Source organism: Erythrolamprus reginae, chromosome Z (genome assembly GCF_031021105.1).
Source record: "Erythrolamprus reginae isolate rEryReg1 chromosome Z, rEryReg1.hap1, whole genome shotgun sequence".
NCBI classification, from domain to species: Eukaryota; Metazoa; Chordata; class Lepidosauria; order Squamata; family Dipsadidae; genus Erythrolamprus; species Erythrolamprus reginae.
Genome location: NC_091963.1, coordinates 147161285 through 147286526, shown reverse-complemented (window position 1 = coordinate 147286526; position 125242 = coordinate 147161285). Strand labels below are relative to the sequence as shown.

Here is a 125242-nt window from a genome sequence, read left to right as displayed (position 1 = left end):
TCAGCTTCAACCACAACAACACAAGAGCACACAACAGATTTAAACTTAATATTAACCGCTCCAAAATAGACTGTAAAAAATATGACTTCAGTAAGCGAGTTGTCGAAGCGTGGAACTCATTACCGGACTCCGTAGTGTCATCCCCAAACCCCCAACACTTTACCCTTAGATTATCTACGGTTGACCTATCCAGATTCCTAAGAGGTCAGTAAGGGGCGAGTACAAGTGCACTACTAGAGTGCCTTCCGTCCCCTGTCCTATTGCTCTCCTATATCTCCTATACCTTTCTTCTATTCCTATATATCTTCTATTCTTTCATTGATATGTTCTATTCCTATATCTTCTTTTCTATTATTTCTTAGATATATTTTACTATGAGTATCTCCTCTATAACCTTCATCATGTATTTTACTATGTGTACATAGATATATACCCACTAAAACCCTCATTGTGTATTGGACAAAATAAATAAATAAAAAGAAAGAAAGAAAGAAAGAAAGAAAGAGAAAGGGGCAATATTCACTCGACAACCATCCCACTTATTGCGAGAAATTTTAAGGTATAATCGTGGCCATAAGTAAGTACTTATGTAAAGTAGTTCCATTAGGACTTTCTATTTTTTAAAAAGCAGATTTTACAGGCAACGAAAACAAGGACGTGGAGAAGTTACTGCCTGTAAAGACCCCAGCGCTGTTATTTCTCAACGTCTGCCCCTTTAAGATCAGCGGTCTTCCAGAATTCCCCAATCGGCAAGACTTCTGGGGGTTGAAGTCCGCACCTCTTAAAGGGACAGAATTTAGAAAAAGATCCAGAGGGGAATTTAAGTCAGCGTCTTGCAGGAATTCACTCTGGCATGAACACACTCACTTGGGCGTGAATAGAATAGGGCAGAGACAATACAGGATGGGACAGGGTAAAAGAAGACGAACAGAAAAAGAGCAGAATTCGAATAATAGAATAGAATTCTTTATGGGACAAGTGTGATTGGACACAAGGAATTTGTCTTGATGCAGATGCTCTCAGTGTACATAAAAGAAAATACAGATTTGTCAAGAATCATGGGGTACAACACTTAATGATTGTCATAGGGGTCAAATAAGCAATGAAGAAACAATATTTTAAAAAATCTTAGGATACAAGCAACAAGTTACAGTCATACAGTCCTAAGTGGGAGGAAAAGGGTGAAAGGAATGATGAGAAAAACTAGTAGAATAGAAGTGCAGATTTAGTAAAAAGTTTGACAGTATTGAGGGAATTATTTGTTTAGCAGAGTGATGGCGTTCGGGGAAAAACTGTTCTTGTGTCTAGTTGTCTTGGTGTGCAGTGCTCTGTAGCGACGATTTGAGGTAGGAGTTGAAACAGTTTCTAGGATGCGAAGGGTCAGTAAATATTTTCCCTGCCCTCTTTTTGACTCGTGAAGTCTACAGGTCCTCAATGGAAGGCAGGTTGGCAGCAACTGTTTTTTCTGCAGTTCTGATTATCCTTTGAAGTCATAGTGGTACAGATGAGCCGCCCCGAGTCTACGGAGAGGGGCGGCATACAAATCTAATAAATAAATAAAATAAAGATGACAGACAATGATTCCTCTGTAGAATTGTATCAGCAGTTCTAAACTGCTGATACAGGATAAATATACAAGATAGAGTAGAACTAGAATAGAATAGAGTAGAATTAGGATAAGGATAAGAAAGAATAGAATAAGATAGGGCATGGTAATGTAGGGTAGAGTAGAATTAGGATAGGATAGTGTAGAAATATTTTGCCGGGCTCTCTAGTAGGAGCCTCCCGAAAATTCAAGGATACCAATTTCAGACACACACACGTTTGAAAATTCAAAACAATGTTCTTTATCACAAAAGTCAAAATAAACTAAGCACTCTTTTTGTATTGCAAAGAGCAATACAAAAAGGTTGTTTCTGGTTTCTTCCCAAAACAACCAGGTAGTCTGTACAATGTCCCTTAAGCAGTCATTAAGTACTTAGCCAGCAGCTGTGGAGAAACTTCACACCCCTTCTTCTTCCAAGGAAGGGAGACACACACACACGCTGCTCTGCTTTGGTTTCAAAGGCATGAAAAAGCAACAAAGTCCAGCACACAAGATTCCTGACGAAACTGCAACAGATATTCTTCCACAACGGCCTAACCCACACACTGCTATTTATAGCAGCAGCCCTAATTACTGGAGCCCCACCCAAACACAGGTGGCCTCCCTTATTTCCTGTAATATGTTCTTACTTGGTCTCTTCTACGCATAATTCTGCGCTTGCGTGGGTCCAAAATGTCATCATCTGAAGCTATAGAAGATAAGGAAGATTTACTGCCTTGGCTGTGTGCCAAGCCCTCCTCTGCCGAGTCACTCCCACCTTCTTATTCGTCCGAGGAAACTAAACTCTGAACTTATTCTGTTGGCAATAACACAGGCTATGACAAGTTGAAGTTTCCCCTGCATCCACCTCCCCATTCCCTGGGGCAGGAGCTGGGCCAGAGCCAACCACAACACCTTCCCTACTATATTTCCCACATCCCACAATCCCAACATGCTTGCCTGCCTTCCATGCAGCCTTCTCGGTGTCCCCATGGCCAGCTTGCGAAGGCAGGCAAGCATGTGGCATCTGGCTGACCATGGTAAAGGGAGATAGCAGCCTTCCCAGTCAGCCGGATGCCACATGCTTGCCTTCTGAGATCAGTGTCCAGCCCAGCCTGGCCACTTGGTGGGTGGATGATACTTGGTGGAGATGCAGCTGCTGCTTCTATGGGGCTAAGAGGGATGGCAGTTTGGTTTCACAGAAGTTTGATTTACTTGGAGTTATATTGTGTTGTTTAAGGGTTCCCTTTATATTTTTGAGCAGTGTAGGTAGGTAGATATGTAGATATGTAGATAGGTAGATAGATAGGTAGGTATGTAAATAGATAGGTATGTATGTAGGTAGGTTTGTAGGTAGGTATGTAGGTAGGTAGGTAAGTAGGCAGGTAGGCAGGCAGAATGATTGATTGATTGATTTCCTGACAGTGAGAACCATCCACCCATGGAACAGAAGTTGCCTTCTGAAGTTATGGAAACTTCATCCCTGGAGGCTTTCAAGAAGAGACTGGACTGACATCGGTCTCAAATGGCGCAGGCGTCTCTGGCTTGGCTGGGGGTTGGACTAGATGACCTCCAGGGTCCCTTCCAACACTTAATGATCTACAGTATAACACTGGGGCCCGGATCTTCTGAACTACATCTCCCGGCATGCCCTCCTTAAAAAAAAAGCCTCACCCACCATTGCGGAAGGCTCCTTCGGACCAGCCGCTGCGCCCGATCCCAGAGCCTTCCTTTATTTCTCCCCCGCGCAAAAGCTAGGATCGCCCTCCTGGGGGGGTCCTCCTTCCCCAGCCCCCCCCCCAATCCACGCCTGCCCGTCTTCTCTTGGAGGGACGGCTGTCCGCCCCCCCCCCGCCATCCCCAAATCCAAACGCCAATTGACGGAGAGAGAATTGCGGCGGGCGCCAGGTTGCAGATGCTGGGCGGATAAAGCAAGCGGCGGAGGCCGTTGCGTCGGGCTGGGGGCGGCGGCTCCGGGTGTAGGAAGAGGCGGCCTCGGGGCGGAGACTGCCGGCTTCCTCGGCCTGAACTTCCCGGGCGGCGGCGGCCCGTCTTCGGGGGGTCTTGCAGCCGTCGGCGGGCGCCCGGGTGGCGTTTGGTGAGTGAGCTGTTTACTCCCCTCCCGGCTTAGTTGCCCCCCTTTAAAAGCAGAGCCTGCCCGGGCAAAGAGTTCGTGTGAACGCCTTTGGATGTATACCTGCGTTGCTTTGTCTCTTTCCCCCCTGCCTGCTCGGTCCTTCCTTCCTCAGCCTGGCCACTACAAAGCCCATCGTCCTCCCCAGGCCCTCTCTTTGTGCCGGCTTCCGGATGGGTGGGGTTGCGAGGCCTGGCTTCTCTGCCGCGCCCCCTCCCTCCCACTCCTCCATGGATCACAAAGCCTGGCATCCCCAGCCAGGCTGCCCCAGATGCAAGGTTCTTGGCATGACCCCGGATGGATCGCAAAGCCTAGAATCCCCAGCCAGGCTGCTCTGGCACCTCCCAGATGGATTGCAAAGCCTAGAATCCCCTGCCAGCTTCCCCAGATGCAAAGCCTGGCACCCCCTGGATGGATTGCAAAGCCTAGCATCCCCAGCCAGGATCCCCACCCCCTGGGGACCCTTCCTACAAATGCAGTGTGTGGATGCCAGGTTGGGGAGACGGTTCAGGGCCAAATTCTTGTCAGGACGACCTGACCTGTTAAATTCCTGACACTCCTGAATCTGGCCATGCTACCTTGGGCTTGGTACCCCTTGACCCAAGGCAAATGTCGCCCCCGTGCTGCCGATTGTGGGAATTGCAGGGCAACCTACTTGTCTGGGCTACCATAATCTGTTTCCTTTTCCCATATAGGCCAAGATTCTTGGGGTTTTTTTTAACCGGGTTTATTAATTCACCTGTAACCCAGTAGAGGTAGTCCTCGACTTACGACCACAAATGGAGCCCCCAAATTTATGTTGCTGAAAAAGTCTGTGGGCCTTTGCTCCGTTTTACGACTTGTCGTATTTGTGAAGCGAAACACTGCGGCTATCAAAACGAATCACACGGTCATTAAGTGAATCCGGCTTCCCCATTGATTTTGCTTATCCGAAGTTCACAGAAAAGGTATCAGGAGACACACCCCCAGGAATACCACGACTGTCATAACTATGAATCACTTGACAAGCATCCGAATGCAAATTGCGTGACCATGGGGAGGTTGCAGTGGTTGTGAGTTGAAGTCACTTCCCCCCCCCCCCCAATGCTGTCGTCACATTGAAGGGTCGCTAAATGAGCTGTCGTAAATCAGGGACCATCTGTATGGGGCCGAGTGATGTATCGTATAATCATCGTGATTCGAGAAGATTTCCTGGGGTTCAAAAAAATCAAGGCAAAGCTCTTTACAGATGCAGTTGTTCATTTAAAGCAGTGCTGGTCCCTTTAAGACGGGTGGACTTCAACTCCCAGAATTCCCCAGGCCTGTGGAATTCTGGGTGTTGAAGTCCACCCGTCTTAAAGGGGCCACGTTTCAAAAAAAACCCACTCTTCTTTTATCCCATTCCATTTTTTCTCTTGTTCTTCTTCCTTATTGTTTTTATTCAATCCAGTTGTTGTTGTTTTTACCTGCAGACACTTCCCATGGACACCAGCCCCCCCATCCCAGATCCCGGGGGTCCCCGAAGGGATTTTACTACCTCGGCTTCGGACGTGGGCCCTCCCTCTTTCGAATGGCTTCTGGGACGCTTGGGGGCCCCGGGCGAACGTCGGCAGCGCCTTCTGCTGGCCCTCAGCTGCCTCCCCTGCGTCCTCGTCGGTTTGGCCTTGGGTTCAGATGCCCTCTTCGCACTCACCCCTGTGCACCGCTGCAGAGACCCCAACGGCACCAAGCTGCCTGATAACGCCACCTGTCACGGCCCCCATGGTCAAAGTGGGGATTCTGGGGGGCTCCCCATCCTCACCAACAACCCAGTGACGGAGGTGAGTATCTCCACAACGTCATTCTCCTGAGTTAATCCCCGTAAGCCCTTGCGGGGTGGAGTCTTGGGCAACCGAATGGAGCTGAGTGTTTCCTGGCCGGATGCCTGCCCCGTCGCCAGTGCTGAGTTTTGTTCAGCAGATATGTTCTCATTGTAATGATTTATGCAAAACGCAATGGAATGTTTTTTTTAAATTTATGTATGTATGTATGTATGTATTTATTTATATTATTATTATTATTATTATTATTATTTATTAGATTTGTATGTCGCCCTTCTCCGCAGACTTATTTATTTATTTATTGATTGATTGATTGATTGGATTTGTATGACACGGGGCATACAATGTAGGACTCGGGGCAGCTCACAACATATCAAAAACAATATATTGTATCACATACATATCTAAAAAATCAAATTAATATAACTAAAAAACACTTTTAAAAAACACTAAAAAGATTTAAAAACATTCATTACCATTCACACAGCAAAACATACTACACTCGTCGGCCAGAGGGCTAAGGTCTAATACCTCTTAAGTGAGTCTTAAGACTCTTGCAGAAGGCGAGGAAGATGGGGGCAGTAGGAATCTCCGCAGGGAGCTGATTTTGGAGGGCTGGGGCCCCCACAGAGAAGGCTCTTCCCCTAGGTCCCGCCAAGCGGCATTGTCTAGTTGATGGGATCTAGAGAAGGCTGACTCTGTGGGACCTCACTGGTCGCTGGGATTCATGCGTCAGAAGGCGGTCCTGGAGGTATTCTGGCCCAATGCCATGTAGGGCTTTATAGGTCATAACTAACACTTTGAATTGTGTCTGGAAACTAATTGGCAGCCAATATAGTCTGCAAATGCAACCTAAGAAATAGATAAGAGTCAGCCTAGCCCCAGAGCTGCACAATGGATGGAGAAAGAGAAGGAAGAACCCTCAAGCTGCAAAAGAGATTGTGGGCGATTGAAACAAGCAGTCCTCGACTTATAACCATTTTGTTTTAGCAACTGAAATTACAACAGGGCTGGAAAAAAATCCACGAGCAATTTTTCACACCTAACGACCATCACCACATCCCTATCAAAATTGAGACGCTGGGCAATTGACTCGTATTTATGAGAGTCGCACTGTCCCCAGGTCACTTGATCACCTCTGATTCACTTAACCACTGGGTTACTAACTTAACAACCGCAGCTATAACAACTATGGCAAGCAAACTTGTAAAATGAGGCAAAACCCAACTGTCTTTGTGGTCATGTGGAGGATTACCTATATAGATAGTCCTCAGCTTATGGCCGCCTGTTTAACAAAAACTTATTTACAATCTGTTTTCGTGCTTACGACTGTGGTAGCATCCAACAGTCACGTGGTCTTGCTTATTTATTTATTTATTTATTCATTCATTCATTCATTCATTCATTCATTCATTTATTAGGATTTTTATGCCGCCCTTCTCCGTAGACTCAGGGCGGCTTACAACATGTTAGCAATAGCACTTTTGAACAGAGCCAGCCTATTGCCCCCACAATCCGGGTCCTCATTTTACCCACCTCGGAAGGATGGAAGGCTGAGTCAACCTTGAGCTGGTGATGAGATTTGAACCGCTGACCTACAGATCTACAGTCAGCTTCAGTGGCCTGCAGTACTGCACTCTACCCACTGTGCTGCCCCGGCTCTATTAGCGATGGAATTTTGCTCAGCTGAATTGTGGTCATAAGTGGAGGACTACTTCTACCTTCATGGTTGCCGTTTCATGTAGCCTTACGACGAAGTAGAATTCTGTTAAGCAGAATGGTGAATTTATATGGAATTATTATAAGTTGAATAAAAGTGAATGAAAAATCGTAATCCATTTCCCTTACGCAGGTCTCGAGTCACAGAGATTGAAGGCCACCAAGGCAAAAAATGTCCGAAAGGTTATGGGAATGTTAAAAATGTTATTTGCAGATGGAAGCATGTTAAAATACAGATTATGGATTGTTTGTGAAGTTGTTTGAACGGTGCCCCGAGGCTACTCCTGGGCCTAACAATGGGGAAAAAATCCGGGCATTGTTTTTTCTCTACAAACAAAAAGAAAAAAAGTTACAACAGTTTCTAAACGCAATCAGCAAGAGATTTTCCTTTAATTTTATTTAAGGATGTGGCCGTGAAGCTGATGTAGGAAACATGGCGTGACTCTTTGCCAGTCGGGAAACGGGGACCAATTTTTTAATCTTTGGAGGGAGAACTTTTGTTAAATATTTCCTATTTTTCCCCCCATACAGAACAATAGTTTCCTATTTTCTGGCACTCATCCATGTTTTTTTTAATTATTTTTTTTTTAATTTTAAAAATTAATTAATTTGTAATTAATTTTTTTAAATTAATTAATTTTTTAAGGGGGAAATCCCACTTAAAATGACTGGCGGGTAATTTAATTTAATTTTTTATAACTAGGGACCTGAGATTTTTTTATTTCTGGATGTGGTAAAAGAAAAATAGGCCGAAAAATAAAGCATATGTGAGAATAAATGCAACGCTTAATGAATTTGGATGGTTCTTGACAAACAACCACCTTTCTCGCCACCGTTGTTAAGCGAATGGCTGCTGTGGTTAGGTTAGTCCCCCAGTTGTTGCGTGAATCTGCTATCCCCCTTGACTTAGCTCGTCCGAAGGTCGCAGAAGGGGAATCTCCACGCCTATCATTAACTGTGAGTTGCTAAGTTGATCCAGCGACTGTGGGGGCAGGAGGGGGGTACAAAGGCCATAAACATGAAAAATTGTCATAAGTCACTTTTTTAAGGGCTGTTGTGACTTTGGACATTAAGCAAACTGTCATAAACCAGGGACTACGGTAATTCAACTTATGTTAGCAAAACCTTCAGAAGAGAAGGATTTAGGGGGAGTGATTTCTGACAGTCTCAAAATGGGTGAACAGTGTGGTTGGGCTGTAGGAAAAGCAAGCAGGATACTTGGCTGCATAGCTAGAGGTATAACAAGCAGGAAGAGGGAGATTGTGATCCCCTTATATAGAGCACTGGTGAGACCACATTTGGAATTCTGTGTTCAGTTCTGGAGACCTCACCTACAAAAAGAGATTGACAAAATTGAACGGCTCCAAAGATGGGCTACAAAAATGGCTGAAGGTCTTAAGCATAAAACGTATCAGGAAAGACTTAATGAACTCCATCTGTCTAGTCTGGAGGACAGAAGGAAAAGGGGGGACATGATCGAAACGTATATGTTAAAGGGTTAAATAAGGTCCAGGAGGGAAGTGTTTTTAATAGGAAAGTGAACACAAGAACAAGGGGACACAATCTGAAGTTAGTTGGGGGAAAGATCAAAAGCAACGTGAGAAAATATTATTTTACTGAAAGAGTAGTAGATCCTTGGAACAAACTTCCAGCAGACATGGTTGGTAAATCCACAGTCACTGGATTGAAACATGCCTGGGATAAACATGGATCCATTGTAAGATAAAATACAGGAAATAGTATAAGGGCAGACTAGATGGACCATGAGGTCTTTTTATGCCGTCAATCTTCTATGTTTCTATGTTTCTAACTCTAAGCCAGGAATGTGAGCCAGTGGTGTGCTGCAGCTGCCAAAAAGCCGAATGCAAACTCAGGCTGCATTAACAAGGATAGAAAGAATCAAGCCGTAGAAATTTTTGGCTCCACCACTGCTGTAAGTCGAGAATTACCCTCAACGCAGGGGTCGTAAGCACAGGGAGCGATCATAAGTCGCTTTTTCCAGCACCGTCAATAACTCCAAATGGGTCGTAAGACAAGGACTGCAAACATGCAACCACATTCCTTCCAATACCAGATTTAAATTGCGCATTTATTCCTTCTAAGGCATGAATGAAGTAATTTTTAAAAATAATAAAAATCTTTATCCTTTTTTCCTTCCACAGTGGTCCCTGGATCACTCCGGCAGCTGGGTGATCCCTCTGGAGCAGATCTGTTTCCTCCTGGGCTTCGCTGCCGGAGCCGTTTTCCTGGGTCACCTGGCAGACAGGTAAGTGAGAAGGTTCGGACGGGAGTCTTTAGTTCATCAACTAAATGGGGTTCCTGTTTATGTTTTTCATGGGTTTTTTTAATGGTGGTTTTTTTTTATGGATTGCAAACCGCCTAAGGGGCCCATCAGGTAGATGGCATATACAAGGAAGGAAGGAAGGAAGGAGAAAAAAGGAAAGAAAAGAAAGATGGAGGAGAAGGAAGGATGGAAAGAGGAAAAAAGGAAGAAAGATGAAGGAAGGGAGGAGAAAAAGGGAAGGATGGAAAGAAAAAGGGAGGAGGGAGGGAAGAGAAAGGAAGGAAGGAAGAAAAAGGAAAAGAAAAAGATGGAGAGGAAGGAAGAAAGGCAAGAGAGAAAAGGAAAGAAGAAAGAGGAAGGAAGGAAAGAGAAAAAAAGGAAGGAAGGGAAGAAAGGAAGAAGGAAAGAAAGGAAGGAAAGATGGAGGGGAAGGGAAAAGGCAAGAGAAAAGGAAGAAAGAAAAGAAATACAGAGAAAGGAAAGGAAAGGGAGGGAGGGAAGAAAAAGGAAGAAAAAGAAAGAAAGGAAACAAAGATGGAGGGAAAAGGAAAAAAGGAAGAGAAAAGGAAGAAAAAAAGACAGCGGAAGGAAAGAAAAAAAGAAGGGAAGGAAGGAAGGAAAAAGAAAAGGAAGGAGAAGAGGGAGGGAGGAAGGAAGGAAGACTCAAGTATAAATCCACCACTTTCATCAATTTGTTTAGTGATCAAGGAGGGTTACACCGGCACTGAAAAATGTGACTATTTTTTGTGCTCAGCGACCATAGCAGCCTCCCCGTAGTCACATGATTGAAATTTCAACTTATGACGGTCACAGCCTCCTAGAGTCACATGATTTCCCCTGTCGCGACCTCCCGCAAAGCCGTTGGCGGGGGAAGCCGGATTCACTTAACAGAGCGCTTGTGTGTCTCATTTTTTAGCAAATGAAGCAATTCGCTTAATGACCAGGATCGAGAGAAAGCGTAAGATGCAGCAAAACTCACTTAACAAGAGTTTCACTTAACAACGCAAATGGTTGTACGTTGAGGACTGTCTCTGTCCTTTTCAATGGTTTTTTTTTTAATTGCAAGCCCCCTGAGGGCACTGCTAGCATATATACATTTAATAAATAAGTAAATAAATAAATAAGATACTTTAAGTAATTTAATTTAATTTAATGTAATTAACTTATATGCCACGCAATCCCATGGGACTCAGGACAACTTCCACTTACAACGGTTTATTTAGTGAGCGTTCAAAGTTGCAGCGGCACCGAAGAATTTGACTTATGACCATTTTTCACGACCGTTGCAGGTTCACACGATCAAAATGCAGCTGTTTGGTAACTGACTTTATTTATGACAGTCGCAGCGTCAGGGATGGTCGTAAGTCGAGAACTGCTAGTCTTAGAAACGTTTGTTTTAGCGATGACTCGGCGCTGAAAAAGGGGAGGGACTTTCAACCAGTCTTCACGCTTACGACTGGCAGGTCACGTGTTCACCATTTGTGATCTTCCCAGACGGCGTCTGGCAAAACTACCATTGGGGGGGAAATCGGATTCACTTAACAACCGTGTTATCTTACTTAATGGCTGCCGTGTTTCACTTAACAACTATGGCAAAGATAGGTCGCAAAAACCTACCGTAAAAAAAACACTTGGATCAACAATACGTTTATTTATTTATTTATTTATTTATTGGATTTGTATGCCGCCCCTCTCCGCAGACTCAGGGCGGCTAACAACAATGATAAAAAACAACATGTAACAATCCAATTTAATAAAACAACTAAAAACTCTTATTATAAAAACCAAACATACACACAAACATACCATGCATAACTTGTAATGGCCTAGGGGAAGGAATATCCTAACTCCCCCATGCCTGGCGACAAAGGTGGGTCTTGAGTAATTTGCGAAAGACAAGGAGGGTGGGGGCCGTTCTAATCTCTGGGGGGAGTTGATTCCAGAGGGCCGGGGCCGCCACAGAGAAGGCTCTTCCCCTGGGGCCCGCCAAACGACATTGTTTGGTCGACGGGACCCGGAGAAGGCCAACTCTGGGACCTTATCGGCCGCTGGGATTCGTGCGGCAGAAGGCGGTTCCGGATGTATTCTGGCCCAATGCCATGTAGGGCTTTAAAGGTCATTACCAACATTTAACAACCGCTTGCGGGAAAGGGGGACAAAATATGGCGTGGCTCGCTTAACAGCATTTGTGGTTCCCGATTGTGGTTTTAAGTCGAGGACTCTCCTGTAATCTCTCAATTTCCGTTGCTCTTCGCAGCGTAGGGCGACGGAGTACTTTCCTCCTGTCTTTGGCTCTTGGCTGCCCGGCGGGCGTCCTGGCAGCCTTCGCGGCCTCTCCCTCCGTCTTCATACTGGGTCGCTTTCTGTGGGGTACGATGCTGGGAGCCATGCAACTCGCCCTCTACGTCACCCGTAAGTACCACGCAGGAGCTTCCGCGCGTCGCCCCAACATTTTGATATCTTTGGACTGCTGGAAGAGTGATTGTTATAAGATAGTGGTTTATCAACCGAAGCGTTGGCTGTACATACGTTTTAGAAGATGGCTAGGCCGAAGCCTAGTGTATTTCTTTAGAGGTGCTAAATTGTTGTGGTTTTTTTTAATGAGTTTTAAAACAATAGCCAAAAAGGGAAGGACCAAAATGCAATTAGGATGGAAAATACGTATATAAGAGAATAACAGATGGGATATTGGAGGTCTTCAAGTCCAACTCCCTGCTCCAGCCGGAGACCCTATGCCAGTAACGGGTTTGTTTGTTTGTTTGTTTGTTTGTTTGATTTGTATGCCGCCCCTCTCCGGAGACTCCGGGCGGCTAACAGCAATAATAAAACAGCATATAATAATAATCCAATACTAAAAACAGTTAAAAAACCATTACAGTGTTCCCTCCAGTTTCGCGGGGGATGCGTTCTGAGACTGCCCGCGAAAGTCGAATTTCCGCGAAGTAGAGATGCGGAAGTAAATACACTATTTTTGGCTATGAACAGTATCACAAGCCTTCCCTTAACACTTTAAACCCCTAAAGTGCAATTTCCCATTTCCTTAGCAACCATTTAGATCATTACTCACCATGTTTATTTATTAAAGTTTATTAAAAAAAATATTTATTAAAGTTGGATGAAAGTTTGGTGATGACATATGACGTCATCGGGCAGGAAAAACCATGGTATAGGGAAAAAACCCACTAAGTATTTTTTAATTAATATTTTTGAAAAACTGTGGTATAGACTTTTCGCGAAGTTCGAACCCGCGAAAATCGAGGGAACACTGTATTATAAAAACCAAACATACATACAGACATACCATGCATAAAATTGTAAAGGCCTAGGGGGAAAGAGTATCTCAGTTCCCCCATGCCTGGCGGCAGAGGTGGGTTTTAAGCAGCTTACGAAAGGCAAGGAAGGTGGGGGCAATTCTAATCTCTGGGGGGAGTTGGTTCCAGAGGGTCGGGGCCGCCACAGAGAAGGCTCTTCCCCTGGATCCCACCAAGCGACATTGTTTAGTTGCATCCGGTACAGCTGGAATCGGATCCGGTAGCAGAAATTGAGATGTGCAGGCATCTCCACGCCCATGAGGAGTGCACACATGCACCCGTGCAAGATTTGGCCTCTGCGAATGCACAGCAAGTGAAATCCCATGCAAGGACGCTATTGCATGTGAGATTTTGCAGAGTTTTGGCTTCTGCGCATGTGCAGAAGCAATGAAATTGCTGAAAATTGGCAAAATGCGAGAGCGTCCTCACATGAAATTTTCCTTGCTGCGCATGTGCAGAGGTCAACTCTCACGCCGATGGGCATGCACCCATTGGTTGCGCACACGCCCGCAACAATCCCAGAGAGCATACCAATAGCAACCAGTTAGGACAATTAACCGGTGGAACAGTTTGCCACCAGAAGTTTTGGATGCTCCAACACTGGAGGTTTTTTAAAGAAAATCTTTCTTTCTATGCTCAAGATGGCGAATCTATGGCACATGTGAAAATTGTTCTGGGTTTTGCACTTTGACAGTGAGGACAATTAACCAGTGGGATAGCTTGCCACTAGAAGTTGTCAGTGCTCCATCACCGGAGGTTTTTAAAAAGAGAAAGGACTATTTCTCTTTATTGTGATATATTTATTGTGATATACTATTTATTGTGATATATTTATTGTGATATACTATTTATTGGGCTATATGGTCTTCTCAAGTAGGGGGGGTTGGACTAGAAGACCTCCAAGGGCCCATCCAACTCTGCTATTGTGAATTATCCAATCTTGAAATTATTCCACATGGCCCAGGAATAAATCGGATCTGGAAATGCAGCAATTCCAAAATTAATCCAAGCTTAAAATATAATTTTATTTACAGGCCATAATTCCAGGGAGCTTTGAGAAATACTTTATCAGGCACAGATTACAAATCCCATAATCTCCTGCCCTTATTTTCTTAAGCTTGGAGAACAACTGCTTGTTGCCTTTTTACAATTTGCATCCTGAACTTCAATCTAATTTCTCCAAAGGCTATGTGATATTTTTTTCCCCACTTGCTAAATTATTAACATAATTATGTTAATTTTAATTCCTTTTCATTAGGACGGATAATATTATGTATGACCTTGGGTGTCTGTTTTGAAAATAACAAATTAAATAATAGACAAAATGGGTGGGGGTGAGTTGGTAGTCTTCCACTTAGGACCAGAATGGAGGACAAAATGATCGTCATAAGTCAGGCCGGTCATTAAATGAGTCATCATGTGACTCGAGTTGATTTTATGATGTTTGTTTGCAGTGCTCATTAAGTAAATCGTAGTTCTTAAGTGAATATTATGATTAAATAAGCCCACCGTCCATACATTTTTTCCCGAAAATGACCAGGGAATTCTGGGATTGGAAGTCCACATATCTTAAAATTGCCAACTTTGGAGACTGCTGCTCCAAACTTTCAGCTATAATTTAGATTACTGGTGGTCCTCGACGTACAACAATTCCATTTAGTGACAGTTCAAAGTTACAGAAGCCCTGGGGAAAATAAGTGACTTAGAACTATGATCTCACCCAGCGGTTTCATGTAGATATTAAATAGCAGGGGGGAGAGGATCAATCCCTGAGGCACTCCGCAAGGGAGATACCTAGAAGTTGACCTCTGACCCCCCACTAACACCGACTGCGACCGGCCGGAGAGGTAGGAGGAGAACCATTGAAGGACAGTGCCTCCCACTCCCAACCCCTCCAGCCGGCGCAGAAGGATACCATGATCGATGGTATCGAAAGCCGCTGAGTGGTCAAGAAGCACCAGGACAGAGGACAAGACCCTGTCCCGGGCCCACCAGAGATCATCCATCAGTGCGACCAAAGCAGTTAGTAAATTTTGTGCTCCATTCTGGTCGTAATGTGAGGACTTGTACCTGTATCCTTCTTCTTTATAAGTTACAATGCCCTGTCTTGCCTTCTATCCTTCCCTAGGTTTGGAGTTGTGTTGTCCTTCACAACGGCTACCGGTAGCCATGGCGGGAGACCTTGTCCAGGTGGGAGGACGGTTCCTCCTCCTGGGTCTGGCGTGGGTCTGCGGCAGTTGGCGGGTTCTGCAAGGGGTCATCTCAGCCGGAATGGGCATGTGCCTGCTGTATGGGTAAGTCGGCTTCTTTTTCTTCAAACTCGGTCAAGCAACATTGAGGGATGCCAGAGCCATTAAAAGAAAAGAGAACGGTCACTCAGCCCCAGGAAAGATGAAAAGGTGACAACGAAAATCAATACCACACCACTTTATTTATTTATTTAATTAATTGATTAATTGATTGATTGATTGATTGATTGATTAATTAGATTTGTCTGCCGCCCCTCTCCGAAGACTCGGGGCGACTAACAACAATATTAAAAAAAAACCAATGTAAACAAATCTAATATTAAAAATAATCTAAAAATCCCCAATTTAAAGAACCACTCATACATACAAGCATACCATGCATAAATTCTATAAGCCTAGGGGGAAGGGAAATTTCAATTCCCCCTTGATCAGAGTTGGTATTCACTTACCTTTCCTACCAGTTCACAAAGGTGAGTGCTAAAGGTGAGTTACAAAATGAAATTCAATGGTGAAAAAAAGTCAGGTTATACATTCAGGCAATAAAAACAAAAATGCACAGTTACAGTATATGTGGTACCTTGCTCAATAGTAGTAACTGTGATAGGGATCTTAGATTCCTAGTGGACAGCCATTAAAATATGAGCCAGCCATGTGCAGAAGCTGCCAAAAAAACCAACACAGTTCTCGGCTGCATCAACAGAGGGATAGAATCAAGGTCACATGAAATGTTAATACCACTTTATAAGGCCTTGGTAAGGCCACACTTGGAATAGGGAATTCAGTTTTGGTCGCCACTATGCAAAAAGGATGTTGAGACTCTAGAACAGGGGTCCCCAAACTTGGCAACTTGAAGACTTGTGGACTTCAACTCCCAGAATTCACCAGCCAGCATAGCTGGCTGGAGAATTCTGGGAATTGAAGTCCACAAGTCTTCAAGTTGCCAAGTTCGAAGACCTCTGCTCTAGAAAAAATGCAGAGCAACGAAGAAGATTAAGGGACTGGAGGCTAAAACATATAAAGAACGGTTGCAGGAACGGGGCATGGATAGTTTAATGAAAAGTAGAACTAGGAGGTAGGTAGGTAGGTAGGTAGGTAGGTAGGTAGATAGATAGATAGATAGATAGATAGATAGATAGATAGATAGATAGATAGATAGATAGATGAATGACCGATAGACAGACAGATGATACAGAGATGATACAGTGTTCCCTCGATTTTCGCGGGGGATGCGTTCCGAGACTGCCCACGAAAGTCGAATTTCCACAAAGTGGAGGTGCGGAAGTAAATACAGTATACTATTTTTGGCTATGAACAGTATCACAAGCCTTCCCTTAACACCTTAAAGCCCTAAATTACAATTTCCCATTCCCTTAGCAACCATTTAGATTATTAATCACCATGTTTACTTATTAAAGTTTATTTAAAAAAATATTTATTAAAGGTGGATGAAAGTTGGGGGATGACATATGACGTTATCGGGCGGGAAAAAATGTGGTATGGGGGGGAAACCGCGAAGCATTTTTTAATTAATATTTTTGAAAAAAGTGGTATAGACTTTTTGCGAAGTTCGAACCCGCGAAAATCGAGGGAACCGTGTAGATATATAAGAGAGACTGGGAATCCAGCACAGTGTAAGTTCAGTGGTAAACATTACCACAGTTCCAACCATCCAAAGTTACGACGGCACTGAAAAAAAAGTGACTTTGACGGTTTTTCACATTTGCAACATCTCTGCAGTCAGGTGATTTTTACATTCAGATTTGGGGGCTGGATGGTGGTCGTAAGTCGGGGTCACTTGGTGTAGAGAGGAAAATCTATTCTAAAATCCATGGCGATGCGTCGGTCTTCCTGCATTTCATAAATGCGAGGCAAATTTACATGCCATGCATAAATCTGCATATAAATCGTAGACCTCGGGCTATTTCTTGCCCTCCCTGCCATCTTCAACAGGACAATCGGCTTAGTGAGTAGACAAAGTGGACATTTTGTCACGCAGCAATTGCCATGGAGATGTGCTGGGAGTTGGGCGAGACACAAGAGGCTTGTATTCCTTGCGTTTCCAGGCTTTTCTTAAATTGTGCCGTTCATCCACACTACGTCCAGTGAGAAATTTGGGGAGGAATTCCGCAGCCCTTCCAAGTAGGGCCATACCAACAAAAGAGCACCTAGGCTCGGTCAAATGTTGCTTTATATGGAACCGTGTAATCTTGAAATCTTGGCAAGGAAACCCCTCCTGCCGGGCTTAATCCTGGTTTGTTTGTTTGTTTGTTTGTTCATCTTCGCTGGATGAGGCTTGTTTCTCCCTATTTATTATTATTAGCAGAATGGTTTGTTTGGGAAATGAGTTTCCTTCCTGTTTTGGCTTTTTGTTTTTATTGAACATTAATTACAAAATCTTTCTTCCTCTCTCCTCCCTCCCTCCCTTTCATCCTTCTTTATTTCTTTCCCTCCATCCTTCCTCCCTTTCTTTGCACCCTTCTTTCTTTCTTTCCTTCCCTCCATCCTTCCTCCCTTTCTTTCCACCCTTCCTTCCCTCCCTCCTTCCTTCTTCACTTGTTAATTTTTTTTAAATCCTCTCCTTCCTTTTTTCCTTCCTCCCTACTTAATATTTCCTTTTTTAAATTCTCTCCCTTCCTTTCATCCTTCTTTCCTTACTTCCATCCATCAATCCTTCCTTCCCTCCCTCCCACCCTTCCTCCTCTCTCTCCTTCCTTCCTCTCTCTTTAATTTTCTTTTTTAAATCCTCTCCTTCCTTTTGCCTTCCTCCCTACTTAATATTTCCTTTTTAAAATTCTCTCTCTCCCTTCCTTTCATCCTTCTTTCCTTACTTCCATCCATCAATCCTTCCTTCCCTCCCTCCCACCCTTCCTCCTTCCTCCTCTCTCTCCTTCCTTCCTCTCTCTTTAATTTTCTTTTTAAAATCCTCTCATTCCTTTCTTCCTCCCCTTCTTAATGTTTCCTTTTTAAAATTCTCTCCCTTCATTCCTTCCTTTCTTCTCTCCCTCCCTTCTTCTTTCCTTTCATTCCGCCTTCCTTCCTCCCTTTAATTATCTTTTGAAATCCTCCCCTTCCTTCCTTTTTCTTCTCCATCCCTCCCTACTTAATATTTCCTTTTTAAAATGTTCTCCTTCTCTTGTTTCCTTCTTCCCTCCCTCCCTCCTTAATTTTCTTTTTTAAATTCCTCCCTCCGTTTGTCCGTTCGTTCAATCCTTCCTTCCTTCCTTCCTTCCTTCCTTCCTTCCTTCCTTCCTTCCTTTCTCTCCCCCTCTCTCTTTAATTTTACCTCTCTTTTTTTTTCCAAATATATTTTATTAATTTTAAAAAACAAACACAACAAACATAACATACAGCATTTAGTGGAGCTACAGTAGCTCCGCTCAAATTGGAAGTCATCACTGTAATTAAAAAAGAGAAAAAAAGAAGTATTTTGTTATTTAACATCTATAGAATATGTAAAATTATCAATTTTAAAATAGTAAAAATCAACGTATATAAAAGTTTATAAGAATCTATATAAAAAATTTTAAGAGAAGAAAGAAGAGGTTACATTTGTAGTATAGATAATCACCAACTAATGCAATTTAACTACTAAATTCAAACATTGACCTCTCTTTTTAATTCTCTCTTCCTCCCTTTCTTCCTAGCTGCCCGGGGTTGTATCCCGAATCTCCCCGCTGGCTCTTGACTACCCGTCGAACGGCTCAGGCCAAGGATGTCTTGTTAGCCCTGTGTCAAGATGGCAATGCCCTCGAACCCGAGACCCGGGAGGCCCTGGATGGTGAGTACTGCAGCTTGCTAAAAAACAACAACAACAACCCGTCATTCCAGTTGGTTGACTGGGCATTACAGCATTACTATACTATAGTTTTAAATGGGGATCCTTTCAGCACAATTCTCAGATAAGGGAGCACTTTGTAATTGCTTGTTTGAGAGACGAGGGAACAATTCCCAGAACTCCTATGGCTGGTTTTGGGGCCTTCAGGGTACTGTTTTTTAGCCCCTTAAAGATGGTGGACTTCAACTCCCAGAACTCCCACGGCTGGATTTGAGGCCTTTAGGACAGTTTTTTAGCCCCTTGAAGATCGGTGGACTTCAACTCCCAGAATTCCCATGGCTGGATTTGAGGCCTTTAGGACAGTTTTTTAGCCCCTTAAAGATGGTGGACTTCAACTCCCAGAACTCCCATGGCTGGTTTTAGGGCCTTCATGAGAGTTTTTTAGCCCCTTGAAGATGGGTGGCGCATGAATCCGAGCAACCGGTTAGGTTCCACAGAGTTGGCCTTCTCCGGGTCACATCGACAAAACAATGTCGTTTGGCGGGACCCAGGGAAAGAGCCTTCTCTGTAGCAGCCCCGACCCCCTGGAACCAGCTCCCCCCCGGAGATCAGAACTGCCCCCACCCTCCTTGCCTTTCGTAAAGTTCTTAAGACCCATCTCTGCCGTCGGGCATGGGGGAACTGAGACATCTCCCCCGGGCCTATACAGTTTATACATGGTATGTTTGTGTGTATGCTTGCTTTTAATAATGGGGGTTTTAGTGTTTTTTAAATTATTAGATTTGTTCTTACATTGTCTTTGTTATTGTTGTGAGCCGCCCCGAGTCTACGGAGAGGAGCAGCATACAAATCTAATAAATAATAATAAATAAATAATAATAATAACTCCCAGAATTCCCATGGCTGGTTTTGGGGCCTTCATGACAGTTTTTTTTAGCCCCTTGAAGATGGGTGGACTTCAATTCCTAGAATTCCCATGGCTGGATTTCAGGCCTTTAGGACACTTTTTTTTAGCCCCTTGTAGATGGGTGGACTTCAATTCCCAGAACTCCCATGGCTGGTTTTGGGCCCTTTAAGATAATATTTTTCAGCCCCTTAAAAATGGGTGGACTTCAACTCCCAGAATTCCCCAGCCAGCATTGTTGGGTGGCAGGATTCTGGGAATTGAAGTCCACCGATCTTCAAGTTGCCAAGGTTTGAGAAACACTGCTGAGGTCCTCTGTGCCCGTCCTGAGCCAAGGTTGTATCGAGGATGGTGTGATAACATCTCCACTGACGGACCTTCGTTTTTCCTTCCTCCGCTACCCGATCTGGTCCCTCCCATCTTCCGCCAACCCTGCAGAGCTGGACAACACTTGCCATTTACCGACAGCTTCCCAGATCTCACTCCGCACCCTCCTGTCCTGCAGGAACATATGGAAAAACATCCTGATCCTTGGTTTTACCACGTAAGTTGAACTTCGTATGCTAGAGGCTGCAGGAAAGGTGGGCTGGACTTGTGGGCAGCCGAGAGGTGTATAAATTCTTAGAACGAGAAAAAAAAATGAAAAGTCAAAGTAAGACAAACTTAGTAGAGGGGACAAGTTGCTAGTAGAATTTTTTTTTAGGGAGCTCTAATTTCTTGTTTTGCAATTTCCTTTAACCATTTTTCTACCTTATTCCAACAGATCTTAGATTTTGGGTATGTCCACCACGCATGAAAATATGTGCCAATTTCTTTTTTACATTTCCAGCAAATAGGTGAAGCACTTGGAAACATCTTTGAAATCCTATTTGGTGGGAGATGCCATCTATAAAACATCTTAATTTGATTTTCTTTAAAGGAAATTGATTTAGTTATTTTCCAGTTATATAGCCAAACCTTTTCCCATGTATCTAAATTTATTTCCTTTGCAAAAAATTTTACACCAACTAATCGTATTATCTTTCAATATCCAACCTATCGTCTTATAATTTATTAAATATTTATATAATTTCCCAATCAATTTTCCTAGGTTTTGGATTAATAATTTCCCGAGTGTATTATTATCCTTCTTGAAAATGAATATTCTCACGCCTTTTTGATATCTAGAGTTAATCTGGGCATACTACCACCAATCTATTTCCACCCCTGACTCCTGTAATTCTTGTTTTGTTTTCAGTTTTAATTGATGATAATCTCTATATTTCCATATTTTCCCTTCTTTTAACAAATTAGGATGAGAGATGGCTTCTATTGGTGAGATCCATTCTGGCATTACTAAAAAGTGATTTTTTTAAAATCTCATTCCAAACTTCTATTAATGTCTTCCTAATTATATTACTGTTAAAGTATGAATGAGTTTTGGACTTTTCATACCATACGAAGGCATGCCAGCCTAGCATTAAATCGTGGCCCTCTAGGTTTAATAATCTTCTATTTTCCAGAGTTAACCATTCTTTTATGCACGATAATGCGGTCGCTTGGTAATATAACTTCCAATTTGGGAGGGCAAGCCCTTCTCTCTCTTTCCGATCTTCTAATGAACTTTGTTTTATTCTTGGTTTCTTACCCTGCCATATAAATTTTTTAGTAATCTTATTTAATTCTTTTAAAAAATTCTCACCTGGATTGATTGGGATTACTTGAAATAGAAATAATACTTTGGGCAGAATATTCATTTTAATTGTGGAAATTCTTCCCACTAAAGATAGCTGTTGGTTGTTCCATATTTTCAAGTCTTTTTTAATTTGTCCTAAAAGCTTTATATAGTTATCATTTTTTAAAGACATACCTTTGGAAGAAATCCAAATACAGTACCTAAGTATTTTTCTTTTTTTGTTATTTTCATATTTGTTAATTTTTCTAGATGTTTTATCTGTGAATCTGTCATGTTTTTATAAGTATTTGTGTCTCTTCCTTATTAATTTTCAAACCTGCTACTTTCCCATATTCTTCTATTAGATCTATTAATTTTGATGTTGATGTCAAAGGATCTTCTATTATGAAGGCCACATCATCGGCAAAAGCTTGGACTTTATATGTTTCTTTTTTAATCTTCACACCTTTTATTTCCTTTTCTGTTCTTATTTTTATTAATACAGTTTCTAATGTTAAAATAAATAATAATGGTGATATAGGGCAGCCTTGTCTAACTCCTCTTTGTATTTCTAATCTTCCTGTTTGTTCTTTGTTTATTATAATTTTTGCAGATTGGTTGGAATAAATCGCATCATATTATATTAAAAAATTTAGTTCCCACATTCATCTTATTTAATTGTATTTTCATAAAGGTCCAATCTACGTTGTCAAATGCTTTTTTAGCATCAAGAAATATAAGTGCCATTTGTTTTTCGGGGTGTTGCTCATAGTATTCCAAGGTATTTATAATTGTCCTCATATTATTTTTAATTTGTCTAAAAATCCATTCTGGTCTTCATGTATTATTTCATTTATAATGTTTTTAAACCTAAATGCATATATTGATATAAAAATTTTATAATCCACATTTAATAAGGAAATTGATCTGTAGTTTTCATTTTTTTTCTTTTTCTGTTCCTGGTTTATGTATTAATGTTATTAAAGATTCTGTCCATGTTTTAGGTAATTTACCGTCCGCTATTATCTCATTAAATATCTCCAACATATTTGAAAAAAGTATTTCACTGTCTAGCTTATAAAATTCTACGGGTATTGCATCAGGGCCGGTAGCTTTATTATTTTTCTGATTTTTAATAGATTGCTGTAATTCTGCTTCTCTAAAGGGTTTATTTAATTTTTGTTGTTGGTCTTCAGTTAATTTAGGTCTCCTGGTGGTTGGCCCAAAGTCACCCAATTGTCTTTCATGCTTAAGGCAGTACTAGAACTCCCCATCTTCTGCTGATTGGCCTGAAGTCACCCAGTTGGTTTTATGTCTATGGCAGAACTTGAACTCACAGTTTCTTGCTTTGTAGCCTGGTGCCTCCAGTCCAAACTGACTTTCTAGTTTGCCTGTGATGATCCTTTTTAATGTTGATGAGATTCTTCCTTCCATCCTAATTGTGTCTGGAGTATCCTCGTTTGTTCTTCTGAGACCCTGAACCCATAAACTTAAACCAGTTTCTCCCTTCGACTCGCTTTCCTACAGGTTCATAGCCCACGCGATCTGCCACTGTTACCAGCAGGCCTGGGAGTCAATGGAGGACCCACACGCTAAGTTCTACTTCACCTTCCTGTTGCCGGCTGGCAGCGCCGGTCTCGGTTGCCTCTTTCTGTGCCTCACCGTACATCGGTATGGACGTCGCGGGATTTTGCTTCTCACAACCACCCTGACTGGCATCGCCTCTCTGATCCTGCTGGGGCTGGGAGAATGTAAGAACTTCAGATTTCCAAGGAACGTAAAGCTAGAGCAGAACAGAACAGAATGAAGGGACCTTAGAGGTCTTCAATCCAACCCCCTAGAATACATTAGAGTACCACAGAACAGAACAGAACAAGAGAGTTGGAAGGCACCTTAGATGTCTTCTAGTCCAACCTGTGGACAGGCTGGCTGGGGAATTCTGGGAGTTGAAGTCTACAGGTCTTCAAGTTATCAAGGTTGAAAAGCAAGTTATAAAGATGGAGTAAGCTATAAATTGGTGTATAAGTAGAATATTTCAGAGATTGTTGTACAAAAAAAGGCTACTCCAGTGATAGCAAACCTTTGGCATGGGTGCCACAGGTGGCACATGGAGCCATATCCGCTGGCACACAAGCTGTTGCCGTAGCTCAGCTCCAATATGCATGTGTGTGCTGGCCAGCTGATTTTTGGCTCACACAGAGGCTCTGGGAGGGCGTTTTTGGCTTCCAGAGGGCCTCCGGGGGGATGGGGGAGGGTGTTTTTACTCCCATCCCCAGCTCCAAGGAAGGGCAAAACACAAGCCTACTAGGCCCACCAGAAGTTGGGAAACAGGCCATTTCTGGTCTCCAGAGGGCCTCTGGGGGAACTAGGGAAGCTATTTTTGAGCTCCCCATGTATTGAATTATGGATGTCGGCACTTGCGCGTGTGCAATAACCCAAGCACACACTCTTTCGGCACCTGAGGGAAAAAAAGTTTCACCATCACTGGGCTATTCCATATTAATTGTCTGTGGGTGTCAAGTCATAAATCTTGCTGTTCTGCCGTTCCACCTGTTGTAGAACAAAAAGAGAGAGAGAATATTCCCTGCTCCTATTAAAAAAAATGATACCTAAAATCACCTTTAAATTTCAGGAGAATTTAAAGAAAAAAAATCTATTTTAAAGCCTCCCTGGGAAATTGTGGGGGCAATATGCTGACTCTGTTTTAAAAAGTGCTATTGCTAACTTTTTGTAACCCACCCTGTGTCCAAGGAGAAAGGCGGCATAAAAAAATTGAATGAAAAGAAAGATAGATAGATTCAGAAGAATGATTTTAAAAATCCGTTGGAATTGCCATTTCACTTTATCAAACACCTTTCTTGTCTCTGGTATATAATAATTAATAATAATAATAATTTATTAGATTTGTACGCCACCCCTCTCCGAAGACTCGGGGCTTTTGTAGGGCATTATCCTTGTTTTGGGAGTGTGGGTCTGTCAAGATGTTGCTGGACTACAACTCCCAGCAGCCCCAGCCAACTGGGGATTTCTGAAAGTGCTGTTTGACTTCCTCTTCTCTCCCTTTTTTTGTCATTTTCGTGCCTTCCGTTTTGTCCTCTGTTGCAGATCTCAACAACGCAGCCCGAAGAACGTTTTCCATTCTTGGACTCTTCACTTCCCATGCAGCCGGCTCCCTCAGCATCTTCTTCGCTGCTGAAGTCATTCCCACCATAATCAGGTCAGGTGGAAAAGGCCCCCAAGAGAATAGGGAGGGGTCCCAGGGTAGAAAAATAGTTAACGCAGGGGTCCCCAACCTGTGAGCCGCAAGCATGCAACCCTACTTGCACATGTACCCGCTATTCTCACAAATGAAGCTGTGTGCCCGCCTCTGCTGCTCACATAAAATCATTCCCTTTTTCCCTCCCTCCCCACCTCATTGGATCACCAACCCAGGTAGGTTGCAGTGGAGACGAAAGCATAGAAAAATAGCTTCCGGGGAGGTGGTGGTAGGGAAACCGCCAGTGTAAATTCACACCCTTCCTTACCTTTTTGTCCACCCATTTTGCCTTCAAGTGTCTAGTCCTCATTATTATAGCTTTGTCTCCTTCCTTTCTTTCCTTATTTTTTTTCTGCCTTTTATCCATCCACCCATCCCTTTTCCTTTCTCCTTCCTAACTCTTCCCTTCCCTTACTATTTTTCTTTTCTTTGTCATTCCTTCCTTCCTTCCATCCATTCATCCATCCATCTTTTCCTTCTTCCATTCTGCCTTCTCTGTACATCTTCCTTCCTTCCTTTTTCTTTCTCCTCCGTTCTTTTTCTTCCTTCCTCCCTCCCTCCCTTCTTTTATTTTTTTTCTTTCTCTTATTTTCTTCCTTCTTCTTTCTCTTTCCTTCCTTCCTATTTCTTTCCCCTTTCCTCTTTTTTCCTTTCCTTCCTTCCTTCCTTCCTTTCTTTTCTGCCCCCTTCCTTCCGCTTTTCCTTCTTCTTTCCTTCCTCTTTTCCTTTTTTCTCCCTCACTTCCTTTCTATTTATCTCTTTTCCTCCCTCCCTCTTCTTTTCTTTCCTTCCTTCTTCTCTTTCCTCCCCCCTTCCTTCTTCCTTTCTTCCCTTCTTTCCTTCCTTTCTATCACCTGTCTTTTCTTCTTCCTTCCTCCCTCCCTCTTTCTTTTCTCCTTTTCTTCCTTCTTCCCGCATTCTTTCCTCCGTGCAGAAAACGAGACTCCTACTAATCTAAACAAGGCAATTTTCTTCCACAGAGGGAAAGGTCTCGGCATCACCCTGGCCCTGGCCTCCCTCGGAGGGCTGAGCGCCCCGCTGTTGCGGGTGCGAGAACAGCACGGCTCCTTCCTCGAACACATCGTCCTGGCCTCCCTCAACATCCTAGCCCTGCTTTGCCTGCTCTTGCTGCCTGAGACCAAACGCAAACCCTTGCCCGAAACTTTGCACGACGGAGAACTTTATCGGAGGCCTTCACTGCTCCGGCGGGCTGGCGAGTCCGCAGGCCGGGACTCCCATGGTGCGACACGGCGAGACGACGTCCCGTTGCTCTCTACCCCGAATCCTGCCAGCTGATGCCATGGCAGGCTTGGTTTTGGCCTCAACGGGTGAGCTCGGCCAGCAAACGCAAGAGGCGAATGGAGGCCAGGAGGAGAAAGGGGGAAAAAAATATCCGATTTTGATTTCCACCCCGCTTCTGACGTTGCTCGAAAGGAGTCGCTTCACGTCGGCTGCACCAGCAGCAAAAACTCGTTTGTTTAAACGGACGGACTAAAACTGGAAACTAGGATTCGTAGCTAGTTTCCCTAAAAGAGTAGCATTTCTTGACTTCAAAAACCTGAAAATGTGCGGACTTCAACTCTTAACTTCTTGTTGCCTTTTTTAAAATTTACATTGGGAACTTCAGGGTAGTTGCATGGGATATTTTTTGTTCATTTCCTTAATAGTTAACATAATTATATTAATTTTCATTCCTTTTCATTAGGACCAGGGAAGGGCTCCTCGTTGCTGGTGCTACTGGTGCGCTTTTGGCGACCAATGCGGACCTGAGCCGGCGCAAGATTCACCTGCGCATGTACAGGAAGTGAAATCTCGTGCAACGCTCGTGCGCACGAGATTTTGTCGATTCTTGATTATTGCTTCTGCGCACACAAGAAAATGCTGAAAAATGGTGAAATCTCACACGAGAATCCTTGCGTGAGATTTCACTTCCTGCGCATGCGCAGAAGCCGAATATCACAGGGGCGCGCACCATTTGTCCTACAGGGACAGTGTACCGGACTGTTCATGCAGCAGCCCTCTACTGATTGGGACAGATAATATTATATATTCCCTTGGGCGTCCTGCAGCCTGCCTTGAAGATAACAGAAATTAAATAACAGACAAAATAGAAAAGAAAATAGATAGTCTTTAGACTTAGTGTCGGCAACCTTGAACACTCGAGCCACAAAAGTCATAACTGGAAGCTCCCCATTCAGTTCTGGAGCTGCCCAGAAAGCTGGTTCCCCCTACCAAAGAGTCTTTTCCTAGCAGGGCATTCTTTTTCCTCGGCCAAATGAAAATCCATTTCCTCCACCATAGAGTCTCCTCCTAGCATGCCGTCCTTTTTCTCAGCCAAATGAAATCCCATTCCTCCACCATAGAGTCCCCCTAGCAGAGTATTTTTTCTTCTTACCGACTGGCAACAGGGAGCCACAGCAGAGGGATGAAAGAGCCACATGTGGCTACAGAGCCGCAGGGGGTTGCCCCTGTAAAATAGAGCCTGGAATTATGGTCCTAAGTCTTGCCGGTCATTAGATGGATCATTCCATGATCGACTTGATTTGATGATTTCTTTTTTTTTAGCAGTGCTTGAATCACAGATGTTAAGTGACCATCACGATTATTAAATGAGCCAATTTTCCACCATTTTGTTTCCTGGAAAACAACCAGGGAATTCTGGGAGTTGAAGTCCATACATCTTCAAACGCACCAGGTCAAGAAACAGTGAATTTGGAAGCAGGAAGGAAAGACCCCGCCACCCTTTTACACCAGAGATGAAATTTTTAGGCCAAGCCAAATTGGCAGACAATTCTCCACGGACTGTCAAGGACAAGAGAAAAATCTGAAAACTTTCTTCTCGGAAGAGAATTTTTATACCCTTTCTGCTTTTGGCAATGGAAAGATTTGGAGGGCTTATGAACTGAAGATTACAGGATCGAGAGTTCCTCAGTGAAGGGCTGCTTAGCTAGGAGGTCAGGGTAATCCTCCGATTTTTAAAATGCCTCTTTTCTTTTTTTTTTGAAGAGTTTTTCGAGGGACGATTTGGGTTTGGCGGGAGATAATTCTGTTTTTATTTCCGTTTTACCAATGCAAGACAGGGGAATCAAGGCCCGTGGTCTGCGGACTGATGTCCAAGGCAGCATCCAAGGGTTCAACCTATGCATACATCTCATTTTTAATCATTGTGTCCGTGACACACTTCTCTTTGCAAAGGGCTCACATTCGGGACATTGACTCAGAGGTGACCAAGTCCTAAAATGAAGACTTATTTCAAATGCACGTTTTTCCTTCCCTCCCCAAAAGAAACTGATGGCTAGAACAGACGAGCTATGATGACCCGAGGCGTGACACGAAGGCAACACAACCAGGGAATGAGTATGAGTCCCTTTATTGACACCAACTTTTCCCCCAACGTCCCGTTTATTCTCCAGCCTGGAGAAAAGCTCTCCCACAAATCTGCAGCACTTTCTGACTGCAAATACTCCCGTACTAACGCAGTAAGCGGAATGACTGCAAGTCAAGGCAAGATAAGGAGTCGCAGAAGCAAAGAATTCATGGCAATAATTCCAGCAAGACAAGTTAAGCATGCGAAATAACAGGAATGCAGGCCACAACTCTGAACACTAGATGAATTCAGTGTTTGTTCCTGACAAATGCCCTTCCCAACTGCCTCTCCTTTAAACTCCATCCCCAGGTGTGCCTTGTGAGGGGAATCGGGGCCCGTTCCCTTCTCGTCACCCACGCAACCCATGTTCTCTTCTGCGTTATTCCCTGCATGCCCTAGGATGAGGAGGGGGGGTGCTTGGTCTTCATCTAAACCCCCCTCTCCTTTGTTCCACCTCTCCCCTGCTCTGCCCAGCCTGATTTTGCCCTTCCCCCATTTCCTGCACAGTCAACAGAGCCACTCTCCTGTTCTCTGTCCGTCAACTGTTCGTCTTCCGACTTCAATGGGGGCATAACGCAAGCAATGTTCTTCATTGCTTTTCTTGACAGACAGCAAGTTTGGTCTGGCTCCAAAAACGCCTGGCCGGCACATTTGGCTGGTAAAGTCTTCATTTAAGCTCGCATCAAAAAGAAATGGAAAGACCACCCACATACAAAGGTGACATCAACGGTCGCGTCCCCATCCCCAAATCTGGAACATACAGGAAGTCCTCGACTTACAACCACAATTGATCCCCAAATGTCCGCAGCTAAGTGAGAGTTCAGTGGGTTCTGCCCCATTTTCCGACCTTTCTTGCCAGAGTTGTTAAGTGAATCTCAATTTTTGGCTTTTCCTTCAACTTTGATTGTCGGAAGGACTGCAGGACACTGCAGCCTTCATAAATATGAGTTGATAAGCAAGTGAGCCGGGGTGGCGCAGCAGGTAGCGTGCTGTACTGCAGGCCACTGAAGCTGACTTGTAGATCTGAAGGTCAGCGGTTCAAATATCATCACCGGCTCAAGGTTGACTCAGCCTTCCATCCTTCCTAGGTGGGTAAAATGAGGACCCAGATTGTGGGGGCAATAGCCTAGCTCTGTTAAAAAACTGCTATTGCTAACATGTTGTAAGCCACCCTGAGTCTAAGGAGAAGGGCGGCATAAAAATCAAACAAACAAATAAATAAATCTGAATTTTGACCATGGGTGACCGTGGCGATGCTGGAAGTGAAAAACGTCACTTTTTGCAGGCACGTTGGAACTTTGGTCGCTAAACCAACTGTTGCCAATTGAGAACTTCCTGTATGTTCCGTTTTTTTAACCAGCTGGTTCCCCCTGCCATAGTGTCTCCTCCTAGCATGGCATCCTTTTTCCTCTGCCAAATGAAAATCCTGTTCTTCCACCATAGAGTCTCGTCATAGCAGATCTTCTTTACCTTTTACCGACCGGGAACAGGAAGCAACAGCAGAGGGAGGAAAGAACCACCTGTGGCTATAGAGCCACAGGTGAAAATGGAGCCGTGGCGATGCTGGAAGTGAAAAACGTCACTTTTTGCAGGCCCGTTGGAACTTTGGTCGCTAAACCCACTATTGTAAATTGAGAACTTCGCGTACGGTTTTTTTTTAACCGGCTGCAAATCATTTTTGGGGCTCGGAATTAACAGTGGGTTTTATTGCCGATGAAGGAGGAGAGATGGTGGCTAAATGACACAGCGTCACACCCAGGGAAGGACCACTCAGGCTGATGTGCACATGTGTGTGCAAACACTACCCCTTTTGCTCCCTTGGGAGTTAAACATGCAACCCCCTTCCCCGCCCAAGCCCTTGGTAGGCGCAAAAACCTTTTGAACTGCTTTGTAATCTTGAAGGGAAATAAAACACTGACTGTTAATAAGCTAAATAAAGGAAATATATATTCCATTGGGAAAACCTTGGCTGAGCTTCACAGTTTCTGTTAGACTTGCAGGGATAGGCCAAGTTAGCTCTTCTATGACATTTGGACTTCAATTCCCAGAATTCCTGCACTGGCATGATTGGCTTAGGAATTCTGGGAGTTGAAGTCCACAAGTCATAGAAGAGCCAACTTTGCCTATTAGAGGAATGCCAGATAATGACTTCATATTATTCTGTATTATACTGTTGCATCGTTTTGGTTGCCACTATATTCTGCCCCAGAGAAAACGTAGCATGCAAACACACAATTTGTTCAAACCTATATTTAATTAACCACTACTAATAAAATAACTTAGTAGTGTTCACACACAAATAAACCTTCAATCAGTCTTTTCTTGGGAAAAAAACCCAGCTGTTAAAAATTATATGGCATTACCAGCTGGCACAAGTCCATAAAGTCATAAAGCAAAAATAAGTCACTAGTCCTGGATATCTCAGGAAGCTTAACAGAGGTTGGCAAAATGCCTGGAATCAGTCCACAAAACAGATAAGCCGAGCGAGCAGAGGTTTTCCTCTGTCCTCGATCCACAGCTCACATTAGAGAAACATCTTTCGGCTGTGGCGAGGGGGGCATTTGCCCAGATTCGCCTGGTGCACCAGTTGTGGCCCTATCTGGACCGGGAAACACTGCTCAGTCACTTATGCCCTCATCACCTCGAGGCTCGACTACTGTAATGCTCTCTACATGGGGCTACCTTTGAAAAGTGTTCAGAAACTTCAGATTGTGCAGAATGCAGCTGCGAGAGCTATCATGGGCTTTCCCAAAAATGTCCATCTAACACCAATACTCCACAGCCTGCATTGGTTGCCTATCAGTTTCCGGTCACAATTCAAAATGTTGGTTATGACCTATAAAGCCCTTCATGGCACCGGACCAGATTATCTCAGGGACCGCCTTCTGCCGCACAAATTCCAGCGACCAGTTAGGTCCCACAGAGTGGGCCTTCTCCAGGTCCCGTCGACTAAACAATGTCGTTTGGCGGGGCCCAGGGAAGAGCCTTCTCTTTGGCGGCCCCAGCCCTCTGGAACCAACTCCCCCCGGAGATTAGATTTTCCCCCACCCTCCTCGCCTTTCGTAAGCTCCTTAAAACCCACCTCTGCCGTCAGGCATGGGGAAACTGAGATACTCTTTCCCCCTAGGCCTTTACAATTTTATGCATGGTATGTTTGCTTGTATGTATGATTAGTTTTACAATAAGGGTTTTTTAGTTGTTTTAGTATTGGATTTACATGCTGTTTTTTATTGTTGTTAGCCGCCCCGAGTCTAGAGGGGTGACATACAAATCCAATAAACTGGAGCACCCCATTCTGCAGGTTAACAACCTCAATTGAACCCAAGCTTTTTTTGTGAACTTCACGGTGTTTTACCACCTTTCTGGCTATGGTTGTAAAGTGAATCACTGCAAGTCATTAAGCAACCAAGATGATTGCTAACTTAATCTGGCTGCCCAATCCACCCACCCCATCAAAATTTACTTGTTAGAAGATCACCCAAAAACCTATCACAACTGTCCTAAGTGTAAGTGGTTGGAAGCGTTTGAATTCTGATCATGCGAGCAGCTGCGGATGCCGCTTGGTCGTTAAGTGAGGAAACAGTCACTAAGGCCACTTTTTTCCAGTGCTGTTGTTAACTTTGAACAGTCCTTAAATAAACACTTAAGTCAAGGACAACTTGAACCTGCCAAAAGGGGTTGTTTTCAGCTTATAACAATTCACACTTGGTGACCATTAGAAGTCTAGAGACAGTTTGAAGAAGAAAACGGTCATTTAGCCACTTTTTTCAAGCGATGCTGTAACTGAATAGTCACTAAGCGAACTGTTGCTAAGTCAAAGACATAGAAACATAGAAGACTGACGGCAGAAAAAGACCTCATGGTCCATCTAGTCTGCCCTTATACTATTTCCTGTATTTTATCTTACAATGGATATATGTTTATCCCAGGCATGTTTAAATTAAGTTACTGTGCATTTACCAACCACGTCTGCTGGAAGTTTGTTCCAAGGATCTACTACTTTCAGTAAAATAATATTTTCTCACGTTGCTTTTGATCTTTCCCCCAACTAACTTCAGATTGTGTCCCCTTGTTCTTGTGTTCACTGTAGACCACGCTGTATGGGAATGTCCCCCCCCCCCCTTTCGGCACTAGCTGACAAAAGTCACATTCCACACTGGTTTCTTCCAAAAAACATCTTGTTTTTTTTATTTCCCCCCCACCTTTTTTAACATTCTGCTTCTTCCTCTGTTTACCCTGCTGGGATATTTTTTTTCCCCTTTTTTTTCCGCCCGCCCCTTTTTTTAAATTTTTTAGAAAGTCATTCTGGCACCCACCCACCAAAAAAAAAATTCCTCCTTGTGTTTTTTTTTTTCCCCCTCCCTCCCACCCCACCCCCACCTGCCCCAGGTTTTCTACAGCATCAGGTTTCGGTGTATTTCTTCAGGCTAAAAAATAAAAGAATCTGTAAAGATAAAGACACTCAAACAAGGCATATAACAACCTCCCCCCTAGAAGAGACACACACATGGATGAAGAATGACAGGCGCGGGGACACCTATGATCTGTATGGTGGGCACCGGATAGGAAGGAAGGAAAGGAGGGGAAGGAAGGGAGCTGTTTTTTTTCAACAGGAATCAATTATTATTTTTTTTAGGACAAACTTCTGAGATTGGAGTGAAAGGGTGATAAGAGAGGAGTAAGAGGCCGGGATGGATCCTTCTGCAACCTCAGAAAGGGATGGGGGCATTTGAGGATGTTCTGGATGGAAACATAGGCATTGGGCGAGAGATATCTGGATCAAAAAAATAGCAACGAAGGCGCCAATGCCAATTTTTTTCTGGCTAGACTGGGTTGAAGGAGGGCAAGGAACGAAGGAAGAAAGAAAGGGGAAGGCGAAGCAAAGCAACAAAAAGAAGTGGGCATCAAGCAGGGAAATAAATTGCACAAAGACACACAATAGAACAAGGGAGCAGCGGAAGAGAAACAAAAGAATCACAGAATTTCAGGAGGGATGGGGACACCTCCCCGGCATTGCCCCCACCCTCCAAAAAACAGAGGAAGAACTCTCCCCCTCCCCCCCCAAAACAAATCTGCAAAAGGAAAGGAAGGGCAGAGGGGAAATTCTCTGAACAATACTACCAGGTGTTTTAACAACAGCTCCGCTGCCCCAATTTTTTTTTCTTTTTTCCTTTTTTTCTCTCCTCCCTCCAGTATAAGTCAGCCCCTCTCTGCACAGCGCAGTTTATATATATAATTTTTTTTTCCATCATGGTAACAATCTTCATTTTTTTTTCTTTTTTTTTTCCTCCTTCCTAAAAAAACACTTTTTGTTTTGTTTTGTTTTTAGTAAGGGGAATACCATGAGGTCGCTCTGGCCCGGCCCCTGCAAAGAAAAGAAGGAAACGGGTTATAAATAAATAAATAAATAGATTTTAAATTTATTTTTATTTTTTTTACAGAAAATGGGTTTTTTTTAAAAAAAAATGTGAAAAATTGGACGCTTCAGCATCTCAAGAGGCCTGCGAATTTTGGTCATTTCCTTCCTTACAACTTTGTCATTTAAAAAAAAATATCTTGCTTTGGATTCTGACGTTACTGTATTTTTCAGACTGTAAGATACACTTAAATTTAGAAGAGGGAAACAACAATAAAAGGTTTTGGTCCCTGCGCGTTCCATTTTTGGGCTTTTTTGGAGGTATTTTTCAGCCCAATTTTGTTGTGAGTGGTCCACATCTGGCTCAGCTGGTCACAGATTTCAAGGACCAGGAGACGGAGGAATACTGGCATCGCAGGCTAGTGTTCTTGCCACCTGAGTCTGAGAGTGAACCTCCAATTATTGTCTGAATCAGAGGACGATGGGGACTTTGAAAACCCCTTATTAGATAGATGCCAGGGTCAGAAGGATGAGAGCCATGCACAAATATCTCTCAAGGAGGTCTAGGCATTGATTAGATCTAGGGGACATTTAGCCACACCCTGTCAAAATATATACAGTAGAACCCCGACTTACGAGACTAATTGGTTCCGGAAGGAGGCTCGTAAGTCGGAACGCTCGTATGACGAAACATTGTTTCCCATAGGAAACAATGTAAAGTCAATTAATCCGTGCAACAACAAAAAAAACCGCTGCCGCCGAACGCGGAAGTTAGCGTTCAGAGACAGCTGCGAAGCAGCGCGCGTGTTTTAAAACGTGGCAGCTGGCCTGGGGGGCTCGGGGGGAAGCCCCTGAGCCCCCCAGGCTGGCTGCCACGTTTTAAAACACGCGCGCCGCTTTGCAGCTGTCTGCTGAATCCGGAACGCTAACTTCCGCGTTCGGATTCAGCAGAGAGCTGCGAAGCAGCGCGCGTGTTTTAAAACCTCAGAGCCGGCCTGGGGGGCTCGGGGGGAAGCCCCGGAGCCCCCCAGGCTGGCTGCCACGTTTTAAAACACGCGCGCCGCTTTGCAGCTGTCTGCTGAATCCGGAACGCTAACTTCCGCGTTCGGATTCAGCAGAGAGCTGCGAAGCAGCGTGCGTGTTTTAAAAGGTTGCAGCCGGCCTGGGGGGCTTGCCAGCACCCCCCCGAACCCCCCAGGCCGGCTGCAACCTTTTAAAACACGCGGGATACGAGCGCCAAGGAGCTGTCTCCTGAAGCCGAAAGCGGAAGTTAGTGTTCGGCTTCAGGAGACAGCTCCTTGGCGCTCGTATCCCGAATGTGAGCTCGGGAGGCGAACAAAAATGTCGCTCCCCTCCCAGCTCTTATCTCGAGTAGCTCGTAAGTAGAGCTGCTCGTATGTCCAGGTTCCACTGTATAGGAAAGGCTGATGGGAGAAGAGGTGTGACAAGCAGCATTCATCATGAAGACAGAGCTTTGAGAGACGGTTTTTAATTCCCTGGGTTTTGGGTCCTCCTTTTAGAGAAGCTGGTTAAGACCCGAACAGTGAGTGAAGTGATAAATACCAGAGACACCTCATTAGGGAAGATTTATGCCTCTAGCTGGCGAGAATTCACTTATTTCTTGCTGGACTTTGTGTAAATAATATTTTTGCCTCAATCAATGTTTCTAGTGTGTGTGGATTTGCTGTCTAATAACTAATCCTGCTGGACAGAACAGGTTTTGAGGCTTTTTTTCCAGCCCAAATGAGGCTTTTTTTCAGTCTCTCTCTTTTTTTTTTTAAAGAGGCCCGAAAAAACCTCAGAAACAGGGTGGAAAAAAAGCCTTTTAAAAGTTTTGGGAGATGAAAACGTCTGAAAAATACAGCAATTTGAAACTTTAATTCAACTTTTCATTCAAAAATCTGATGAGGTCAAAACACATTTTTTAACTGAGAGGTTTCTGGAAGGGAAAAAATGGTTAGAGGAAGTTGGGAGAACCCAAACTTTCTGCTGCTAAGAGAGACATTGGTTAAAAGAGCTCTGCCCCATTTTATGACTCTTCTTGACATGGTTGTTAAGTGAATCACTGCACCGTTTTAAAATGATGACTGACCCGTTGATTTTACTTATCAAAAAGGGTGCAAAGGGGGATTGTGACCCTGGGGACACAATGCTGCAACCGCCATAAGTGTGAGTCAGTTGCCAAGAGTCTGAATTTGGATCATGTGACCATGGGGATGTGCTAAAATAAAGTAAGTGTGAAAAATGGTCTTAAGTCACTTTTTTCAACGCCGTTGTAACTTGGAACGGTCGTTAAATGAACTGCTGTAAGTCGAGGACCATTTGAACCTGGCAAGAGATCGTCCTTGATTTACAACAGCTCACTTAGTGGCCGTTCAAATGGCGCTGAGAAAAATGATTGGGGGCCATTTCTTCACACTTACGTCTATTGCAAGGTCATGTGATTTACAGTTGACAACTGATTTGCCTTTATGACGATTTTCAGTGTCCCAGATTCACGCGATTCCCCCTTTCGCAGCCTTCGGACAAGCAAAAGTCAACGGGAAGCCGGATTCACAACCGTGTGGTTAAATTTGACCACTGCAGTGAGCCCCTTAACAAATGCAACAAAAAGAGAAGTTGTAAAATGAGGCAGGACTCACTTAACAAAACATCTCGCTTTTAGCGAAAGACATTTTTGGGACCCTTTTAACACAAGTTTCCCGTAGCAAAGCACATTTTGGGCTCAACGGTGATCAGATGTCGAGGAACCCCAGTCGATTTGGAAAACTCAGGAGAACAGACTAGTTCCTGGATCGCCGGATCATCATTGAATCGGCTTTTCAAACGCTAAAATTAACGAAGCTGGCTTCCACACAGGGTGTATGAAAATCAATGATTTAATTTTTTTAAAAATCAGATTTTTTTTGAAAAAATTAAATCAGATTTCTTAATCAAATTTATTTTAATAAAATGCTTTTGGAATTAAAAAAAATTATCTCAAGACAGTTTTCTATTTAAGATAGACTAATACTTTACTTTATCCAACGCAAAATGGAGCTTAAGTGACGTAGTGTAAACAGTAACCCCTTGCTACTTCGCGGTTCATCTTTTGCGGATTCGCTCCTTCACGGGTTTTCAAAGGGGGCTTAAATCCATTAAAAAATTTAAATCCATTAAAAAATCATAAAATTCTTCTACAGTACTACTGTACTCTATTAAAGAAACTGGTAGGATATCACATGTAGCTCCAGCTGAGAAACATTATAGAATGACTGTTTAATTATTATTATTATTATTATTTATTAATACATACATACATACAGCTACATAGGCAAGGGGGGATGTCTCAGTTCCCCCATGCCTGACGGCAGAGGTGGGTTTTAAGGAGTTCACGAAAGGCAAGGAGGGTGGGGGCAGTTAATGCAAAGGGTGGGTTTTAAAAGTCCAAATACTCGTTAAATACATAAAAAAATATCTTTCCTCTACTTCAAGGAACGCATCCCCTGCGAAAAACAAGGGATTACTGTATTGATGTAGTGTGTATATATAGTGTTCCCTCGATTTTCGCGGCTTCAAACTTGGCGAAAAATCTATACCACGGTTTTTCAAAAATATTAATTAAAAAATACTTCACGCTTTTTTCCCCTATACCATGGTTTTTCCCATCTGATGACATCATATGTCATCATCAAACTTTCGTCTGCCTTTAATAAATATTTTTTTAAATAAACTTTAATAAATAAACATGGTGAGTAATAATCTAAATGGTTGCTAAGGGAATGGGAAATTGTAATTTAGGGGTTTAAAGTGTTAAGGGAAGGCTTGTGATACTGTTCATAGCCAAAAATAGTGTATTTACTTCCGCATCTCTACTTTGCGGAAATTCGACTTTCGCGGGTGGTCTCAGAACGCATCCCCAGTGAAAATCAAGGGAATTGCAATATTGGGATTGACGGTGAGTCAACGGTGGGTCAGCCGCGGGACAGATGACAGTTGCTTTTCCAAAAATCAAAATTTAAAACAAGCCTTTTTACTAGCGACTGAAATCGACTTGATTCGAATCAAATTGCAGGCTCTGCTTCTTGTGGACCAATGAAAAGACGACGGCTGTTTTTAAAGCCTGGGGATGCCACCTAGCCATCTGCAAGCGATAAACTGACCACCTATGGTGGATCAACACACACACTCCGTTCCCACTACACCGCCCATCCCTTTAAGGGTCGCACCTGTAAGCACGCCCTCGGGGCGGCCTGCTGCTGAAGCCACTGTAAAAACGGGCCCTGGAACTGCTATAGCTGGAACCTCGCCCTCGGTACCGGGTCCTGGGAAAGCCTCTATCTGTGGTGCTAATTCCTGGGCGGTTGGTCCGTTTGGGAATCACCTAAAAAGGAAGAGAAACGTGGAGGTCAGGCTTGGCGTGGGTGCATGTATGTTAGAGAAGGGTTGGCATCGGTGAAGGGCTGCACATCTTCAGCGCTGTCGCAGGCGCACCCATCAGTGTGAGATTCAGCTTCTACACATGCACAGCAAGCGGACTCTCGTGGGAGGATGAGCAAGAGGGTGAGATTTCAGTGATTTTTGCCAATATTTTCGCTTCCACGCATACGCAGGAGCAAAAAGTAGCCGAAAGTCACTGAAACCTCACTCGCGCAAGTGTCTTCACATGAGATTTTGCGTGGGGGTATTTTTCCAACTGAAGCTGCGCACCGACCAGTCCGCGTAACCAGCAGCCCACAACTGGTTGGGATGTGTGTACCTGGTGGGTGAGAAGGCTTGCTCTTTCCGCTCGTTACTCTAGGACGGGGTCAGTAACCCCTGGCTCCAGAGCTGCATGTGGCTCTTTCTTCCTTCTGCAGCTCCATGTCGGTCAAAATAGGCGTCACAACCACCAATGTGCGACCAGCCACTAGGACATGATTTATTGAGCTTTTCAACACACACACACACACACACAGAGGTAGGCTGACCACGCATAAATCCAAGAAGTTTCAGGGGGAAAAGCCAACTGTATATGTTAGTTTTAGCTCAAGAAACAGTCAAGCACGGGAAGGGTTTTGTGGCTCCCGGTGTTTTTTTTTCCCCGGTGGGAAAGTGGTCCACGTGGCTCTTTTGAGCGTTCAACGTTGCCGGACCTAGGAAAATGCATACACCTCTCTGTTAGCAGAGGGAATTCAAGTAGAAGAGTAATTTGTACTGGTGGGGTCCTTGGTGCTCTCCGAACTGGGTGACTTGCTTGTAGACCTTTCGTGACCCAACTGGGTGACATCAGTAGTGATAGAAAAGAGTGGGAGTTGAAGAGAAAGGAAGGAGAAGAAGGGAAAGGAAAAAGAGGACGACGTCTTACAGACGTTTTCATGACCCAGCTAGGGAACATCATCAGCTGGAAGGGAGGGGATTTTGCGAAGTGAAGGAGGAAGAAAAGGAGACGAGAGAGAAAAGAAGGAAAACAGAAGAAGAGTAGAAAGATGAGGAGGAGAAGGAGGACTGAGGGGTTCTTGATGCTTTCTGAGCTGGGGGGGGGGGGGTGTTTTGCAGACATTTCATTACCCAGTCAAAGAATATTATCAGTGCTACAAAGGAGTGGGAATTTGTGAAGCAGAAAGAAGAGAAGTGAGGGAAAAGGAGGCGGAGTAGTCCTTGGTGCTTTCTGAGCTCAGAGATTTTCTTGAAGCTTCATTACCAAATTTGGCAACATCAGTACAGTAGTACCTCTAGATACGAGTTTAATTCGTTCCAGAACGGAGCTCGTATGTCGAACAACTCGTATCTGGAACAAATGGCTTTAGACTTTGTTTTTCCCCTCCGAGATAACCAGAAGCAAGGATTCTTGCGCCACCTAGTGGACGCTCGGCTCGTATCCCGAATTTGAGCTCGGGTCTCGAAATGAAATTTCTCTCCCCTCGTGGCTCGTATCTTGGAATACTCGCATGTGGAGCAGCTCGTATCTAGAGGTACTACTGTACATTGAACAGCTCTGTGTCCTTCTCCCTTCACTCCACAAACCCCACTGCCTTCCAGCACTGATGATGTCCCCTAACTGGATCACGAGACGTCTGCGAGAAAAACCACCAAGCAGAGAGAAAGAGAGAGAAAGAGAGCATAGGGGAATTCCAGGTTAGACTGACACAGAAGGAGAGATCCGAAGCAGAAAACCTCACCGCCTTAGATGGCTCGGGCCCAAGAGTTATTCAGGAGTCGGGCACAGAACTGTCTGTGTGTGTGTGTATCTAAAAAATGGCATACCCACCTTGATCTGTCTCCCCCTGAACAGGGATTCGTCTAACGCTAAGGAGGTCCGCACTGACTCCTTGTCGGAAAATTCAATGTAGGCGAACCTTAAGAAAACCGGCAGAAAAACAACAGATAATTAAGACACTTAAGAACATAAGAAGAGCCATGCTGAATGACGCCAAAACCCATCGAGTCCTGCATTCTGTGTCCCACAATGGGACCCAAGGGAATCCTGCCTGCCTCAACCAACATAGAGGCGGCACATGGACATCCGTTTCAATAACCACCTATGATACACTTGGCATCCATTAATCTGTCTAATCCTGCCTTGAAGCTATCAAGGCTGACAGCTGTCACAACCTCTTCTGGAAGGGAATTCCATAAACCAAGGACCCTCTGAGTGAAGAAATATTTCCCTTGATTTGTCCTCGCTTTCATGCTAAACATGGAATTTATTTATTTATTTATTACATTTGTATGCCGTCCCTCTCCGTAGACTCGGGGCGGCTAACAACAATAATGAAACAACATATAACAAATCTAATATTTAAAATAATTAAAAAGACCCTTACTTAAAAAACTGAACACACACACAAACATACCATGCATAAATTGTATAGGCCTAGGGGGAAGGGAATATCTCAGTTCCCCCATGCCTGACGACAGAGGTGGGTTTTAAGAAGCTTACAAAAGGCGAGGAGGGTGGGGGCAATTCTGATCTCTGGGGGGAGCTGGTTCCAGAGGGTCGGGGCCGCCACAGAGAAGGCTCTTCCCCTGAGTCCCGCCAAACAACATTGTTTAGTCGACGGGACCCAGAGAAGGCCAACTCTGTGGGACCTAACTGGTCGCCGGGATTTGTGCGGCAGAAGGCGGTCCCGTAGATATTCTGGTCCGAACAATGTCGTTTGGCGGGCCCCAGGGGAAGAGCCTTCTCTGTGGCCGCCCGGGCCCTCTGGAATAAACTCCCCCCCCCCCGGAGATTAGAATCGCCCCCACCCTCTTTGTCTTTCATAAATTACCCAAGACCCACCTCTATCGCCAGGTATGGGGAAACTGAGACACCTCCCCCAGGCTTTTATATTTTATATTTGGTATGTATGTGTTGTTTGGTTTTAAATGATAGGATTTTATATGTCTTTTTTTTCTTTTAATATTAGATTTGTTCCACTGTAACATTGTTTTTATTATTGCTGTGAACCGCCCCCAGTCTTTGGAGAGGGACGGCATACAAATCTAATAAATTATTATTATTATTATTATTATTATTATTATTATTATTATTATTTGATACCTCACTATTTACTTCATTTACTGGGAGCTTCACTTAAAGGTTGTGCTCGCCTTACGACCACGACCAGGCCCAAATGACAATTGCTAAGCGAGGCAGATGTTCAAGCGAGCTTTGCCCTGTTTTACAACCTTGCTCGCCACCGTTAAGTTGGTACCAAGGCTGTGACATGAATCTGGTTCTCCTTTTTAACCCTGTTTGGTAGAAGGTTGCAAAAGGGTATCATAAGACCCCCACCCAGGATACGATAACCGTCATAAATACAGTTGCCGAGCGTCCACATTTTTATTTAGGGATGCGACTACAGTTGTATGAAAACGGTCAGGAGCAGAGCCATTAAGATAAGGGGAATGGGCTAAGAATAAACTCTCCAAGGTAATAGAAACTCCCTTTTCTCTGCCTCTGACAGGATTAAACCCTCAAGGACAGGTGTGAAAAAAGATCGTGGGACAAAGTTTAACCCAGTAAAACAAAACCCAGGACGATGAGAAACCCATCAAGCTGCAAGAGCTTAAAAGATGAATTGAACACAAAAGGCTCAGATTCACCATCCCAAGGTGTTTGCAAGCCAGGAAAACTGCTGGAGCCATGTCACTTTGTGCTTCTTGCCTTCCTACATAAAAAAATATATATATCCCACTTTCTGGCAGCTGGCTTCTGCATCTATTTTTTCTCAGGGTTGGTGGCATGGGAAATTTATTTCAACCTAACTCTTGAGCTTGAAGGAAGCCAAGAAGACAAACTCCACACACACAAACGCACACATCCAAGAAAAACTCACCCCTTGGGATGGCCGGTATATTTGTCACACAAGATGGTCACCCGGTTGACAGAACCACAGCCGTGGAAGTGCGCTTCCAATTCTTCTGCGGTTGCCCCATAATCTACCTGAAATGGAAAATGAGTCCAGTTAAGGAGGTGAACTGCTGTTTTGTCCTCACTTGAAGAAAGCAGAGGGGTGGGGAGAGAGACACTCACATTTCCTACGTAAATAGATCTAGCGTCAGCTTCCATCTTTTCTTCTAAAGACATGATAACCGGGCCAGCTAGAGAGAGAAAAAGGAAAGGAGAATTATTAAATAATGTGGAAGGGAAAAAAATGGAGATATTTTCTAGCTTTTCTTCGAAGAGGTTTCACCTCTCCTCCAAGCAGCTTCTTTAGCTCTGACTGGCATGGTGGAAATTAGAAGGATTTTTACTCCTTGGAGATAACTGGGCATTTGCATCCTTTTAGCGAGTCCTTAAAAGTCACCTGGAGGCTTATCTCTGTTTTAAGGGTCACCTGAATGGTACAAGGGGCTTTGGAGCCTTTTTTTGGAAATGCTGAAAGAACTGTGTTGTAGATTGGAGATGGATGGAATCATATATCCCTCCTCTGTTGAGAGGGGCCTTCGATTTGGACACTGATGGCCTCCTGGACCCCTCTTTCAATTAGGCAGCCTTCTCTCAACAGAGGGGAGGGATAGGACATCGCCTATCTCCAATCTACAACATAATCCTCCCAAGGTGGCTCCACAGTCATTTCCACCACTCAGGTGACTGATAACATAAACCTCCAGGTGGGCTTTAAGGCGAAGGAGAAGTATGGGCCCATGCTGAAGAATCTCCATAGACGTCCAGGTCATAGTTGTCTCAAAAGTGTTTGTGGGGTTTTTTTTTCAAAAAAGCAACCTTTTCTTCATTTAGGAAGAAATTGCTAAAAAAAAGAAAGCCAACGCAGGCTGTATTATTAGAGGGTTAAAGTTAAGATTGTGTGTAGGGATAATACGGCTTTATAAGGCCTTGGTAAGACCACCTTTGGAAGACTGCATCCAGTTTTGGTCGCCATGATACCAAAAAGATGTTGAGACCTTAGAAAGAGTACAGAGAAGAGCAACAAAGATGATGACGGGACTGGAAGTCAAAACATATGAAGAACAATTGCTGGAATTGGATATTCCATCAGGAAGGACTTCAGGGGGACACAGTCTTCAAATATTTGAAGGGCTGTCCCAAAGCACTTGAAGAAGCAAAGATGGAGAGAAGCAACCTGACAAGAGAATTTAAAAATTTAGAAATTTCTAAAGAGAAATTTCCTGACAGTTAGGACAATTAACCAGTGGAACAGTTTGCCACCAGAAGTTGTGGAGCAGGGGTCCCCAAACTTTTTACACAGGGGGCCAGTTTACTGTCCCTCAGACTGTTGGAGGGCCGGACTATAAAAAAAACCCTATGAACAAATCCCTATGCACACTGCACATATCTTATTTAAAGTAAAAAACAAAATGGGAACAAATACAATATTTAAAATAAGAAGTAATTAAGTAATAAAGTAATTTATACATTTTTATGAACAAGTAAATTTAAACTTAAATCAAGAAACTCCCTCCATTTCTCCTTCCTTCCTTCCTTCCCTCCCTCCTCTCTAGTTCTCTCTTCCCTCTCTTTTCTCTCTCATTTGTTTCATTTTCCTCTCCCTCATTTTCTCTCCATAATTTTCTCATTTTTCTCTTTCTCTCTCTCTCTCTCTTTACATCTATCCCCCTTTCTCTCTTCCTCTCTATCTCTCCCTCTTTCTCTCTCTCTTCTCTTTCTTTCTGTCTCTTTCACTCACTCTTTCTCTCTCCCTCTTTGTATCTTCCTTTCTCTCTCCCTCTTTCACCCTCTTTCTCTTGCTTTCTCTCTCACTCTATTTCTATCTCTCCCTTTCCCTCTCTCCCTCCCTCTCCCTATTTCTTTCTCTCTCACTCTATTTCTATCTCTCCCTCTTTCTCTCTCCCTCTCTATCTCTCCCTCTTTCTTTCTCACTCTATTTCTATCTCTCCCTCTCTCTCCCCCTCTTTGTATCTCTCCCTCTTCCTTTCTCTCTCCCTCTTTCACCCTCCCTCTCCCTCTTTCTTTCTCTCTCACTCTATTTCTATCTCTCCCTCTTTCTTTCTCACTATTTCTATCTCTATCTCTCCCTCTTTCTCTTTCTCTCTCACTTTCTATCTTTCTTTCTCTCTCCCCTCCTTTTTTTCTCTCTCTCTCATACACCATGCTGGCAACAGAGAGAGAAAGAGAGAGCGAAGGGCGGCTTGCCAGTCCATGGCCCCCTGGATGAGCAGCGCTGCATGGCCCCAGCACTGGACTTCGCCGTCGCCTCCACCCCCGCCTCCACCCCCGTCCCGCTCTCCAGCTAACCCCCTGAATTCACCCGAACAGAGGCGGCGGCGGTTTCAAAGGACCAACATACAGTCCTTCTTGGTGCTGCATTGCTGCAGCCTCCAAATTCCGCTGCTGTTCTTGGGCATTGTTACTTCTAAGCTGCACTGAGAGAGAGAGAGAGAGAGAGAGAGAGCGGAGAGTACCGGACTTCACCGTCGCCTCCGCCCCTTTGGATTCTTTGCTGGAGAGCCGGACCGGGGCAGAGGCGACGGCAAAGTCCGGTGCTGGGGCCATGCGGGGCTGCTCTCCAAGCTAAGAGGCAGCAGTCACGTCCACCCCTTCGCCCTCTACGGTGCCCAGCGCCCAGCCCCATGCTGCCTCCGCCTCCTCCGCCGCCTCCTGGTAGCGCGCCCGACCTCTTCCTGCAGGAACGGGTGGTGGGGTGGAAGTGGTTGGACTTATCTACATGCGCGCCTGCTGATTGGGAAGAGGGGGGAAAAATCTGCGCCTCCAAAGAGGGGGGGGGGGAGAAAGAAAAAAAGAGCTCCAACTTGGCGGAAGGCAGGACAGGAGAACCGAGCGTGCTGCGGCAAGTTTGCTTGGCTTTCTGGGGCTTTTTTTCCCTCCCCCTCCACCACCCCCGTCTTTGCCGCTTAGGAGTGACACTCTCTCGGGCTTGTTTTGGATGCGGCGCAGATGAGGGGAAAAGCCCGGCTGCCCGGAAAAGCACATTTGAAAAGTCTCTGTGGAGAGCCAAAATCCCAACGAAGCTTCTTTTTTCTTCAGTAGTCCGTAAGGAGGCGAAGAAGAGGTTGAACTGGTTTTGCTAATTCGCGCTTACGGCTTTTCCCCTCATCCGTGCCACATCCACAACAAGCCTGAGAGAGGGTCACTCCTAAGCGGCAAACAACATTCGGAAAGGGGTGGTGGAGCGGGAGAAAAAAAAGCCCCAGAAAGGAGTAGCCACCTATTCGCCAAGCAAACTTGCTGCAGCACGCTCGGTTCTCCCCTCCTGCCTTCCGCCAAGTTGGAGCTCTTTTTTTTCTTTCTCCCCCCCCCCGCCCTACTCTCTTTGGAGGCGCAGATTTTTTTTCTTTCCCCTCTTCCAAATCAGCAGGCGCGCGTGTAGATAAGTCCAACCACTTCCACTCCACCACCCGTTCCTGCACGAAGAGGTTGGGCGCACTACCAGGAGGAGGAGGTGGCAGTGGCCTGGGGCCAGGCGCTGGGCGCCGTGGTGGGCAAAGGGGTGGACTCTTTGCTGGAGAGCCGGATGGGGGCAGAAGCGACGGCGAAGTCCGGTGCTGGGGCCATGCGGGGCCGCTCATCCAGGGGGGCGTGGACCGGCAAGCCGCCCTCCGCTCTCTCTTTCTCTCTCAGCACAGCTGAGGTAACAGTGCCCAGCGGAGCTCGGAGGCTGCAGCAACGCAGCGCCGAGAAGGACCAGCTGTTGGTCCCTTGAAGCCGCCGCCACCTCCGTTCGGGCAAATTCAGGGGGGTTCCTGAATCTCCCGTCCATTCACCGCGGAGGATGAGGTGAGGAGGAGACGGTGCAGAGGCAAGGGGCGGGGAGAAAAGCGGGCCTGCAAGGGGCCAATTGCAGGCCCGCTTTCCTCCCCACCCCTTGCCTCTGCACCGCCTCCTTGCTCAGCAGCAGCCCGCGGTGAATGGACAGGAGATTCGGGAGCTTATTATATCTATTGATAAAATCTCGTGTGCTCCCTGCGGGCCGGATAAATCGCCTCGGCGGGCCGCATCCGGCCCGCGGGCCGTAGTTTGGGGACCGCTGTTGTGGAGGCTCCAACACTGGAGGTTTTGTAAAGAAAAACTTTCTTTCTTTCTATACCCAAGATGGCGAAACTATGGCACATGTGCCCCAGGTGGCATGCAAAGCCATATCTGAGGGCACAAAAGGCGTTGCCCTATGTCAGCTCCAGCGGGCATGTGCATGCTGGCCAGCTGATTTTTGGCCTTGGGGAGGCCTGTTTTTCCCCTCCCTAAGCTTCTGGAAGCTTCCCTGGAGCCTCTGCTGGAGTGCGAAAAATTGCCGAATGGCCAAACCAGAAGTCCGTTTTCCTGAGCCTCTGGTTTGTCCGTTGGGCAGTTTTCGCGCTCCAGGGGCTTCAGTGGAGCGCATGCGTTGGCATGGGCACATGCACAGTGTGGCACGCAAGGGGGAGGAGTTGTGTGCTGGGACATGCGCGCAGTCCCATTTTTGGCATGGAAGAAGAAGAGGGCTCATCATCACATCTGTCTGAAATGGTATAGGACAGTGATGGCGAACCTTTTTTTTCCTCGGGTGCCTGAAAGAGCATGGGTGCCCACACCCATAATTCAATGGCTGGGGAGAGTGAAAAGTTTCCTCCGCCCCAAGAGGCCCTCTGGAAGTAGGAAAAGGCCTGTTTCCAACTTCTGTTGGGCCCAGTAGGCTCATGCTTCATCCTCCCAGGCTCAAAGGCTTCCTTGGAGAGTAAAAACGCCCTCTCCCATCCTCCCTATGAAGCCCTTCATGGCACCGGACCAGAATATCTTCGGGACCGCCTTCTGCCGCACGAATCCCAGCGACCGGTTAGGTCCCACAGAGTTGGCCTTCTTCAGGTCCCGTCGACTAAACAATGTCGTCTGGCAGGACCCAGAGGAAGAGCCTTCTCTGTGGTGGATCCGACCCTCTGGAACCAGCTCCCCCGAGATTAGGATTGCCCCCACCCTCCCTGCCTTTCGTAAACTCCTTAAAACCCACCTCTGCCGTCAGGCATGGGGGAACTAAAACATCTCCCCCTTGCCCATGTTGTTTTGCCACTTGATTGATTGTGTGCTTGTTTTTTATATATATTGGGATTGTTTTATGAATTTCTTAACTTAAAATTGTAATTGGATTGGTGGGCATTGGATTTTGTCACTGTACTGTTTTTGCCATTGTTGTGAGCTGCCCCGAGTCTGCGGAGAGGGGCGGCATATAAATCCAATAAATCTAATCTAATCTAATCTCTCTAGAAGCCGAAAATGCCCTCCAGAGCCTCTGTGTGAGCCAAAAATCAGCTGGTCGGCACACACATGCACATTGGAGCTGAGCTAGGGCAACAGCTCGCGTACCAGGAGATATGGCTCCGAGTGCCACCTGTGGCACACATGCCATAAGTTCACCATCAATGGTTAGGGCAGTGGTTCTCAACCTTTCTGATGGTGCAGCCCCTTAATACAGTTCTTCATGTTGTGGTGAACCCCCCAACCATAGGTCTAGTGCCAATTTTTCCAACAGAGCATTAAGCTGATTGGCAGGAAGGTCAGAGGGAATGTCCCGCCCTCCCAAATCCCTGAGGTGGGCTGCTGTTGCAACACCTCTGCAGCTCTGGAACGCAAGTGCAGGATCAAGTGCAATTACGCTTCCTGCACCTGTGCAGGTAGCAAAATTGTGCAAAGGGAGGTTTTTTTTGTTTCCCCACATGCAACCCCTGTGAAAGGATTGTTTGACCCCCCCAAAGGGGTCCCGACCCCCAGATTATCTCAGGGACCGCCTTCTGCTGCACGAATCCCAGCGACCAGTTAGGTCCCACAGAGTGGATCTTCTCTGGGTCCCGTCAACTAAAGAATGTCGCTTGACGGGACCCAGGGGAAGAGCCTTCTCTGTGGTGCCCCCGGCCCTCTAGAACCAACTCCCCCCAAAGATTAGAATTGCCCCATCCTCCTTGCCTTTCTTTAGCTGCTTAAAACCCACCTCTGCCGTCAGGCATGGGGGAATTGAGACCCTCTTCCCCCTAGGCCTTTACAATTCTATGCATGGTATGTATGTATGTTTGGGGTTTTTTTTATATTAATGGGTTTTTAATTGTTTCTAACATCAGACTACTATTGTACACTGCTTTATTGTTGCTGTTAACCGCCCCGAGTCTCCGGAGAGGGGCAGCATACAAATCCAATAAATAAATAAATAAATAAATAAATTGAGAACCACTGGGCTAGGGTTATCAATCTATCCTGACTCCGAAGGTAGCCATTCGACCTAACAGCCATACTTTGTTAAGAGCCTGCTTTCCCCCTCTGTTTCAAGACCCGAATTTCCTAATCAAATTTTTAGAAAAAAAACCAAATAATTTTTGACCCCTTTTCAGTGCCGTAGGCGTTTCTACTTGGCAGGAATCAACTGAACACGTGATCACTGCAAGGCATTCGGCCCTTTCTGTGCTTCCAGCAGGGAAAATGCCATTTAACATCACCCTGCCAGGCTGTTCTAGCTTTAAGAGAGCAAAGATACAATTGAGTCAACTCAGCAAGGGACAATCCAGCTTTTCTAGAGATTTGGGAGTGTGTGTGTAGGTGTATATCTATTCAAACACACAAGCACACAGAGCCATTCATAGATAGGCACAGAGTGTATCAGAACTGAGCCCCCCTAATATATTTGACTATATACTTTATGTTAAAGTATTTGAATGGTTGGCATTTCCTTCTAAACATTTCCTTAATGGTTGGTCCAATTTATGACTGGTGAGCATTTCTAAAAGAACAATTGCTTTTCCTCTTGAGGAAAAATGAGCAAAACATTGTGATTGGCCTGTGGGACCAGAGTTTCCCTCTACACAAAGACACGTATATTTCATTTACAGTGATACCTTGTCTTACAGACTTAATTGGTTCCGGATGAGGTTCTTAAGATGAAAAGTTTGTAAGACGGAAACAATGTTTCCCATAGGAATCAATGGAAAAGCGATTAGTGCGTGCAATCCCAAAATTAACTCTTTTTGCCAGCCGAAGCGCCCGTTTTTGCACTGCTGGGATTCCCCTGCAGCATCACAAAAACACGGAAGTCTGGAGGTGGGGTTTTCCATGGAGGGAGCCTCAGGGTAATCCCAGCAGCGCAAAAACGAGTGCTTCGCTAGCATCAGAAGCATAGTTCCCTCTAAGCTGAGCAGTGAGCAATCGCTCACTTAAAAATCATCATCTACTCAGAGTTTTTCAAACCTGCCCAGAAGCCGAGAGGGAAAGAGTGAGAGGGAAGGAGAGAGAGGAAGAGAGAGAAACAGATAGAAAAAAGAGAGGAAGGAAAAGAAAAAGAAAAAGAATGGGAGTAAGGAAGAGAGAAAGAAAATCAAAATCTAGTTTGAAACTAGCTCAACTATTTAAGTGGCATTTTGATATTGATAGAGTTGCCCTATTATGAGCTCACTGTTATAGACACACAGTACAGTATTTTATTTTGAAATTCTCTGAGGCAAAACAGGGTGGGTTTTTTGTTTGTTTGTGTGTTTGTTTGTTGATTTATTTATTTATTATTTCTGTGCCGCCCAGTCCCGAAGGGACTGCCGCTCAGACACTATATACTTTTCCGCTCCGCCCCCCCCCCAAAATTAGAGGGAACAGAAGTCCGCATCCCAGCGGCAGCAGTGGGTTTGTAAGGTGAAAATAGTTCGCAAGAGGCAAAAAAATCTTAAACCCCGGGTTTGTATCTCGAAAAGTTTGTATGACGAGGCGTTTGTAAGATGAGGTATCAGTGTATTTATCTGTATCCCGCTTTTAATATAACTCAAGGCAGTGAAAATATTCAACATAGATTCCTCCTATTTTCCCCATAACCACCACCCTGTGAGGTGGGTTGGGCTGAAACAGGAAAAGACCGAAATTTACCCATCCAGTTTTCGTGTCTGAGACGGGACTAAAACTCAGTCACTGGGTGATTGGCTCAAAGGCACCCAGTCATCTTTCATGCTGTAGTAGGACTAGAATTCACCCTCTCCTAGTAATTGGCCCAAAGGAACCTAGCTGGTTTTCATGCCTAAAGTGAGACTAGGACGCACCTGCTAATCACTAGAACAGGGGTCGGCAACCTTAAACACTCAGAGGCACAAAGATCCAAACTGGAAGCGCCCCCCCCCCCCGCCCCAATTCTGGAGCCAACCGGAAGTCCGGTTCCCCAACATAGTCTCCTCCTAGTGCAGCATCCTTTCCCCTTTATCTATCCTAACTGAAAGCCCTATCAATTGTGGATCCGACTTGCAATAGGGAGCCACAGCAGAGGCATGAAGAGTCACATGCAGCTCCAGAGCCACAGGTTACCGACCCCTGGACTAGACCAAAGAGCCTTGTCATCATATACAGTAATACCTCATGATACGAACTTAATTGGTGCAAGGAGGAGGTTCGTAAGACGAAAGGTTCGTAAGACGAAACATTGTTTCCCATAGGAAACAATGTAAAGTCAATTAATCCGTGCAACCAAACCCCCCCCCGCAAAAAAAACGGCTTTCGGCGACTGCTGGAAGCCGTGCGGCTGTTTTAAAAGGTGACAGCCGGGCTGGGGGGCTTCCCAGCAACCTCCCGAACCGAACCCGGGGTTCAGAAAAATTTTGCCTCTTCTTACGAACTTTGTTTGAGTTACGAACCGGCGTTCGGGAGGCTTCTGGGAAGCCCCGCCGCCCAGCTGTCACCTTTTAAAACAGCTGCGCGGCTTCCCAGCAGTCTCCGAACACCGGTTTGTAACTCGAAAAAAGTTCGTAAGAAGAGGCAAAAATTTTCTGAACCTCGGGTTCGTATCACAAGTTGTTCGTAAGACGAGGGGTTCGTATCTTGAGGTACCACTGTATACTCATGGATACAAATGCAAACTCATGCCTATATAAGACATAGTGTGTGAATATGTGTGTGTCTACAATCCTTAATAATTAAAAGGTTCTCCTGATGGAGAAGATGGCTGAAATTCAGAATTTCCATGAAAGGAGGGGAGGTCTCACCGTTGCCGGGTGGGGGACTCATGTTCATCTGTTTCTCAACTTCATTTTGCAACTCTTTCAACTTCTCGGCTTCTTCCTCCATCTCTCGTACCCTGGCTTTAATAGCTTCCAGCTCCTGGGGAGGAATGGAAGAGCAGCAATAAGCAAAAATTAAATAAAGAAACAAACAACACCAGAGCACAAATATTTCGGTTGCTAAGCAGGGCATTGGTTAAATGGAATTTGGCCCCAGGCTATGACCATTCTTACCACCGTGTAAGTGAATCTGTGCAGTTGTTGGGCGCATAATGGTTCAGCGAATTTGGACTTTTTCCCCATCGACTTGGGTTGTCTGTAAACCCCCCCTTCTACCTCCTGATTTCTCCCCACTTGGATCCCATCCCCACTTTCTATTCCATTTGAAACAGATTAACCCCATTTTAATTGTCCTGATCTATCTACTTATCTGTCTGTCTTCTATCACATGTATCTCCTATCAATCATTTATCTAACTATTTTCTACCTATCTATTGATCTATCATCCATACATCTATCTCATCCATCTTTCTACCTATCAACTATCTATCTAATCTACATGTCTTCTATCATATACCTACCTAATCTATCTACCTATCATCCATCATCTATCTATCATCTACATATGTACCTACCTACCTATCTCTATCATCTACCTAATCTATTTATCTGTCTCTATCATTTATCTATCATCTACCTGCCAACCTTATCTACCTATCTATCTACCTATGTCTACCTACCTTTTGCAACCCCTACAAATTCCTGGCTCTGTCTGGGATTCCTCCCTCCCCCAGCCATTGTTCCAGAGAATGGAAGCTCCTTCAGCCTTTTTAGAAAGAGGTCTTTTCCCCACCAGATTGGCCCAAATAGCAGGAAGCTCCCATCCTCCGCTAAACACTCTTTGTTCCCAAAGCTGAAAAGCAATTGAGGCTCTTCCCGCCGCCCCCCTGCCCCCCCCCGCGTCCCACCAAAGAATCCCACTTTAGGGACTTTTTCCAAACAGACATGCGCCCCCCCCCCAAAAAAAATCCCTCCAAGACCCGCCTTGCCTTCCCCACCATTCTTTTCAATTGTCTCTCTCCCCCTCCCCACACACATCTTTCATTAAGCCCCATGGCTCAATCTCATCTTTCTTGCTCTCCAGCTGCCCTTCCTTTTCCCACCCTTTTTCTTTTTTTTCAAAATGCGCAAAAAAAGATTGTTCTTCCTTCCCAGATATTTTTTTAAAAAAATTTATTGGGCTTTTTTTTTAAAGAGGGGTTCCCATCTCTCTTATTGTTCTCTAGCCAGGCATGCAGGGTAAAGAAGAGGAAGAATTCTTCCCCATTCATCTTTTTAATTTCCTTTTTTAAATTCCTCCCTCGCTTCCACACTTAACCACATCTCCCTCCTTCCTCCCTCTTTAAATTTTTCCTTTTTAAAAGTTCTTTCCTTCCTTCCTCCCACATTCATCCCCACCTTTCTTTCCTCCCTCTTAAATTTTTCCTTTTTAAAATTATTTCCGTCCTCCCTTCCGTCCTCATCCTCATTTTTCCTTCCGCCCTCTTTAATTTTTTTCTTTTTAAATTGTTTCCTTCCTTTCTTCCACTCAATCCCATCTTCTTCCATTCTTTTTAATCTTTCCTCTATTTTTAAATTATTTCCTTCCTCCCTTCCACACATCCCCATCTCCTTCTTTAATCATTTCTTTTAAAAATATTTCCTTCCTTCCTCTTTAATTTTTCCTCCTTTTTAATTTTCCTTCTTCCCTTCTACTCATCCCCATCTCTTTCCTTCCTCTCTAAGCTTTCCACCTTTTAAAAATTATTTTCTTCCTCCCTTCCACTCATTCCCATCTTTCCTTCCTCCGTTTTTAATCTTTCCTTTTTAAAATCTTTCCTTCCTCCCTTTTTAAAATTATTTTCTTTCTCCCTCTTTAATCTTTCCTTTTTAAAAAAGTATTTCCTTTCCCCATTCTTACCCCCCCCCCGCTTCCCTTCATCCACCCGCCAAACCCCCGACTGCCTTCTTCGCTCCCCAGCCACACCGCGGGCCCCGGTCCTCCGGCCCCAATGCTCACCGGGTCCTCGATGGCGGAGTCGCCGGGGTCGCCCTCGCCCAGGCCGGCCTCCTCTTCCAGCTCCTCCGGGTGAGGGTGGTGGTGAGGGGCACCCACGCCGGCCTGGCCGACCCGGGAGGGCAGCGAGGAGGACGAGAGGGCGCCCCTTGGGCCGCCGCCGACTCCTCCGCCGCCCGCCTCATCGATCAGCATCTCCTCCTCCTCCTCCACCACGCGGAGCCCCCCGCCCTGCTCCCCCCCGAGGCCGCTTCCCCCCAGCCCGTTCCCGTACTGCGACGACAGGCCTCCGCCCGGGCCCCCGCCCGGCTCCCCGCCGCCCCCCAAGGCCGCGAGGGCGCCTCGCCCGCCGCCGCCGCTCGTGCCCTTCACGGACGCCATAGAGCCCGCCGCTGCCGCTACCACCAACACGGCCGCCGCGTTCACCACCGCCGCCACCACCACTACTGGGCCGCCCGCCTTCGCCCTCGCCGCGCTCTGATTGGCCAACCTGTCTGGCGCCCTCTCACCATTGGTCCGCTCTTACGCTCGCGATTTGCGTCTCCGCCTCGCGCTCCTAAGCCCCGGCTCCTCCTTTAAACCTGCGCGGCCGTCAATCAAGAGGCGTCAGTCAGCGATTGGGAACAGCTCGGCCAAGTTTCGACACGCCTTCAAAATGGTGGATTGGAAGCCCGGGGGCGTTTTCCTCCTCCCGCTCCCCCTTTATCTTTTTTTTCCCTTCCAGGGCCCGCCCTCGCGAGCGTTGCTGCTCGCTGATTGGGACGGAGGGACGGGTTTCCTCCCCTCACCTTCCTACGGAGTTGAATGAAGGAGGTCAGTGTCAGTCTATTAGGCCGCCCTCCCCTCCGTTGAAAAAGATTGGCGGGAGCCAGAGAAAGGTGGGGGAGATTGAAGCGAAGGAGGTGGATTTTGCCCGCCTTTTCGTCGCCAATCTTAATCCTCGATGAGCAATTGGTCGTTTGATGTGGTGTTTCTTTTTTTTTTTTAAGATAAAGCCGTCATAGATTGGCTTTAAAGTAACGTGTCAATCTTACCCGGCGATGTTTTCATTGGGCCTCCTGGGCCGCCTTGAGTCAATCAAGGCGAAAAAGCACATTGCATAAAGGGGGTGGCGTTATTCAAATCCTGCACACGGTTTTAATCTATTGGACGGAACGGCATTCCTTTTTTTTCTTTTCTAATTGGCCGGGTGTTTTTTTTCTTTTGTCCCGCCCTTCATTTTCTATACGATGTTTCCGATTGGCTCCTAACGGAAAGAACGTTTAACGGCTCTTTTGGCCCCGCTCCGCACTTAGCCCAGAGGGCTACAGTCTTAATGGCCTATTAACACAACTTCCGGTTTCTTTTCGCAAGTGGGGGGGGGGGGAGAAATAGGCCTTAATAGCCATGGCATTTAGGTTTATACACTGCTTCGCAAGTTTTTATAGTCGTCTCTAAAATGGAGGTGCAGTAGTAAAGTCAGGATTGCCAAGTAATTCAGGCAAAGCACAAGCACAATAAAAGCATTTACAGATAGTCCTCTGATTACGACCCCAACAGGCCAACATTTGTCTGGTTAAGTGAAAGGTAAGGGGGTTTATGATTTTCCTTGCCACAGTTCTTAACGGAATCACTGTAATTGTTAGTATTAGGAGCCCGGTTGTTAAGGGAATCCGGCTTCCCCGTGGACTTTGTCAGAAGGTTTTAAAAGGGTATGGCAGGGGTGGGCTGCTGCCCGGAATGGGGGGGGGGGGGTGTGGGGTACCAAAAATGGAGCTGGTCCACTCCAGAGCACCCAATTTGCACCAAAAGATGTTGACAGAAAATGCAGGGCTTATTTGGGCAGCCTCTACGTTCTTCCCGAAAGCGTTCAAAAAGCCCAGAGCCAGTGATTCTGCTACAAACAAAAGTGTCTAGGAAAAGTGTAAGGAGATAAGATCTGGAGTTAATTCTGTGTCATCTGGGTTTCTGCCTCCTCCTTTCCAAATGGCTATAGGATTCTCTAGTCTAAAACAGAGGTCTTCCTGGCTCGCTGGAGAATTCTGGGAGTTGAAATTCACATGTCTTAAAAGTTGCCAAGTTTGGGGACCCCTGCCCTAGAAAATAAAATGAGTAATGCTTGAAACCTAATGTTTTGCCAGAAACCTTTTAATTTGCAGGAAGGAGGGTTAAAGAACACCTTAGATTGTTGTCTGGGTAAGTGATTATTTTGTGAGTGGCTATTTTAATCATGAAGACACCTTTCCATGCCCCCAGAGAAGGCAGAGAAAAACCCACCACGGAAGAAGCTAAAGAAGCTGTTTTATTAGGGCATAATATCAGAAAAATTAGATAAGAAAAATATTTATGCAATATTACATGTCATAACAGCAGTGAGGATTATATTGGCACAACTTTGGGGGTGGGGGGGAGAACAACCATGAGAGAAAATTGACATTGAAAAATCAACAGAAAGGAGATACCGAATATTTTCAAACGTGGAATCTATTTTACCAGTGGTTGGGGGGAAAGGGTGAAGAGTAAGAATATGATCAGTATTGTTAAGCAAATTAAGTACCCAGACAACCCAATCTTTCTTAAACACTAAGGAATGTAATTAATAAAAAATCAATAAAATGAGGAGGGGAAGGAGGAGGAAGAGAAATAATTCCTGCTTTCCAGCTAGAATAGCCTCAGGTAACCCTAACTCATAGACTGGCTGAATTGACAGGATTAAGGATTGAGTCAGAAAAACACAAAGCCTCAAAGAATTTACATTCCCCCGCCTTTCCCCAAGGCTGCCCTTGACTCCTACCATCTTCCAGGAAACTAGATAAGGGGCAATACTGATTAGACTAGGTTAGAATGCAGAATCTTAATCTGCGGGAAAGGGAGTGTATTGTTTTTACAGCACTCTAAGAAGACATGCTGGCCTGCGAAGAAACTACATTGTAAACATTTCAAATCTTATCAGCTATGCTGAAGAAGTTTGAGAATTGTATGTAAGGAAAGCCCCTGCTATGCTAGAAACCAGCCTTAACCAGAATTTGCAGATGTGATAGTTATACTGAGTCACAAGGGATTGGGCAGCATAGAAGAAGATAAATAAAATAAATAAATACTCGTGGACTGAATTCAACCTTCAGGGTACTTAAATCTGACCTGTAAGACCAGCCTGGGAATATCAAAGGACCAGCAGCTAAAATGGGCCACCTGCGCCCGCCCTCCCCCACGTCTTATTTTCACCCTCCATTTTGTGGGGGGATGGAAATAAGCCCAAAAATTGACCATTTGGCCTGTTTTCGGCCTGCAGCCTGGAGGGCGAAAATGCAGTACAGGGGGGCTGCTCATAGACCCCCCCCCCTGCACCCCATTTTGATTGCTCGTATACCCCCCTGCACCTCATTTTGGCCATTTTGCTCTAGGGACAACCCGTAGGAACTAGGACCATAAAAGGTCATTCATAAATAAGGGCAAAGGAATGATAGAGTTGTGAGAGATGTAATGCCTTCATTTTAGATACTTTGGATAGGTAGTGACGATGTGAATAATTAAGCCAATGAAGAAACGGTGGGATTGTCACTCGTGCAGTGACAATCGATATCGAGGTCAACAGCAGAATCACCCAGGCAAGCTCTGCATTTTCACAGACTCTGACCAACCTGTGGAATAAGCCTTGCCATAAAGCTCAAATTCTACCGAGCAGTAGTGCTTACTACCCTGATGTGTGCCAGTGAGACTTGGACAGTATACAGGAGACATGCTAGCTAGGCAATTGAATCATTTCCACATGACCTGCCTCTATAGAATTCTGAGGGGTCCCCTCCAGAGCAGCCCTGCCATTAGTTCACACCCTGCTGATTAATTTAATTTAATTAATTTAACTTCTATGCCACCCAATCCCAGTGGGACTTGGTGGCCTGCAACAACAAATAATATTATACAATATTTTAAAAAGTCAAATATTAGTTAAAAAATAGTAAGACCCCATTATAAAACTATTTTTTTACAACTTTAGCTCAGACATACTGGGCCGGCCATGTTGCAAGGATGCCAAACCATCACATCCCCCAAACAGCTGCTCCATGGTGAGCTGCCACAAGAAAAGTGATTAAAGGGGGGACAGTGGAAGTGATACAGCAACAAGTCGAAAGTCTCCTTCAAGTCCCTGGGTATTGACACCACCTCTTGGAAAACCTTGGCACAAGATCGATTGACATGGCACATGCCGATCCACCAAGGCTGCCAGACACCTGAGGACAGAAGAACGACCACAGTACAAGACGAGCAAGCACTCCGCCAAGCCAGAGCTGCAAATGCTCTGACAGTGGTGCCCAACATGTGGCAGTACATTCCGTGCCCATTATGGCCTTACCAGCCACCTGATGGTACATCGTGGGCAACCCACAGCCTCTTAGATGTCAAGGTCCTCTTTGAACATGATGGACGAACATCAAGTCAATGAAGAAAAGGAGGGATATAAATTTGTAACCGGCAGTAGAGAATATAAGGCAGACATATTGATGTTTTAAGGTATGTACACTGTATTTGAGTGTGCACCAAGGCACTCTTTGCCAAGTAATTAATAAAATTACCATTGTTTAGCTTGAAAATTTTGGTTATTGATCATTTATTTATCAATAGCAATAACATTTAGTCTTATATACAGCTTCATAGTGTTTCTACAGCCCTCTCTAAGCAGTTTGCAGAAACAATCTTTAGCCAGTGGTGAGATTTGAACTGCTGAACTACAGCTAGCTAGCAATTAGCTGCCCTGCAGTGCTGCACTCTGACCATTGTGCCACCCCGGCTGTTTCAAAACTAGACACCAAATCCCACATAATCTAATCTAATAACCTGATCAGATAACCCCATTTCGATTTCGAAGCTTCCAAGGGGTATATAAATCTCTCTGTACTCCTCATGCCAGCCTCTCAGCTGTCCTGGAGCCCATGCTGAGCAATTTTGCCTCCAATTCCTAAACCCAGGTAGTCCTCAATTTACAACTGTTCTTAGTCCTCGGAGAGGGGCGGCATACAAATCTAATAAATTATTATTACTATTATTACTATTACTATTATTACTGTTTAGTGGTGGTGGTTGTTGTTGTTATTATTATTATTATTATTATTATATGAACGTTCAAAGTTACAATGGCCTGGGGAGGGGGGAAGTGACTTGTGCCCATTTTTCACAGACTTAAGAACTTTGAATAACTTTATTGTTGCATTAAACGTACGCTAATCTTCATACATTGATGAAATTTCATTGCATAGAGCTCTCAAGGAGTCACCACCTTCAATATACCTACATAAACAAGACAAATTAAATAAATAATAAAAAAAATTATGCATATACCCATATATGACAGAGAAACAACACAGTCCAGTTCAGAGTATAAGTCACACTCCCCACCCCCCCCCAAAAAGTCGGCAAACAGGCAGCAGCCAATAGGGCACAGCAAATGGGCTGTGGCGATTTAGCAGCACCAAATGTGCCGGGGTGAACAGGTGGCATGGAATGGGTGATGGCAGCAAAAAGGTGGCAGCAAATAGGCCACGTGGAATGGGCCACAGCAGCAAATGGTCAGCAGCAAACATGCCAGATGAATAACTGATGGATGCTGGGAGACAGAGGCAGATCCCCCCCCCGTTTTGCTCCCCAAAAGCATTTTATAGTAAAGAGTGTCTTATAATCTGAAAAATATGGTAGTTATAACCTTTGAAGCCCCCCCATGCTCATGTGATCAAAATTCAGATTCCCAGCAACCGATTCATACTTATCACCGCAGCTGTATCATAGGGACACGCGATCCCCTTTTACGATCTTCTGACCAGCAAAGTCGATGGGGAAGCTGGGTTCCCTTAACAACTGGGTTACTAACTTATCAACTGCAAGTGATTTACTTAACAACTTGTTGCAAGAAAGGTCATATGTGAGGTCAAATTTAGCTTGCCTCCAAATTCATTAGCTCCTGCGTCTTTCTCCCAGGCTTGGAACCAGACCAGATTTTACTTCAAACATGGCAGTTTAAATAGCATTCCGCAAATGGCAAATTAACTTTGGTTAGCCTCCATCCCAGTCAAGTTTATACAGAAACCATCCTTCATTTATAACCATTTATTTAGTGACCATTTGAAACTACTGTAACCTAAAAAGTGACTTCCGGCCGTTTTTCACGCTAGCAACCTTTGCAATTTCTCCTTGGACATGTCACGTGATCAACATCCAGACGCCCTGACCACTGGTTCATATTTTATGACGGTTGCAACATCCCTGGGTCATGCAATCCCCGCTTTGCGACCTTCTGACAAGGAAAATCCCTGGGGAAGTCATGTTCACTTAACAACGATGTACTACCCTAACACCTGCAATGATTCACTTTAAACAACTGTGGCAAGAAAGGACGTAAAAATGGGGCAAAGCTCACTTATAAACTGTCATGCTTAGCGGTAAAAATTTTGGGCTCCATTCTAATTGTAAGTCAAGGATTACTTGTATTTCTTAAATATTTGCATGTGTATTCCAGGACTTCCAGGATAATATTTTCAAACGTTTAAAATTTGTTATTAAGTTAGTTTTTGTTAGCCCCCCGATAACATCGTCAGAGTGTAAAACCACTATTGGAGAGATGCTTACTTTTATGTAATGCATCTCTCCAATCATGGTTTTACACTCTCACAATGTTATCAGAGGCTAACAAAAACTAAATATAATAAAAAGTTTTTTAAAATTCTTGAGATCATGATGTCTGTCGTTTCCTCAATAACCATACCAGGAATTTGCACTTTATAGAACAAATATATATATTTGTCAAATATATTAAAATATATACAAGCTGAGAGGAGGAGAACCTTTGGGCTAAAGGTTAAATCTACTACCTTACGGGCAGATTCCTCATGTTCAAATCCCAGTAAGGGTAGGGCTAACTGATGAGAGCAAAATAGCTTGAAATAGATCTACTACTAGTTGTTGTACATACTCCTGGTCAGTTGGAGGATGATGAAGAAATTGAGGACTCTGATACAGATAGTGTTTATGAATTAATGGTGGGCTGGGGTTACAGGTAGTAGAATAGGTGGGAGGCCAGCCACAGGATGTGGCTATGAGTCCAGAATCTAGCAAGGAAGAATCAGACGTTTGCTGGATCAATCCTAAATTCAGAAGGGTCCAAAAACGTAAAGAACAGGTGTTTGGAAGAAGATATTGGGAGGAATGGGTTAAATACTGAAGTGATGTATTTAGTACGTCGGGGTCAGTGGGGAAGAAGTGTGGAGTTTCAATGTTGTAAGGCGAAAATGAAAGGTTTCCGTTCAGCTCCTAAGCAAATGCATTCTGTGTTATTTTACAGTCATTTCTGCTGTTTTTGAATCATGCTGTGAGTACATAAATCTTGTTAAACAGAGAAGGGCTGGGAGGAATGTATGAGGAATGCAATTAAGAAAGATAACGGAAGGCTGAGAGGAATGTGCTAGTATGAACTGTATTTTGAATACGGAAGGGAAGAGAAATAAAGATGGAGTTTCTTTGTTTATGAAATACTGCATTTAGTAAGAGTTATTTGTAATAGCTAAAGTTTTACCAGAAACCAGAACATTAGTCCCCCTTCCTTTTCATTATCAGCAAATATATGTTACACCACACAAAAAAATATATAAATATATTTATGTGTATATGTATATACTGTATACTGTGTGTGTATATATATGTCACATGTTTTGTTTTGGTTTTTTTGCTGAATTTGAAAATTAAAGGAGATCTATTTCGGCCTTATTTTGGCCTTATCAGCTAGCCATACCCACTGGGACTTGAACCTGCAACCTTTGCCTTGTAAGGCAGAGAATTATCCTCTAGGCTACAGTATCCAATCCCTTCAACTCTGCACTAGGGAAGGGTTACATATTTTTGTGTCGAATCACCCTGGTGTATTGAAGGAACATCACAGCTCCTTATTTGTCATCTCAGCCCAACCCAGGGCCATTTCCAAGGCAGTTAATTTTATTGATAGCCGACAATTCTATCTATATGTGTCACATGTTTTTTTTTCTGATTTGAAAATTAAGGGAGACTAGGATAGATCTATTTCAGCCTTATTTTGGCCTCATCAGCTAGCCATACCCACTGGGACTTGAACCTGCAACCTTTGCCTTGTAAGGCAGAGGATTATCCTCTAGGCTACAGTATCCAATCCCTTCAACTCTGCACTAGGGAAGGGTTACATATTTTTGTGTCGAATCACCCTGGTGTATTGAAGGAACATCACAGCTCCTTATTTGTCTCTCAGCCCGCCAACCCAGGGCCATTTCCAAGGCAGTTAATTTTATTGATAGCCGACAATTCTATCTATATGTGTCACATGTTTTTTTTTTTCTGAATTGAAAATTAAGGGAGACTAGAATAGATCTATTTGGCCTTATTTTGGCCTCATCAGCTAGCGATACCCACTGCACCAAGGCTGTTTTCCTACAGATGGAAGTCTGGTACTGCTTTCTGCTTTTAATAACACATTTCTCCATTTCCCCTTATTTTGCCTCCTTTAATATTGCCCAAAATGTTTCATCCCCCCTCCCCTGGAGAATGAAATATTTTGGGTAATAATAAAAGAGGCAGAATATTTTATTTCCAAAGGAGAAATGGAGAAATGTGTTATTAAAGGCAGAAAGCAGTACCAGACTTCCATCCGCAGGAAATCAGCCTCAATCAGAAGCTTGAAGAGGCTGTCTTTAGGAATGGAGATTTCTTATCCATTCAGAGAGACTGGGCCAATCTATTCATAAGCAAAGAGACCCCAGATAAGCAACACAATTAGGCAAGCCAAAGCTGACAAGATTAGCTCAGACAAATACCGAGAATTTACACTTCCCCTTTTTGTCTGAAGAGCGAACAATGGCCCCATAGGAATCTGGCAACAACCAGGCATGGGGAAACTAAACATCTCCCCCTGGGCACGTTGAAGTTATATATGGTATGCCTGTATGTGTGTATGTTAGTATAGGGGATTTTCTTAAATTTATAATATTTTAATTAATTGGATTGTATTGGATTGTTTTTCACTTGTTGTGAGCCGCCCCGAGTCTTCGGAGAAGGGGCGGCATACAAATCCAAATAATAAATAAAATAAATAAATAAATTAAAATATTAAATTACACACACTGTGACAGGCATCTCAATCCACAAAGCCCCAAAGAATGTATTAAAGCCTACCTATTCCCAACCCCATTTCATCAACCATCCTGGAAACCTGCTGCTATCACTAAAGTTACTGGCATACCAAATAAACAAGAGAACCTCTTCCTTTGCAACCGGACTCCATTTTATTTCCAGCATCTTTCTTCCAGCTTGGGACTGCACCAGTTTTTTTCTTCCAACATCAGCCAACATGAGGAATTCTGGAATTGAAGTTTACCCATCCTAAAGCTGCTTCCTCGGCCAGCATGGGGAATTCTGGGAATAAAAGTCCATCCATCTTAAAGCTGGTTCCTCAGCCAGCATGGAGGATTCTGGGAATTGAAGTCCACCCATTGTAAAGCTGCTTTCCTCAGCCAGCATGGGGAATTCTGGGAGCTGAAGTCCACCTATCTTAAAGCTGCTACTATCATAGATTGCAGAACAGCCAAGGAACTTGGTCCATCTCTCCGGACAGACAGACCAGTGAAATAGCTGGGTTCGGGTATCTTCAGAAGTTGCCTTAAAGTTTCTCCTCCTGGCTTGACCACCCAGACTCGGTGGTCTGGAAGAAGTTGGTCAATTTGCATCAGAACGAGAAAAGACCCTCCCTCCATTTTTAAAAATTGCATAGCTCAACCCTTTCTATACTGCATGACGAAGAGCTCAAGGGAATTTTGACCGATCAAGATGGAGATTCATTATTCATGACCGGACGAATAAACCTCAGTGATTCAGATATAAACAGGATTTCTAGTTAATGATCCCACCAACCAACACCACCCCTCCTTTTTTGATATCCGAAGTTATAAGATGTCCTTGCCAGGGGGGGGGACGGGACCTGGAAAATGTCTCTGCTTTACTCCTTCAGGGCAGTCCTGGAAGTCCGCCCATGGCTGGATCCCATTTCTGACCTCCCTGTTTACAAACTGATCCATGTCAATGACCCCCCATTCTGATCCACTCTCTTTCCTCGGTGAGTGTGAGGCTTTCTCCTTTCGGTGTCTTGTGTCAGTGCATTAACTCCCTTCGATCACCTGAATTATTCATCTCAGTGGAAACATTTCTTGGCACGGAGATCTCTTTTTAAAAGAGACACTTTGTCCTTGGCACCTGGACCTCCCTTTCCAGAAGTAAAAAAAAAACCTTTCGGAGTCTCAACCTAGAGACTCTTTCCTTCGCCGCTCTTCCAGAACTCTCATTTTGGGTGCGATTCGGGGATTTTCTGCAAAGATTCCTTGCTCAAACATCGATCCGGGCAGAAAGTGGAAGCCCAAGCTTTCCAAGACTGGCGGCGAGAGTCATTTTGAAGTCAACTTTGGCTGGACAGAACTGCCCCCCCCACCCGCCCAAAAATAAAACTCATAAGCTTGTGAGCTCACAAGGAAAAGACGCTGTTGCATGGACAAGGCGGGCTTCGGTGGAGTTAGAGAAGGATTGAACCAGAGGGAGAGGCAATCGGACGGAGTGAGTGACAGCTGGAAGGCAGAAAGCAATGATGGAGCCCCTTGGCAAGAGGTGAAAATCCCCCACCCCAATTGGGTCAATAGCCTAAGGGAGAGGGTGTTTGCACACTTAGCATCTGCCTAAGATGTCAGCAAGTTCAGGAGACGTAGATAAGCAAGAAAGACAGAGGGCAGCTTAGACGGCTGGTGCGATAGGACCAAAAGCAGAGATGAGGCAGACATACGACATTGTGACTGAAGGAGCAGACCTAACGTTACAAGTAACGGATCTTGGGCAGACAACTCCCCTTCTCTCCTGCTAGAATGGAACCAGGCAGAAGACTCATGGGGGAAACAGAGATCACTGATGGCAGACAACCGGGCATTTATTCCTGCCACCCACCCCTGCAAAAATTCCTGTGAAGAACAGAACGATTGCTGAGCAGCAACAAGACTTCGGAATCCGCGGTCCGAGGAAGTCGCAGGATCCAAGTAGATCTCAGTGCTCTGAAGATCGGAAGACGAGCAAGAGAATGATCAAGAGGCAAGTCTTCCCACCCACACCCAAAGAAATATAGGACGGGGGACAACCCTGGGGCACCGTGACAGCAAGGACAAATCTCGGGGAAGGCTTGACCAAGGGCTGTGTTCCCTAAAGGTAACCTCGATTAAAATATCATAATCGATTGGCCAGGGTAAGTGAGCTGGTCCGTACGGAAGAGAGGTCGGCCACTTTGCTCCTATGGGCCCGCGCTCAGCCTTCCCCTTTGACCCCCAGCAACATTCCCCGCAACTTAAGCTACATTGCTGGCTTGTACGAGAGGGCCCTATTATCGCACAGCCCGTCCGAGCATCGCAGAGGATTCGGGAACCGAAGGCTCTGAATCCGAGTCCGAGGGCAGGCCGCGAGGCAGGCCCCAGAGACGTCGCCATCTCTTCCGGGACCTAAAAGGAGGGGAAGGCGCCGGACTCGCTCAGCCCCAGCTCAGGGTAGGATACGAGGAGCATCCCGCAGCCGTAGCCCCCAGGACTCGCAAGAGGGTGCGCTTCGCCGACTCCTTGGGCCTGGAGCTGATCAGCGTGCGGCAGTTTTGGCCCAACGATCTCCCTCAGGTGCCAGAGAGGGTCCACAACCAGCTGATGGCGCGACTCGCTCAGCCACTTTGCGCCGTGTCTGCCATTCTGCCCCACCATTGAAGGTAAAGGGGGTTGATCCTGCCTGGAAGTACCTCGGGGTGGGGGTTTGGGTGAGCCTTCCATAAAAGTTAGAACCACGCGATTTCTTTTCCCCAGCAAAGGAGAAGAACGGGATGTTCGTTTTGTTGAGGGCGGCGGGGGTGGTGGTGGTGGTGGCAACAGGAACAGGTCCCTAAAGGTCAACATTGTCTTCCTTGCAACCGAAATAGTGCTGCCTCCAGTGGCCACAAGGGGGTGCTGTCGTAAGCCAGTTTTAAGCAAGATACAGTTTCTGAATAGAATAGACTACTTCATTAGAGTAGAGGAGGGTAGTAGGGAAAGAATGGAATAGAATATGAATAGAAGAGAGGAGAGGAGAGAAAGGATGGAATGGAACGGAATAGAGCAGAACAGAATAGAATAGAATCTCATCCCCTGTTTTCCAGATATCTGTACGGTGCCTGAGGATTTACCTTTAAATCCATTAGCAAGAAAACAACAACGTCATGGCAACAGGGCTAGCCAATTTAAAACCAGCTGAATAATGCATAGCCCAGAAGTTATGACTATATTGGGAGCTTTATTCAAGGCAGACAGTTTCTATTACTTCTAATTTAAAAAAAAGAAAGAAAATGTCAGCGCGTTAAAACACTGGCCTTGAATCAGTGCAAAATTCTAAACCGAGAAGAAGAAAAAACCATTTCTAGGAATAATAAGGTACTTTGCAAAAAAACCCAAAACATTCAAGGCTTTAGAGATTCAAGTGACAAGAACAAAAAACCCTTGTCAGCTGGTCGCCATAGTTTTCGGCTGCCGAAAGTCTGCGGGTGGCAATTCCACATTTTTTCCTGCTGGTTTTATTTATTTATTTATTAGATTTGTATGCCGCCCCTTTCTGTAGACTTGTTATTTATTCATTTATTTATTTAAATATTATTGAGCTCCGCAGATGATAGGGACCAATTACTTAAGGCTCCTAACGCCCTGCACATGTTCCTGTGCCTTCAAAGTCTAAAGAAGGGAAGTAAGAAGTGTTGTTGATTGGTCTGGGCCCGTGATGGCAAACCTATCGGAGGGCACATGAGTCATTGCCCTACATCAGTGCTAGTGCTCATGCATGCCCTAGCCAGTGATTTTCAGCTTTGGAGAAGGCTGTTTCACCCTCCGGAGTGCACAAAAATCACCCAATGGGCAAACCGGAAGTTTAGAAAAACATACTTCTGGTGTTCTTGTTGGGCTGTTTTTTGCACTCTGGAGCTTCAGGAAGCTTCTCTGAAGGCTCTAGAATGCAAAATAAACCGCCCGACCACAGTGCTCACCCATTTTGAGACTGTCAGAAATCACGACCCCTAAATCCTTCTCTTCTGAAGTTTTTGCTAACACAGAACTGCCAATGCAATACTTTGGGGAAAAGGAATCCACAATCTGAGTATTGTATTGGCAGTTCTGTGTTAGCAAAAACTTCAGAAGAAAAGGATTTAGGGGTCGTGATTTCTGACAGTCTCAAAATGGGTGAACAGTGCAGTCAGGTGGTAGGGAAAGCAAGTAGGATGCTTGGCTGTATAGCTAGAGGTATAACAAGCAGGAAGAGGGAGATTGTGATCCCGCTATATAGAGCGCTGGTGAGACCACATTTGGAATACTGTGTTCAGTTCTGGAGACCTCACCTAGAAAAAGATATTGACAAAATTGAACGGGTCCAAAGACGGGCTACAAGAATGGTGGAAGGTCTTAAGCATAAAACGTATCAGGAAAGACTTAATGAACTCAATCTGTATAGTCTGGAGGACAGAAGGAAAAGGGGGGACATGATCGAAACATTTAAATATATTAAAGGGTTAAATAAGGTTCAGGAGGGAAATGTTTTTAATAGGAAAGTGAACACAAGAACAAGGGGACACAATCTGAAGTTAGTTGGGGGAAAGATCAAAAGCAACATGAGAAAATATTATTTTACTGAAAGAGTAGTAGATCCTTGGAACAAATTTCCAGCAGACGTGGTTGGTAAATCCACAGTAACTGAATTTAAACATGCCTGGGATAAACATATATCCATCCTAAGATAAAATACAGGAAATAGTATAAGGGCAGATTAGATGGACCATGAGGTCTTTTTCTGCCGTCAGACTTCTATGTTTCCCTGTTTCTATTATGGGGTCATTAAAAGGAATTGATTAATCCTTGCTCTCCCATCCTTTACCTCCTCAGGAATCTTTGAACCTGCAGACCCGGCTGCTGGAGCCGATGTTCCTGGACCCTCTGAGCATGCCCGATTTCCTGCCCCGTCTTTTGGCCCAGTGTGTGCTGCTGGAAGGCGTCCGGGCCGAGGGATCCTGTGTTTCTGGCACCATCCGTGTACTCAATCTGGCCTATGAGAAAAGGGTCTCCGTGCGATACAGCTGGAACTTTTGGGCCACCGAGCACGAAGCTCGCGCCACGTACGCTGCCCCCGCAGGTCGGGACCGGGACCACGCCGACCGCTTTGCCTTCCGGCTGCCCCTGCCAGTCCCGCTCTCCGCCGGAGTGGTGCTCGAGTTTGCCCTCTGCTACCTGGTGGGGGGGGAAGGAATTCTGGGACAACAACCAGGGGCGCAACTACTCTCTGCGGCCTCCTCTTTGCGTCGCTGAGGAAGACGAGTTCCCCAGCCCCATCCAAGATTGCTGTGAAACTGGCTGGATACACTTTCTGTAGGCAAAACTCTGTCTCCTGAGAAGAAAAGACGGGGAGATTGCTGGACCTTAAATTTGATAGGAAAAGTAGAAGATCAAGGTTGGAGCCCAAAAGGCACGTGGACCCCCACCCACAGACACACCAGAATTGACTCAGACACTGGGATTTGCTTCCTGTTCCCCCAGCAGGCTTTTCATTGCTTGTAGCTTTTGCGACCCCCGGCAGAGCATTCACACAACTCCTGACATTGGACCGTCACCTCGCGAGGAAGACTACTCTTTGTTTAGACTTGCTGACTTGCTCACAATCCAAATCCAGTGCCGGTGTTAAGTGGGGAAGGAAGACCCCTTTGTGGGGTGGGGGGATTCTCCTCCGAAGGATAAAGTGCGGAGAGGTCCACGAGAAAAGGGTAAAAAAAATGTTAGCCTACAACAATGTCATCAGAGTTCTACACTTCCATCTTGTAAACTAACCTTGGTACCCTGGAGATTTTGGAGAGAAAGGGATCGGAATAAAAGAGAATAAGAGAAGACCGACAAAGATGATTTGGAGACTGGAGGCCAAAACATATGAAGAACGGTTGCATGAAATGGGCATGGCTGGTTTAATGAAAAGGACTAGGCGATGACATGATAGAAGTCTTCCAATATCTGAGGGTCTGACACAGAGAACCTATTCTCCAAGAGCACCAGAAGGCAGGACAAGAAGCAACGGATGGAAACTCATTCAAAGAGAGAAGCAAGCTAGAACTAAACAGAAATTACAATTAGCCAGTGGAACGGCTTGCCACAAGAAGTTGTGGGTGCTCCCTCACTGGAGGTTTTTCGGAAGAGATTGGACAACCATTTGTCTGAAATGGTATGGGGCAGTGATGGCAAACCTGTGGCACTTGCTCTAGCTCAGTTCCAACGTCCATGTGTGTGCCAGCCAGCTGATTTTTGGCTTGCACAAAGGTTCAGGGAGGGCGTTTTTGGCTTCCAGAGAGCCTCCAACGGGGTGGGGGGGGTGTTTTTACCCTCTCCTGGCTCCAGGGAAGCCTGGGGAGGGCAAAACACAAGCCAAGTTGGGAAAGAGGCCACTTCCAGCCTCCAGAGGGCTTCGGGGGGCGGGGGAAGCTGTTTTTGCCTTGCCCAGGCATTGAATTATGGGTGTGGGCACTCACGCATGCACAATAGTGTACGCCCAAACTTTTTCGGCACCCGAGGAGCATGGGGTTGGACTAGAAGACCTTCCAACTCTGCTATTCTATTCTGTTCTGTTCTGTTGCATCCACACCTATGTGGATGAAGATCAGAGATCTTCAATTTCCTGTTTTCCTCGCCTTGGGGAAAACATTTTGCATCTCCATTCCAAGAAGACTAATTTGCACATGCTGTCTCCTCATTTTTCTGCATGAATGAATGTATTAACACTTCTCTTCACATCCTAGTTTACTTCTATGCTGGCTGGTTAAAAGGGGGGGAAAAATCACCCTTGCTATTCCTGATGGGGCGTTTCTTACTGTGTAATTTTCATCCATGCGTCACGGGGACCCTGATCCATCTCATGTTTTGTTTAGTTTTAATCCTGGCGAAAAAAATCCAGAAAACCTATTTAGAAACATAAGCATAAACTGCAGATCAGTGCTTTTATGGAGGATAGAACGTCCTAACATTAAAATCCTTTCAATGCTTAATGAACTTCTAAGTTGTTTTCTACCAAGACACTAAAAGAACTTGCTGTATTTTTCGGAGTATAAGATGCACCTTAGTTTTTGGGGAGGATAATGGTGGTGGTGGAGGAATCTGCCTACCAGATATTCATCTGGCTAGTGTCCTTAGTAGTCTTCAGCACATTATTTTATCACCTGGTTTTAAAAAAAACTTATTTGGAGGGAGCAACAATGAAAAAAAGCCTGCAAAGACTTAGGGCTGGAAAAAACACTCTTTGGAGGGAGAAGCAATGAAAAAGCCTGCAAGCCTTGGAATATCCCAGAAGATTGTTAGCGCCTCATTGGGCTGGGGGAAAAAAAAAGCTTTGGAAAAGCCACATTCAAAGACGTATCCAAATTTCCAGCCTCTTTTAGGGGAGTAAGATGTGTCTTATACAGTGATACCTTGTCTTACAAACTTAATTGGTTCCAGGACAAGGTTCTTAAGGTGAAAGGTTTGTAAGACGAAACAATGTTTCCCATAGGAATCAATGGAAAAGCGATTAATGCTTGCAAACCCAAAATTCACCCCTTTTGCCAGCCGAAGCGCCCGTTTTTGCGCTGCTGGGATTCCCCTGAGGCTCCCCTCTCTGGGAAACCCCACCTCCGGACTTCTGTGTTTTTGCGATGCTGCAGGGGAATCCCAGCATTGCAAAAACGAGCGTTTCGCTGGCAACGGAAGTCCGGAGGTGGGGTTTCCCAGCAAGGGGAGCCTCAGTGAAATCGCAGCATCGCAAAAACACCAAAGTCCTCGAAACCCCACCTCCGGACCTCTGTGTTTTTGCGATGCTGCGATTTCACTGAGGCTCCCCTCGCTGGTAAACCCCACCTCCGGACTTCCGTTGCCAGCGAAGCACCCGTTTTTGAGCTACTGGGATTCCCCTGCTGGGATTCCCCTGCAGCATCACAAAAACACAGAAGTCTGGAGGTGGGGTTTCCCATGGAGGGGAGACTCAGGGGAATCCCAGCAGTGCAAAAATGGGCGCTTCGCTGGCAACCGAAGTCCGGAGGCGGGGCATCCCAGTGGCGGCGGTGGGTTTGTAAGGTGAAAATAGTTTGTAAGAAGAGGCAAAAAAATCTTAAACCCTGGGTTTGTATCTCAAAAAGTTTGTATGACGAGGGGTTTGTAAGATGAGGTATCACTGTATTCTGAAAAATATGGTAATAATGTCTGAACGGCACTCACACTGTAGCAGATAGGGGTATTTCCGATAATTTTGTGACATGGGCAGTTTAGTCCCTAGAATTCACAGCCGTACCAACTGGGGCAAAAATGGAAAACTACAGCCCTTTTCACTTGTGGACTTCAACTCCCAGAATTCCTGAGCCAGTGGGAACTGAATCCTGGGAGTTGAAGTCCACAGGTCATAAAAGGGGCCATAAATTTCCACATTCCTGGGCTAGAAGATTCTGTGAAAATCTGAGATGCCATTTCTGGAATAAGTAGTTTGATCCAATAGGGGTGAGAAGAACCTTAAGAATTCCCCATTTTTATAACAGTTCCTCCAGATCAGTATCTCTGAACCTCAGAAACTTTAAGATATGTGGACTTCATTCCCCAGGATTCTTGAGCAAAGCTAAAAAATTCTAGGAGTTGAAGTCCTCGCATCTTAAAGTTGCATGTTCCAGATTCTGCTACACTTTTTTTCTGAACTGAAAAAGTGAAGGTGTAATACAAGGGCATTTTATAGCTTAACTTTTACATCTCCCCTTTCTTCAGTGGGAGGCAGCACCGGGAATTCTAGGAACACCATTAAGGGCCTTAAGAGCCCAGAGTAGGTTCTGGCTTACCTTACTGCTGGTTTGCTTCCTCCTTTGCCGCATGGGTGTGCATGCACAGTGCTTAAAAAAAAAAGAGCTTTTGTGCATGCACAGAAGCAAAAAACCAGATGGCAGCATGTCCAGTCAGCCATAGATGCTGGTTCAGTGAGTGGGGGAGGGGGATTCCCACTACTGCTCCTAAAGAACTGGTCCGAACAGGCAGGAAGCCCCCACCTTTGCCGCCACCAAACCATCCCCATGCCCAATAGCTGAAAATGTCAGGAGTATGGGAAACTGATAGCCACAGTCAAACATTTAATTACACTGGTCAACACAAAAAAATCCTCAGCAAAGGTAATATGTCTGGTTTATGGAGTTTATGGAGTGCTGATTCCAAAAATACAGTGGTACCTCTACCTAAGAGTGCCTCTACTTACGAACTTTTCTAAATAAGAACTGGGTGTTCAAGATTTTTTTGCCTCTTCTCAAGAACCATTTTCCACTTACAAACCCAAGCTTCCAAAACTGACCGAAAAAGGCAGGGAGAAGCCTCTGCAGGTCCTCTCTAGGAATCGCCTAGGATGAAATAGGGCCGGAAAAGGCAGGGAGAAGCCTCTGTGGGGCCTCTCTAGGAATCTCCTGGGAGGAAACGGACAGAAAAGGCAGGGAGAAGCCTCCGTGGGGTCTCTCTAGGAATCTCCTGGGAGGAAATAGGGCCGGAAAAGGCAGGGAAAAGCCTCCGTGGGGTCTCTCTAGGAATCTCCTGGGAGGAAATAGGGCCGGAAAAGGCAGGGAAAAGCCTCCGTGGGGTCTCTCTAGGAATCTCCTGGGAGGAAATAGGGCCGGAAAAGGCAGGGAGAAGCCTCCGTGGGGTCTCTCTAGGAATCTCCTGGGAGGAAATAGGGCCGGAAAAGGCAGGGAAAAGCCTCCGTGGGGTCTCTCTAGGAATCTCCTGGGAGGAAACGGCCTCCACCCTCCCTGTGGTTTCCCCAATTGCGCACATTATTTGCTTTTACATTGGTTCCTATGGGAAGAATTGCTTCTTACAAACTTTCCTACTTAAGAACCTGGTCACGGAAAGTTTGTAAGTAGAGGTACCAAATGTATGTTCAGTTTTGTTCTATCACATAAAGTTTCTGATATAGAAGCATTTTTGTCATTACATTATTTCTACATTTTCAATGTATGTGGTAATTACTTCTTTTCTTAATGCCAACAGTATATTTCCTATACCTTATAATAACGATGCTGCTCCATGGAAATTATACCTGCTACAGAAAAACTACACATTTTTGAAATCAGAACAAGAAAAAAAGTACTCAGAAAATTACAAGGTCAACTGCGACCTTTACAAAAAAATTTTTTATAGACCTGTGTTATTAATGTATCTGTAGTGAATTTAAGGCAGAGATTTCTTATTTATTTATTTATTTATAATAAATAATAAATAAATGAATAATAATGTATTTGTAGTGAATTTAAGGCAGAGATTTCTTTCTGCTAGATACCAAAGAAACTTACATTTGTTCATTCAGCTCCTGTTAATAACTGAACATTTTTCCCCCAGGGAGGAAAATGAATCCTCTGCCCAATAAATAAACATGGAAGGAAAACCCAGAGATTCCAAAATCCATATTTGATACCCAAGAAACATTAATTAATTTACTTATTTATTAAATTTGTATGCGGCCCCTCTCTGTAAACTTGTAGACTATGCTTTTTGGCATAAAGATCTGCAGCTTTTTGAATCCAGGCAGTATTGGGCAGCCAAAATTTTTATTGCCACACTGTGCCTGTGGCTTATTTTGTGTGTGTGTGTGTGGCTTAATGTTCATGTGACTGGGTAGGAGTGGCTTGCCGGCCATGTGACCAGGTGGGAGTGGCTTGAACAATCATCATCGTGCAAGTGAACTGTTAAGGCCTCGACTTACAACCTCACCAGTGTCACTTACTGGGAGGTCAATTTGCTTCGTGTTTCCCGCACTCGCCTCAGTCTGGGTTGGCAGGTGAACCGGTGCTGCCAGAAGCATAAATGCTGCCAGCACCGCTTCCACCCACGCCTTCTGCTGGCACCTCAGGCGGGAGGGCAGCCGGGCAGGAGAGAGGGAAGCTCATCCACGGCCAGGAAGGAGGAAAGAGGAAAAAAGCAAGGAGCGCAGACACAGCAACAGCAGCAGTGGAGCTGAGCCCAGTAATCCAGGAAGTGAGAGCCGCCAATCAGCTGGAGCTGCACACACATCTTCATTTCTGCCGGTGGAACTGTATTCCACCCCGTCCTGCCTGCTGCTCACCCCTGAATCCAGGGGATCCTGAGGGGCAGCTGGATGAAACCTGGGATTTTTCAAGGCAGACCCACAATGGGAGGTTTTGGCTTGCCAGACACACCAGAGTTGTTGTTATCCTCTTGTCCAAAGAGCTTAACAGTGAGGTTTTGTAGAAGGGCGAAGTGTGTGTGTGTCTTTGTGAGATGGGTGACAGTTGAAAGGAAGATCAGAAAAGAGGAAGAAGAGGAGGATGCAACCAGGTGAAGGAAGAAAGGAAGGTTGGAAGAGAAGGAAGCAGAGAGAAGAGGGAGGGAGGGAAAGAAAAGGAAGAAAGGGAAGGGAATGGGGAGGATGAGAAGGTAGGAAGGAAGGAGAGAGAGTGGAAGAAGAAGGGAGGGAAGAAAAGAGAAATGGGAGAAAGAAGGAAAGAAAGGGAATAGAGAGAAGGTAGAAAGGAAGGGAAGGAGAGGAGAGAAAGAAGGGAAAGGAAAGAAAGAAGGGTGGAGAGAAGAAAGAAAAAGGAGGGGGGGAATAGGGAAAAGGCAGAAAGGAAGGCAAAGAGGGAGGAGAGGAAAAAAGGGAGGGAGAGAAAGAAACGAAAGGAGGAAGGGAAGATGGGAGGGATGAAAGGAAGGATGGGAACGGAGGGGAGAAGGAAGGAAGGCCCCCAAATAGCGGCTTGCATAAAGAGAAGCCAGAGGAGCCCCCACCTGCCCGTCCTCTCGGCTTGCCCGCATTTGGGGCGGCAGGGGGAGGAAGAAAAGGAGGCCCGCTCTTCCCCTCCCCACCCCTCCCCACCCACCGCCTTCCCATCCCGCGCGCGCCCGGCCTGCCCGGCTCGTCCCCTGAGCCCCCCCCCCCTCGGTCCCCTCTCCCCTCCTCCGCCTTCTCCTCCCGGAGAAAAAACGGGAGGGGGGGAGACCCATCTTCGCCCTTCCCCCGCCCCCAAAAGACGGCCGCAGACTCTCCGCTTGCCCAGGTAAACTCCGGCCGCGTTTTGGCCGCTGCTTTTTCTTTTTCTTTGGGGCAAAAATCTTCGCTTCTCGAAGGAAGAACGAACGGGGTTGGGGGGGGGGGGGTTGTAGGCTCTCATCTGCGCCTACTTTTCCCAGGTCTTTCCAACGGAGACCTTCAACCCCCCCCCCCCCCCTGTTTAAGCCAACAAAGTCCAGTACGTAGATTTGGGGTGGGGTGGGGGGAGTTTTCGAAGGTGGGGGGCGGACTACTCTTTCCCCACGGATCCAATCCGGTCTTAGAGGGAGGGTCTCTCTCTCTCCAAATCCAACCCCCCCCCCAGGTTTCCACAGTATGGGGCATAATCTCCCCTCCCCCAAGAAAAAAATCCGGTGCAGAAAGGAAAGAAGGAACAGGAGAAAGAAAGAAAGAAAGAAAGAAAGAAAGAAAGAAAGAAGGGAAAGGGGTAGGAAGAATGAGAAAACGTAAAGAAAAAGAGAAGGGATGGAGGGAGAATGAGAAAGAAAAGGCAGTAAGGGAGAGAGGGAGGGGAACGCGGAGGAGGAGATGGTAGGAAGGAAGGAAGAAGGAGGAGGGAAGTGGAAGAGGAAGGGAAGGAGGAAGGAGGAAAGGAAATATGGATTGCGGAGGGATCAACCATGGTAGGAAGGAGGGAAGAATAATCAAAAGGAAGGAAATGATGGGAGGAAAGGGAAAAAGAAAAGGAGGAGAAGGAAGGAAAAGGTAATAGAATAAAACAAGAAAAATGAGAGGGCGGGATCAGAAGGAAGAAATGAGGGAAAGAAAGGAATAATCAGAATCAATCAATCAATCAATCAATCAATACATCTATAAATCCTCCTTCCTTCCATCATGTATCTATTATCTCTACATCATATATTTCTCTTTATCTACTACATCATCTGTCTATCATTATCTTCCTCTCTATGTTCCTTCTTTTCTTCTAACATTTATCTATCTCTTATATCTATCTATTGCATCATTTGTCTGTCTGTCTGTCTGTCTGTCTACCTTCCTTCCTTCCTTCCTACCTACCTACCTACCTTCTTACCTACCTATCTCTATCTATTGTTATCCATCTAGCTAGCTATGCATCTACCTACCTACCTACCTACCTACCTATCTATCTATCTCTCATTATCCATCTATCTATGCATCTACCTACTTACCTATCTACCTATCATTATCCATCTAACTATGATCTACCTATCTACCTACCTACCCATCCATCTATCCATCCATCCATCTATCTTCCTACCTACCTACCTACCTATCTATCTTTATCCATCTAGCTATGCATCTACCTACCTACCTATCTACCTACCTACCTATCTACCTATCTATCTATCATTATCCATCTAGCTAGCTATGCATCTACCTACCTACCTACCTACCTATCTTTATCCATCTAGCTATGCATCTACCTACCTACCTACCTACCTATCTATCTATCTATCTATCTATCTTTATCCATCTAGCTATGCATCTACCTACCTACCTACCTATCTATCTTTATCCATCTAGCTATGCATCTACCTACTTACCTACCTACCTATCTACCTACCTATCTACCTACCTATCTATCTACCTACCTATCTACCTACCTATCTACCTATCTATCTATCATTATCCATCTAGCTAGCTATACATCTACCTACCTACCTACCTACCTTCCTATTTTAATTCCCTTCCAGGTACAACTGGCAGTCATGCGCTGGTGGGTGGTTTTGCTTTTCGTGGCAGCCGCATGGGCTGTGGGTGCCCACGCCAAGAGGTGCAACAAAGCACTTTGTGCCAGTGACGTCAGCAAGTGTTTGCTGCAGGTAAGGTGTTGCGACCAGCAAGCTACGGCTGTGATCCGGGTGCAAACACTTAGGTTTGAGAAACAAATGAGTAGCAATTACAGGTAGTCCTCGACTTACGACCACAATTGAGCCCAAAATATTTGTCGCTAAGGAAGACATTTATTAAAGTGAGATTTGCCCCATTTTACGACTTTGCTTGACCCGTTTGTTCAGTGAATCCCCCCAGTTGTTAAGTTTCATAACATGGTCATTAAGCGAACCTGGTTCCCTGCCTTGACTTTGCCTGTCAGAAGATCACAAAAGGAGATCACATGACAATCATAAATATAAACCAATTGTCAAGCATCCAAATGTAAACCATGTCACCATTGCAAGCTGCAATGGTCATAAGAGTGAACAACGGTCGTAGTTCGCTTTCCCTCCCAACTTCAAACGGTCGAACTACTAAACGGTCGTATGTTTGAGGACTGCTGGTGATTTCAGTTTTGTCGTTTGGGACGTCTCTCTTTCGGTGAACGCAGAAGCCTGAATTTTTTGGGGGAAGAAAGCTGACATTGCCATAACCAATTATTTTGGCAACTTCTCTTAACAGGAAATGTGCCAGTGCAAAGACAACCGTACCCGTTGCTGTCGGCAGTGCGCGTTCTGCCTGGCTAAACTCTGGCAGCCTTGCTGTGACTGCGTAGGTGAGATGATTTGCCCTCTGGCTGGGAAAGGGAGAAGGGTGGGTGACGCAGGAAACGGGGATTTTCCTACCCCTGTGATGGCGAACTTATGGCACGTATGCCACAGGTGGCATGCAGAGCCATGTGCGCAGGCATGCAAGTCATTTTCCTAGCTTAGCTCCAGTGTGCATTTGTGCGCCACCCAGCTGATTTTCAGCTGGCTCCGCCCCTCTCAGGAGTCCACGCAGCCTGTTTTGGACACCAGGTAAGTACAGAGTTTGCATTGAGGCTCTGGGAAGCCTTTTCTGGTCTCTGGGATAATAACAATAAAAACAATAACAATAACAAGCGTGCCAAGTACCGCATAAGCCAGTGAAAGTGGTCTCAGTGGTACTTGGCACGCTGGGCGCAGTGCCAAAGGATCTCAGTGGACATTTAAAAACCATTGGAATTGACAAAATCTCCATCTGTCAATTGCAAAAGGCCGCTTTACTGGGATCGGCAAACATAATTCGCCGCTACATCACGTAGTCCTAGGTACTTGGGAAGCGCCCGACTGGTGATGAAATATGAAATCCAGCATAGTGATCTCGTTTGCTGTGTTGTACTGACATAATAATAATAATAATAATAATAATAATAATAATAATAATAATAATAATAATAATAATAATACGCGTGCCAAGTACTGCATAAGCCAGTGAAAGTGGTCTCAGTGGTACTTGGCACGCTGGGTGCAGTGCCAAAGGATCTCAGCGGACATTTAAAAACCATCAGAATTGACAAAATCTCCATCTGTCAATTGCAAAAGGCCGCTTTACTGGGATCGGCAAACATAATTCGCCGCTACATCACGTAGTCCTAGGTACTTGGGAAGCGCCCGACTGGTGATGAAATATGAAATCCAGCCTAGCGATCTCATTTGCTGTGTTGTATTGATATAATAATAATAAAAACAACAACAACAACTGTTGTTGTTGTTGTTGTTGTTATTATTATTATTATTATTATTATTTAGATTTGTATGCTGCCCCTCTCCGAAGACTCGGGGCGGCTCACAACATAATACACAATGTACAAATCCAATATTAAAAACAGAATAAAACCCTTATCATAAAAATCTATAAAAAATAAAATGAAATTAAGTCTCTAAAGAAATTAAGAAATTAAAAAAACGTAAGGCAGGGATATAGAAAATTACACCAAATAGATAAGATAAATATAGGTGTAAAGACGCAGCAGAATAAAAAAAAGAAAGCTAGAAAAAAAGCCCCAAATTTTCATTGCTAAGCAAGAAACTTGTTCGGTTGGGTTTTTCCCCATTTTACGACCTTCCTTATTCCATCGTAAGTGAATCTCTGTGCTTTTTAAGTTCAGTCACGGGGTTAAGAAGCGAATCTGGCTTTCCTGCTTGACTTTTGCTTGTCAGAAAGTCAGAAATGGGGATTCACATTCTCTGAGGATGCCATGACCATAATAAAAAATACATGTGCTGGTTCTCGGGGGTCCGAATTTTGATCGTATGACAGCAGAAACATTGCAACCATTGGGAGGCCCAATACTAAGTTGTTGTTTTTTCTCCCAGCCCCATTGTAACTTTGAATGATCACTAAGTGGATGATTAAGTCAGTTTTTCAATTTTATTGAAAGAGCAGTAGATGCTTGGAACAAATTTCCAGCAGACGTGGTTGGTAAATCCACAGTAACTGAATTGAAACGTGCCTGGGATAAACATAGATCCATTGTAAGATAAAATACAGGAAATAGTATAAGGGCAGACTGGATGGACCAGGAGGTCTTTTTCTGCCGTCAGTCTTCTATGTTTCTATCAGTCAATCAGAATAGAGAATAGAGTAGAATAAAGAATGGAATGGAACAAAAATATGGAATAGAAAGGAAAAGAAAAGGAAAAAATGAATACAAAAGAAAAGAAAATGGAAAAGAAAAGGGAATGGAATAGAAAATGGGATGGGATAGGATAGAATAGAAAATTGAAAATATGGAATGGAGTAGAGAAGAACAGAACAGAACAAACAGAATAAGAACAAGAATAGAATACATTCATTTAGAATAGAAGAAAATGGAACAGAATAAGGGACCCCAGATGTATTCTAGTCCAGCCCCTTGCTCAAGCAGGAGACCCTACCTATGCTAGCCGGGACCGCCTTCTGCCGCACGAATCCCACCGACCGATTAGGTCCCACAGAGTTGGCCTTCTCCGGGTCCCGTCGACTAAACAATGTCGTTTGGCGGGTCCCAGGGGAAGAGCCTTCTCTGTGGTGGCCCCGACTCTGGAACCAGCTGCCCCCAGAGATTAGAACTGCCCCCACCCTCCTTGCCTTTCGTAAACTCCTTAAAACCCACCTTAAAACTCCTTAAAACTTTGCCGCCAGGCATGGGGGAATTGAGATATATCCCCCAGGCCTATACAATTTACATATGGTATGTTTATGTGTATGTCTGCTTAATAACGGGGTTTTTTAAATGTTTTTAAATTATTAGATTTGTCATGAATTGTTTTATTGCTGTTGTGAGCCGCCCCCAGTCTACGGAGAGGGGCGGCATACAAATCAAATCAAATAAATAAAATAAAATAATAATAAAATAAAATAAAATAAAATAAAATTTCAGACAAATGGCTGTCTAATCTCTTTAAAAACCTCCAGTGATGGAGCACACACAACTTCTAGTGGCAAGCTGTTCCATTGGTGAATTGTGACTCTTCTTACCATTTGTGAGTTTCTGACAATGGCAGGCTTCCACTTTTAAAAATGTGGCAAGAAAGGTTATACAACACAGGGCAAAATTCGCTGTCCTGCTTAACGGTGGAAATTTTGGGCTCAACTGTGGTCGGATGTGGAGAACCGCCTGTCATTCAAATGTCCTTTGTTCCTCGCCCATTTTCTCCTCCTTGTCGTCTCCTCTCAAGGTCTGTGTGATGAACGCATTTCATCCGCTTCCCACCCGGCCCAACGAAGTTCCATGCATGATTTGGTGTCTCCGGTACCATCCCTGTTCCGGGCCCTCCTGGCGCTCTCCAATAACCACCCTGCTCTCGGCTGGAGCATCGTGACCCTGTCGTTAGAAGAGGAACTTCGGCAAAACCACGTGGATACCGGACACCTTCTGCTGGGACCGCATACAGGTATGACCAGAGAGGGAGGAGCATGAAGAGTAGGGGGCCTTGGAGTTCTTCTAGCACACGTGTATGTGCCCACATCCATTCCCTCCCGCATCCCCAGACATGCGCCCTCCCTGCACTGCCCCTGTGCACATCCCTCCCCTTTCCCGTGCAAGCATACAAGTCTCATAAGACCATAAGAGCATAAGAGCCATGCTGAATTGGGCCAAAGCCCATCGAGTCCAGCATTCTGTGTCCCACAGTGGCCCGCCAATTGTCCATGGGGTCTTGAGCAGAAAGAGAAGGCAAGACCCTCCCTTTCCCCTGACCCCCAACAAATGGTACCCAAGGGAACCCTGCCTGCCTCAACCAACATAGAGGCAGCACATGGACATCCGTTTCAATAACCACCATGGATACACTTGGCATCCATGAATCTGTCTAATCCTGCCTTTAAGGTCTCCAGGCTGACAGCTGTCACGACCTCTTCTGGAAGGGAATTCCATAAACCAAGGACCCTCTGGGTGAAGAAATATTTCCCTTGATTTGTCCTCACTTTCTTACCTACCGTGTTTCCCCGAAAATAAGACACTGTCTTATATTAATTTTTGCTCCAAATGTTGTGCTACGTCTTATTTTTGGGGGGTGCCTTATATTTCTCAAATAAGACAAATTCACAGGCAGAAAAGCTGACACCCCCAAAGAAAGTGTACCATACGGTACACTGATTACAGTGTCAGTATGGCACCCACACACACAAACGACGGCACTTATATGGTACAACAGTATACTCCCGCTATTGCAGCCTCCGGCCACCAGAGGAACTACAGTCTACGCACTGTAGTGGAGACTGTAATGGCGGTGAGACAGCAGCAGACTGTGTCTGCTGTACTAGACGGTACAAAGCGATGGAAGGGGCCAGCAGGGGACACCACATTATTACTGTACCACTCTGAACAGCTTTGAATGGTACCGTATGTTTTTCCACCGTACCGTATGTAAATTTGACTACGCCTTATTTTCGGGGGGGGGTTGCCTTATATTAGCAAATTCTGCAAAACCTGACATGCCTTACTTTCGGGGTACGTCTTATTTTTGGGAAAACAGGGTATGAGCTTTAGGGAGGGCCCCCTCGTCCTAGTATTGTCTGATAGAGAAAAGAATTTTTCGCTATCTACCTTTTCTATCCCATGCATGATTTTATACACTTCGATCCAGTCACGCCTCACTGAAGCCTGCAACGGTGAAAAACAGGCACTCCGGAACCCTCTGGGAAAATTTCCTGAAGCCCGGAGTGTGAAAAACAGCACAACAGGCAGACACGAGGTCCATTTTTCCAAATTTCTGATTTGCCCATTTTTGGTTCATGAAAAGCTTCCGGAGAGCAAAACGGCCTTCCTCAAGGCCCAAAACCAGCTGACTAGTGACACATGCGCACTGGAACTGACATATGGAGAAGTCTCCTTTTCCCTCTGATGTGGCTCTGCACGCCACCTATGGCCCACATGCCATAGGTTTGCCATTACAGCCCTATATAGCATTTCAAACAAATGGTTGTCCAATCTCTTTTTAAAAACCTGCAGTGTTCGAGCAACCACAACTTCCGAAGGCAACTTCTGTTCCATTGGTTGATTGTTCGGTCTGGGAATTTCTCCTTATTTCTGGGTTGGTTCTCTCCTTGGTGAGTTTCCATCCATTATTCCTTGTCTGGCCTTCAGGTGCTTTGAAAAATAGCTCGATTCCCCCCCCCTTCTTTACGGCAGCCCCTCAAATAATGGAAGACTATTATCCTGTCCTTCTTTTCATTAAACTAGACATTCTCAGTTCCAGCATCATGCTTTAGCCCCCAGCCTCCTAATCATTTTCTCTGCACTCTTTCCAGTATCTCAACATCTTCTTTTTTTCACTATACTATAAGGGAAGTGTTTTTATTAGGAAAGTGAACCCAAGAACAAGGGGACACATTCTGAAGTTAGTTGGGGGAAAGATCAGAAGCAACGTGAGAAAATATTATTTTACTGAAAGAGTGGTAGATCCTTGGAACAAACTTCCGGCAGACGTGGTAGATAAATCCACAGTAACTGAATTTAAAGATGCCTGGGATAAACATAGATCCATCCTAAGATAAAATACAGGAAATAGTATAAGGGCAGACTAGATGGACCAGGAGGTCTTTTTCTGCCGTCAGACTTCTATGTTTCTATGTTTCTATAATGGTAACCAAACTAAGGAGAAATTTTCTGATAGAACAATTAATAAGTGGAACCGCTTGCCTGCAGAAGTTATAAATGCTCCCTGTCTGAAGGTTTTTAATAACCTTTCAGCTGTGGCGAGGGGGGCGTTTGCCCAGGTTCACCTGGTGCACCAGTTGTGGCCCTATCTGGACCGGGAGTCACTGCTCACAGTCACTCCTGCCCTCATCACCTCAAGGTTCGACTACTGTAACGCTCTCTACATGGGGCTACCTTTGAAAAGTGTTCGGAAACTTCAGATCGTGCAAAATGCAGCTGCGAGAGCAATCATGGGCTTTCCCAAAAATGCCCATGTCACACCAACACTCCGCAGTCTGCATTGGTTGCCGATCAGTTTCTGGTCACAATTCAAAGTGTTGGTTATGACCTATAAAGCCTTTCATGGCATCGGACCCGAATATCTCCGGGACCGCCTTCTGCCGCACGAATCCCAGCAACCGGTTAGGTCCCACAGAGTTGGCCTTCTCCGGGTCCCCTCGACTAAGCAATGTTGTTTGGTGGGACCCAGGGGAAGAGCCTTCTCTATGGCGGCCCCGACCCTCTGGAACCAGCTCTCCCCAGAGATCAGAATTGCCCCCACCCTCCTTGCCTTTCGTAAGCTCCTTAAAACCCACCTCTGTCATCAGGCATGGGGGAATTGAGATACTTTTCCCCCCCAGGCCTATACAATTTATGCATGGTATATTTGTGTGCATGTTTGGTTTTTAATAAGGGTTTTTAGTTATTTTAAATATTAGATTTGTTATATGTTGTTTTATTATTGTTGTTAGCCGCCCCGAGTCTACGGAGAGGGGCGGCATACAAATCTAATAAATAAATAAATAAATAAATAAATAAATAAATAAATAAATAAATAGATAAATAAAGAGAGAGAGAGAGAGAAAGAAAGAAAGAAAGAAAGAAAGAAAGAAAGAAAGAAAGAAAGAAAGAAAGAGGTTGGACAGCCATTTTGTTGGAAATGGGCTAAGGTCTTCAGATCGTGCAGAATGCAGCTGCGAGAGCAGTCATGGGCTTTCCCAAATATGCCCATGTTTCACCATCACTCCGCAGTCTGCATTGGTTGCCGATCAATTTCCGGTCACAATTCAAAGTGTTGGTTATGACCTTTAAAGCCCTTCATGGCGCTGGACCAGAATACCTCCGAGACCGCCTCCTGCCGCACGAATCCCAGCGACCGATTAGGTCCCACAGAGTGGGCCTCCTCCGGGTCCCGTCAACTAAACAATGTCGGTTGGCGGGCCCCAGGGGAAGAGCCTTCTCTGTGGTGGCACCGGCCCTCTGGAACCAACTCCCCCCGGAGATTAGAACTGCCCCTACTCTTCCTGCCTTCCGTAAACTCCTTAAAACCCACCTTTGCCGTCAGGCATGGGGGAACTGAAACATCTCCCCCCTGGGCATGTTTAATTTATATATGGTATGCTTGTGTGTATGTCTGTTAGTATATGGGGTCTTTTTTAAATCTTTAAATATTTTAAATTGTCAGATTATTTATGATTTGTTTCCACGTGTTGTGAGCCGCCCCGAGTCTTCGGAGAGGGGCGGCATACAAATCTAAGTAATAAATAAATAAATAAATAATAATAAATAAAGGTCTCCTGCTTGAGCAAGGGTTAGACTAGAAGACCTCTAAGCTCCCTCCCAACTCTGTGATTCAGTTATCAACCTTCCTCTTTCTCGTTGGCAGACCTGGCACATCCGGATCCGGATACCGCAAAGGGCCCGAATGCAACAGCACCAGTTTGCCAGTCCATTTACTTCAACGACTGCCTGTCCATGAGCCGCTGCCGCGCAGCCTGCCAGTCAGTGGGCGCTTGGCGCTACCGCTGGTTTCACAGCGCCTGCTGCCAATGCCTGGGGCCGGACTGCCAGGGCTACGGGAGTGCCCACGCCAATTGCTCCAACTGCCAGGACTGAGCGGTGTTGCTTTCTCCTTCTCCGACTCGCAGAGCGTCGCACAGCCTCCCCCTCCCTGCAAACCGCATGCCGCCATTACAGGAAGTCCTCGACTTAACAACCGCAATGGTCAATGCCCAACATTTATGTTGTTAAGCGAGGCATTTGTTAAATTGAGTTTCGCCCTGTTTTACGACCTTTCTTGCCCCCGGTCGTTAAGCGACACGCCGCAGTTGGTAAGTGAGTAACGTGGCTGTTAAGTGAATCCGCCATTCCCGTTGAGAAGGTCGCAAAAGGGGATCACACAACCTTGGTTGGGACACAACAAGAGTCCTAAGTATGAATACGCAGCCAGGCCTTGGAATTTTGACCACAGGGGGCTGTTACAAAGGTCATTAAGTGTGAAACGCGGTCATAAGTCAGGTTTTTTTAGTTCCATTGTCACTTTGAACAGTCACTAAATGAATTAATGTAAGTCGAGGACTTAGCTGTACTGCTTCCTGCTTTTTCCAAACCCAGATATTTTCAGCAGCCAGGACAATTTGGTGGGGGGACAAAAGACCCCTGCCCAGTCTGGTCTTTCCCTCTGCAACTGGGGATCCATCTGTCTTGCGACCCCCATCTCGTATTTTTTTCTTTCCTTCAAACCCCCCCCCCCCAATTTTTTCTAAATCAGCTGACATCAGCCCTGTGCGCAAATCCTCGAATCCTTCCTTTTCAATGATAAAATATCTTTGTAGTATTTTGTAGTAATAAAAATAATGGGGGAAACATGGCTGCCTGATGTGGGTTAACTTTAAGAGGGAATTTATTTATTTATTTATTCATTCATTCATTCATTCATTCATTCATTCATTTATTAAATTTGTATGCCGCCCCTCTCCGCAGACTCAGGGCAGCTCACAACAGCAACAGAAAACAATATATAATACAAATTAAATAATTAGAAAGCTAAAAACCCATAATTAAAAAATAAACATGCACACAACATGCCATACATAAACAGCATAGGCCTGGGGAAGATATTTCAGTTCCCCCATGCCTGACGGCAGAGGTGGGTTTTAAGGAGTTTGCGGAAGGCAAGGAGGGTGGGGGCAGTTCTAATCTCAGGGGGGAGCTGGTTCCAGAGGGTCGGGGCCGCCACAGAGAAGGCTCTTCCCCTGGGACCCGCCAAATGACATTGTTTAGTCGACAGGATCCGGAGAAGGCCAACTCTGTGGGACCTAATCGGTCGCTGGGATTCGTGAGGCAGAAGGTGGTCCTGGAGATATTCTGGTCTGATGCCATGAAGGGCTTTATAGGTCAAGAATTTGTGGTTCCGACTAACCCACAGGTCAATCGGAGCTGTTTGGAACATGTTTCTGGGTTTAGCGAGTTGTGAGAACATCACCCGCTTGCTGTCATCATAGTTTAAAACAGTTAAAAGGGGCTTATTGAGCAGAGATGCTCCTGGGGGATCGGATGGAAGGTGCCAGCTTGACTTTTTTTATTTTTTGCCAAAATGGAGCTTGCTGCTAAGGGAGGAACAGAGGCAATGTGAGGAAGGGTACATATTGTATGAATGAATTGTTCTCTCTGGATTCCCTCTAACAGTGGCTGCAGAAACACTGTCCTCTCTAGATCAGTGTTTCTCAACTTTGGCAACTTATTTATTTATTTATTAGATTTGTATGCTGCCCCTTTCCGCAGACTCGGGGCGGCTCACAACAATAACAAAAACAATGTATCACAAATCTAATATTAAAAAGTCTCTAAAAAATCCCTTATTTAAGAAACAAGACACACACACAAGCATACCATTCATAAACTATATAGGCCTGGGGGAGATGTCTCAGTTCCCCCATGCCTGACGGCAGAGGTGGGTTTTAAGAAGTTTGCGAAAGGCAAGGAGGGTGGGGGCAATCCTAATCTCTGGGGGGAGCTGGTTCCAGAGGGTCGGGGCCGCCACAGAGAAGGCTCTTCCCCTGGGTCCCACCAGACGACATTGTTTAGTTGACAGGACCCGGAGAAGGCCCACTCTGTGGGACCTAACTGGTCGCTGGGATTCGTGCGACAGAAGGCGGTCCCGGAGATATTGTGGCCCGATGCCATGAAGGGCTTGAATTCCCAGAATTCCCTTAGCCAGGAATTCTGGGAGTTGAAGTCCAAATATCTTCAAGTTGCCAAGGTTGGGAAACACTGATCTAGATTAAGAGTCTCCAAAGGTGGCAACTTTTAAGATGTTGGCCTTTCTGGTTCCCAGAATTCCTGTAAGCCTTGCTGAGTAACTTTAAGACGGGTGGACTCCAGTTCCCAGAGTTCCTCAGACAATTGTGCTTTAAGGTGGGTGGACTTCAATTCCCAGAGTTCCTCAGTCATGCTGAGGAACTTTAAGATGGGTGGACTTCAGTTCCCAGAATTCCTGAGCCAGTCATGCTTTAAGGTGGGTGGACTTCAATTCCTAGAGTTCCTCAACTAGGATTGCTAAGGGAATTCTGGGAATTGAAGTCCACCTGTCTTACAGTGGCCCAGTTTGTAGAGCCCTGCTCTAGAGATCAATATATGTGGACTTCAACTCCCAGAATTCCTCAGCCAGTCCACCCGTTATGGTCCTAAGTTGAGTTGGTCACAAAAATGCATTATCCATGTGACTGAGCCAATTTTATGTCCTTTTTGCAGTTGTCATTAAGTGAATGCCACATTCATTAAACAATCTCATTGTTCGCAATTGAGCATTTTACCCCAAACCAGAAGTAAATAGTACTATAGGGTTTTTTTCTCAAAAATGTCATGAAACACAGTGGAACGAACACAGGACATTAAAGTGTCCTGTAATGCAGTGTTTCCCAACCTTGGCAACTTTAAGATATCTGGACTTCAACTCCCAGAATTCTAATAATAATAATAATAATAATAATAATAATAATAATAATAATAATAATAATAATAATAATAATAATAATAATAGTAAGTCTTCGGAGAGGGGTGGCATACAAATTTAATAAATCTAGTAATATGGTAAATGATTTAGCTTTACTAGATAAATGGTCAAAGCAATGGAAACTGCAGTTTAATGTTTCCAAATGTAAAATAATGCACTTGGGGAAAAGGAATCCTCAATCTGAGTATTGTATTGGCAGTTCTGTGTTAGCAAAAACTTCAGAAGAAAAGGATTTAGGGGTAGTGATTTCATGAATGGGAGAAAAGATATATAAAATATAGGAGATACTAGGGATTTGTAATGATTTTAAAAAATTGTTCTTTTAAATATTGTTTTTATTTGTTGTAAGCGCTCAGGATATCCTTGAGGAGGCATAAATTAGATAAATAAATATATAGGTGTAGGGACTCCTGCTTGAACGGGGGGGGGGGGGCGGGACGGACTAGATGACCTACAAGGTCCCTTCCAATTCTAGTAATTAATGTAATCTTATATAATCTAGCAACAATAGCAGCGCCGGGTTATCCTCTTTAGACGCGTTACTCAGATCCTCTCTTAACGCAGGGACCTGTTGCACGCCCGAAACGGCTCGTTCCGACAATCCGCAAAACCCCGAGTTCCCTAACCCCGCTTGAGCTCGAATGCACAGGCAGTCAAGAAGGGATTCGGGGAAGGAAGGTTGGTTTCCTCCGCCTCCCCGGCTTGGAAGCGCCGACGCTCCATCCGCCCCGCCGTGAACGTTCCGGAACGTGTGAAGGCACAATGAGCCCTTGGAGCGCGTGCAGAGCGCTGAACGGCCCGGAGCCTCCCGTGGCCGGGCGCTCGGGGCTCCTCCAGCCAATGGCAGCCGGCCCAGCCTCTCCCGCGCCCGGCCAGCCAGCGCCCCCTCGCCAAGCGGAGACCCGGAGCGCGGGCGAGCGGTGGGTGAGTGGCCCGGGGAGACCTTGCCGGGCGGCCCCAAGCTTCTCCTCCACCGGCCGGCGCCCTTGCGCGCGCTCCGCTTGTTCTCTTCTCCCTTCCGCCTTTCCCCCCCTAACGGCGCCTGCTTCGCCCCGCTTCCTCCGCGGCCTTTGTTTCCCTGGCCCCGAACACCCGGGACTGGGAAGGGGGAGAGAAAAAAAGCGGATCGGCGGTGGCCTTAGCTGGGCGACCGCCCGGCCATCGGTAGGGAGGCTCTTAAAAAGTGGGGTGGCGGGGTGGGGGAAGAGCCCAGAGGCCGTGCAACATGGGTCCCGGTGTTAAGAGTACGGGGGAACAGGACAAAGGGACGGCGGGGAGGAAGGGCAAGGCCACGGGGGGGGGGGGAGTTGAAGAGGCCTCTCTTTCGAAGAAGGGAAAAGTGGGCGATGGGGAGGAAGCAGGTTTTTGGGGGGCAGGGGAAGCGTGGGTCTCGCGAAAGGGAAGCTTGCTTTCGCGGAGGCGCGTGGTTAGCGGCAACGTGTCCTCTCTCTCTCTCTTTTCCTGGGGCTGGGACGCAAATGTGTTGGGATTCACGATATACTGAGTGGCGTTCTTCACTGAGGACTGGCTCCTTAAGGTCCTCCCGCAAAGCCCAGGTTGGTTTGTTTTCTAAGGAAGGGAATAGGAAGAGCCCAATTCCAAGAGGTGGCGTAGAGGGAAGGAGGAAGGGGTGGGTGGGTGTGAACCACCTAAGGATTTGGGGTGGGGGTTGCACAGAGTAGGCTGGCATGGAGATTCGCATGGGGAGACCAGAGATGAGCCAATGAGATGGATGAATGTGCAGCTGTTTAGGGGAGCTCTTAAAAGTGTGTGTGTGGAGGGGGAGCAATCTTGGGGACACCAGAGCCCAGCATGCACAGCCACTCTCTGAGGGGAGCTGTTGAGAAGCAGTCTTGGGCAGTGTTCCCTCTAATTTTTTGGGGGGGTGGGCGGAAAAGTATAGTGTCTGAGCAGCAGTCCCCTCGGGACTGGGCGGCACAGAAATAATAAATAAATAAATAAACAAACAAACAAGTAAATAAAAAACCCACCCTGTTTTGCCTGAGAGAATTTCAAAATAAAATACTGTACTGTGTGTCTATAACAGTGAGCTCATCATAGGGCAACTCTATCAATATCAAAATGCCACTTAAATAGTTGAGCTAGTTTCAAACTAGATTTTGATTTTCTTTCTCTCTTCCTTACTCCCATTCTTTTTCTTTCTCTTTTCCTTCCTCTCTTTTTTCTATCTGTTTCTCTCTCTTCCTCTCTTCCTCTCTCTCTCCTTCCCTCTCGGCTTCTGGGCAGGTTTGGAAAACTCTGAGTTGATGATGATTTTTAAGTGAGCGATTGCTCATTGCTCAGCTTAGAGAGAACTATGGTCTTGGGACACCAGAGTCCAGCATGCACAGCCAATCTATGAGGGGAGCTGTGGAAAAGCAGACTTGGGGCAGCAAAGCCCAGCATGCACAGCCGCTCTCGGAGGGGAGCTGTTGAGAAGCAGTCTTGGGACACCAGAGTCCAGCATGCACAGCCGCTCTCTGGTGATGCTGCTTTTCTCAAAGTTGGGCTTCTCTACTCCGTTTGAAAGAACCAGATCCCCCAAAAAAGTAAACGTAGTGCACAATTCTTTACACCTTGCTTGCCAAGAAGTAAGTCCTGTGCAGCAACTTGCAATAGGTAGCATCTTTCTCTCACGTAACTACTATCTCTTCCTGCTGCTGCTGGTTGATCTGCAATTAGGAAACCCATGGAACAAAGATGCTAGCTAACCCATTAGGCTAAAAACTCCAGCTTTACACAGCAAATATTGTCTGGCCTGTGTTGTGTTTGTCTGCAGCTGCTGCACGATTAATCCCCCATTTTACATAAAAAGCCTAGTCCTCAAGTTGCGACCGCCACGAAACTCAAAATTTTACATTGCCCAGCGAAACACTTGCTGAGCAAGCTTTGCGACTCGTTTTACGACTCTTCCTGCCACGTTCATTAAGTGAATTGCTGCAATCGTTAGATTAGTTAGCCCGGTTTTGAAGTGAATCAGATTTCCCCTTTGGCTTTGGCCAGGACACAAAAGGGGAATCCACGTGCGACTCCAAGATAACTGCAACGGTCATAAGTGTGAGTCAGTTGCCAAAGCATCCGAAGGTAAATCCCGTGACTGTGGGAGATGTTGCAACGGTCATAAGTCCGGGGTGGTGGTTCCTGAGTCACTTTTTTCAATGCCGTCGTAACTTTGGATGACACTAAATGAACTGTTGTAAGTGGAGGACTACCTCTATTACAGTGAAAGTGGAGAGGCCAGAAACGTGGCCTTTGTTTTGCATCAAGAGATATGTCCATCAAACATTGTGGTAGAAACCCTCTCTCATTCATTTTCACGGCCACTTTTGCTAAACTTTTCCGTGGGAAAAAGAAATTGCCAAAGGCATCCTGGATGGCATTTTTCATTTTTTAAGGAGGCTTTAAAAAAAAAAAAGATAAATATTTTAAGGGAGGTGAACTGAGGAAGCCAAAGATGGAGAGGAAGGTGGGGGGGAAAGCGAGAGGGCAAACTTAGAATAAGTCCTGGTGAGAAAGAAAACATTAGGACTCTGCCCCCCACACACATTCCTAGCCCCCGTCTCTCCCCTTCTTTCCTTAAAGAGCCAGCGTCCCTTGGTGTGAGAAACTCCGCCTCCTGTTTTCCCAGCGTGCCTTGCAGGGAATAGGAAAGAAAGAAGGAAGGAAACTCCTGAAGTGGGAGGGAGGAATAAAAAAAAAAAAAGTAAGTACAGTACAGCGTCCAGAATTCAGTGGAGAGATTTTAAGACGGGTGGGGCGAATGGCAAGACCGGGAGGGGAGGCCACTGAAGAAAGGTTTGTTGTTGGGGGGTGGGCACAAAGAAAGCATCCTTGAGGACGTTTGGGGCCGCAGAGCTTGGGGGGAAAAAGAGATTTTGCTGGTGTTTCACAGCTGATATCCTTCCAGAAATTCATCCAGGGTAGTTCCCATGCGCGCACACATGCACACACAAACACACGCACGGGGGGGGGGGGGGGAAATGTTCGCTCCTCCTGAAATGCATTTACTGAGCAAGATCCATTATTCCATTAGTGGCAGGATTTACTGAGAGGCTGTGGCTTTTGGGGGATGCTGCGAATGGAGCCGTTTCCCATGAATTTTGACTTCAGGCACCTCATTTACTCTTGTCATTTAAAGTGGCATTAATTGCCCCATTATTCCCATGTTATCTGTTTGCTAAGTTGAAGCCATCTGTTTTCTTTTTGCCATGGCTATTAAAGTGAAATTGGCTCTTCAGTCTGATTAGCACAACGGGCCTGGGTGCTGCATTTCGTTTCAATTTATTACCTCCCCAGGTTTTAAGTTCCTGGCTTATATAAATTATTGCGCTTTGAAACACCGTCAGTTCCTCCAAATAGACTCTCCAGATAAAAAAAGCTTCCAACAGATTTCAGGGGTGATGCGAAAAGAATACCAATAAGGCAGGGGGGGAATTGGCTTTAGCAAAAGGAATTTTGTGAATAGGAAGCTGGGACTGAATACTTTTGCCTCCTTTTCTATTGAAAGAATTGAAATAAAAGACCAACCGTTTGATTAATCAAGGTTTAATAAGCCAAATTAGAAACTGTAATTTATAAATTAATATACATTGAATGTTTCATGCTTCATGTTAAACCAAAAATCGCTCACATTTTAGCTTGGGGAGGGGTAATGTGAGATCTCTGGTTCTGTGTTAACATGGATAATGCGCAAAAATATATATTTTTTGCTCCAGAAACCTGTTAAGATTATGAGATATATATACAGTGGTACCTCAAGATACGAACCCCTCATCTTATGAACAACTCGTGATACGAACCCGGGGTTCAGAAAATTTTTGCCTCTTCTTACGAACTTTTTTCGAGTTACGAACTGGTGTTCGGAGACTGCTGGGAAGCCGCGCGGCTGTTTTAAAAGGTGACAGCCGGGTGGCGGGGCTTCCCAGAAGCCTCCCGAACGCCGGTTCGTAATTCGAACAAAGTTCGTAAGAAGAGGCAAAATTTTTCTGAACCCCGGGTTCGGAGGGGGGTGCTGGGAAGCCCCCCAGCTCGGCTGTCACCTTTTAAAACAGCCGCGCGGCTTCCCAGCTGTCTCCCGAAGCCGAACGTGGAAGTTCGGCTTTGGCGTTCGGCTTCAGGAGACAGCTGGGAAGCCGCACAGCTGTTTTAAAAGGTCGCAGCCGGCCTGGGGGGCTTCCCAGCACCCCCCAGAACCCCAAACCCGGGTTCGGGGGGGTGCTGGGAAGCCCCCCAGGCCGGCTGTCACCTTTTAAAACAGCCGCGCGGCTTCCCAGCAGTCACCGAAAGCCGTTTTTTTGCGGGGGGTTTTTTGGTTGCACGGATTAATTGACTTTACATTGTTTCCTATGGGAAACAATATTTCGTCTTATGAACCTTTCGTCTTACGAACCTTCTCCTTGCACCAATTAAGTTCGTATCATGAGGTATTACTGTATATGTTTTCGTAGATTTTCACGGGTATATGTACGTAGATTGTTCTGAGTTCGGGTTTTGCCCCGTGTAATATTTTGAATGTCTATGCGACATTTCGGTGAAATCACATTCACCATCATCAGGCTGATGTTGTAAGCTTCGTGCTCCTGTAAATTTAGTTTTACATTTATTTTTACAGCAGCACGAAGCTTACAACTTCAGCCTGATGATGGTGAATGTGATTTCACTGAAACGTCGCATAGACATGCAAAATATTACACAGGGCAAAACCCGAACTCAGAACAATCTACATACATATACCCTTGAAAATCTACTAAAACATATGTGTGTGTGTTTTCATAGATTTTCACAGGTACAGGTACGACGGTCTTGGCATATTCGGGGTTCTTCCCGTGTAGGATTCAGAAATTTCTGGGACCTCGTTGAAACGTTGCCAGAAATTTCTGAATCCTACATGGGAAGAAACCCGAATATGCCAAGACCGTCATATATATAAATATGTGATATATATAAATATCACATATTTTTGCTGAATATTTAAAATGAAGGGAGACTTGGATAGCGCTATTTTGGCCCATATATATATATATATTTGTAGATTTTTACGGGTACAGGTATGAAGGTTTTGGCATATTCCGTTTTCTTCTTGTAAGTTTCAATGAGGTCCCACTCGTCATCTTCAGGCTGGTGCTTTTAGCCTTGTGCTAGGGCAAACATAGCGTGACCTGAGCTGTCTTCCCTCAATCCACAAACATCAACTAATCAGCATGTATCAGTTACATCAATGACCCCAGGTGTTACCCCACTAACCCACCAGGAAGTTTCAACACTGCTTGCAGCTGCTGAGGCAACACTCCACACTCTCCCACCAGTATTTATAGAGGGAAGACAGCTCAAGTCACACTGTGTTCACCCAGGCACAAGGACAGAAGCACCAGCCTGAAGATGACGAGTGCGACCTCGTTGAAACATCACCAGGAATCTCTGAAACTTACACGGGAAGAAAACCCGAATATGCCAAGACCTTCATGCATATATATATATATATACGCTACTTAAGAACTTTTCTAGATAAGAACTGGGTGTTCAAGATTTTTTTGCCACTTCTCAAGAAACAATTTTCTACTTAAGAACCCGAGCCAGGAAAAATTTCCCAGGAAATTTGAGAGCGGCACAAAGGCCCGGCCAGTTTTCTGCCATTCCCCCTGTAATCCTGCCCATCTCGGGCTTTTCTGGGCTGCCAGAGGAGCCTTTCGGTGGCGCTTAAGGAGGCTTTGGCAGTCCAGAGCAAACAAAGCATTTTCCTTTCTCTGGGCGCTTGGAGAGGGAATAAACCACTTCGCTGTGGTGACTCCCTCATGCTGCCTCCCTTACACCTGGCGTGAGGTTGCCTTGCGGAGGGAAAAGGGGGCGCTTCACCCTGGCCGGATCAACTTGGCTTCAGCCAAACCAAGGAGTTACTACGTGAAGGAAAGGCGCCGGCTACAAAGTGAGCGAGAGAAGAGGGGGGCCCTTCAGCATGGGAAGGAAGAGGAAGCAGGTAGCAGCTGCCTTTCAGTCAAAAGAGCGGGATGTTCCCCCCTCTCGCCCACCTGGGTTTCTCTCTCTGGCGCAGTGTATGGGAGGCAGCCTCACACCCGGTGTATATGAGGTGTGTGCTCCTCGCCGCCTCAAAGGCCCTCTTTTTTTTTAAGCCTTAAAGTTTTGGATTTTTTTTGATCCACCTCATCTTCTTCCTTCGGTAGCAACTGTCCTCCTCCTTCCTCCTCCTCCTCCCACCCAAATTCCAAGCTTTTCTTTTTTTCCTAATGGATTTGCACACATTATTTGCTTTTACATTGATTCCTATGGGAAAAATTGCTTCTACTTACAAACTATTCTACTTAAGAACCTGGTCATGGAACGAATTAAGTTCTTAAGTAGAGGTACCACTGTATATATATTCTCTCTATAATATTAATGTGGAACTTAAACCACAGTTTCCCACTTTGTGTGAACTGAGAAATTCTTGGTTAAGTAAAATATAAGAATTGTAAATCCATACGAGGGAAAAGAAAGGACAAGGGAGAACAGTTGCAAATGTCTTCTCAGGCGTAGAAACCCAAATAACGTAGGAGATGCACTGTGTAAAAAAAAGAGGATCTTTTAGTGTAGAGAAGGAAGCGATTTGATGCTGAACCAAGGTCTGGATGGGGCTACTTTGGACTAGAAGAGGTTTATTAATTAATTAATTAATAATTAATTAATTAATAATTAATTAATTGGATTCATATGCTGCCCTTCTCCAAGGACTTGGGGCGGCTCACAGCATACGCAAAGAGACAGTAGTACAACAATCCAATTAATATACATAAAAACAATCCTTTAAAAATTCTAATTTTAAAAACTTCCATTAACATTCATTCAGCAAATCATACTAGAAAACATTTGTTGGTCAGGGGGAAAGATCTAATGACCCCAGGCCTGGCAACAAAGATGAGTTTTTAAACTCTTTCGGAAGGCAAGGAGAGTGGGGGCAGTGCAAATCTCCGGGGGGAGCTGATTCCAGAGGGCCAGCCCCCCCCCCCCCCCAGAGAAGGCTCTTCCTCTAGGCCCCACCAGCCGACATTGGTTGACGGGCCCCTAAGGAGGCCACCTGTGTGGGACTTCACCAGTCACTGGGATTCGTGCAGCAGAAGGCGGTCTCAGAAGTAGTCTGATCCTATGCCATGAAGGGCTTTATAGGTCATAACCAACAGTTTGAATTGTGTCTGGAAACAGATCGGCAACCAATGCAGTCCGCGGAGTGATGACAAGATATGGGCATGCCTTGGAAGGCCCCAAACCACTCGCGCGGCTACATTTTGGACGATCTGAAGTTTCTGAACATTCTTCAAAGGTTGCCCCGTGTAGAGAGCATTGCAGTAGTCGAACCTCGAGGTGATGAGGGCATGAGTGACCGTGAGCAAAGACTCCCTGTCCAGATAGGGCCGCAACTGGTGCACCAGGCGAACCTGGGCAAACGCCCCCCTCACCACAGCCGAAAGTTGGTGTTCTAAAGTCAGCTGTAGATCGAGGATGCCCACGTTGCGAACCCTCTCTGAGAGGGGCAGTAATTCCCACCCCTAGGGTAATGGATGAACAGACGGACGTGTCCTTGGGAGGCAGTATCCACAGCCACTCCGTCTTGTCTGGATTGAGTCTGAGCCTATTGGTACCCATCCAAACCCTGACAGCCTCCAGACACAGGCACATCACTTCCACTGCTTCACTGAGTGGACACAGGGTGGAGATGTACAGCTGAGTATCGTCAGCGTGCTGATGGTAACTCACCCCATGCCCTTGGATGATCTCACCCAATGGTTTCATATAGATATTAAACAGCAGGGGAGAGAAGACACAAGGTGGGGACCTAGGAGTCGAGCTCTGACCCTCTGCTAACACCGACTGCGACTGACCAAAGAGGTAGGAGAACCACCATAAAACAGTGCCTCCCACTCCCGACCTCTCCAGTTGGCGCAGAAGGATATCATGATGGTATTGAAAGCCGCTGAGCGGTTAAGAAGCACCAGGACAGAGGATAAACCTCTGTCCTGGGCCCGCCAGAGATCACCCATCAGCATGACCAAAACAGTTTCTGTACTGTAGCTGGGTCTGAATCCTGACTGCCGAGGGCCTAGATAATCAGCTTCTTCCAAGGACTGCTGGAGCTGGAGCAACCTCACCTTCTCAACAACCTTCACCATAAAGGGAAGGTTGGAGACAGGACGATAGTTGTTAAATACGGCCGAGTCCAGGGAAGGCTTCTTGAGGAAGGGGCACACAAGTGCCTCCTTGTAGGGAGCTAGGAAGGACCCCTCCCTCAAAGAAGCGTTGGTAATCTTCTGGATCCAGCTCCGTGTCACCTCCCTGCTGGCCGAAACCATCCAGGAGGGACACGGATCCAACAAACAGGTAGCAGAACTCACAGCTCCAATGGCCTTGTCCACTTCATCAGGTGTCACCAGGTCAAACTCGCTCCAAACAGGTGGACTAAGACAAGCCCCTGTCACCTCAACTGACTCGTTGTCAGCTGACTCCGCGCTCCAATTGGAGTCAACATCAGTCCGGATCTGAGTGATTTTATCTGCAAAAAAAATTGTTAAAGGCCTCAGCACTACCCTGCAAGGGCTCCTCCCTGATTAAGGAGGGAGCAAGTCACCCTAAACAGGGCAGCCGTGTGGGATTCCGCAGACACAATCAGGCCGACATTGTAAGCACGTCTTGTCGACCTGATCGCCACTTTGTAAATCTTAATATGAGATTTTACAAGTGTTCGGTCAGATTTGGATCTGGTCTTTCTCCAATGCTTCTCCAGACTTTCTCTTCTGGCGTTTCATTCCCCGGAGCTCCTTGGTAAAGCAAGGAGATCCCCAGGGTCTGTTGCTACAGAGAGGTCGCAAAGGCGCAATTCAGTCAAGAGCCTCCGTCGCAGCCGTATTCTAGGCTGCAGCAAGAGACTCTGCCGAACTGTGTACAAGTGAATCTGACAAAACCCCAAGTGTCCTTTGAAAATCTGCTGGGCCCATCAGGTGTCTGAGACGGAACCTCCTAATCGGTTCTGCCTCCCTGTGGGGAAGGATTGGAGCCTTAAAATCAAACTGCAATAGAAAATGATCTGACCATGATAAAGGCAACATCTCTAAGCCCCTTAATATCAGATCATTACTCAACCGCCCTGAGAGGAATACCATGTCAAAAGTGTGCCCCCTCTCATAGGTTGGGCCCTGAACTACTTCGGTCAGGTCCATGGTTGCCATGGTGGCCATGAATTCCTGCGCCAACCCAGAGGATTCACCAAGCAACGGCAGATTAAAATCCCCCAAGACGATAAGTTTGGGGGATTCCACTAGCAGCCTGACTACCTCCTCAAGTAGCACAGGCAGGGTTGTTGACATGCAGTTAGGAGGCAGGTATGTGAGCAACAAGTCCACCTGTACACCTAGGCCCAACCTACAATCTCAGGAGCAGCGAGCCTATGCAACGTGATGGTCTTCCTGGCTATAATTGCCACTCCACCCCACCTTCCCTGGGGTCGTGGCTGGTGCCACACCTGAAACCTGGCTGGGCACATTTCCGACAGAGGAACTCCTCCCTCTGGGCCCAGCCAGGTCTCAGTCACACATGCCAGGTCCACCTCCTCATCCAGGAGTAAATCCTGGATAAGGAGAGCTTTATTTACAGCAGATCTGGCATTGAGCAGCAACAGCCTGAGCCCAGGGTCCGGATTTCGCTTCTCACCAGTACTCAGAGCTGAGTTCATGGGGCCTGCCCCATGTCTCCCGCCATGTCTGCCTCTGCCCAACAGGACTGGAATATTTTGGCCCTCTGCCACCCCAGGGATAGGCTCCCCCACTCCTCCTGCCTCCAAGTCGTCAGGCCAGCTGTCCCTTCCATTCATCTCATACATCCCAAACATCCTCTCCATCCAATCATAGTCACACATTCGTCTTAAAATTGATCCCCTTAATATAGTTAAAAGCAAGAATTATATTCGCCAATAAATAGTATCCCATCACAATCACACTCACTGTCATAGTACATACACCGTGTTTAGATGACACGGTGCTCTGATCTCCTTTGCTCCCTCCTGCACTGCGTGGAGGAGCACAGTAACAAAAAATCCAAATAAAATAAATTAAAAAAAACAAAACATGAAGTGCTCAATTATGCAAGCTGTAACTTGTACACTGAAATTGTAGTTTTGTGCGCTGGGTGGTGACCAGAGAGAGAAAAATGGATTTGAGATAGGACATTCAAAGACACTCGCCTTTTCTCTGAATTCTCTGCTCTATCCTGGCCTCATTTATTTGCTGTGTCCTTTTACGTTTCCCCCTACAATCGATGTATATTTTCTTTTGCTCATTCCATTTTCTTTTCCTTCTGCTCCAGCTCTTCTGAAAAGCCCACTGCCGATTCCCAAAGAGAGAAGACGTCTCAACCACCGCAGCCATGCCCTCCAATAAGGACGCCCCTGGCTGCCTTGTCTCACCAGCAGGTTTGATCTGCTTGCCGCCCATCTCTGAGGACCTCCAGCTGGTGTGGACTCAATCGGCCCAGACAAGTGACCTGGACGGTAACCAGCACCTGCTGCAAACTTTCAGCTACTTCCCATATCCCAGCCTTTCCGACTTAGCTTTGCTCTGCCTGCGTCACGGCCTGCACATGGAGAAGGTGAAGGCGTGGTTCATGGCACAGCGGCTGCGCTGCGGCATCAGTTGGAGCGCTGAGGAAATCGAAGAGACTCGGGCTCGCCTCATCTATCACCAAGACCAGCTTCACTTTAGTTGCCTGCTTGCTGGCAATGAGGGCGGCTCCTGGCACCAGACTTGTAAAAGCCCTTCGTACCACCACCATCACCACCACCAGCAGCAGCAGTTGGCTCCCCACTCCCTGCACTACTCCAGTAAATATCTGGAGAACCAGCAACCTTTTCTAACCTCCCTAAATCATTGTAATACAGCTCCAGGGACAAAAGAATTCGGGACAATCACTCAGGACATTTGGAAACTACAGGAAAACACCCCGTCGCCCCACTATAAGAAATCTCAGGAACATTTTGAACCTTCAGGGATCATGGTGAATTTTCAAAATACCAAAGAGACCGTCTCCGGTGCTTATCCACCCATCACACGCCTCGGCCTGGATTATAACCTTCCGGATTCTCACACGATGGCCTGGAGTTTTCCTGCAGCATCCCAACCGCCCGCTGAGTCCATCACTCCTGCTGTTAATGGCGGGCACCACCCGGTGATTGTTCCGCTGGGTTCTTTGGTGAAAGCCGCCCCGTCCTCCTCTAAAGTTACAACCAACGTCGTGGACCGTCAAAACCATCAGCACTCTGAAAGCGATCAGCAGATGTCTTTGCCAGAGGTTTTACGGAAGCCTAGACGGAAGACAAAGGAACAACTGGATTTGTTAAAGGCCTTCTTCCTTCACCAGCAGTGGGCCAGAAGAGAGGATTATCACCACTTAGAGCAGGTAACTGGGCTACCCCGAGCAGAGATCATCCAGTGGTTTGGAGACACACGTTACGCCCTGAAGCATGGTCAGCTGAAATGGTTCCGGGACAATGCAGTGCAGAGTCCGGAGCCTGCGTCCTCAGGAGGACCTCCTCCTCCTCAGCCGTGCTCAAATCTTCCAGACACAAGCCCCCTGGAACAGTATTGGGCTACCCATGCGCAGCTGCAGGAGAATGACTTGCCGATGCTCTGCTACAAATCGGGAATGAGTGCGGAGCAAACGATGGAGTGGTTTCGCTCACACTTGCCGGTCCCATGTGAGGTGGAAGTGTGTTTGGGGGATGATGACGATGAAGTAGACGAAGAGGTGGCGGCAGCAATGATGAAGGCGGAAGACGAAGACTATGATGAAGATGAAGAAGAGGAAGAGGAAGAGGACGAAGATTGAAGGACTTCTGTGTAGATGCTAAAGGTTGTTGGACTTCTCCAAGGAGCAGGCGGAAGGATCAGTGAGACAGATTAGTAAATCGTGGGAGCCAGGTTTCCTGCTGGTAGCGTTGACTTACGTTCTAGAATGTTTTTTTCCCTTCCTTTGAGCCACTGAATTTAAAAACAAAACTAGCTTTGTTTCCATTCATTGTTTTATGAAGTCAGAAACACAATAATATATAGAAGGAGTTTCCAACCTTTCAGATGCCTTCAGCAATCAGCTGGGTCTCAAATGATTTTTTTGAAAAAAACTTCAGTCATTTAATTGCATTGTTTTGGTTCATATTGTTTCCTCTAGATGTTTTTCTTAATTATACAATTGCCTAATTTTGTTACATATTCTAAGGTTTGGAATACAGATTTTTTTTCACGTATACTCTTGGATGTATCTATCTAGATTCTGTTTCTTCCAATTCATTTTTTAAAAAATGGGCTGTTTGTTAACAGAATTGCAGAGATTTGGCAACCCCACTCATGAAAGCCATACATAAGATTTAACTGATCTAAGTTCACATACTAACTATATTTTCCTGAGTAAATGAACAGTTAAAGTTTTTATAAGCCAGTTCTTCGAAATCAAAGAAACACAGAAGACAGATTAAGGATATCTTTCCTATTTTCATGCCTTCAAGGTATGTTGGGATTAAAAACAAATGTTAGTTTCTACACTGGTAATTAAGATGGTGAATGTAACTGTTACATTCAAATTGATATTTTGTCATTTATCTTCCATTTTCATTCTCCCCTTCATTTAAAAAAATCATTTTTGGGATGACTTATAATATCTGCTCTTGATGGTCTTCTTTTATCATGTGACTTTCATATCATTTCTCTTAGTTGCTCTGTTTTCTTTTCCTTGTTCCATTAGTGCCTTGATTCATCAGCTTTCCCTGCCATCCAGTTTTTCCATTCAAGTCATATACAGTATCTGGTCTATACTAGTTGGTTGATACCGTGAATTCGATGACACTTAGAGATATTGTGAGTGGCCTCTTGCAAAAAAAGTGCAAACACTCCTAAATGCTTGGTTATCTTCATTTGTCAAACTATCATTGCCCTCAGATTGACGGGGGGAAATAAAACCCTTACATTCTGAGAATAGTTTTTGAGATTATTTTGAAAGAAAGTAAAGAAGAATTTGAACATTTGTAAAAGTATGAAAAGGTAGAAGACTAGACAGAGATTAAGCATCTGTATTTTAAAATTTCTATTTATTTAAATGGCATTTTTTTAAAAATACGGTAAGTAGAATCTTTACAAAAATATCCTGCAGGCAAGAGAATTTAAAAGTACTGAAATAAGCTAATCAACCTTAGGTAAAGAGAAAGTGGTACATGGATTATGCCATATTTAGTGAAATGTTCCAAGGCTGTAACTTGTCCAAGATAGAACTGAGTGGAATAATTTGATTTGTGGATTGGTTACTTAATAAATTGAATGAGTTAATAAATAATTATGTTCAGTAAATAGTATCTGTCTTTTTCCTCTTTGTAAGTATAGTCTTTTAAAAGGCTTATCTGTTTTATTTTAGTTCTAGGACAGAACTGGTTGCAAATACAATAATCCTACATTATGAGCAACGTAGTTTAAATTATTTGAATATTTCACCTTGGAAGTACACAAAGCATTTTAGCTCAGAGAACATACAATGTAATACATTTTCTTAACAAATCTAGTTACAAAGGAAGATTGGAGCTAGGACCCACATGTTACTTAATGGGATATAATTGACAGTTAGAACACCATGTATCAATAATGCTATTGCAGAGTTCACCAGCTAATTTTAGACATTTTCCTCAAAGACATTATAAGGATTTGTTTTAAAATTATGGCACATAAGCTAAGTGCCATAAATAATCTTTGCCTTGTATAATAATTTTTATTTACTACGATTCATACACCAGTCGGCTTCAAGCAACTGTGAATGGCTTATTTCAAGTCACGAAAAATATTTAAATAGAATTTTAACTAAAACAGGGTCTCCTAATGGCACCACTCAATTACTAACGGATTGTTTTTTAATCAGGCTCAAATATTCAGAAGATTTATACTGCAGGAAATCTGCACAGGAAAGTCTGTCTTGCATCTAATATTAGGATGATGTTTAGGAGCACAGCTTCTTTGGCCATCCCCATTATTGCTGATAGATTTGGCTGATGGATGAATACCTGGGGGAAAGTGCAATGAACTAGTTGTGTGAAACCAGTCTTCCCAGTTTAGGACTGCATTAAATTCTGAGCACTATTTAATTTGCTCAGCAAAATTATATTCTAATTTCTGATGATGGCAAGTAATGTAATTTTAACATACTACAATTTTACTTTAACAGATGACATGAGGAATGAGGGAAAAATGGGACTTTGTTCCTTTGGATGCTGCCATTAAGATCTCTAAATGTAAAGCTGGGACTTAAAGAAATTTAACATTTGTTTTAACAGAAAAAAAACATTGCATCTTACTGGCAAGGGCGATAAAAACTAGAGTGGGAGTGGGTGGGAGGAGAGCCATAATTTCACTTGGATATGGATTACATTCATCGTCTTTTACAAAGCGGTGCTTATAACACTTGACCGGGTGAGAATGAAGAATCCATGTTTGTCTCACTTACCTGTGGAGAAAGGATGGTGTAGAGTGAGGTGTGAATCGCAGCTGAGAATGACAGAAAAGGAAAAGCAATTGAAATGAGTGAAGCTTTTCTTAGTATGAACTACCTGTCTACAAGTCTCTAAAGATTCTTAGTCTTCCAGGTCACGGATGCCCCCAAAGTTCTTTTTTTTCAGGAGGCAACTAGACTTCCCCCTTTTTTTCTTTTTAAGACATTTAGCTTCTCATCCAAGAAGCTTCATCAGCTCTGATAGGATAGTGGGGAGTGGAACCATGATTTTGGATGAACACCCTTGGAATAGTGTAGGAATTGTAGGAACGGATTTCCAGAAGGAAAATTGTGGACTACTACAGAACCAGTAACACAACTCAGATTACCCTGAGGACACAGATAAACCTCCAAGTGTTTCAGCGGGATGCAAATAACCAGCTGTCTGCAAGGAATAGAAATTCTTCCATTCCCCACTATCTTGTTAGAGCTGAATGAGAAGTGAAAGGTCTTTAAAAGGAAAAAAGAAAAAAGAAACTCCAGTTGCCTCTTGAAAAAAGCCCCCTTGGGATTACCTGTGTGCAATCTAACATTTACCTGTAGGGGACGCAGCCTTTCAGCATTGTGGTCAAGAACAGACGCACCTGTTGCATCTGTAAGAAGAAAAGCAATAGGAAAGAAACTGAACAGGAGGGCAAGTTCTGTGGGACTTGAAGGGCCATCTTAACACGTTAGTCAATTTTGGCATTTGTATGTTATGCTGAATCTTAATTGGCCTCACCATTCTGGAATACATAATGCCAGGATTAAAAACTGCACAATAACTTTGGGCCAACTTGTAATGTTAGGCAGGCATCAAAAGAAAAAGAAAAAATGAGGGAGATTAGGACAAAGGTTTTAATTTTACTTAAAAGAAAAAACAGTACAGTTGATGGGATTATCCCCTGGGTATGGTTCTCTTTCTATTAACTTTAAACAGTACTGAATAATGACAACTTTAGGGGCAATTCAAGCTAAATCCAATGCTTTGGGATTCACCTGTACCTAGTGGGCCTTAGATGTTTTTATTATTTACAAATCATTATAATCCAAATTCACATCAGGAGCTACATCACAACTAAATGTAGTGTAAATACTGCACGAAAACTATATGGAACAAACATATAATTTGCCAAAGAGGAACCGTGTTCGTCACCAGGAAAGATGCCGAGGTTGAAGTATGGAGTTTCCTGTGGCTGCCCAGGATTATTGGCACTCTGACTTAGTCTCGTCATCGGAGTTTGAAGCCTGAAGATGTTGAAATTGGGGGTTTCAGAAGTAGAAGGAGATGCCCTAAAGAAGGAGGATGACAGAAGTCTTGATTATTGTGGAAGAAAAACTAAATGTTTTGAATTTACACCTGTATAAATTATACGTGGGCAGCACCATCATCAAGGCCTCTCCCCAATTCTCTGACTCACCTGGAGAATAAGCTCTGCATGGAGGCTGAAGATGGAGTGGCTGCCAAACAGAATGTAAAGGTGTTACACATGCAATGAATGGTGGACAGCATATGGAAAGGTGATGGGAAATTTAAGGGTAGGTATGGAAGAAAAGGATGTGTTGTGGTTCCGTCTGAGGCCCCTCCGGGAACGGCTGACCTTCTGTCGGTTTCCAGCTCAGAGGGAGAGGCTGAGGAACAGGAGGTGCAGACAGACGAGGAGGAGGAATCCCAGGCTGAAGAAGAGGGAGGACAGCCAGAGTCCCACCAGGGGGAGCTCTCCCCAGCAAGCAGCCTGGATTCCTTAGAGGAAAGTGCACAAGCCATAATTGATCTGCGACAACGAAGAGCTACTCAGAGACGGAGTCAATTGGCTAAATGCTTTCAGCATTAAAGTGGCAACAGCTGGGTTTGGGTGTGGTGCTCTTGGGAAAGGCTAAAAGGCAGACCCACCCTTCCTGGCTTGTGGAGTTTTATCTTTGAGAGTCGTGGGACCTGACTGTGAACTTTGGCGTCTTGGAATCCTGGTTTGTGCCTTTGACTATTGAAACCTTGGGGGGGGGGGGTGCCAGCAAGAAGCTTGCTGTATTGTCTGGACATCAGGACCCTGCTGTACCGTATTATATCCTGTCTGTTGGGAAGAACAGGTTTTCCTCTGTGCTTATTTTTTCCAGTTATAAAATACTTTTGGCTTTTACCAGAGTGTCTGGCTGTTTTTTCCAGTTGGTGTTGAGGTCTGGGGGAACCCAGACAGAACAAGGATGTTTTGAGTAGATCAAATAGAAATTGTTTTATTTGTTACAGAGAATAAATGTTTCTCTTCACAATAAATTCTGTTCCAAATAATAATTTGTGAAATGACGCTTTTCTGTAGAAATGAAACCCTGGAAGATTCTTGATTTTATTTCTTTTGGCTCTGTTGCCTGGAATCTAAATTTGGCAGAAATTTATTGACTGTTACACTAGGGGCGGGTTCCACTTACCTTTCGCTACCAGTGCGCATTGTGACCGTGCACGAGCACTCCCTATGCACACATCCTCTCCTACGATTTTGGCTCTTTCACATGTGCACAGGGACAATTTTACTTCTGCGCATGCACAGAGAGCCAAAAAATGTGTAAAGATTGTAAAAAAAGATGGCAGCACCCATGGCCTGGCAAAGCTGTTGTGCGCACAAATACACAATCAGGTTCCTACTGGAACGGAGCAGCAAGGCACACCAGTAGAAACCCACCACTGAGTTACACTTACCATTCCTAGAGACCGCCGGGGTGGTTCTCGTGGTATGCTGAATAAAGGGGGGGAAAGTTTAAAGGAATTTTCATTTATTTAATCTCAATTGTGTAGTGACTCAGAGCAGCGTACAACAAAGCTAAGAACAGTGACTTAAGTATGTAAAATCATTACAAAAATATTAAGAAATATTTTTTTAAAAGTCAGATGGAGGGCTGTTAATGGAGCAAAAGTGCTAAAAAGACAACAATTAAAATATTCAGAAACACCTTAGAGCTAACATTATTCATTGCTCTTTGTTGGAGGTAAACCACTTTGGGGGATTTGGGGTTTTTAAGGATTTCTCAACAAAACCACATTTTTAACCATATTATTGCTAAGGAAATGATAGTTTTGCCCATGTGCAGCTAAATAGAAAAAGAGCCCGGAGTGTTTTATGTCCCAAAGCATCTTTTCATTTGGGCAGATGATATCAGTGGAATTTCATTCTCAAAACTACTTTAAGTAACTGCATGAAGCAAAGCAGTCTATCAATGGTTTCACTGTCCCGAGAAAAGTAACTATGGTATTTTTCAGACTATAGGACACTTCAGACTATAAGACACACCTAGCTTTTGGGAGGAAAACAAGGGGAATGTGTTTCTGCCTCCCAATATTCATCTAGCTTGTTTGTCGCCACCCATTCATTCATTCATTCATTCATTCATTCTTTGTTTGTTTGTTTGTTTGTTTGTTTGTTTGTTTGTTTGTTAGGGTTGAAAGGGACCAGGCAGGTCATCAAGTCTAACCCCCTGCCTGAGCAGGCATCTTAAAGCACCCCAGCCAAGTGGCACTCCAATCTCCTCTTGAAAGTGTCCAGAGTTGGGGAGTTCACAACCTCCACAGGCAGGTTGTTCCACTGGTTGATCGCTCTGACTGTCAGGAAGTTCTTCCTTACTTCTAGATTGAATCTCTCCTTGGTCACCTTCCAGCTGTTGTTCCTCGTCCAGCCCTCTGGTGCTCTGGAGAATAGAGTGGCCCCCTCCTCTCTTTGGCAACCCCTCATATACAGATATCATGTCCCCTCTGGCCCTCCTTTTCTCTAGGCTATCCATGTCCAGTTCCCACAATCTCTCTTCGTAAGTCTTGGTTTTCAAGTCCCCTAATCATTTTGGTTCCTCTTTTCTGCACCTTCTCCAGAGTTTTAATGTCTCTTTTGAAGTGTGGTGACCAGAACTGGATGCAATACTCCAGATGTGGTCTGATCAGGGCGTAGTAGAGTGGTATTAGTACTTCCCTGGTCTTGGAGTGTATCCCCCTGTTGATGCAGCTTAGGATAGTGTTGGCTTTTTTGGCCGCTGCTGCACATTGCTGGCTCATGTTTAGTTGATTATCCACCAAGACTCCAAGATCTCTTTCGCAGTCACTACTGCTAAGTGGGGTTTCTCCCAGGCTGTATGTGTGTCTAGTTTTTTTTTTTACCAAGGTGAAGGACTTTGCTCTTGTCAACATTGAACATCATGTTGTTAGTGTGGGCCCATAGTGTTAATCTGTCTAGATCTTTCTGTATTTTGAGCCTGTCCTCTAGGGTGTTGGCTACCCCTGCCAGCTTGGTGTCGTCTGCGAATTTGATTAGTTCCCCTTCTACTCCCTCGTCCAGGTCATTGATGAAAATATTGAAGAGTACAGGGCCCAGGACGGAACCCTGTGGTACCCCACTGCCTACCTTCTTCCATGTGGATTTGGAACTGTTGAGGACTTGTTGCGTGCGGTTGGACAGCCAAGTTTATCCATCTGCATGTGTTGTAACCTACCCCGTTTTTTTCTAATTTGTGGATTAGGAGGTTGTGGTCAACTTTATCAAAAGCTTTGCTGAAGTCCAAGTATATGAGGTCTACTGCGTTGTGTTGGTCCACTGATTTGGTTATGGTGTTGAAAATGATATGAGGTTGGTTTGGCATGATTTGTTTCTGACAAACCCGTGCTGGCTGTTGGATATAATGTTGTTTGTTTCTAGGTAGTGGCAAAGTTGTTTTTTAATTATTTTCTCCAGTATTTTTCCAGGTATAGAAGTCAGACTGATTGGTCTGTAGTTGCCTGGGTCAGTCTTTTCACTTTTTTTGTGGATAGGGACTACGTCAGTTCGTTTCCAGTCTTCCGGAAGGTCTTCAGTGGTCCAGGATTTTTGGTAGATGAGGAGAAGGGGTTCCACAATGGTGTCTGCCAGTTCTTTTAGGACTCTGGGGTGAAGTCCCTCTGGCCCTGGTGATTTGTACTCATTGAGCTCCCACAAGTAGTCCCTTATTGTGTTTTTGTCTATGTTGAGTTCGGTTCCGGGGCTATTTGTTGCAGACTTGCAGATTGGTTGGTAGGTGGTTCCATTTTGTGTGAAGACTGATGCAAAGTAGGTGTTGAGCAGCTGTGCTTTGTCTCTGTTGTCTCTGATTTCATTACCGTCTTCGTTTTTTAGTGTAGTGACTGTTTCCTTGATTTTCTTCTTGTTGTTTATGTACTGGGTGTCGGGGGCTCTGAGGAGGTTGCTGGAGGGCTCCGAGGCTTGGTGAACTGGATATATATATTCATTAATAGAGCTGAATTAGAACGGGATAGACTTGCTACTATAAAAAAGAAAACTTATCTCAATATATGAAACAAAACAGATTTCTCTTTAAGTATAGATTCATCAATATCTTAAATATCCTACAATTAATAATATAGATTTAATTTAATAAGCAAGTCAAAAACTAATTGTTATGTTCTAATATTCTAACACAATAATATGCTTATTCATTCATCAGAGTAAAGAAACAATTCATAACTTTATAAATATGTAAGTATGGGTATATGTCTATTTACTGTTTACTTTTCTATCAATCCTGAAACAGTCTGTATAGTTAGCAAGGAATTTTAACAAAATTGCCAGGGGGAGGGCGGGGAAGAGCATATTCAAGCAATTCATCCTATTTCAACTCAAGGCAACAAAGAACTAATAATGAGAAAAAAGATATGGAGAGAAAGATAGCCAGGAAAGAAGAAGACAAGGGAGGGGGGGATATGAAAAAAACCCTAGATAGTTAAAAAGTCTGTTTGGTTTACTCCAATTTGTTCTTTTTATTTTATTAGGGAGAGCGAAAAAAATAAGTATAAACAGAGAGAGTTCTGGTAATTGATAGGAACTATCTCAAAGCTGACGTTTGTCTTCTTTTCTCCGACATGTCCGACTATCATCCACACCTTCAAAAAGATCCTCACCCCGAGAAACCCCCCCCCCCCCCCACAATTAATCTGTGGAGGGGAAACAATCAAGCAGTCCAAGGAGAAAGTTCAGTTTTAGTCTGTTCGCCCTTGCCACCACGGCCTGTTCTAGAACAACTGATTGGCGCCGTATCAAACCCTCTCCTCTCACTACAATATTTGGAGTATAAGACACACTGACATTTCCACCCAGGTGTTTTTTTTTGGGGGGGGGGGTGTCTTATACTCTGAAAAATACTATAACTAGGGGCAGAAACTAACCTGCCAGCTTGATGGATGGCTGACACCAGAAGAAATGGAATCCATAGAAGATGCACGGCTGAGAAAAGAGACACAATATGTCAAGGAGCTGTCACTAGTACATCTGCAATCGGAGACTCATCAGCTTTATGTGGTATTTTAAATATAATAATAAAATTTTGCTATAAGGGAGCTAGACTGAAGACCAGCCACAGCAGGGAGATTTTAAGATATGGAAAGACACTTATTCTACCTAGAATATGCACATCCTAGAATAGACAAATAGTATAGGATCTGTTGCTTGAGCAGGGGGTTGGACTAGAAGACCTCCAAGGTCCTGTCCAGCTCTATTCTGAATTCTAATTATGATTATTATTATTTTTGAAGAAAACAGTTTCTTTGCTTCAATTTTGAGCAAGTTTTTAAACTTTATGCAATCTTTCAGGATCCAGAGCACATTTAGAATAGTTGCTGTCTTGGGAAACCTAATCCAAAATACCCTTTGCCAGAAAACAAACTCGTACTTTGGGATATTTTCACCATCCAATTGAGATTTTTGGGTGGACCCAAGATACTTCTGTATACTAGAATGTAGCATTTTTGCTGCCTTGTTTATTTCCGTATTTGACAATTTTTACCAAAAAACCCTCAACAACCCTCCATCCAAGAAGCTTTTGATAGAAACTATTAACAGTGTGAATCACCCCAACTTTAAAAAAACCCGAACTTTTACCTGACCATCTCACTGGAACGCTGAAGAACTAGTTGTGGTGTAACTGTAAAGTATGAAATAGTTACTATGTGGCCTCGATTAACTGATAGACGTACTATTAGCCTGAGATAATAAGAAATCTTATACTTATATATTATTTGCCCATAATATCCTTCATTGTCCTCAGAGATCCAGGCAAACATCCATATAGTTCACAAAATATTACCCTGAACCAAGTGAAGGGATTCAGGATCCTTATCTTTCTTACAGTACCTGTCTGTGATGGAGGAGTGATGGCAATTGGCTTTGGGGTGCTGTTTCTGCATCAAATTGAAATGAGTTTGATCAGTTAGGATAACTCCTTTTCCCCACCCACCCCTAAACACTGAAGGTTTTCTTCGTCCTGGGTTTGAGTGCTGGCCTATGATGGCTCAAGAGTCAAGACCCAGCTCTTTTGTTTTGCCATGGAGATCTTTTACAGTGCTGCCTCTGTTTCATGGGCTGCCAATCCTGATTTAGCATTTCCAAATGACAAAACAGACATACTGACCTGCAATCCTGGTACTGCCTGGGAAAAGCCTGTTGAGAGAAGAAGGGAGGGTTTGGAGGTCAAGAGCTGGATCCCTAACAAGCAAAAGGGTTTGATTTACTCTCTCCTCACAAAATACAGCAGAAGGGCAGTCATCACTGCTTGCCAGCAGAGGGTGACAAGAAACCAAATAACAGAAAATATAATTGTTTCCACCAAACTTCTTACCTTCAGGTCGAAGTACTTCTTCTTCAGTTCCCTGTTTTCCTTCTGTACAGCCTCTAGTTCTCTACATATGGAAGTGGCAGGCAGGAGAAACAGAAACAGCGGGTAATAATAATATGCCTTGGTACTTTAGAGCCCACTAGAGAACACTTCAGCAGTGATGAGAATAAAGGCAGGAGGGCTGCCTCTGGGGCCATGTGAGCTATTAGTTTCACTTCACAAATTATCAACATGTTTTAACATTTAATGGCTGACATCAGAAGGGAGCAGTAGCCTAGAGTCCTCTTTAGAAAAGTATATACTGTAATCCTATTTGCTTGCCAGAATTTTCATCTCCATCAAAAATAAAGCAAGTATTTATTTTTTCCCTACCAATTAGGACAACTGCAGGATGTTTCCAGCTTATTCAATAACTTTGTTTTGGGGAAAAGAGGAGAGGAAAGAATGGCTTTCTGGATATATTGGGGGGGGGGGGATGTTTTAAGTATTTTTAATTAAACAGCTCAAAGTGGTGGGTTGTCTTAAGAAGGCACAATATCCCTTTGATCAATCAGCAATGTTCTTCACTGAGTGACAATATGAAACTAGATCTTGTGAAGTTAATCATATTAACTTTATTAATCTCTACAGATAAAACTAACAGGCTCTATTCACAGTGTAGGCTAAGCAGGTAAATGAAAGACCTAGCAACTTTATTTGCACAACCCGTTAATCTTATTTTGGATCTCTTTGTGGCTTAGGGTGCTGTATGAAGCAGCTTATTTTGTGCTTCAGCATGTTCAGTGTATTATATGCCTCCTCCATGAGAATAAGATAATTTAATATTCATACTGTATTGTGCAGACATATGTATACTGTTTTCCTCTCTTATATGAACACAATCTGCATATCTCACTTTTCCTGGATAGTTAGTTTGTGGAGAGCTTGCTGGAGTGCTCCTTCGGCTTTTGAAGCATTTTTTTTGTAGAAAGAGACCAGTAGGTCCATCTGGCTCTTCTGGAATGCCCATACCTAGAAAAAAGACCAAAAGGCTTGAGAGGATTCCAAAGAAATTCAGCCTCTGGTCTCATGACTGTAACTCATTTTGGGATATAAGAAGCATCATGTGTAGAACCTTTTAAGTCCAGGTACATCACTTAGAACAGAAGATACACTTGTGAATACGGATCGTACATGGCTAATCCCTATAAATCACAGTAGGCTTCTGATAGGAAATCCTTGGCATTCTGAACATTATTCAAATCCCCCCCGCCCTTTTCATAGTTTTATTAATTTATAATATGACATACATTAAAAAATCCAAAAGCAAATATTAGGTAAGTTAGAAAAAATAAAAAGGGAAGAGGATAGTGGGGGAAAGCAAGGGAAAAAGGAAATAAAAACGGCATTGACTTCTGACTCCTTTGGTGCAGTAAAATAAGGCATTAAGATTATTATTATTATTCAAATTTAACTCCCATACATTTCAACTAGGATGGTCAGCAGCAATGGCTGATGGGGAGATTGGCCCAATGACGTATTTCCTAGATTGGAGATCTCTGCTCACAGTCCCTCATACCTTGATCACCTCTCTTTTAGATTGCACCAGAATTGACAATCATTTGATGACACATACCGTAACCATTTCTAAAGCTATTATTCCATAATAACATAAGAAGAGCCATGCTGAATTAGGCCAAAGCCCATCGAGTCCAGCATTCTGTGTCACACAATGGCCCACCAATTGTCCATGGGAATCTTGAGCAGAAAGAGAAGGCAAAAGCCTCCCTTTCCCCTGACCCCCAACAAATGGTACTCAACGGAATCCTCCCTGCCTCAACCAACAGAGGCAGCATATGATTACAACTCAGTTTTCTGGTTTAAAGTCAAATAGGGCTTGAGGTCTTGTTATATATGGGATCACCTTCTCCAAATGGTTTGCGTATTTATTTATTTATTTATTTACTTACTTATTTGTTTGTTTATTTATTGGATTTCTATGCCACCCTTCTCCGTAGACTCAGGGCGGCTTACTCAATAAGACTGTGGGCTCTTTCTGGATTACGTTTCTTAAGGCACATCATTTTCAGGGACCCAGCTGACCACCACCATTCCTCCTCAGATCAGATTGTTTCCCATCCTTTTTTGGGAGGGTGGGGGTGGGGAGCCTTGGAAATAAAATTATAACAATAGTCACTTCTCCTGATATGGACTGGATGTTATTAATTTTGCTCCATAGGGTACTGGTGGTTTGTTTTGCTATTTATTTTTTTTGTACTGATCTTTATTGTGTTTCCATTATCTTATGCTCAGTGCCTTGTTTGAATTACAACTGGCAAAGAAATGGCAGTAATGGCACAGTGCCTATGTAGAGGGCCTATATGGGTCTTAATGGAATGGAGAAGGGGAAGGAAGTAAAGGTAAGGCAAAGGACATGGGGCAAAGTCCAAAGGGTTGACTTTATTTGGCCAAGTGTGATTACACACACAAAGAATTTGTTTCCAAGGGAGAGGGAGGTTATTCTCCAAAATCACAAGACCTGGCTTTTCCCCAAAGTTCCCCAAAGTGCTGGGAGAAAGTGAGGTGGGCAAGAGGATTTAACAACGGCCTGCATGTGAGACCTTAATTTTGGTGCCAGATTTCTTAATGCTCATGGTTTATATGTATAATGCTGTCTTGCATTATGGATGTAATTTTAATTGCTAATTGGGAGTCGTCCAGATTTTGATATAAGTTGGGTGGTTATATAAATATTTTCAATTAAATAATGACCATAGATTCTCCAGTCCTGGAACCATCTAGTAGCTGAATAGAAGGACAAATGGTCTAGTAGTATTTTATACGTATATTTACTTTAATATTCCATCCAGTCAGGGGTGTGATCTGTGTTCTTCGTTTGCAAGGCATATATAATATATAGAGCAAACAGTTCAGACTTTGTGTACTTAAAGCTGTAAATGAGAAGGTGATATGAATATTATCCACAAGGTGAGCTGAATGATAGCAAGGAATCTTACAACAGCTTAAAGTCTAACCCATTTATTAGAGTATTAATTGTCCCAGATTACATTTCCTGGCTTTCCTTCTTAGTTACCCCCAGAACTGTTTTTAAACCAGGAGAATTTAAGAATTAACTTTTAGAATTAAAGAGGACCTAGGCTGGGGGAGGGACGATGACAACGACCCAATACTGTACAGAACTGCCTATTTGAATACATCTGACATGTGTAATTTTTGCTTGATAGTTTATGTTAAGCAACTGCATGTCTGATTTACAGGGAAAAAATCTTATCAGTACTTATCAAAAATAAGTACTATGAAACAAGTTACAGCCTAATTAGTGCATTGGGGAAATGTGTCATAACCCTCAAACCCTTAAACACGGGTGCCTGTTACACAAACAATTCCATAGAAATTGAAATAATGGGCATTTAAACTATTCTTAGGCTGGGGAAAGAGATAAGAAATAATCTCCAGAAAACAATGGAGCAATTAAAATATCTGTCCATCAGAAATTCTTAATTTTTACTTTCCCCCCCTCACTTTCCTCCCAACTTTTGGAATCTCCTTCCATATACAGTAGTTGGTGCTCACTTATGTATTATATAGAGCGGGGTGATGGTGGTTTAACAGCAGGGAGAGTCCTTTGTTTTTCCATGGCCTTTAATAGTTTAAACCAGGGGATCTCCAAACTTGGCAACTTTTAAGACTTGTGGGAGTTGAAGTTCACAAGTCTTAAAGTTGCTAAGTGTGGGGACCCCTGGCTTAAAGAGATGCAGCTGCTATTTTATCACTGTTATGATTAATTATATATACGGTAATACAGTACTTCCATTTTATCTTTTGAAAACTGTATTAGGAAATTTCTATTTTAAAAGGTGTTGCAAATAAGCATCCAAAATAATATTGTTTCTTCATTGCTTATTTGACCCCTATGACAATCATTAGGTGTTGTACCTCATGATTCTTGACAAATGTACCTTTTCTTTTATGTACATTGAGAACATATGTACCAAAGACAAATTCCTTGTGTGTGCAATCACACTTCGCCAATAAAGAATTCTATTCTATTCTATTCTATGTGAATGGATAAAAATGTGATGTTTTCTAAACCAGTTACAATCTACATGTGTGTGTGTGTGTGTGTGTGTGTGTGTATCATTCTCAGGACTGAACTTTTGATGTTTTTTAAGTTTGCTTTTCTTCTCGCATAAAAAGTTATTGAAATGACAAGGAAACCTATGTGATTACATGGAAATTGCATGGATTGCTGTTTTCAACCATCCTAACTTTCTTCTTAGCACTCTGGAGGCCAAACTTCCATTATGAAAATCTAGATTATATAGTATCTTTTGGTTTAACACAAACAAACATAGAAAGAAAGCCTTTTGTCACTGGCTTTGACAAAAGAAAGCCTTTTGTCGCTGATCACACCGATCTCTCTTTTATCCAAGGATTTTAGAACTGCGGGATCATTTATCAGAGGCTTCTGTGGGAAATATTGAACACAAAGTAACAGTTTTGCCCATTTTTCGGATCTACTGTAATTAAGAGTAGTTGCAACTTGCCTAACAAATGTTAAGAACTGTATATATTCAAACAGATACAAATCTGGTATTAAATCTTTCTTTCTTTTTCAATAGATGTATGAGACATCGATATATATTCTAAAATTGGACTGGATTTCTTAAAACCTCTTTATCTTGATTTATTCAACGCTTTCTCTTATTTATCTATAATCTTAAATATTAGATATAAGGAAATGAGCTACTGAAAATATATCTAGTTCACAATCTCAATACAGATCTACCGTACACCCACCCACCCTTTCCTTCCCTCTACTCTTATCTTTCCTTTTCTTTCTTTCTGTATGTTTGTATGTTTATCGACCTTTTTTGGTCTATTTGTCTCAGTCTCTTGTCAAATGTATATTGTTTAGACTATAATTCGACACGATTGTTTTCTGTAGTTTGAAATGTTCTTTACTGTCAATTGTAATTAAATGTATTTATTGTATATTTGTAAATAAAAACTTTTTAATAATTTAAAAAAAGAGTAGTTACAATATAGTTTGTTAAGTTCAATTAAGCAATATAATTTAAGAAAATAAATAAAAATAATGGATGTAGAATAAAATATAGATCCATTCCATTTTTAAAGGTTCCCCTCCCCTCCTCTTCATCTGAGCGCACTAGGCTATCTGGTTTAAGAGATGGGATTAGGAAAAGGATTGTCATGGTGGATTTTAATGCTCAGGTATAGCTGATTCTGCTGAAACCTCTTCTGTTGATTAACTAGCCCGTCACAATACTTATCTGGCTCTTTTATTGTAATTGATTAGCTTGCTTGGCAAACTTGGGATGACTATTACTACAGAATTAACCTTTCCCCAGATTGGTTATTAACCAGTCCTCTAGCAGACCTTGGATCATCTATTCATTGTGTAAAAGCTATTAATAATGGAATAAAATAAAATAAAATCTATTAATAATGGAATAAAAAGCGTGGAACTCATTGCCGGACTCTGTAGTGTCATCCCCAAACCCTCAACACATTACCCTTAGACTATCCACGGTTGACCTCTCCAGATTCCTAAGAGGTCAGTAAGGGGTGTGTATAAGTGCACTAGAGTGCCTTCTGTCCTGTCCTATTGCTCTCCTCTATCTCCTATACCATTCTTCTTTCCTATATTTATTCTATTCTTTCACTGATATATTTTATTCCTATTTCTTCTCTTCTCTTCTTTCTTAGATATATTTTACTATGAGTATATCCTCTATAACCTTCATTATATATTTACTATATGTATGCCCAATATAACTCTCATTGTGCAATGGACAAAATCAATAAATAAAAATAAAAGAAAATAAATAAAATGTACCTTAATTTTAGGGAACATGTTTGACTAGGGAAGTAGTTCATTTGTGTTTTCTACATGGATGGACATACCTCCAAATACTTTTAAGTGGGTCAGAATAACTTCAGTATTTACATACCTGTTTTAATCACTCTCCCTCTTTTGCGCAACTAAAATCTATGGGAATATAACCCCCAAATGGTATTTTACCTGAGAGATATGAGTAATATAGTTGAGTGCTGTTTCAACAGGGTTTTTGAAAAACTTCTTTACTTCTTGTTTCATCTGAAGGCAAGAAAAGCAGACCAAGAGTTAAATTCTTTATAATCTAAAAGGTAAAATATATTAAACTTTTCAGAGTTTATTTAATTGGTTGTATATCTGAAATATCACCTTTCCAATATCATTTCACTAACTGAAATATGTCTATCCAGCTATTCGGAATTCTTGTGCATATGATTTTGATTTTTTTTAAACAGTTTTTTTATGTCATTATATTTTCTCCTGCCTTTTTTCCAAAGAGCAAAAGGTAGTGTAGTATGAAGAATATCACTTTTGGAATATTGAAAAACAACAGGAAAAATATTCTGAAATAAGTAATTTTAAAAAAATCATTTTTCTTCTCTCACCTATCTTTATAGAAGCCTTTTAAAATAAGTTATAGTGACTGAGTCCATATGTACATAGCATTGATGGGCAATATTTGAATATTTTTCTCCATAATATAATTGGGATACATAATGAGGTTCCAATTGCTAGGTAGCTGAAATTATTTTTTCAAATTAAACGTACATAATAAATCATTCTCAAGTTTTCAGGAAATGTCTTTTGTTTGGCTTCTTATAAATTAATATTTATCCACTTTCTACTAATACCAGAGCTTTATTAAACTCATTGTTTAATACTCAGGTTGTGTTTATTTTTTAAATCCTGCTCACTATTTGGCTTTCTTGCTCTTATAATTTAAATATTTGACACATTCACCCAATAGGTTAGAATACAAAGTCTGAGTTCAAAGACTTTTAGAAAAAGAAAGAAAAATGAATCTTTCTTATAGATATCAGAACTTACATTATCTTTTAGAGACAGATATTTGCATCTTGTTCCACAAGAAGGACATTTATCTAACAAGATTAAAAATGTAATATGTTAATATGATACTGAAATGCTTTTTTAGTATTGGATTATACTGTTTTGTTACTGTTGTTAGCCGCCCCGAGTCTGTGGAGAGGGGCGGCATACAAATCCAATAAATAATAATAATAATAATAATAATAATAATAATAATAATAATAAATATATATATAATAATAAATATATAATAATGTCTGAAATTGAAAAATGGATGGTTTTTCTAAAATTAGCAAGCCAATTTTTGTTTATATTCCCTTTAAAAGGATTTTGGCTGATCTCTAAATGTGAAGGGGGTTTGGGGTTGGATGACACTTTGCTAGGAAGCTATCAGAAATCTCAAGAGCTGTAGCTCAAGCTAGAATGTGGTAAAATATATGTACTGTTACCAAGGAAATAATACAGAAGTGTCAAAGAGGTCATTAGAAGTCAGACACATTTGAAGGAGGCGTCATTTTTATTTCTTTTGACTTTTACTCATTTTGTGCTGGGTGGCATGCACACATACAAAAGGCTCTAAAGGAGAAAAACCCTCTTCATACTTACCTGTACCAGCACATTTTTGGCAAAATATGTGTCCACAGCTAGTAATTGAAAAGTCAGATTTCTCTTGGATGAAGCACTGATTGCAATGAAACCAATCCATGCTGCAAGGCAGAAAGGCATTGTGAATAAGGATGTGTCAGATTGTTTACTAGAAAGACTTGTAATTGAATTTGAAGTTTTGCAGGAAACAGAAAGAATTAAACCATGATATATGGTTCTCAGGATTATAATAAAAATGTCACTAATGCTGTAACCATAGAACAAAAGGCTGTTTTATATTTATAACTGCAGCAAAATAAAACTGAAACTGACTTTTTTATTTCTGTATTTCTGTATTTTGGTCTTTGGCTCTTCTTTATTTTCCCCATTCTAAATATTGGTTGTCAGTTCTTATTCTGTATTTAAATTTTTAATACATTATAAAAAGAATTGTATGGATGAAAAAGTAGAATTCGAAAGGTGATACAAATTAAAATTTAGCAAATGAATTATAAAAACAGAAGGAGAGAGAAGTAGAGAAAAAAAAATCCAGGCATTTAGACAAGGCTTGATGGAAATATTGGATTGGAAACAAAGGTGAAACATTCCTCCATTAGGGGAGAAAATATATGCAACTGAAGAATACATTTATATCAAAGATTGTGTTAGTGTTACTAAATGGATTAAATTTTGACTATGTTAGTTTCTTTTCTCATATATTCTTTTCTTTAAAAGATGGTGAAAAAGGCAGAAAGTAGCACATCATCATCACAACCATCATCATTTGAGTATTATTGTATGGTCCGGTCTTATAAGAACTGAAAAAGGATGATTGCAACTGTATTAGGACAATAGATCCAGTGGAGGGATGGAGAAAAGAGAAAAGCAACCTGGAATTAAGGAGAAACTTCCTAACAATGAGAACAATTAACCAGTGGAACGACTTGCCCCCAGAAGTTGTAGGTGCTCTATCACTGGAGGTTTTTAAGAAGAGACTGGACAATCACTTGTCTGAAATAGTATAGGTTCTCCTGCTTGAGCACAGGGTTGGATTAAATGATCTCGAAGGTCCCTTCCAGCTCTATTCTGATTGACCAGGGCAGTGGTGAGATCCTACTGGTGCGCCCCGGAACTCCATTCTAGTAGTGTCCCGTGAATTGCGCAATTTGTGCATTTGTGATGGCTCTGGTGCTGTTTTCGCCAGTCCGTCGCACGGTGCCATCTTTTTTTATTTATTTTTGGTTTAATTTGCTTCCTACTTATGCGTGGAAGCAAAATCACATGAGGGGAGGCTTGCAAGTGCATGATTTCAGTGAATTTTTTGCTTTGCACATGCAAAAAGTAAAATCGCACATGCATGAATGTTCCCTCATAAGATTTTTTTTATCACCTGTGCATGCACAGAAGCAAAATCGCATGAGGGGAGTGCATGCGAATCATCATGATGCATGCAGTGCACCAGTAGGCAAGTAAGAGCAACCCACCCCTGGACCAAGAGTGTCAAACTCGATTTCATTGAGGCCCACATCAGAGTTGAGTTTTACTTGAGGGGGCTGAGGTCTGTGGAGGCATTGCCAGGTTGACATCCCTCGTTTCAGGGGCATCTATGGTAGCCCTGGTGGGGCTGGAGGGCTCCTCTTGCAACACTCTGCTAGTAAAAATAACCTTTGTTTTTGCTGGCAGTGGCACTGTGGCCCGGTCCCTCACTGTTACCAGGGCAGCCTTGCAGGCCAGATCTAACCACCCGGTGGGCCAAGTTCAACCTGCGGGCATTGAGTTTGATACCCCTGTGATTGACTGATATTTTCCCATTGCATACTCACTATTAATGACTATTCATTGAGTTCCACAAATAACAAATAAAACATTATTCCATCAAAATATTGTGGAGTTCAGAGACATGAAAAGGAAAAAGAGAGTGGAAAAATCTAAGTATGAAGGGAGGCAGAGTCTTGCTCTATTTCTTGGCATAGATCCATAGCAGGGAGGGAAGAGAATGGACGTACAGATGTTAATATATAAAAGCTATGGCATCATATTAATGGTTTCATAATACCAACATGTTCTAGGCAGCAAAATGCGTCACTTTTATCATGAAATCCTGTTTTCTTCCCCACCCCCGTTTCTTCTAGTAGCCCTGGGTTTCTTCCATTTTATTTTTATTATTATTATTTTTCACTGAAGGTTGATGATCTTCACTCTTTTGACATTACTGTACATAACAAAGACATTCTATTTTTCACCAAACCAAGTTGGGGGGAAGGTGTTTGCTGGTATATAATATCTGAATCTAATCCTTTGACTATGGTGGTTAAGGATTAGGAGAACTGAAATCCAGTTTATCTGGAAATCAGGCTGGGGGAAAAAACTGTAGTCTTTAAATCTGCTTGCCAACTGCAGTGAAGCAATACTTTTTAAGACTTTTTAATAATTAATTAGGGGACTTATGGGGGTCTCAACTGGAGATCAACCAGGGTTTGTGCTGCTTGCTCTATGTAAGGACAGTAATGCAAGATTAGGGCAAGGGAATAGGGGAAGTCGAGGATCATAGTTCCCTCTAAGCTGAGCAGTGAGCAATCGCTCACTTAAAAATCATCATCAACTCAGTTTTCCAAACCTGCCCAGAAGCCGAGAGGGAAAGAGTGAGAGGGAAGGAGAGAGAGAGGAAGAGAGGGGAGAGAAACAGATAGAAAAAAGAGAGGAAGGAAAAGAAAAAGAAAAAGAATGGGAGTAAGGAAGAGAGAAAGAAAATCAAAATCTAGTTTGAAACTAGCTCAACTATTTAAGTGGCATTTTGATATTGATAGAGTTGCCCTATTATGAGCTCACTGTTATAGACACACAGTACAGTATTTTATTTTGAAATTCTCTGAGGCAAAACAGGGTGGGTTTTTTATTTGTTTGTTTGTTTATTATTTCTGTGCCGCCCAGTCCCGAAGGGACTGCCGCTCAGACACTATACTTTTCCACCCCCCAAAAAAATTAGAGGGAACACTGGTTGAGGTTCTTTAATGTAAAAATCATGAAAACTGCAGCTCCAATCTTTCTTCACTATCAGGACATTCCCACTATTGTTAAAAGTATGATAAATTTACAATCCAATCAATGGGAACAGATACCATTTACCGTATATGTGATTTAATCACGGGTTAAAGCAAAAGGTCAGAGATTTATGTGGGGTTTTTTTAAAAACCATATTGTGACTTCAGGATGACTTTCACATTTTAAATCTGATTTGAGAGCAGAAGCAGCAGGAAAATAATGAGGATTTGCTGGGGTTTCTCTTAAGACTACAGGATTTGTCCTTTGAGTGTGGGGACTCACGAGCATCTATTTAAGGATAGATTTGACACTGATCTAACCTACTATTGGAGGTTAACATCTCCAAACAAGTTTTTGAATAGCTATTGCCATCTTTAAATTATTTTTCTTTCAGCTATGCTGTTCTTAATCATTACACTGTTTGGGTTTGGTGTGATTTCCCCCTTTTTTTAAAAAAAAAAATCGCTTTTATTATAATTTCTCCTTCTATGGCTCTCATTTGTAAAGCAGTTGCATTGTTTACATTTTTTTAACGATGCCTTAACCATTATGGATATTTAATTGCTTATTTGATAAGTCTATATTTGACAAGATATATGCGTATAGTATATAAATAAGAAAAAGGGGAAGGAAGATGGGTGTAAGAAGGAAAGGAAAATAAGGAATTAAGAGAGAAAAGAGGAAAAGAAAATTAAGAAAGTGCTGAGGAGAAATTTAGACGCTCCTACGGGTAGTTATTCACTTTGTCTCCAAACCTCAAATCCCCGCAGTGATTCACTCCACTTGATACAAACCATGATTCTAACAAGGTTGTAACAAAGTTTAATGGCTCTTTTCATCCCTTTGGAAATTCCCTGCCTTAGCCAGCCTATAAACGTGGTTCGTCTACTTCAACCGTCATCTAAGCCAAGTAGCAGGGAAGGCAGGGAAGGTAATTTTGAGGGGGAAACCTCCTGCTCCCGAATTCAATTTTCCTTGATGGACTACAGCCACCATCCTCCTCAGCGTGGCTCTTAGGATGATGGGAACTAACTCCAAACTCATTCTGAGGTGGGGGAGAGAGGGAAACCAAGCAGGCCGCCTCTTTGCGTTGCTATAACGCTGCGACCAGCGGCATTTTCTTTTTTTTCTTTTAAAATTGCGAGTTTGTAACGTAACTGAAAACTGCCAAGAACCACTCCCTCAGAGGAGTCGGCGGCGCGCGCATGCGCGACACTTTCCTTACCTTTCCCTCCCGCTTCGAGAAAGTGGCGGGAAAAGAAAGGGTTGGTCGCAAGAGCACTGGGGAGGCGGGGCTTACGAGAACGGGCGAGAGCAAACAATAAGGCTACCCTTCGGGTGTGCTGGGAGTTGTAGTCTTGTGTGCTGACAGGCTTTTTATTTTCTTTTTTGCAAGGCCTCCAAAAGTTTTCTCATAATTCCCGTTCCAGTCCATTTCCAACTGGGCACCCTCCGGACTGTGGAGCAACTAACTCCTGGAGTTCTGAGGGGGGGGGGTGCTAAAGGGATGCTGGGAGTTGTAGTCTTGCACATATAGAGGGAACCAGGTTGATGTAGCCTGGATCTAGGATCTCCCCTGAATTTCTGCTTGACTCCACCTCCAACTGGATGGCCTTGCAGACTTTGAAGCTAGAATTCCAAGGGAATCCAAAGAGGGTGCTGGGAATTGTAGTCTCACAGGTCTGCGGGGTGCCAGATTTTTTTGTATCCAGATCTTCGAGACTTCCAATAGCTTTCCCTTCAAAGCCCATGTTGTTCCATCTTCAACTGGACGCCCTCTACAATGCAGAGCAAAAAGTGCCAGAATTCCAAGAAAAATCATAAAGAGATGCTGAGAACTGCGGTCCTATGTGTTTCAAGATTCACTGGTTGGCGGTCAAACAAAGCAGCGATTTGGGTGGAAGCAATTACACAATATGAGTTGGTTGTTTATTTGTAGCTGGACTATCATTAAGTGTTGCAACTTACGATTCTTGACAAACTTATATTTTCTTTTATGAACACTGAGAGCAAGACAAAGTCCTTGTGTGTCCAATCACACTTGGTTTATAACAAATTTTGTTCTGCTCCGTTCACAACAGAATAGAATTTCTATTCTATTCTATTCTTTTTTGAATTTTTCCACCCCACTAATTAATCATCTATAACTATGATATAGTATGTTTCCAAGAAACACATTTTAAAAGATGCGGTGAATTCACTATATTTTCCCAGTATTGGAGAACTATTTACCGCATCGGCTTCGGTCAGAAAAAGAGGCATAGCTATATATGTTAAAAAGACATTTTCCCCAAAATTTATTTATGTAGATCAAACTGGTCAAACACGTATAGTACAATTAAATTTAGGACACAAGAAAATTTATATTATAGGAATATATGCCCCCTCTACTAAGCAATCTATTTTCTTTAAAAATCTCCACAAAAAAGTTTTAGAATTGGATATAACAAATTTTATTATAATTGGAGACTTTAACGCCATCTCAATTAGAATTAAGGACTATAAAGGCACTTCCAAGCACAAATTAAGGAAGATACTCCCATCTACATTTGACTCTTTAGCCTACAAATTTGCACTAAAAGATACAGTATTTGGAGATACTGTACTACCTCCCCGACTCTAAACAATACACGTTCTTTCCCCCACCACACAAATCTTTCTCACGTATCGATATGGCTTAGTCCAACATATACATTTTAAAAAAAAATATTTTTTAATTAAATTTTTATCACAACAAATAAACAAAAAAATCTTAAAGAAAAAGTGCCCAACACCAATAACCCCTCCACCATTTAGGGGGTTAAATTATTTACAGTAAATTTCAATTTCTTCCTTGGCTCCGGTTTACATTTCTTTACATACAAAGAGTGATTGGAGTTTATTTTTCACATTGTCGTCATATATTCTACTTAAGATATAATCTTTCACCTTATTCCATCGTGCCATCAGCTTCTCCAATTTATTTTCATCAAAGTTATTTAATCTTATTTCCATAATTTCAAAGTGGATGTGGTCCACCACGTACCAGTACCAATTCTGGATTGTCCATTTATTGCTGTCCTTCCACCCTAATACCACCACTGCTTGAGCGCTTTCCAAAGCTGCTGTTTTGGTCCAACATAGAAATTTTAAATGAAACTGTAGACATACAAATACAGAACGCTACCTGGGAAGACCATAACCCTCTACTAATAATTTTCAGAAAACTAGAAAACAACCAATCACAAAGATGGTCCATGTACTCACAATTATTAACCAACAACAATTCCAAGAAAAAATACAACGTGAACTAACTACTTTCTTTGAATGCAATTGTAACGGTGAAATCTCACAACAAGTTGTATGGGATACTACCAAAGCCTTTATTCAAGGAATCTATATATCTTACTCATCAAATAAAAGAAAAGAAAAACAAGAGAACTTACAAAAACTAAATATATCTTTAGAACACGCGGAAAGGGCTTTGCAAATGGACCCTCAAAATACCTCAACACTGGCAGAAATAAAAACCATTAAACATCAAACGAATTTAATAACACAACAGCAACTTTCCCATAAATTAAAAATGGCAAAACAAGTGTATTTTGAATCCGCCAACAAACCGGGTCGAAGGTTAGCTTCCAAACTAGCTCATCAAAAATTAGATAAGAACATACGAGACATTATACAACAACCTCGGACATTTGAAATCTACTAATGTACTGATAAAAGACAAATAATACATGACTTTTATGAACAACTATACAATACTGTAGGAATAGATAATAAAACAATACTAAACTACTTACAATAAAATGAAAAAATACTAATAAAAGATGAACAAAGACTTATGCTAAATGATGTAATTACTATTACGGAACTGCAAAACAAAAAAACAATAAAACCCCTGGTCCGGATGGAATTCCTGCCGAATTCTATAAACAGCATATAGATATATTGCAACTCATAATGAGCCGGGGTGGCGCAGCAGGTAGAGTGCTGTACTGCAGGCCACTGAAGCTGACTGTAGATCTGAAGGTCAGTGGTTCAAATCTCATCACCGGCTCAAGGTTGACTCAGCTTTCCATCCTTCTGAGGTGGGTAAAATGAGGACCCGGATTGTGGGGGCAATAGCCTGGCTCTGTTAAAAAAAGTGCTATTGCTAACATGTTGTAAGCCACCCTGAGTCTAAGGAGAAGGGCGGCATAAAAATAGAATAAATAAATAATTAAATAAATAAATAAATATTGTTACATATTTACAATGACACATTGTTACACGCCAAATTACCGTACCTAAATCTTGGTCAGAAGCGTACATAATGTTAATTCCAAAAGATAACCAGAACAGGGAATATCTCAAAAATTATAGATCAATATCACTGCTCAACACTGATTATAAAATCTGTACTTCAATAATCGCAGTCCATTTTAAGAAAATATTAAACACTATAATTCACTCAGATCAAAATGGATTTTTGCCCTCAACAAACATAACAAATAATACAAGATTAATATTAAACACCCTTGAACATTACGATAAAAACTTCGATAAACCAGCAGCTTTAATATTTATGGATTTAAGGAAGGCATTCGATAGTTTACAATGGGAATATTTTATTACACAAATTGAATATATGGACTTTGGTTAAAATTTCCTCAATTTAATTAAAACTAATTATTCGCAACAATCTGCGAAAATTCTTTTCAACAATGCGATTACTGAAAAAATACCAATAACCAAAGGAGTCTGTCAAGCTCCATTGATTTTTATTTTGGCCATTGAAACACTCTTAAATAACATAAGAAACAATAATTTAATCCAGGGTATCAACATTAAAAAAGAACAATTCAAACAACAAGCCTTCGTGGACGACGTTGTCTTCATTATACAGGATCCAATAGAAACGGCTCCTATTTTACTAAAGGAAATATATAAATTTGGTGAAGTAACTGGCTTAAAAATTAATAAAACAAAAACTCAAATTCTAACTAAAAACATGTC

The 125242-nt window shown here is 43.9% G+C and overlaps 6 protein-coding genes across 9 annotated transcripts; 4 read left to right on the top strand and 2 right to left on the bottom strand.

The window, feature by feature from the left end:
- Positions 1-3264: 3264 nt before the first annotated feature.
- Positions 3265-30000, top strand: SLC22A17 (solute carrier family 22 member 17). Of its 2 annotated transcripts, none has more exons than XM_070767065.1 (10): positions 3265-3683; positions 5171-5518; positions 9400-9503; positions 11779-11933; positions 14961-15126; positions 18726-18859; positions 20199-20304; positions 22942-23165; positions 24520-24631; positions 25651-30000. In XM_070767065.1, the coding sequence occupies exons 2-10, from the start codon at positions 5180-5182 to the stop codon at positions 25964-25966; spliced, it is 1656 nt and encodes a 551-aa protein (XP_070623166.1). In that variant the 5' UTR covers positions 3265-3683; positions 5171-5179; the 3' UTR covers positions 25967-30000. The 2 variants fall into 2 exon arrangements, with proteins under 2 accessions (XP_070623166.1, XP_070623167.1); XM_070767066.1 differs by having other exon boundaries at positions 3277-3683; positions 28646-30000.
- A 2197-nt stretch (positions 30001-32197) lies between these two features.
- Positions 32198-53501, bottom strand: PABPN1 (poly(A) binding protein nuclear 1). Of its 3 annotated transcripts, none has more exons than XM_070767078.1 (7): positions 53307-53501; positions 50746-50860; positions 41873-41940; positions 41676-41782; positions 39623-39710; positions 37602-37756; positions 32198-33402 (listed from the first exon to the last, which is right to left on the bottom strand). In XM_070767078.1, the coding sequence occupies exons 2-7, from the start codon at positions 50825-50827 to the stop codon at positions 33363-33365; spliced, it is 540 nt and encodes a 179-aa protein (XP_070623179.1). In that variant the 5' UTR covers positions 50828-50860; positions 53307-53501; the 3' UTR covers positions 32198-33362. The 3 variants fall into 3 exon arrangements, with proteins under 3 accessions (XP_070623179.1, XP_070623178.1, XP_070623177.1); XM_070767077.1 differs by having other exon boundaries at positions 53326-53501; XM_070767076.1 differs by lacking the exon at positions 53307-53501 and adding an exon at positions 52820-53053.
- A 10113-nt stretch (positions 53502-63614) lies between these two features.
- On the top strand, positions 63615-68599 carry PPP1R3E (protein phosphatase 1 regulatory subunit 3E). The gene is given in 9 exon segments (XM_070728719.1): positions 63615-63665; positions 63810-63928; positions 64079-64211; positions 64213-64321; positions 64324-64406; positions 64408-64527; positions 64529-64572; positions 66759-67116; positions 67118-68599. Coding segments are annotated over 9 exon segments (1152 nt in total). The 3' UTR covers positions 67253-68599.
- Positions 68600-73861: 5262 nt separating this feature from the next.
- LOC139152967 (twisted gastrulation protein homolog 1-B-like) lies at positions 73862-84428 on the top strand. Its single transcript, XM_070726443.1, has 5 exons — positions 73862-73925; positions 75616-75744; positions 76319-76412; positions 79321-79536; positions 83449-84428. Exons 2-5 carry the CDS (start codon positions 75631-75633, stop codon positions 83676-83678), a joined length of 654 nt encoding a protein of 217 aa, XP_070582544.1. The 5' UTR covers positions 73862-73925; positions 75616-75630; the 3' UTR covers positions 83679-84428.
- A 13492-nt stretch (positions 84429-97920) lies between these two features.
- Positions 97921-117338, bottom strand: RNF212B (ring finger protein 212B). Its single transcript, XM_070767072.1, has 15 exons — positions 117239-117338; positions 116633-116685; positions 115772-115846; positions 110621-110736; positions 109729-109789; positions 109522-109550; positions 109245-109291; positions 108993-109035; positions 108281-108338; positions 104804-104840; positions 103533-103572; positions 103268-103404; positions 102670-102725; positions 102088-102128; positions 97921-101647 (listed from the first exon to the last, which is right to left on the bottom strand). Exons 1-15 carry the CDS (start codon positions 117336-117338, stop codon positions 101614-101616), a joined length of 927 nt encoding a protein of 308 aa, XP_070623173.1. The 3' UTR covers positions 97921-101613.
- On the top strand, positions 97981-100946 carry HOMEZ (homeobox and leucine zipper encoding). Its single transcript, XM_070767070.1, has one exon. The coding sequence runs from the start codon at positions 97981-97983 to the stop codon at positions 99436-99438; it is 1458 nt and encodes a 485-aa protein (XP_070623171.1). The 3' UTR covers positions 99439-100946.
- Positions 117339-125242: the final 7904 nt, after the last annotated feature.

Bases quoted from the DNA above. Each gene is read 5' to 3' on its own strand.
- RNF212B (XM_070767072.1), bottom strand. From the start codon at position 117,338: ATGGATTGGTTTCATTGCAATCAGTGCTTCATCCAAGAGAAATCTGAC. The intron at 108,339-108,992 runs GTAAAAGTTCGG...CTCTTTTCTCAG, and splicing joins CGTTCCAGTGAGATGGTCAG to CCGTGCATCTTCTATGGATT. The intron at 102,129-102,669 runs GTAAATGTTAGA...TGTCATTCTCAG, and splicing joins AAAGGCTGCGTCCCCTACAG to CTGCGATTCACACCTCACTC.
- LOC139152967 (XM_070726443.1), top strand. From the start codon at position 75,631: ATGCGCTGGTGGGTGGTTTTGCTTTTCGTGGCAGCCGCATGGGCTGTG. The intron at 76,413-79,320 runs GTGAGATGATTT...TCTCCTCTCAAG, and splicing joins GCCTTGCTGTGACTGCGTAG to GTCTGTGTGATGAACGCATT. The intron at 79,537-83,448 runs GTATGACCAGAG...TCTCGTTGGCAG, and splicing joins TCTGCTGGGACCGCATACAG to ACCTGGCACATCCGGATCCG.
- PABPN1 (XM_070767076.1), bottom strand. From the start codon at position 53,011: ATGCTGATCGATGAGGCGGGCGGCGGAGGAGTCGGCGGCGGCCCAAGG. The intron at 41,941-50,745 runs GTGAGACCTCCC...TTCTCTCTCTAG, and splicing joins GAGTCCCCCACCCGGCAACG to CTGGCCCGGTTATCATGTCT. The intron at 33,403-37,601 runs GTGCGACCCTTA...TTTTCTTTGCAG, and splicing joins CCCCGAGGGCGTGCTTACAG to GGGCCGGGCCAGAGCGACCT.
- HOMEZ (XM_070767070.1), top strand. From the start codon at position 97,981: ATGCCCTCCAATAAGGACGCCCCTGGCTGCCTTGTCTCACCAGCAGGT.
- SLC22A17 (XM_070767065.1), top strand. From the start codon at position 5,180: ATGGACACCAGCCCCCCCATCCCAGATCCCGGGGGTCCCCGAAGGGAT. The intron at 5,519-9,399 runs GTGAGTATCTCC...TTCCTTCCACAG, and splicing joins CCAACAACCCAGTGACGGAG to TGGTCCCTGGATCACTCCGG. The intron at 24,632-25,650 runs GTCAGGTGGAAA...TTTCTTCCACAG, and splicing joins GTCATTCCCACCATAATCAG to AGGGAAAGGTCTCGGCATCA.